Below are 144179 nucleotides of genomic sequence, written 5' to 3' on the forward strand. Positions count from 1 at the left end.
TCTTTTGGATGTTTTCTTATATTTAAAACAGAGTTTTATTATTGTTTCAAGGAAAAAAGTCATTTGCTCTCATAGGCAACTTATAGATTCCTTTTTTGCAAACATCACTGTTAAAGAGTTTGGCTATCTCAAATATCTGGTGCTATCAAGAAACAAATCTCAGAAGCAATTTTCACCCTAAGTAAGATCTTTGCCAGACAGTTTTTTAAATATGAAGATTTATTAATGCTTACGTGAGAAAAATACTTCGGAAAAAAGTATAGTGGGGGAGACTTCCACAGGAGATCTGATTTAGAGGAAATATTCTTTTTAAAAAAATCTGACTGGAGTAATAATTGCCAGAAAGCTGGAACACACTTAAGTGCACACAGCACTTCCCTGTGTATAGGCAGTGTCTAAGTGTTGATTTTTGAAATGATCAATTAGATCTGAACTAAACCAACTGATCATTGCACTTCAGTTATTGGAGAAAATAGAGCCCTAGAAAGGTGATTTAAAAAGGAAAAAGGAGTAGGAAATGAATTGGGTAATGAAATAAATATGCATTTTGTAATTTAATTATATATTAAAATTTAATTTCATATATAAGTATTATTCTTGTGTGAAACAGACTTGAACAGATTTATATACAAACAGGTAAAAAAATTAAACACCTCCCAAAAATCCCCACAAAACCAAACCCCAAACAACTCCAAAAATAAAAAAAACCTCACTAACCCACCAAAAAAAAAAAAAAACCTAAATAAATTTGCTTTTTTTTTTTATGACTTAGAAGGAATGATTGGGTCAATCCAATTAGATAGCATAAAGTAAATAGATGAGCTTTTTATCATTTATATGTAAATTAGAATTTTCGGTGATAGTAGTAGTTTTTTTGGTAGGTTTTAGTCACTTTTTTTCCCAGAAAGATGAGAAGTGAAAACTGGTAAAAAAAAAAAAAAAAAAAGCCCGTGTTGAAACATCACTTTTGGTGAAATAATGAAAGTCTTAAAATGATGTTACATTACTCTGTAGACTAAGGTACAAAAATGCTAATTTATTGCTAGACTGCAGAGCCCAATTTGCATTCCAAATCAGACTGCAGAGCTCCCCAAAAGAGTAGGTGCCCTCACAGTGTACTTAACCTATGCTTTCCCCGAGTAAATTCGTAACAGCATGCATGTTTGTACATGCTCCTTCACATACATCCTCACATGTGTGCTTCACCATTTTAAGAAGGTCCAGGTTTTTATTAGGGACGTGAAATCTGCAGCTAATTTTGGATATTGGCAGTCAGAAAAAGACCTGATGCAAGTACTTCATGTTTTAAATCTCTGAGCTGCCCCTAAATTTCTGTTTGCTTTGACACTGACAGATCGCGTGTAGCCTGCATGTAATTTGCAGCAATTAATGCTGTGTATTAAACCGTGCTTGTATGTGTGTGTAAACACACAGTTGCATTCAAAATGGTACTGTTACAAAGATGTCTTCTGGAATATTATAAGGGTAATAGTGTATATTTGTTATTAGGTCGAGATGATACATATATATGAGAAGGAGGGGAACGAAGAGTTATATTATTCTTAAATGTGCTGATACAGGAGGAGGGGGAGAGAGGCGGGGAAGAGAGAGAGAGAGAGAGAAAGACAAGTAATACAGCATAAAGAACCCACAGGCATCTGGGCTTTCCCACTTCAGTAGCAAATAGGGGGAATTATGGGTTGGTGGTCTGCTTCCCGTTAGGAGGACACCCCTCCATCTGTTTTCAGTACAGCCTGTTACCAATTTAAAACACAGATTTCAACACAAACATCAATTTCTTTTTTTCTGTTTTATATGCAAAGTGAGGCTTATGAATCGGTATCGTTGCCATAAGGGCTCAGACCAAATTTCCCCCCAAAATTCACAGGCTGTTCATTTGAATACCTGCTTACAGTGGTACACAATGGGCAGCTTTGAGAAGAAAAATTGATAATCTTCACGGAAGAGTAATTTGAATGAAATTACACTTGACAGCCTGTCTCCCAGCAAACAAGGAGAGTGAGGGAGCCTTAGCTAAGCTCTGAGGACTTGCCTAAGCCTCTGCTGTTGGAGCTTCCCAGGGAAAAAAAAATCCACACTTTTTCCTACATCTGACTGAAGCTTTTGATTAATTCTCTGTAGCCGTTTCTAGTGAAGAAAGGTAGCCATGGAAGAGAACATGGAAGAGGGACAAACACAGAAAGGTATTGTGACAAAATTGCTTTCTCTTCGTAAGGAGATAATTATTTTGCAGTTCCTTGTTTGCTTTAGCAGCATGCTGTAAGGCTAGTGAATATCCTTATGTGGCAGATGGGGGGAGATTTTTTCTTTCTTTCTCTATATCATTTAGTACTTTTGTCTCTCTGCAGTAGCACCTAGCATTAATATAGTGATTATCATCTGACATCTAGTACTAAAAGGGTTTAAATAACATATTTTGCATCTATGCTAATAATATTGCAAGCATTTAATGCAGCCTGCTTCCCAGACCAGTCTTTGTTAATCGTCATTTATTTCATGTTTTCACGCTTGTCTAGCTGGGTCAAGAGAGTCTGGTGTGAGCTATGAGAGAGCTACTCACACAATATTTGGAGCCAGTTGCAGTTGGGCATTTAACAATGTAACCAGTACTTGCACCTTGAATGGGAGTCCAGACTGAACAAAGACATGGGGTATATTCTGTGTGTGTGTGTATACACACACACATATATATAAGCAGTATTGAAATTTCCATCTTCCTTTTTTCCACTTCTGATTTGTTGTGTTAAAGCAGCCTTGCTATAGTTCTCATATTTTCCTTGTACAGATTTACATATTGCTGAAATTCATTTTGCAGGTCGTAGCTGAAATTGCTTTAGCAAGATGTACAGAGCATTTCTGTTCCACTGTTTCTGGTCAAGTTGAAAATAACTGAATGTGATGGGATGCCTTAGCACTTAAAGGTGCAATTTAAAAATATTGCAGACTGCTTATTAATTTGTGAATCTCTGAGAAATGTAGTGGGTTTAGTCTATTCACTTAAGCCTTATTCTGTATGAGCAACATTACAGTAATGAAAGGAACCAAGGCTTTTTTCATTGGGTAGTCCTAGTCAATATTTGCCACATAAAGTCATATATACATTTCAGTTTGCATCTATTTTTGAATTCACATCCATTTTTGAGGAGGATTTAGGAACTTGCCAAATCATTTAATGGCAATTGCCTGTAAAGGCATATTTTTGTCTGTGCTGATGCCATATTCTGTTTTTCCGCTCCCTGATCAATCTGGTTTTTACATGTAAATGCCATGCTTTCTCATTATAAGTGACCCATTTAGACAGAATGCAGCTTTCAATTGTTTATGGGCTTGACTTGATCAAGATGCACACTAGATAGCCACAAGACTAAAGGAGGGTATGTGCCTCCTCCATGTGTACACGTACTTATGTCTAAAGATAAATAGATTAGTATCTGGTTGTGATTTCAGCAGTTTCTTCAGTTGAATTTTGTTATTTGTAAATGTCAGAAATAACTAAAATGTTGTGTATTTCTCCCTTTTGGTTAGTTCTTTTTATTTTTCCTGAAGATAAAAATCAATACTTTTATTGTATGGTTCAAATTGAGTAGGCTTTACATTTAGAAATTAAGGATATGCTTTTTAAAAAAAAGTCTGAGATGCATTTTTCCTCCTTAAAACACATGAATGGAGCTGTTTGACCACTGAATCAAAATACTTTGTTGTTGCTTAATGATTGCATGAAGAAACACTGTGAAATTCAGAATTCCCATATTGGTATCAGAGAGGAAAAGGAGTGAATAATTTTAGATATTAAAAGAACATGTTACTGATAAACTGTGTCCTCATTGTTCATATGATAAGCAGATGAATGACCAATAGCCACTCAAAATAGTGTGATTAATAGTGTGATTACAACAGCTAACACTACTTACCCCCCACCCCCCATTTACAATGCCATGTGTTCTGTCTTTTTTCCCTTTTAGTGGTACCCAGCTGTCATCACAAATAGTGACAGGAGAATGTTAAGAGGTTATAAATTATACGTATTTTTCCTTATTGTTGTAGAAGGGATGCTGCTTAGTTGCTGTGACCATACTTGCTAACCTAAGATGTCAACCTGTCATATTCCCATTTTGAATTATGACAACTTTTAAACTATATTTAGGGTTTGAAGAAAATTTGCAATTCAGGAGGAAAATTAAAAAATATTTTCATTTTTCAATTTTTTGGTGTGCATGGATGCAGATATTGGTATTATAGTGAAGTACAGGGATAATTATGAAACCACGGCTTTTCTAAGGTTTGCAGTTCACACTTAGAAATACTGACTGGTACAAATATAACTTGTTACTTCTTTCATAGTTACTGGCTTTTTAGGTTCATGTTTGTTTTTTCCTCATTTAGCATGATCTATCTATTATGTCTTTATTTGATATCCTTAGTATAGTTTGAGGTCATTTGGACTAGTGTTTCTAACTGTATTGTCCCAGCAACTATAACTACAATTCGTATATTCGAATTTTAATCCTCCTGCCATCTTGAGTGGAATTGATTCTTTCTTTCTCCTCTGCTGCCTTAAAATCAATGGGAGTATAAATTGTCACTGCTTATCAACTCCTGTGCTCTTCACAGCAGATGCTTTGAACCTCCCACTGAACAGCATTACGTATTGCTAGCAGCCATGATGGAGAAGTTAATAACTTCATATTGATGCATCTCATAAATACAATAACGTTAGCTCGAATAACAGGCTTGCAGATTTGGAAGTCTTGTTATTTTAGACAATCTTATGCAATAAGATATTGATACGTGCAAGCATAATTCTTGCCATAGTGGCTCCAAATAATGATTTACACAATCTCTGTACGTTGCAGTGTTTAAGGCTTATGATATGTTTATGGCTGTAGCTTGAAAAATTGACAGCAAGGAAATACTACACCTCTTTCGTGAAAATAACTGTACAGTTCAAAGTAATGATTTGAAACCAGAAATGGACAGAAATTTCCCCTTTTTCTCCCCTCCCTACCCCCCCCCCCCCCCCCAGTATTTTCTTTCTATTGGCCTTGGAAAGTATGATTTTGTCTTGGCATCAGGAAATTGAGATAATACTGTTGTCTAGCAGCTCTCTTATGTAAAGCAGTAAAAACTGAACACCAGGAATGATTTGTATTAATTCACTTTCTGAACACCAGGAATGATTTGTATTAATTCACTTTCTGTTTTAAAGTATTAGAACACTTGTTCACCAATCCCCTTTTTTTCCTCCATACCTCATTTCCTTTGCTTGCAAGCCAGTACATGTTGGGGAGAAGATTTTAAAGGTCCTTGGTAAACAGCTGCCTGTAGCTGTCCAGGAACTGAAAGAGAGTAGAAAGTCTGGCTGACATGTAAACTACATGTGAACAGTAAAATACATTTTAAGAAAGTAAAAATTTGTAACTTCTCAGAAATATCAACTTGTCTGCAATTTCCATAATACCGACATTGTGATATGTGCCTAGAACTGCAACGTGCTGAGAGCTTTGATTGTAAATTTGCTGTCTGGAAAACGCAGGTTCACTAAGGCATGTAATTTGACCGGTTTTTCAAAAAAGATCAGCTCTACTTAGAAGTTTCACTGCTGTCTTTAGGGTTGCATGCTAATTTTGAAAACCTCATGCATAAATTTACATGTGTCGGTGGTAGGTATCAACTGCCAGTGTTTGAAAGACGATGATGTCAAACTGTGTTAGCTTTGCTATGTGGAAGAAGGTATTAGTCCAGTTCCTGCAGAAGAGGTTTTACCTTTTGAAAGCACTAAGATTGCAATGCTGTCCCCAACCCCAATCGTTCATCCCAGTTGAAAACTTTTTAGAGGGCAGGCACTGTAATTTGTATGAGACTTGGCACAGTGGAGTTCATGATTGTTCTCACCACATGCCCATTTCAGAAAATGAAGCATTGTATAGCACAGCCAGCCGCACTTGTACCACTTGCACTAAATTGAAGATAAATGTGCCTTTCTTTATGGTTTGTCCATAGCTTCATTTTGTAGTTGGTATTACTTTACAGAATAAATTCTTGGGAATGGATGAAGCATCTGTGTTTGTACAGCAGCAAACGTGAGGAAGAGCTAATTTTATTTAAGCTCTCTTGGCTGTAGTATACCTAACATAGATAAGGTTCCATTGATAGGATAGCAAGAAAAAAATTCTATGATATTATTGTGACAAGAAATGGTTGAATGCTAGAAAATAAATGATGGGTTAGTATTTGGTCTGAATTACTGATTTAAGTGGATCTACAGCCTATTTAAGCTTTTTCTTTGTTCCACAGCATGTCAGTAAATCACAGAATCATAGGGGTTGGAAGGGACCTCCAGAAATCAAGTACAACCCCCTTGCCAAAGCAGGTTCCCTAGGATATATCACACAGATAGACATCCAGACAGGTCTTGAATATCTCCAGAAATGGAGACTCCACAACCCCCCTGGGCAGCCTATTCCAGTGCTTTGTCACCCTCACTGTGAAAATGTTCTTCGGCTTGTTGGTGCGGAAATTCCTGTGCTCCAACTTGCAGCCATTGTCCCTTGTCCTGTCTCTACAGACCACTGAAAAGGGGCTGGCCATTTCCCCGTGTCCTACACTTGAGATATTTATAAACATTAATAAGATCCCCTCTTAGCCTTCTTTTCTTAAGTCTGAACAGCCCCAGATCATGCTAAATTAGAGTTTTAAGCAAAGTTTTAGAATAAAGTCATAAGGAATCGAGGGCATTTACAGTAATGTGTATACACAGACACACAGCTTCTGCTCTTTCAGCCAAAGAGGTTGAATTGCTTTCTCTGGCTTCAGTAATTTTTGGAACATGGCAGACTCTCAGCTAGTAGCATACTACAGACTAGATGAAAATATTGATTTTTATTTCATATTAAGAAATAAACCAAAAATCAAATACTCAAAACATTGCTGGCACCCTTTACAAGCTGGCTATCTTAATCTTTTTTATCTAAAAGAAAACAGTTGTGGAGTTTGTCACTTAACTGTTAGAAAGATGGTTAAGCTAAAAAAAAAAACCAACCAAACAAAAAACCCAAATTTCAATATCTTGCACTTTGATTTTGTTGGGAGACTGTACTTGTAAATAAAGCTAGGGACTTATTTTGTGTCCTTTAGTGTAAATGCCATAACTAAATGTAAGCCATACTTGTGTCTTTCATTAGATCCTTTTTGTCAGTACTTTGCCTAGTCTTACAGGACCCCTGAAGTACCATCCGTTTTGTGGACAATTTGGAAATAGCTTTTAAATTTGACCTTATAAGTAGGAAGTGGCAGACATTTACTGTCTGGTATTCATCACACAAAAGCTGGATTTGCAGTGCTTGATTTTTAAAGAAAACATTATGGGCAGAGGTCAATCTATTTCCTTGGGGAATATATTTTCAGTTCTAATCTTGGTTCCTAAACTTGTGTTCAAATTGGATTTTTACAAGTTCCTTCAGAGTAGAGTGGTCTTAACTTTGATGTTTATTCTTAAAAAAGTGTGTATCTAGTATGAATGTCAGATAAAGTACTCATTGAATTAAATCACAAAGTAACAGAGTAAATATTTTTCCTTTTCCATTAATGCTAAATATGGAAACAAACTTTAGCATCTGGCAAAGTATCTTGCTATATTTCCTACTTAATACTCCTACATAGTAGTTAATCAATGAGGCTCATTAAAGAAAAAGGCAATGACATTCAAAATGAATTTGCAGTAACAGTTTTAATATTGTGTTACTCTCCTTTATGTAGTAACTACAGACTACCTTACTCAATATTCTTACATTAGGAGCAATGAGTTCCAGAGCTGTAGTTTTAATGTATGTTGTTATTCAATACATTAGGCTTTTGTTCACAGATAATGATGTAAATAAATTTAGTCTTGCTTGTTTATTTAATCTTCAATACTAGAAATGTCTCTGTTAATAGTAGAAAACTTTGTATTTCTTACAAGCTTAACATCATACTAGTCACAGGCATGAAAATCCAGTATTAATAGGACCTAATTATACTTTTATATGTATTCTTACAGGGCAAAACGTATTCCAACTGCCCTAAGGCAGATGGAATCCTCTATGTAATGTATGAGAATTTAAGTCGTCATGGTAAATTTGACACTTGTATGTCAATTTTATAAATAAGCTATTTTAGAAATAAGGTATTACATAAGTAGGAGATGCAAATGCTTAGAGAAAAAACATTTAATACATTTTAGATTATTAATTTATATAGAAATTCCTGAAAATGTACCATATCAAAGCAGCAATATAAATCTATAAAAAACTTTTTTATGCAGATTTTCAAAATAAAGGCTCATTTTGAGGGGAAGAGGGGTATTTTGGGTTTTTAATTACTCTGAAAAAATAGGCAGTTAGTGATGAAAAAACAATGCACACAGAAAAACAATGCACACATTTGATTTAGCTTACTGCTTAGGCTCCCTATTGAGAAGGATTGTAGGATTGATATATTTAACAGTTATTCTTTTTATGTTGTGAGTATGCATTAATTTCTGGGAAGTATCTTAAACAATTTTGGCTATGCAATTTTTAACCTGTTTGAGTTGCCTGCAACTGCACTACAATTCAACATAGAAGATGGGAATCTATGGGACTCATATGATGACAATATTTGCTTTCTTGACACAATAATTTTAAACTGTTAATTCTGCCTACATAAACAATTGTGAATATGCTCCTTCTAGTAGATTTATGTAGAAGATTAAATAGGAAAAAAGAAAGAAAACCCCACAGTTTGGGGTGTTCTGCTTCCAATTATAGACACTGTGCATGATTTATATAAAATTCATACAGCATGTGAGCACCTGATGGCCATTAAAAATCAGAATGTAGAAAGGCAAGTGTGAATATTGATCTTACATCAGATACTCTTAGTTAATGTTCCATTAACAATTCTATTTTGGAAGAATTTTTAGTCAATTCATTCAACTAAAATGCGTAATTCCTGTTGATGCCTTACCATACGACTGATTTCTGAGACAGGCCAGCAAGTCCCACATTGATGTGTTGTCACAAATCTTTTGCTTGGAGTAGGTGGCGAATTACAGACACTTCAATTCCAGCATGTAAGGAATGAGAAAGAAGTCTTGTCATTTTCTCAGCTGCAGAGCAATCAGTCTCAGAGCATCAAAATTGTGAAGGCCAGAGTTAAACACCAAATATCAGAACTGTGAATTTTTGTACACATTCATTCTCAAGGCCTTATGAAGGAGGGCTGCTGACACAAAAATTGGCCTAAGTATTCTGTTAGCTTGTCCATGCCAGCTCTCATACTACAATGCACTAATCTCAAGAAGGTTAAATTTTCTCTTTTTCTCTTCCTTCCTTCTTACTAGTCGTCATATGGGACTTCAAAAATTTATGCAGCACCCATCTTGGGACAACATTGTTCCAACTAACTGTTGCAAAAAATACCACAGCTACTATCAAGTGCAAGGATTACTCTCCTCTTTACATTAGTAATACCCCTGATAGTTGCAATTGGACAGTTTCTGAAGAATTTTTCTTTGGTTCACATAGTGAAGTTGCATTTTTAAAATTCTTTTCTCCAGTAGTGGTATCAGTACAACTGTACAGTGAATTAACATCACAGTAAATTTTGAATCCATCTTTTTAATCGTGGTGTGAGGGAAGCAGTGCCTTTGCTGCAGTTCTGGCGTATAAGCTTTGAAGGAAGGTACTACTGCCACAGTGTAAATAAAACTCAAATAAAATATAGTTTGCTATTCAGGTAAGAATTCATCACTTCTCAGTATATTCCTGTTTGTGTCCCAAGAGTATGTTTTGTTTATCTTCCACAAAGACCCCACCAAAAAACCCCCCCGAAACGCAGCTCTTTATGATTGCTCTCCTGCTTTTCAGTTTTCTGTGGAAGCACTTTAGCATTTGGAAGGCATGGAAATGAAATTCTAAAACATTTCAAATTTCTTCTGGGAACATGTAATATAAGATGACAAGTGCTGCGTGTTTGTTAATTAAGTCATAGATGGTCACATCCTACTTCTCAGTCTGCAGCAGAGTAAAATTATATAGGTGAAATTGGACATGGAGGAATTTGAAGAAAGGGAATAGAGTAGCATAGTGAAGTGATTAAGCAGGGATTGCTTTGCATTAAGGCAAAATGGGAAAAAGGTAGAGATTGTTGTCCTGAAAGGTTGAAGAGAGGCAATGTGATGGAGAGGAATAAGCAATAAATTTTAAGACCTTTAGAATTGTGGAATCTTTAAGGCTGAAAATTACCTCTAAGCTATTCAAATCCAACCATCATACCACTATGTCAAATCATGTCCTGGGGAGCTAGGTGACTCCACCACCTCTCTGGGCAGCCTATTTCAATGTCTAACCACTCTTTCGGTGAAATCTTTCCTAATACCTGATCTAAATGGCCCCTGAAGCAACTTAAAGCCATTTCCTCTCATCTGATTTCTAGTTGCTTGTGAGAACAGACCAACATCCACCTCACTACACCCTCCTTGCGGGTAGTCACATAGAGAGTGATAAGGTCCCCCCTCACCCTCCTCCAGGCTAAACAACCCTAGTTCCTTAAACCATGACTCATAAGACTTGTGCTCCAAACTCTTTACCAGCCTCGTTGTCCTTCTCTGGATGTTCTCCAGCACTTCAATGTCCTCCTTCTAGTGAGGAGCCCAAAACTGAATAGAGCACTCAAGGTGCGGCCTCACCAGTGCTGAAATTTGAAATTAATATATAGAGGGAGACAATATTAGAATTAAAAGAATGCAAGATACTAAGATTTGGTTTTTCAGACAAAACCTATAGAAGGCCTTCATGGAAATTATAGGAGTTTCTTTAGAAACAAAATACATGTTTTAAGGTAGGGTGTTTTTAAATGGCTTCCAAATCCTACATTCTGGCCTCTTAAGAAAAAAAAAAAAACCCTCCTATAATGTTTATAGAATGATAAAAAGTTTAATAATTTTAAACTTAAACCCAGGAACCAAAACACAATCTGAACAGAGAAGTACTAGACTGGTATTTGAAGATTAATATTGGTAAATAAAACATTTGAGAAGTTTCATATAGAAATTAAAAGCATCAATTCAGATTATCTTTTTAAAATAGTGGTAATTGGTAATATTGTAATACTGCCATGGCAATACTACTATGATTATATTGTAACTGTTGGCAGTTTATAATTATTTTGAAGTTGTGCATAGGTGAGGGAAAAAGGGACAGCAAGTTTGGCTTTATCTTAAAGGAATGAGACATAAGAAAGTGTTTCTTAGTTGGAAAAAAATAGTAGCCCTTCCTGTTAATGGAAAAGAGTTATCCCAGTTGACCTGTTGGCATAATTTCTCAGGTGAACAAAGCTGGTACTGGTGTACCCTTGCTTAACAAGGTGACGTAGCCAGTGTGAGAGACTCCACAGTGTAGTGACACCCTCTACTACTGGTGTTTCAGCTTAGTTTTCTTTATGTAATTCATCAAAGCCTGCCACCCCCTGATTCTCCACCAATCATCTCTTATTCTATTAAGCTGTATGCAATAGCAAGCAGTTGGCATAAGTTTGAATAATTTAAAAGCCTTTAGAAAACAGCTGTGGGAAGAGCTTGGGGTGCCTCTTTGCAGCTCTCAAGTGAGGGCATGTTTGACCATAGCTAAGAACTTAGGCTTTTTTTATCTTTTTATAAAGGACTAGGTTTTGAGCCTTCGCCATGCTATAAAACCCAAAGAAATGTGCAGATAGTCTGATTACTAGCACATAGAAGTATGTTGCAGAGGTTAGTAAGCCTCCCGTATTTCATGTTTTACCTGGTAATCTCCAATATTCCCAAAGGACCAAGAAGCCATACATTTTGACTCACAAAGGCCAAAGGCCCTGAGAATCTGATGTGTGAATTTATGGAACACCTTGAATTTCAGGGCATGCTGCCAAAGATATATTTACATAGCTTACTGGTAGATTCCTTTCTGAATAATCTTTATATGTTGAGGTTTGTGATAAATCATTGGTAATACTACCAAGAACTGAAAATTGTGAGATGTTCCTGTTGGATAGAGACAATTAACAACACAGCTCAAGTAATAAAACAGAACATCTACAGAGTACAGGAGAACTAGTGTTGATTTATTAGGGAGATAGGACACTTCTTCCAGAGGGGGCATACATGTGAAAGATCAAGAGGGATCTGACAGGACTGTTTGTGGGTTACCTGACTATTTGTGAAGTCATTCAATGGAGGATTTGCCTTCTCTGTTAGTGAATGGCAATAGACAACCTAAAGTCACCTTAACCTTTCCAGTAAATTAATCTTTGCCTTTTATCAGTTAAATACCATATTGTGTCAGCATATCATATATGCACAAAATGATTTATATTCAGCAATGACTTTCTCTTTCCTGACCTGCTTGCTCTATGACCTCTGTGGTGAAGATAGTATTTTCAACTACATTTTCCTGCATAGTTTACTTACCATAATCATGGTGCCACTCAGAGGCTGCATCTAGTCTCTGGGATGCTTACGCTTGGTATGTGCCCTTTGCAATAGAGGAGATGGGGAACAACTAAGCAGGAGGTGCTGCTGTCACTCAGAGCAGGCAAATGTTTCCATGCCCTACATGAGTACAGTGTTAAACAGCTGCGATAGTAGAAAGGGGAAGCTTTAGCTGCTACTGGGCGCAATGAGTCCAAATTCAAGCTCTCTGGCTATTGGATTTGTCCGTTGTAAAAAACTTTAATTGAGCAGATGTCCATGAACAGATTTTTATTTTATGGATAATAATGGTAAAATCAATAACACTTTTAATTTGAATAAAAGATCTTTATAAGCTTTCAAAGCATAGTATTTTACATAAAGGTTATACACCAGTAAAGAACATGTTCTTGAACTTACTGGGGTAGTAAGTTGCTAAGTTATTGTAAATAGTTCTCAATATGCATAACTAAGTAAATGTTTGAAATCGCCTTGAGAAAGGGACCATTGACTACTAGCCACTGTGTTGTTCATGAAGGTATTCAATTATATTATTGAATGTTGTATTATTGATTTTTAAATGGAGTAGCTTTAGTGTGAAATGCTTCCCACTTAACATGGTTTGCCTTTGTTCATGACTTGATAAACCATTCCTATGTAGAAATGGAACACACATTTCTAGTTGAATGATGCAAATATGGTCATTTACTTTCTCATTAAATGTTAGGTATCTACTTCTGATCAACATAAGCTTTTAACATTACAAATAAATGTAACCATGCTTTCCCTCCCGCCTTTCCTCTTAGTAGAAGGTTGTGGTTCTTTGTAAACACCTGCAGATTTTCTTTGTGGTTCTCATGCTATTGTAAAGCATCTTATTGCCATGTTACTTAACTGGATAGATGAACTAGATAGATAGAAAAGAGTGTTTTATTTTCCAAGTGTTTATAATTAGCTTGAACTCTTTTGAACTATAGAACATATCTTTTATGTAGCAAATATAGTCAAGACTAAATAGTACTTCCCTTTTGGCGGAAAATTAATGGTCCTAGTGGTGTATTAAGGACCACATTTGTTCACACTACCCACCAATCTAGAGAAATGAGTAATATTTGCTTGTAAATGCATATATTACCCTTGGCTTTAGGGTAATGTAATGCTTCTAAAATTTCAGGCATAAGTAACTTCAAAATTTGGGAAATAATGACCAAGGCTCTGCGCAGACATATATGTATGTATTTGATGTCATGTAGTGGGAGTAATTCCATTGTTTTTATACCAATTATTCACATAAGCAGAAAGGAAATATATGCACAGTCTTTAAGATTAAGACTTAACAATGCCATGAAGTAATTTGCATGTAGCTGTCAGGGTTTTGGCAGGAAACCTGTGAGGATATGATGATGCAATTCAATAGGGTCTGAGAAGAGACTGGAAGGAAGGTTAAATAGTTTGTTGATCTGCTGGGGTTTTTTGTTTGTTTTGCATGGTATTACAATAGATTAATATGCTTTGAGGACTCCTGCAGCTATTTGCAGGTTTCAAGAAATTATTATTTTCTTCATGGCCATCTTAATTTTGAAGGATTTCTGTTTGTGTTTTTCCTTTGAATCACTAGAATTTGGATTTACTCATGTGCATAGTATGATGGACCTTCTAGTGGCAATGAAATATTTTGCTAGTGTGTCTTGTTCATATGCTTAAGCCAAACTAATCATCAAATTTGCTGTGCAGATGGAATTTTCCCCAAGGCACAATACTAGTGACCTTTTTACCTTTTCTCTGCAACATGGTCATGGTCTGCTTTCGAAGATTATCTTAGATGAATTTCATTAAATGCCTGTGCTAGTGCAAGGACTAACACTACTGTCCTCTTGTAGTGAACTGTCAGTGAGACTTTTTGGTCTTTTAAGTCAGGTCTGAAGGGGCGTATTGGTTAGGTGCCTGCCTTTTGTGGTGTAGAGTGGAGTAGATAAATATTGATAAATCCTTCTGAACTGAGAGTCTATTGCAAAGTTTTCTGTTATTATAGGGTTTCAGATGTAAATATTGGATGTTTGTTCCTGAGACTTTTGCCATGTAAACCACGCAATATAAAGATGTAAAGGAAAAAGATACTATTGTCAGCTATGTGTAGCTTGGAGGAATATCTGTGAGATTTATAATACTATTCCATTGTACAGATAAAATTGATTAAAAAAAGTGCTTATCATCATGACTACTCTGAGTTTAGAAACATATATACTACAACCATACCCACAGCATGTGGCACATAGGCCAGAAAATAAAATAAAAAAATCATTACTCAAAGATGTCATATTTCAAAATTATTCTAGATTTATGAACATTGTTCACTAGCGAAAACATCAGAGTAATTATAACCTTGTGGTGAGTAGGTCTTTTAGGTCAGCTGTGCTTATGCTAATGGTTCAAACATGATATTTTTCTTCATTCTCCCCATCTGGTACAGTCATTAAATATTTAAGACACCGGGGAACCTGTTGTGGACATTTGGGGTCTTTTATCGGCTTTATGGATGTGTTTGCACTAGGGGAAGTTTTGCTGTTAACATTTTCTTCATTTTGATCTGTTACACATGCCCATGCCATCTGTATTGTCTGTGCTTCCAGCAGATATCTTCCATTATTACCTATCATATCCCCAGCTAGAAGATGAAAACAAGTATTTTCTTACTTATTAACTTCTAAACTCAATTTTTATTTATTGCTTTAACTTCTAAAATTCAATTCAGGCACCCCTGCCTTCCTTGAATGTGATTGGAACATGCAGATTTGAAGACTTTAAGGTACATGTAGCTAGTTGAGGATGTATTTTGTGATCAGTATACACAACCAAAGAGCTGAAATATACTGTTCTTTCATGACAGAAGAGTACTGTTAGGTCCATGTCTGGGAAGTTACCTTCTAATAGTGAGTTATTTCTACTTGTCTGTCTGGATTTATTTCTCATATCAATTTATTTTTATGATTGTCTTTTAATGTAGACTCAACTACGCTTGATGCAGTTGCTAAATATTGTGACATCCTCCGGGATCTCCTTTTTCTCTTTTGGTTGTTCTTGCTTTCATAATTCTTGATATTTTTTTGAGTGCATACCAACTCTGTACCTCAAGCAGGAAAGATGGACTGTCTGCTACTAGATGTCTGAAAATACTACCACTCAGGAATCGCTGATCTGTAATCGTTCCTCTATTCTAATATCCTGACAAGATGATAGACTTCAATGATGCTACAGAATGTGGGGTTTTTATTTCTAAAGGGATAATTTTACTAGGCATTTTGTAGTCCTTCAGGGACGATGAATTACACAATGGCCCAGATGTAACAAGCAATATAAGTGTAGCAGTCATTAAACTAAATTATTCCAGTCATCCTTACTGTCCTTAATCTGCTATGTTTTTTTCCATAGCAACCCCAGTCTCTAATTCAAAGGCTTCCCTACAGAAATGTGACGAGGAATAATTTGACTGGGGGTAGTAGGGGTAACAATGCCGCAGAGGTTTTTTCCAGGTAGGCATGGTCATAAATTCTGTGATAAATTAAGCTAGGATGTACTAAAATATGTAATAGTTGCATTAAATCAATGTAAAGAAACCAATTTCCTCTTTCTACGTGGGATAACATGTTAGGAATGTCCAGTGATTGGTTCACTATTGTCAGAATATGGAAAAAACTTTTTACATAATGTTATTAAGGTGGAAAATATAGAAATAGGGCAATTATTTGCATTTGCTGTATGCAATTGCTTTGACTATTTTGTTTTTATTTTTTGTCCGTTATGACTCATTTTATCAAATTGGGTTTCCTTTGTTAAGAAAAATTAAGGAAATGCTAGCCTCTTTTTGAAGTGTCTTTATGGTTGTTGGGATAGAATAGCAGTTGCTCTGTCAGTGTCACAGTATTTATTTTAATCTCTGAATTAATTTTCTTGGTTGCTAGGCAATTCTACTTCATAGTTTTAATGGAAATGACTAATACAGGGTGCTCTCATTTCAGAATACACAATCGTTTACTTTAAAACCGAAACTAGATTTCTCTATGACATAATGCTTGACAGATACTCACGTCAGTGTACATTTTTATGACTATAGCTAATATAAATCTACATTTGTTATCCAGTCCTACATTTCTTGTACTTTCCAAGAAGGCCACTGTAAAGCTAAGGTATTCAGTAGAGGCAGACATGGGCTTTTATGTATACGTAGAAGATAAACATCTGCTTGAATGTCTGACATTTTAGAAATATTTAAAGGCAGCTTATGGAGCTGCTTATGTCATATGTATTTGGAGCTGGTATCAGTCAAGTCTTTTTACATGCTTAAGGGCAATGATGTAATGAATGCTATGTATCTTGGTTACTCAGCTTGCAGATGTTTTCAGCAGGTCCTGCTTATTAGCAGTGCAGGGAAGTTCAAAATTAGGTATAAATAGTTAAAGTAGTAATAAACATATTGTTAAAGAAAACCTCTTAGTCTGTAGTTCAGGAGCTGTTTTTCATACTGGAAAATAACACCATGCTTCAGGACAGTTTCTTTAAAATATTATTTTCTGCTATTTCAATACTATTCCTATTTAAGGGTAAATATAAATGAGAAAGAAATTCAAGTGAAACTTCCTAGGTTCCTCAGTATGAGTAATGCAGAAGTGCTGGCTTGTTTGCTTTTTTGCTCAGCTGTGCCTTCACTTCTGAACTATCAGCTAGTGTAATACTGTCTTTGGGCTTATCTCCATTCCGCTCTCTTGTTTCCATGCTGGTGAATGAGATCCACGCTGTTTCTCTGTAGAAGGAGAAAAGCATCCTGTAGCCTAGAATGCCAATGATGTACCCCTGGTAGGCTCTGTGCTCCTAACCTTGGTATCAGCTCAGTTTCTTCAGGCTTAATTGCTCTTTATTTTCCTTCTCCCCGGTTTACAGAAAACTTGTCTCCCTCACAGTGGCCAAACTTTTCGTACAATTAGCAAACTGAGGACCACAGTTGATTTGGTTTATCTCAATAATTTGCTGCTGTCAAGAAGCTAAATGATGAGCCTACTTTTGTCCAGTTCAAAGACTTAGTGTGTGATCAAGACAGAGAAGACTGGGAATGCTACATCTTTTAATGATTTAGTATTAAGACACAGTCTTTGCTGTACCTATTAATAGAACTAGCCTCCAGTAAAATCTTCCAATTGCTGCCTTAGAACTTTAATTACGGTTGATGTTGGTGTTAGGTAAGCAGCAATACTGTGCTATTTTTGAGCTTTCCAGTTGGATTTGAGAGAAAACATACAGAAAAAAAATCACATAATTATGTTTTCAAGACTTTTTCAAAAGGATATGGTGAAAAAAATATTCAGTTGTATTCCTCACATAATAATGTGCTTTTATTCAGTTTGCTATAGATGAGCCAATACGGTGGGTAGATAGCCAGAATGTTTGCAGCTGTAATGACAGTATACAATGAAAGTAAGAAGTTGAATCATTTCTATTCAATATATAGTTAGGAGACCTTAATTTCTGTAAACAATAAGTGGAATATGCAGCCAAAATTCAGAAGATTATGTTAGTGGGATCTCCCAGCTCACCTTAATCTTTTTTTTTTTTTTAAAGCACACAGTATTGAGGTGGTAGCTTTCAGTTTGTGAAATTGGGTTATGAAACTGTTTCAGTAGAAGCATAAAAAGGCATGATGTGGGTGAAAGTGAACCTGTAGAGGATATGAAATAAATTTCTTAATGGACATGCACTGTACCCCTGGTTATGTGATGCAATACACTTGTATGAACTTGTAAAAGCAACTGCTTTACTGTAATAATATAGGAATTCTCAGTCAAAGTATACAGTTAAAAAAAGGATTTTTTAATGAATAATAATTTCCATCATGCTCAGTAATTCTGAAAAATGAAATTCTTATGAAATATTGAAGGTAGCAGAAGTTATATTATTGGACTAAAAACTAGGGTTGTCTTTCACCCAGCAATTTATGTTACTTTTTTAGAGATTTAAACAAAAAATAGTTATGATATCATTTAAGATTCTGGACTGAGATATGAAAGATCTGAAATTTATTATCTGTGTAATTTACTACAAAACAGTTTGTGCTGTTGAAAAATCTTACTGTATCTCACTGTGCTGTAGTTTCCCATCTGTGAAAAGCCATATAGGACATACATAACCTATGACTTGTTTATTGCTTTAGTAGGTCATAGTCTTTACATTCTACAGTTGGAATTTCATTTTTGCTGAAACATCCTCTGGATAATAAAGAAATATGAAGTATGTCAGAGAATAGTTACTCATTTGCAATTAAACGAATAAATACAATAATTTGCAACCACTAAATCTTCCTTGGTATCAACGGTGGAATACAAGATAATTGAAGTATTTTGTCTGTCCCACTAGTTTCTAACCAAATATATTATTTAAATGAGTTAAAGGAGTTGCAGTCATTATGCATGTGGCATATGTGTTGTTAAAATGAAGAGTGACAGACCTTTGATTTTTAGCAGTAACATAATCTAAGGCAGAGTGCTGTGATATACATATGGTGGATGTCTGTGCAGTATGCTAAAGGAAGGAACAGTTCAGAAAGTTGTTAACTTCAGCCCCTTCAAAAGAACTGAATTTCTTAGTGATAATAGTTGTGTGATACAAGAAGTTCTACTAGGAATTAGTACCTGTCTTTTGCTTATTAAAAAACCCCATTTTCTTCATAGGAATGATTGTTTTCTGTAGAAATGTGATGCACAACTAATAAAATGAAAAGGTTTGTACTGTATCTGGCAACAGAAAGCATGCTTTGTATTAACAGCACATGATGGAATATATGGAATATAACCCCAAATGCAAAGAAAATTTCAGGCTTAAATATTGGAGAAAATTAGCAGACTTAAGTCTTAACAGAAATATACTCAAAAGACGGTTTCTTAAATGTACCTGCTTTTGAGTACATCGGGTGTACTGACAATGGGAAGAGAGTATCCTCCTCACTGGTGTGTGTCCCACCATGTCACAGTGCATCCAATCTCTACCCAGAACAATAAGCACCCCCACCACCATGTAAATCACCACAGTGGAGAGAGTACGCTGTGGCGAGCGCTGCACTGTTATAGTAAGATTTATTTTTGCTACTTAAACAACATGTACACTTAGATGAATTATTGAAATAAGCAACCTTCTGCAGGCTCTCTTCTTTGCCAGTTTGAAGTCCGCTTAAGTAGCACTTCCTGAAATCATGTGATATGAACAAAATCTCAGCAGTGGCATTACAAAAGGACATGGGTTATATGGAGGCTCTGACAGTATTGGTGACAGATTTAGCATGCATATCCCCTAGCCTCATTTGCATGTTTTCAAATGCTGGGGTTTGTGTCTTGGGATTTGTTGTGGTTTGGTTTTGTTGGTTTTTTCCCTCTGGTAAGAGTAGCCCTCAGGCTTCAGAATTTAGTTTTAGATTCAAATCCCACGATGGACCAAGCCTTTGCTGTAAACGTGTTGAATAGCAGTGAAGAGAACTTCTGCCCTCCTTGGTGTCTGGCTGCAGACAGCAAATGTTGAGATTAGAATGACTGAAAACAATGCCAAAATATTCTAAGATTCCCCAGATATAAAATGAAGGGTTTATTATAAATTAATTGGATGATGTGTAAAATATCAAGACCTCTGAAGTTAGGCTGTCTTGTATGTGGGTTGAGGAAAGGAGGATAGAACTTTATTTTCATCATCCAGTCAAGAATTGTAAGAGCAGGGTAAACTGGCTAGAGAAGATTAGTGATGTTGCTAAGAAGTCTGTCCACTGAAGCACCCACTGGTGAACCACATCCCTGAGGAAACATGATTTTCTCATTGTATGAGTCCTGTTCCAACTGCTATTATTTCCTTATGCTCTGGAGAACACATATTATTTTATGGTGCATATTGGGGTGAGGGAGGGAAGCTGTATGGCTTTGCATCTGAGGGTAATAGCTGTCTGTCTGAAAAAGTAACTGTGGGAATTGCCTTCATCAGCCCTCAGAGCTACTCTAGTACCTTGTGTGTTAAGAGGACTGCAAATTTTCTTTTTTTTTTTTTTTTTTTTTTATTTGGACCATAATCAATTGTTTCCTTGCATGATGGACAGGAAAAAATACCAAAATCAAACACCCCCCCCCTCCCCGAATGGCTCAGGTTTTATTATAATCTAGTGTGAATGTAATCATAATATATCACTGGATTTGTCCCTGCTCTGAAATTAGATCCAATCACTTTCGGATGAGCTATTTGAATTAGTATCTTGATGACTGTGGGAGGATCCAGCCTGGTTAAGTCCTGTATGTAGCTAGAAAAACTAGGAAGGTTTTTACCTATACTATTTTTGCTATGTATTCAAGATTTTAGAGTATAGAGATAATGTGTTTCCTGAAAGTGGCCAAAAGAGTTTTTATACCCATAGATCATAATGACTTTTCAAATTCAGTATCCTGAAATAACATACAACTGATTATTTGATTGTGTGAGAAATGGTGGTGGGGTTGGGGGTGGTGAAGGGAATGGGCAAGAAAGAAGGAAAGGGGAAATTACATATTTCCTACATTTTTTCAAGTGAGTAGAATGTGAAGGACAGCTTTGCATTCATTTTGTACAAATTTGATACAAACATATGGACTTGAATTTATTAATTAAAACAATTTGGGAAAAGATTCTTTTCAAAATTCATCTAATCTTATGACAGTTTCTCAGGAAGGCTCGAAGTTTTATCCTTTTCTGTTCCATTTTTCTTCATAGATAAGTGTAACGCTTTCTTTGTATTGTGACAAGCAGAAAACTCTTTGTTCATAAGTAAATACTGCTATTCCTGGGAGACAGATGTATTGCTAGAAGAAGCAGTAAATATATACAGCAGAGTGGTTTAGTCATGAAAAGCACTTTTATGAGTACTGAGTAGAGGCAGGAGAAGTAGTAGTAAACGGTACTCAGATGATGAACGTGAAGTGTGAACTTGCAGACCTGCCCTCCAGTGCATGGTACCTCTTACAGCTGTGCAATAACAATTATACTTTCTGAATATAACTAAGCTGCACTTGCCAGAAAAACAGTGTGTAAAAAGTTTTTCAAAATACTTTGGGCATTAGGCCATTGTATTTCAGAGAAATGATACAAACCAGGCAGGTTGCTTCATGTGTGAGCAACCTGTACAGAGCACAGTTGAATGCTGATATCCTTCACAGAGTGAAACTAGGAGAGGAAAATGGAGAGTGGTTGCAACTCTTGTGCTCCATTATTCAGCAAAGTCAGGTAGATAGAGAGGTGAACTAGTCAGGAGGAAATAAATTATTACTGTTATTTGTTACCACTGGAGAACAAAAGGACAACATAAAAGCAAGGAAGACCTCCATTATAAGGGAATTTTGAGTAGCTAGTGGTACATAAGGTGGCTGCGGTCTGCACTGATATGGCATATCTGCTGATATTTAAAAAATTTCCAAGGCCTAAGTAATAGGGATTAAATAAGAATATTAGTCTTAATATCATAAGTATATGAAACAACTTGAAAATGTGAACTGAGTGTATTCTGGAGACTCAGGAACCAGAAAATGAGTGAAAGAATACAAGCACCTTTTTAAAAAAAAAAGAAAACCCACCAAAAAAAACCCCCAACAAACTAAAAATCTGAAAAGAATGAAAAAACCCAACTTGTTTTAAGTGGCATATGGGGACCTGATTTTCCTGTCTTGACAGTTTATGGCAATTAATGTGCTCTTAAACAGTTAATTCTTACAGGATATCAAGGTTTGTGACCCCACTGCAATTGCTGCTTGGGTGAGCACTGTCCTTGAGCTGTACCTTTCATCTGAATCACAGACATTCTGGCTCCAAAGCAGGTGCTGACAGGGCTGTTCAGAATATATGTTTGGAACCTCTGCTTCCAGGGGTGTTGTAAAATGTGGTGGATGGATAGAAACTGCGTGTATGATGTTAGGTCATTCTATCAGTTCAATGAAGACCTGTGCTAGCAGCACCTGGATAGTGAAGTACGTCTGATGCATCAGTGTTGCAGTTTTGTGTGGTTGTACTGATGAGATGGCTTCTGCAAGCAGCAGCTAGAAGCTCTCTGCAGGCCCCAGAAAGTAAACAACAACCAAGGCTGAGCCAGTCGTCTATGGTCATAGCACCTCTGTGAATCACATATAGGAGAAAAAAACCTGCAGGCAGGTGCATTTTGCCACCAGAGAAGGGAGTGAGAAGATGCAATGAGCTGTGCAGACACCAAGGCCAGGGAAGAAGGTGGGAGCGGTGGGGAACAATGAGGCTCTCCAGGTGCCAGAGAGAGAGTTTCCCCTGCCACCCATGGAGAAGACTGTGGTGGAGTGGGTGTCCCCTCACAGCCCGTGGATAAGGATGGGGAGCAGAGACAGCTATGGCCTGTGAAGAGATTGATCCATGCCACAGCAGGTTTGCTGGGGGACTTGTGACTTCAGGGTGGACCAGGCTGGAGGAGTCTGGTCCCAGAGGTCAGCACCCCATGGAAGGGAGCTTTGCTGAGGCCTGTGGTGAGGAGATGACTCCCTAATAGAGAGGACTCACGCTGGAGAAGTTCATGGAGGACTTTCTCCCGTGGGTGGGACCCCACAGTGCCACAGGGGAAGGGTGTGTGTGTGTGGAATGCCTCCCCTCTCACCCCCAGCTAAGACATAAGACAACTTGGGAGGTACGGCCTGAAAACCCCCATTCCCTATTCCCTGCTCCCTCCCCATGCTGTGATGCAGGGGAAGAAGGGAGGGGTAGGGGGGAAGTAGAAGTGTTAAGATCTAGAGAAGGAAAGCAGCTTATGAGGAATTGGCTGGAACCCCACTCCTCATTCCCTGCCCCTCCCTGCGCCATGTTGCGCAGGGAAAGAAGGGAGTAAAATCGTGATGAAGTTGAAGTCTGCTAAGAAGGGAGGGGTGGGGGGAAGGTGCTTTAAGACCTGTCCACACTTCTCATTACCTGACTCTGGTTCACTGGGTGTGTACTTGTAGTAGTAATAAATTAGTTGTCTTTGATTCTGTGTTGAGTGTTTTCCCCATTGCACTAATTGGAGAGCGATCCCTCTGTCCTTATCTTGAATCCTAAACCTCCCGATACATATATTTTCTCCCTTTTTTGGCTGAAAAGGGGAATGAGCGAGAGGCTTGGTGGGCATTTGGCCTCTAGCCAGGGCCAAACCACCACAGTCAGAGACTCAGGGCTGTATGATGTTATGCGGAGTGGGTAGCTGCTGGAGTGCTGGTGGCTGTCAAATGAGATAACTGGATACATTGGGAGAGTTTAGTGTAGAAAATGAGCTGTTAGCACAGGAGGGCCTCCATCTTTTCTTCTAGGGTATGTGATATGATATCTACATGATATTTTATTCTTGCTATTTGCCTCTGAAGCAAGAGGCTGAAAGAAAACCAGAATGCTTTTTCAGAGAGAAGGCGTTTCTGTAGCAATTACACTGGATCCACACAAAGCTGTGTCGGGGGCGGCCTTGGCACTGAGGTTTTAGCCAGAGAGGAAGCCTGGAGGACTTCAGCATTTCCCCCAGGCAACAAGAGAGACACAAAATGCTATGTCTGCTTCTAGCTGGAGAGTTCCCATGCACTCTTAGCCCTGTATTACTAATTATCTTTCAGTGCTGTGTAGGGTGTGCACATTAATTTTTATAAAAACATTGCTCTGCTTTGGGCAGTAACTCCTAAGTATAGTCCAGTGCTAAAGCTGTTCATTGATACTTGCCAAAAGCTGAGTACAGCATGTGCAATTCATTATAAAATGCTCCCACAGTACAAAAGCATGAATTTTCTCATTTTTACTGCCCTTAGTCTTTGGGAAACACAACACAGTGTCAAGAAGCACTTGTTACTGCTGGAAGTATTTTGAAGCTGTTTCTCATGGACATAGGAGTCATTGGTAGTTTTCCCGAAGCTGTTAACTGGGCCGCACTTGTGTAGGGAAAGGCTATCTACCAGTCAAAGCAGACAATACAGTCTGATTTTTTCCCATCCAGATGTTATTTGGGAAGTGGAGAGAAAACTGAAGTTCTACTTTCTTCCCTTCTCAAGTGTTCTATGGTTGTCGATGCCAAATGACATTTGGAAAGCTCCAACTCCATATAGGCAAAAAATCTGAAATCATTCTTTCGCCATGATTCTCATTTACGGATGTGGTGAGAAGGGACCTAGGCATCTTTTAGGCATTGACAGGTGCGAGGTAGGTGATCTTGAGATGTGGGAAAACTGGAAGTTTGGTATGTCCTGTGATGAAGAACAGACTGGACTGTTCAAGTTCTTACAGAATTTCCAAGAATTGGAAATCATGGTGAGCATTTTGTAAACTAGCAGATGCCTCCTTTCTACCAGGGCAACACAGGCTTCACACAGGATGCAGTTGTTTCAGGATAATTCTTCCAATGTCCTATTTCACAGAGATGCAGGAGAAGCTGTGTTGTGCCCCAGTTGATGTGGACTGGACTCCTGATGACATTTCTTCTGCAGATCTCTGCTTTGTGTGCGTGTATGGCAAATTTCACATCCCAAGTGTAAGGGGAGTTTTTAGGGATGCATCAAGGAGAGCATCTCTGAGATTATGCCTATCCTTTTGTTTTTTTCAAGTCTCTCCTGTGAAACCTAATACAGATCCTAAAGTTGTTCAAAGCAAAGCTTGCTAGATTTCCCACCCCTGAAGGCAAATTAATGTATTTTCCTTTAACTTCACTCTTTGGAATAGCAGGAGGTTTTTTGGCTGCAACTATAAAGATTGCAGCCTAGAGGGACACTCTGCATAGCCAATTTTATTCTTAATAATTAATTTTGAAAAATTAGTAAATGAAAACAGTGTTTTACATTGGGAAATACTGGCATAATGATGGAAGTCCTTGCATCTGAGAGAAGCTGAGTGAAAGGGACAGGGTAAAAGAGTGGAAATAGCAAATCAACACAGATTTCTATCTAAATTGCTGGTGTGCAATATCTGTGAAGAATGAGAGATTATGGGTTTGATTAAAATGCATATTGCGTGAAGTATTAATAATGTATTCAATGTTATATTATTCTGATATTTTCAGCAGCAAATAGATGAATTTTCTGTGTAGGGAACAAGGAAAGATAATAAACTAAAGATAACTGTCCTGGGAGACAGAAAGGAGTGCCCCTATGGGTTTTTTTGCCTGGCATAGAAGTCTGAGCCCATTGAAGATATGACAAATCTGGGATTTAATTTTGGGGGGGAAGAGGGGAAACTAACAAAACCAAAAAAAAGCCCCCAAAGCTAGAATTGCCCAGAGAAAGGACCAAGTGGTCACTAGTGGTCACCATGGCAATGGTGGCTGGAAGTGAAAGGATTGCCTGTGGTTCCTCATCTCCATTAGCTAGCTGAACTTTAGACAGTACTGCAGGGATATTTGGTTATAGTCTAGAATTTCACTTCTTACTACTTATTGATGCTGAGTTTTCTAGAAATTTTAATCTTTAAGTTCATGTGATATCAGTGATCTCAGGCAACCATAAGGGATATTTGTATTCCACCCTGGCCAATCTTTCCTGACAGTAGGTTTTAAAAAGTAGTGTATATTATATGGGCACTGGATATCTGTAAGACAGATCAGGTTTGAAAACATCAGTTTCAGGACATGAGGGGATATATCTGGTCTTAGGTGTTAATCAGAAAGGTATTTCTGCTGCAGGTAGCCAGTGGAGAAAGAGTCCTGGACTTTGGGTAATCACAGCAGCATGGATTCTTTTAGCCAGGCAACTAATACATACATACAAAATATTAAGAGTAAATATATAAATAAACTCTGTGGTTAAAAAAATAGCCAGTTATACAGATACTGCAGAAGGCTGCAGCTATTTTCTGCTCTCTGCATGGTTCCTCAGCTAATTCCATTTGCTAACTGGTGACACATGCCTTTGTTGACTTTCATTTAAAGTGACAGGGTAATATTGCTAAGAAACTAAAGGATGTAGGTAAATATATATTAAATATATATTTTTGCAATTGCTAGTATGCCATTATGTATATTTAGTGCTTTTGATAGTCTTCAAGCAAATTATTTAAAATAAAATAATCTTGATACTAGATTAGCAGAGAATGAAAAGAACAGAAGGAAACTGGGAAATGAGGAGGGGGTGGGGGGAGCTTTGTGAGCATGTCTGTGATAATGTGTTTGTGAAGGAGGAGAACAGTGTGGAAAACATGTCAACTAGCCTGCAAATAATTTTAAATAGATAAATCCATGACATAACTGTTTTGCGGAAATTGCTGTTTTGTAATGATTTGCCCTGGCAATGGCTGGCTAAATATCTTAAATTAACCACTACATTCTTATAGCTTAGAAGAAGGTTTTTATGTTTTAATTCTGCCCAGTTCTAGCCCAGAATGTAACACACGAAAGAAATTTAATTCCTGTTGCTGTTACAGCAATATTGACTTGGGTTTGCAAATGTGGTTAAAATAATAAATACACAAATAATGAATGCAGATAATTATGGTAGAAATTTCTCCTTTAAAGAAACAAATACATTAGAGGATTAAAAGGTATTACAGCTACCTCTGTTTATAGTGTTCTGGCCTTTCAAACTGACTAAGATTTTGTTCCAGACATCTTTGTAGTTCAGTCTCTGGGATTTAATCTCTATAATGTGTTACACTCGCTATTGTCCCAGTGAATTTGTTGACAGACAGTAATTGGGTCACTGCATTGAAATGCCCGATGTAAGCCCAGAGTTCTCCCTGCTCGTTGGCAAGGCAACCACAGTGGTCCAGGAAACATGCGCAGAGCAGGCTCCCGCCTGGGCTGCATCTCACTGGAGGGCAGAGTAGGAAAAATCCCTGGGATGCTGAAAAAGGCAGCAGAGCCACCCCTATTTTTTCGTGTCTGAATTGTCTTTCAGTGGCGACGGGGAATATATGCAAACGTACAAATAAAATGAAGCCATGCACAGCAGTTGATGCTCTGTATCATGGTTTTGTTCTTAAGTCTTTGGATATCGTTTTAGGTTGTGGCAATTGAATACATTATACATCACTTGGATCTGGTTGTTCTAATGTATGACAGAAGAAAGATAAATATTTCATAATTGCATTAGATCTTGCTCTGATTTGCAGTTCTCTTCCCCTCTCCTCCGCATCTCCCTATAGAAAAGCCACTGAAAAAGTGCTGTATTACATGAACTTATAAGCAGAATTCCACCTGTGTTGAGATTCTTACGTACGGTACTATTTGACACTCTTCATTGACCGTTTTTTTTTTTTTGAGGGTTTTTTCAGGCATACTGTTAGGGAGATGCTAGTGAAGGAGAGAGAACTGCTCTCGCTTGAAGGCATAAAATAGGAGATAAAATCAATAGACCATCAGTTTCATTGTCCATCATATATTATTTATTTTTCTGTTTCCTTTGGTTTAAAATAAGGAGTTTGGAGATAGTTTTGTCTAGAAGCACATCAAATGCTGATGAAGAAAAAAAGAACTTAATTTCCCCCAAGCTAACTAAACTCTACAACTATTTCTGCTTTTTATTCAGTCTGATCTAGATAGGGACAAATCACACAATGATGGAAGAAGAAAATATAATCTCTCATGCAATCACTGGATTTCTCATGATTCTTTCATTTCACATGGTCTTATTTTAATGGACTTTTTGATAGATAACTTCACCTCCTCATTAGCTTTTAAATCTTTTCCAAACCTAGAGTTTCTAAGTGATGAGAAAAGAAGTAGCTGAAACTAAATGAGTCCTGTTTCAACCCTTTTAGTGTAGATGAAGGTGTTAAAATAGCATAGGACACTATTCTGTACTACAGTATGGTAAATAATTATTAGTACTACTAATAATATAGTAGTAGCAATATTTGGTAGCATTATTAACAGTAATAAGTAGCAATTATAGAATGACTTGGTAATACTATAGTATGTTCCATGGAAGACATGGTGTAGATGCATCCTCTGCAGATATCTTGAAAATTTAATTTACTTCAATATATGCAGATGTTGGAATGCTTTTTTAAAACAAAGCTGAAGTGAGTCACACAGCTGGGATTAAAGTCTCATCTTCTGTGTTTATAGTGACATATTCTTGTTATCCTCACAGACAGCAGCTAAAAGTCTAGTTAAGTAAAAACCTCAAAAGCCAGCTTTATTTGTGGTCCCCAGAAAATGGACTCTGCATGTCTCTATAATTAATAAGAATGAAACTCAAAAGCAAGTGGAGCTATATGTGACTTTCACTCAAGTGAAATAGAAAGTAGAACAGACACAAAAATTCCAGTTAAGGGAAGAGAAAATTCTTCGTCTTATTGAAAAGCAATTCTGCTCTGACTGATCAACATATTTAAGAGTGTGGGGAGAAAAAAAGTCGTGTGAAATTAGTTGGAGGCTTCAGACATATAATTGATAAATATTTTTGTTTCCATTGCTTAAAACAACAGATTTTTCATTGTCAAAATCTCTTGAACCAATTTCATTCTTACTTAAACAGGTAGAAATTTAAGGGAAATGCTTTTATAGTACATAGTCCAGATGCTTAATCTCTCCATAAATTAGGAAACTTCACTGAAGATGATGGGAATTAGAAGAGGTGCTCATGGAGTTTTTAGCAGCTTTTCTCAAATCCAGAAGTTCATAGTAATAACTGCTGATCTAATTATCTGATTTATTTGGTTGATGTTGAAGCCTGAATGCCAGTAGTAAAATAAAGTGGAAGAGAAGAACTGTGAAGGGTAAGGGAAGGAAGTCAAGGCATCAATGAAAGTTATCCTGGTAGGCATTTGTAAGAACATCTATTTTTGTAGAATAAAAGCATTGTACAGATCTGAGGGGCATGTCATATTCTGTAGCTATGAACTTTGCCTACAAAGCAGTGTGTTCAGGTAGGAATTCCCATGAGTTCTCTCACGGCAGCAGCCGTGTTGCTGGTTAGCTCTACTGTGCCATTTGTGTTAACCTAGAGTACCAGGCTTCCCCGTGTCTTTCATGTAAGTCTCAGCTGTTCCAAAAAATAGGAAGACCAATGTCATAATGCTGCAAATAAGGATCTGATATAGCATGAACTTGTCACCTGCCCAATGCGTATGCTTCGCATCCCCGTGAGCTGATCAATAGCAATTACTGCCGCTGCAGAGTAAAGTCAAATTGCACGGTAAAGGCCTCACATTTTGTGTCTGTGGATGTTTTAGAAGTAATAGAGAAAATTGCAATTTGCAGTTTCTGTTATATATAAACAAAAATTCAAACTCTTTGGGGATCTTGGAAGAGTTTTTAAAATGTTCTTATGTAAATGGACTTATAAACAAAGGCATGCTGGAGCAATATGTAAGCGCCAATTCAAAATATCTGGAAATGGAAGGTGTGCAAGTTAATATAAAAGTGATGAAATTTTAAAATGGAGGCTAGATGAACACAGAGTCATAATCTGGTGCAATGCCACATTATGCTGTCTATATTTTAGGCAAAAGGGGGGAAAATATGGAAATAATGAGTCTTGGTCCACTCAGTATTCTTCACAGGTGGTTATTCTCTCTTTCTGACAAACCATCCTTCTCTGACTTACTTCTTGCCTTGCATAGTTTCACCAAGCCAGCCTTTAAATAGAAGCATTAGAAGAAATTAGTTGATTATTATGTTAATAATAAAAAAGATTTAGGGAGAAGGACAGGAGTTTAAAATTTTTTTAAAGCCATTATTATTTCTAAAGGAGTTAAACTGACTGTTTTAATCTTTCACCTTTATTGCTTAATTATTATCTAGGTAATTAAAGGTATCTCTTTAATAAGAAAGTAAAGCCAACTATACATAAGCATTTTTAAAGTCCATCATACATATATTAGCTAGTCAGTCTGTTCTTCATCAAAAAAGCAGAGGAAACTTTGCTTTCCATTCATTCTGTGTTTGAGCTTTGAGAAACTCCATACCCTTTGAAAGCATTTCTTTTTCCCTGAATCAATAGGAAGTAATCTTGTGTAAATACTTTTTCAGCTTTCCACTATTATTTTTATAAAAACATTGTGTCTCTCTATAAGGAAGTTTTCAGTTTTTCCTAGGTTTTTTTTTTTCTTTAATACTTTCTTGCTCTTCTGAGAATAGCTGGACCTACTGCTGTCCAGTTTGACCCAAGCAGTACTGTGATTCAAACACTTTTGCTCATGTGGCTAAGGGCTCAGTGCTGGGTTTTTTTGGAAATTGATGATAAAACTGTACAGATTTCACTGTTGTATAGTCAGATGTTAAATTATTGGCCTCTGCGGTGCTTAAATTTCTTCAGGTCTGGGAATAAATAAATCTTATTTCACTGGAACACATTAAAGAATGTGAGGGACTGTGCCGCAAAAAAGCCAGGGATGGTAAATAAATTTTGCTGCAACTCTGGTCATTTGCATGAGGGACTCAGGTTTTTGGGGGCAGTGCTTAAAGAGTTTGTTTTCAAGTGGATACAAAAGACCCTGGAGGACATATGTCACAATCTTGAATCCTAGGGCTCTCTTGCTTTTTTATTTCCTGCTGGTAGCACTGTAATGTTCAATATGTGTTGCATTTTGCAAAATTAATTTTTCATTGTCAGAAGACTCGGGAATTCAATTTTATGCACCTCTGGTGATCTCCTTTCCTCCTTTAGATGACATATTTGGAGATAGCTAGTACCTGTAGCAAGGCATATCTTAAATACTCACTGGATATCTGTTTTAACAGATGGACAGTGGTGAGCACATATGAAGCTGGTGCCAACTCATAATCAGCAATGTGTGTCAGGGCTAAGGTTATATTTGATGTTAAAAAAACAACTTTCTGCTGCACAAAAAATGCCCAGGTCTCCCAAACCAAATAAGCATAAAAATCCTACCACTTCAGTTTTTGGTGAGGGGTTTACTTCATAGCTAAATAAAATGACTTGTTTTTTTCAGAAATAGCAGAAGTGGGTTCTTGTATTGAAGTTAAATGTTTTACCTATAAGTCAAGATGAAATGTGCACTTTTTCTTTGCCTGGCTCTTATGCCTTTTGAATAGCCTGCTAGCAGTGAAAGAGATATTTAAAGTACTGCAAAGAGAACTGGGGAAGATCTTTCTTTTGCCTGAGATCTGGCAAGGCGCGACTTCTTACAGAGCCTTTTCCAATTATACTTTGATTGGTGGTTTTGAAAGTGCCAGATAGGACTTCTACCACATTGTTGGAGAAACAGCACATAGCCTAATATCACAGGGACTATTTACATTTTTCTGTATTATAAAATCTTGCAGAGTTAATATAATGCAGCTGAAACACCTCTCGCCACATTTCCTATTTGCATAGGAGTATTTTAGCCTGCTACATAGCTTGCTGTTGTCTTTTATCTTAAAAATGTCTTTGAAATCTCAGTTCTCTGTGAGGTTTGTTTTTTTCATTTTGCTTGTTTTTGATTTTCTTTACATTTCTTTCGTGGAGGGACAGAATAAATGCTGAAAAATAAGGGGAATGTGAGGAAAAGTAGTTGTTCTTATTGTGATATCTTTCTGCAGTAGTAACATTGGAAGCTGGCCATAATTTTTTGAGTTCAGATGCAGAAGAAAGTATGAATGCATTTACTTTAGTCAACATGTCTGCAGCCTTAAATCCTCATCAGGGGTTTGCATCAAGTGTTTACATAATTAATTTCCGAAGAGGAGTATTTGAAACTATAACAATGTTTTAAAACATAAGAAAGCTAGCTCTGCTTCTTACAAAAACAGGTGTGGGAATACAAATTATTTAATACCAACAAGATCTAAAAGGTTCTTGTCACGCTGTTTGGTTTCATGGGGATTTTTTGTGCTTTGGTGGGTTTGGGGGGGGGGGGGGGGGGAGGGGATTTGTCTTTCTGTTTTTTTTGCCTTCCCACCTTCCCCAAGAATTCCTAGGTGCTTGTCCCCAGAGAACCTCCCACAACTCTGCTTGGGATCTCTGTGAGGGAGGATTCCTGAATTCTGTGGCAGTAGTTTCATGTAGGCTGCAATTGACAGTAGCACTGTATTTTCAGGTTCCCAGCCTGAATCTTTTGCAGCTGTCCATATAAAAGGAGTAGAAGACTTAGAACCCATCCAAAAGGCAGTTAAGATTTAGGTGTATGCATTTTAATCTGATCCTTAGTAAACCTCTTGTGAGGTTTTGCCTAATGCTGGTGGCTTCTGAAATTTTTATGTACAAAAATATATAAATTGCATTAGAGACATTCTGGAAATGGAGCTGGGAGTAGATGGTTTAGCAGGCTTCACATCTATGTGCAGTTCATCTGTGTACAGAGTGTATTTACTTACAGGTTTAATCTTGGAAAGTCTGATCTGAAAATGCATTGGAGATGGAGATTGGTAAGTTAGTTACAGCATGCACTTGGGATCAATTCACTTCTCACTCATATTCCTGCGTCCCTGAGTATATTCTAACAATCAAGCTATAGGTCAGGCTGAAAAAGAGGCCTCTCCACCTCTGCTGAAGCCATTGGCTTTTACAGGAAAAAAATTACAGATTCAGTAGAGCAGAGAGGGAGGACAAAAAAAGGAACAGTAAAGAGAGCATGATGATGAAGCCTAGTTTTTGCATGCATTTTTTAAATAAGCTGTCACTAAATAAATTATCGAAATAAATTATTGAAATAAGTTAGTGACTTTTCTCTCCATTCTCTCACAAGGAGTAGGGAGAACCTCTTAAGTCTCCAGTGAGAGACTCCTACATGCACTTCTGTCATCTGAGACTCCTGCATGCTCTTCTAGGTATCCCTCCTACCTTCACGGTTACATTCTGCCATAGCTTTAAAAGTGGAAGCTAAGGTAATTGATCTAGGCGGGTGTGAGCTGAAAAATCTCTCAGCCTTATTTTCATTTACTAATTTGCATGCACTGAAGAAGAATGTAGATGTGCGAACCCTGAGGTGTCAGCAAGCTATCGGCTCAGAAATAGAGTTGTACGTCAGACCACAGTAGCCTTGGCTGTACCACGCTCTGCTGTGTGTAGCTGCTTATCTGTTTCCTGAGACAGGCGGGCATTCTTTTGCTTAGCAGGAGTATCATGCTTTACTATTATAGAAAAAGATAAATGCTTGCTCTACAAATCACTTGGAGGAAATAATTTGATGATGAAGGCAAAGAATATGCCTATGCTGGACGGAAGGCAGAAGAGATTCATAGGTGCAAAATAATGTTTACGAAAAGGTTAATATTATGGGTAGTTTTCTTCCACAATTAACTTCTCTTTGTCTGCTTCCTTCCTCCTAGAAATCTTCTAGGTAACAGTTTTATGAAACATTGGGTGATAAGCCTATCAGCATGTCCAGTACCCTGAGTACTGGTGTTTTGTGAACACTTGTTGATCTCATAATCAAATCTTAATTATATGTGAGTTGTGGTTTAATATACACATAGTAGTTATTTATGGTAGGCAGTGATGTGCTTATCACATTCAAAATGCTTCATATTGAATGTATGGGTAAGTGGCTTTGTCCTTATTAAAAACTTCAGAAGATACACAAATCCACTTAAATCCTGTCTATTTAATATGAACTGTAAAGCCAAGCAGTGGTCTGGTCTTCTACTGTATTAGCATGTCTTGTATTTTATCTGTATAAGCATATAAAAGAACTACTATTTTGCATATATTTCAGCTTTGTATGGGCAGCAGCTCATTCAAGACAAAACCAATTTGCATTTATAGCTTATTCTTTGAGCTACCTCTTCTCATTCTCTTCATGTCAATAATCCTTACAGTGATGCTTCTGAGATCCGTAAAGATTATTTGTCTCTGCAAATGCTGCCATTTGGTACTATATAACTTTAGTCTTGGCTATTGAATTATCTGATTAGACAGACCTCTTTTAGACATGTGAAGAAAAAAGTTTTAAGTAATAATTCTGGTCAACTGGGAGCTATTTCTTAGTAATACAATACTCGCTGGCAGCTATTTGCTACTATCAGCTCTCTCATGATCCTACAATTCTACAAACACTCTGTTAGCAAACACAATTACATGCTGATTGGATGGTGTAGCAATGGTAACTGAGGGATCCAAATAAAGTATATGGTAAAGTCCCCTCCCCTGGCATGGATTTATCTGTGTGGAAAACATAGGTCTAAATATATTGACGGATAGAAGTCTACATTTAACTTCCCAGATGAGTTGTACATTTCAGTAGCTATCTCAGCTGTGATTTCCATGTCATGCTAGGACTTCAGATGTTACAGCATATATAGCTCTTATCTAAATGTGAAAACAGAGTTGCTACTCTTCTAGCAGTACTGTTACAGTAGTACTACTGACATCCATTTCAGAGGCAGGTCTTTCTGTAATACAATAAAGTGGTAGAGTGGTTTATTTATTCAGCTATATTTTTTTTTTTTTAGCTTATCCTTGTAATGTTTCCAGCATCAGTATCTGAGTAATTATATACAAACTAAATTAAGGCATCAAAGAAATATTTTTCACATCTGACTTTTTTGGAACCAGGCCCAATGTTAGCTTGCTGTTTGTATGCCAAGTATCATGATAAACACCTAGTTTGTATGACTGACATGAAAAAGACATTTCATTTTCTTGCATATTAACTTATATAGTATGGTGTAATTAACCTGAAAAAATAAAGACAACTAATTACAGAAAGTATTATGCACCCTCCAAGATACACATAAAGATTTACATTTCTCTTCCAACACTGATGTACAACCTTATGTTTTTTAATCTTTAGTCTTTTAAATTGAAGGCCTAAACACACTTTTCATTTCTTTTGAGGTTAACTTTATATAATTTTTAAGTTTGAATTTTGTAAGTGAATCTATTCAGTGTTTTGTTGAAACTTAAGTATCCCCTCTTGAATTTTTGTCTTAAAGTAAGTTGTTTCTAAAATGCACAAGAATAGGTGATATGGAATTTTACTACTTAGACGGGTACCAGAAGGCCATATTGTCCATGCCTATCTCTGGTTTCTGTTTAGGTAGTACAAATTGCACAGCTCATATTTCGCCTATCTTTGCAGAGGTCAGAGACAACAAGCTTCATCATACCAAAAGTCAATATTGTTTTTGACTGAAAACTTCTACAAGAGTTTCTGCTTAATTGAACTTGAAAGTAAATTAACTTCTGAATTATTAACTAACCTGGACATACAAATCTAAGTTATGTGTATCTGAGCATGCAAGGTCTGTGCTTGTCTGACTACTTCATGTGGGCAACCCCAGTTTATTATGATAAATGCAAATTTCTGATGAAAATTTCAAACTTGGCAAATAAATGCCAATGTAAAAGATGTTCCAGAACCATCTGATAATTATTAATGTGTAGTTTGTTTGAATTTTATTTTTTTTAATAACTGTAGTATGTTTTAGTGCATCTTTGGTCATGGTTGGTGTGGTGTGGTGTTTTTGTTTTGATTTATAGCTGAATAGTCTTTGAATTTTGAATGTGTTACAGTGCTGTCTAATTATTTTTTGCCTTTGGTCAGAAGTTTTCTACTGTGTGTTTATTGTGCAAAAATGATTAACAAGTTTGCCAATGCCAGTTACTGACTGTGTGTGTGTATATATATATATATTATCTTTAACTTTGAAGTTTACTTTTAAATTTGTTTAAAGCTTATTTTCACTGGGCCATTTTCTTTGGTTTTCTCTCCCTCCCACAAATAATTACTGGCCAATGAATGTAAGTTTTTAAGAAGCTTTCTAAGTTTTTAAAGGTTAAAGTGACTTTAAAAATGTCAGGCAAGTGTTTTTGATAAGCTAACTTCCTGTGCACAATGTTCCTGCAGTAACAGGTAATTTGACAATGCTGCTAATGGACACCATGTGATATACATATTCTCTGCTACTTTTTGGTGTAGATAAATCTCTACTTCTTTCTTCATCATCTTATCTTTTCAGTCCAAGATTTGTAATTCTCTGGGTTTTTTTCCCCTTGCCTTGCAACTTGCTTGACAATAGATTCACCTTGTCTGTTTTGTGATTTTTTTACTGTTGCAATTTCTTATTTTAGTTGGATATCTATAACTTTTGGAAGACCATTATCTAAATTAAAAAAAAAAAACCCACAACATCATTGCTAGATAAGGCTTTGAGAACTGTCTAATGAACGATGCATTTTCAACTCATGTATAACAGTTTCTGAACTTAAATGTGATCATTATCAGAAGAGGAACTTTTGCCAGCATTTAGTAGATGGACAGTATGTAAGATGTGATAGTTTTATACCTTACTTTGAGGGTGGGTTTAAGAATAATTTCGGATTTTTTTCTGAGTGTGAGTGTCCTCTTTCCACTAAGGGTTTCAATAGTCCATGTAGTAAACTGAAATCTTCTGAAGATACTGATTAAAATCCAACAAATCCAAGTATAACAAGGAATAAAAGTACTATGTGTGTTTGTAAGTATTGTCCAATGCTTCTAGCAGTGCAATCTCAAAAAATTTTGAACCCTTCAAAAAGTCATAAATTAGGTACAAAGAGGTTTTCGCTTTACCTCGGTTGAAAACTGTCTTCAAAATATTGAAGCAGATACAAATGTTCCTAGATATGAATTTGATAAAATTTAATACTACAAGTGTCTATAAATTGCTATGCAATTCAATATTTTAGTGTTTTAAATTTTTTTTGCCATGAAATTGTAAATAATCTATAGTTAGTAACCTGGAATTCTAAAACTTCCCCGAGGCACATTATTTTTACTGCTTTTTCACTGATATTAGTGTTTCTTGTAAAACAATGCACTACATTATACATCATTTGGGATATGGTTGATTCTGCCTGGATGACTGCAGAAAAAAACTATAGCTGATCTGCATTTGAAGAATGACACAGAAGGCTATACTTATTTAAATGCATTTGCTGGTAGCAAGCCTATTTTGGTGTCCCTTGAAGATATTTAATAGCGGTGATGCTAACTGCAACCCTTTCCTCCCTATTCCCCATGTTCTATAACAGAAGTAAAGGGTCTGCCCTTTCAGAGATAAATACTCTTAACGGAGCACAGGCTTGGAAATAAAAAGCAATATATAATAATGGAATGGGAAAATAAATGTATGACCAACGTGTCTGTAAATGCCTATTTCAATTGTAATCCCTGTCCTAAAGTAATAAGCTGTTTTAAATTGAGAATTTTTACATGGGTGCTCTTAGAGTTTGATTTATTTTGTACTTAGCTTTCTCTAGCTACTTCTAAAGAAAAGGTATGTCCTTACCAAGTTATTTTCTGGTGGCGGAAAAAATAATAAAAAAATCATTCTATGCTTGTAGTTCTGGTTTCCAGGATAATGTTATTTTTTCCTAATTGAGGTACTTTCCTGAATAGACCAGGAGACCTTTAAAGGTTTTGAAGAAAACAAATTCATATAGGCATTTTAAAAATCCATCAGCGAAGTCTTAGGAAGCATCTCAGTACATATTTAAAAACTATTGCTTTAGCAAGATGAACCTCTTTGCTACAAACTGGTAAAGCTGAATTTATCTTGGCTTAAGACAAAAGACAGCCTAAGTGACCTCGTGAAATCTTATCCCGTCTGTGATTTTCTGGCTAGAGCCAAAATACATAAAATGATCCATTTTTAAAATGTCTTTTCAGAAATGCAAAGCTTCGCAGTTCTATATATTTATTAGAATATTTGATTCCTTTAAGTAATCAATATTAATATTGTTTCTTGTACATATGTATTCACTAGTAACAGCTCTTAAAGCTCGATACCTTGATTGTTTAACTAGCCTCTTTGTTGAAGACTTGAGAAAGTAGCTACATGGAACTAAAATTGTTAAAAATCTGCCAAAAAAGATAGATCTCAGATAGCATTGCTTAGGTAAGAATTTTTGCTGTATTAGCTAACCTAAAAAAGTATTATTGAATGATTAAGTGTCAAATATTGAAATGAAATAGTTCAGTGATATTTGGGAGATGTGTTTTGGTTGGTTTTTTTTTTTTCCTTTTAATTTTGGATATTGTTTAAAGAATGAATAGCATTGTATTGCTGCTAAATCTAGTACCAAAAAATTGAAATTAATATCCCTCCTTAAAAGCATTTTTGAAAGTCCATTGCCATTAATTTGGTCATAATCTGAAGTTCAGAAGAACAGCTTCTGGAAATTTTTTGGTCAATGCCAAAATGCAGTCAACTCTGGGAATAATAGTTTTTAAATAATTTGATTTCATGTGTGGTAAGTTAAATGTATTGGCTCGAAAGAAAAGACTTCAAATCCACTATGTATAATATAAATAGCTTAGAAACAAGATAATTTCAAAACCTTTTGGTACTGTTCTTGTGTACTTAAGCCCACAACACCACTCTGCCGTGCAACAGTAAGATATACTTCATCCATAGATGTGTTGCTATAGTAACTGTTGCCTTTTTCTTCTATATCTAACAGTATCCTAAATTATGTAGGCAAGATTACCCAAATATATTTAATGCTTTTTTATGAATGCTATTATTTTTCTACTCATTCTTAAATGTTTTATAGTTCATTACAGACAAATTATTCTGAACTGCTTTTGCAAAGACAGTTTGACTGAGGAGAGTAGATGGAGAGGACAGAGGAGGTAAAGGGTAGGGTGGGTCTAGAGACTTTTTTTTTTTTAGTACCTTTGTATAAAGCATGCAAAACAAGGGAAAGTTTTCTTAAGAAACAAGGTTTTGGATGTCTGTGTGTTTTGGGGTGCCAATAGTAAGTTGTGCCATAGTGTCTTTGGCCTGAGTTAAACACGGACATCCATACAAATGATCTTGAACAAATAGAATATATGCTTGTTTTGATTTTTGTGCAAATACTCCAGAATTTTGTGTTTAAAATTATGCAAATGTGCCAATCAGATAGCTTCTCCTTGTGAATATTTATTTTTTATTTTCATAGTCTGCAGTTGGTATCTAATTCATGTTTATTTAAAAATATGTCTAAAAGGCCCCAAATGCTTTAAAATTTAACTGCTAGCAATAAAATGTTATTGCCAAATGATTTAGCAAAGGCTTTTGCCCTTTGAAAAATAATCTTGGCATTTGTTGTTTAAGGAAATTGTTTATTGCTTTGGAATCTTTAAAAAAATACGTGATTCCCACTCAGAAAATAGCATTTGGCCTGTAATTAAATTTGGCTATACCTTAGTATTCGTGTAGGTGAGAAAGTAAGATTCAATGAAAAATGCCTATTCTGATGTATTTACTAAAGGAATTCTATACCTAGTTGTTGAATGATTTCAGCTTTACGTAATTTTTTACATTATTTGTTGATATTTATTTGTCCTTGTAAATGTTAAAATGGGGTTATGGAAAGAGATAATTTGTTGAACTTTGTCGGTTTATTTCACCCCTCCCATATAAACAAAGCTCCTCATACTAGTCAACTATACCATGCTGGGCAACTGGAGACTAGAATGTTGAGATTTGTTGTAAGACTCTTTATGCAGCACAGCTCCTTGTTGATGGTTCTGTACTGCCTTGTAGCCATTAGAGAAATGTTTCCCAAACTTTGTCTTTTGGGATGTGATTTTTTTTCCTCAGTCACAAGTTCTGGCCCATGACGGATCCCCTTGAGCTGTGCTGCACTCTTGGGAACCAAGGCTCTATCTGACCTGTTTTTAAATTATTTTTTAAAGATGCCTGGAACTTTTTTAAATGTGTGGCTTTTAGATCTGCTCTGGAGTAAATGGCTCATACCTTTAATTAGATCTTCCTCATAATATCACATTTCTAATACTATTGACAGCTATAGGCACTTTCTCTTTTCAAAACCTGATTTGTTTGGTGTTTCCTCATTGTGACAGGCTCACCAGGCTTATTTTGTAATGAGTCTTAATAATGAATGAAAGGTACCAAAGCTGCTAAGCTTCAACCATTTTCATCAAGGTGCTATGTGTTGTATCTCAACATAAAATTAATTTCTGAAAAATGCTGATTCTGAATTTTGGGAATATTTGGTTGAATAACTCCCTTTGTTGCTGCAACAATAATGTTTCTGATCTGTGAAAAATAATCTAAGACATCACCTGAAACTTGAATACTCAGTTTTCAATACATACAGTAAGGGTCCTCCCTCATGAGGCTTCTTTTCTTACGTTGTCACAGAAACTGTGGGGTAGTTTCTCTGACAGGTACCTATTTTTCATTTTTCTGTGCTCTTATCATTCATAGGTGATACAGTATACGCACAAATCATGTTTATTTATCAAAACCAATTTATCTTATTTGTATTCTAGAAGTTTTGAATACATTCTTGTTGATGAATGATTGATGAAAGCTGCTTTTGCTGCCTGCTTTCTGTACCATGAGATAGTGATATGCAAAGAAATCATTGAGGCTGTTTGTCTTGATGACTTCCTGTATTTTTCTGGAAATTAGTTCATGTGATCTTGGCTTCTGTATAAGAACTCTCCAATTTTTTTTTATGCTTTGGTTCTGTGTTGTCAGTATAATTCATCTTTCTAAGAAAGAATAGTATGGTATAAGCCTACCTGAATGGCCAGAGGGAGGTGTCAGTGTTTCTCTGTGGATTATAGGCATTTCTTCAAGACCATTTCTATGGTGGGGTTGTCTCTGTTAAATGGTAATGGTTTTAGCCATTTGCCAGTCTTGTGCGGAGCTCTGCAGAATGGGGAAGGACTTGCACTGAAAGCGTTTATAGAACAGTAGTGAGAAGTAAGTGACCATCTGGGGAATAGTAATATTTCCCTGAGTACTGAAAGCCCTGTTTGCCATAGGGATCTTGCTTCTCCCCATCCTGTAAGAGCATTGATTGGCTTCTGAGGAAAACCATGTTTATTAATAGTCTTGAAAACAGCCTTATGTGCGATGCCACTGCATTTTGGAGTAGAGGTTTGACCTATTGGGTAGAGAGGGAACCTTCTGTGTATCATCAACAACTGAATGAGCTCAAAACCTGTTTTTGTCCCAGTGGGAGCTCTGTGTTTCTTTACGGTAGAAAAGTTCCACAGAATTTTTACAGAGTTGAACCACAGATCTGCAAATCTTTTTAAAGTATTGCAGATACCTAAATTAGTAAACCTTTTAAGCAGAGAGGTTAGAGGACTGCCACTGTTTAAACTGAATTAATGTTTTGTCCTAGTTAATTATGCAGTCTGGTTATTTTATGATTTAGAATTGTGTCTTCACTTAGGCTGAAAATACCGACTGCATTGCTGCATGTAATGCTGGCATGCTTAAGGGTCCTGTCCCAGTGTCATCAGCATTTCTTCCACACCACCTGATAAAACACGCTGTTGGAAGTGTATTTTTTAAAGAGAGCTATATGAATACGGGTTAAAAAGGACCACATTTTTTCCTAATAGTGTATACTCTTAACAGCATATATAATTCATCCCCTGAAGAACATGACAGTTCACTTTTAGGATTTTTTTTTCAGCTTTTCCACTGAAAAACATGGGTTTGAAATTTTTATAAGTATCTTTTGCACGATACATGTGTATTCTTTTCAGCCTTATGACAGTTGGTGAATGTGCATTAAGAGATCATCTTCCTGTCCCCCACAGGAGATCACCTCCACACAACATATGCAGCACTTTTCTGCCAAAATTCAGAAGACTTTTGAATCAAGCTTTAAAAAAATTCTTCCATCTGGAGCTCTTACTGTTTTCCAGAGATTCCAGAAATTCTACTAAACGAAATTTCAGAACGTTTCAGAAGCTATAGTTAAGCTTAAATATTTTTTAAAGGAAAAGTTCCTTTGAGCATTTTGAAATAAGCAGCACATAATTTTAAAGATCTGGATGTGTATTTCTCTGTTTTAATATACCACATGCTCACTACGTGCATGTAAAAGTCATACTAGACATATAAAAACAAATTAAAATAATCTAGTATTTTTTGCTCTTCTTCAATTGTGAAGAGGTCAGTTTTCCAGACTAGCATCATAAAAATGGTATACGCTCCATGGGAGATTTTGTGACATTCTCACCACATCATTCATTTGATAGCAATACTGATTGGAAGTTCATAGTATTGGCAAGTGAAAAGTTTATGCAGATTTTAGATGTGAGAACTTGAAAAAGAGAAGCAGAGATGGAGTGGCAAAACCAAGTGGCAATTGCAAACCCTTTATTCTTTGCATGCTATTTTCTTTGGGTTTTTTACACAAGATTTAAGTCCCTAGTTGCCTAGACAGGGCAAAGAAGGAGAAGAAGTGATATTATGAATACTAAACAATCCCTTCAGTTCAGCTTTCTGGCTGGGAAAATTTAACCTCTTTACTGCTAGCTCTGCAAAAGTATTCTTTCAGTTGTGGTGGTCACGACAACTGAATGAGTATTGAAGATCAGGGAAGGAAAACGGGGTATTGCTGTGGTCTTAGAAGCTCCTTAGGCTTTGGAATATTGCTTTTCAGTGCTAATAATTTGGAGAATTACAATTGTGGACTGTGATAACAGTCAACATTCATAGACCAAATAGGTGAAACTCGCTTTAATTGAAATTGAGGTAATTTTAGAATTACATCATATCAGCTGACTTCGTTTAACCAAGGGCTCATTTTATGGAGTACTTGTTTCCTAACAGGTTTTGACAATATGATTTTATGAAATGGTTGTCTTGGTAACCCATTCATTTTGCTTACATCTGTGAAAAAGCAAATGAGAAAACAGTAATCTGGTAGAGTTTCTTAACTCTTTCACCATTTACTTGCTTTTATTTTCATGTCATATAACATACAAACTGGAACCTAAAGGGATATAAATATGCAATATGTAACACTGAAGAATGCTGGCTTTATAGCTCACAGGCAGATAGTTGTACTATCCTCACTTGCTTGGTATATAATTCACAGGGGTTTTAATTATAAGCTCTTCAAGGCAGTGACCTCATTTTCAAAGACATCTGTAAAGTGCCAAGCATAATAATGGTACTATCTGAATAATAACAGAAAAACTCTGCAAAAAATAGTTTGTGAAATAGAAACTTAATTCCTTCTTTGCTTATTAAATGAAGTATGTATATATGTTGCTTTCCTTTATTTTCACACTTTCTTAATTGTTATTTTTATCAGAATGCATTTGCATCAGATTATTAGTTTCTATCATGTTTTCATCATATGTAGTGTGACTGAGCATTTATTTTTTCTAAGGTATGATACTTTGGGAAGTTTAAATGCCATAGAAAAACTTGATTAAAAAAATATAAGTAACAGGAAGGTTATTGAAAATTATAAAAACATAAACCTTTATGAGTGATCCGAAGGTCTATGAAATTAGGATATCTAATAGCTGTGTTACCAGCCTTGGATTCAGCGTACAAGCAGTAGCTCTAATGGTATATGGCCACAGAGGAATCTTAGAATCTGGGAAAGCAAATACGAAAGGCATTGAGAAATGTAGTTAGTAAAGTGAAAAATGAGAAAGAAAATTCTGCCAAAATGGAACATAGTTGAGCAGTCTTAAAAAGCACACTGGTTAAGGCATGACTGATCACATCTCCAAGTGAACAGAATGAAAGAAACAGGAAAAAAGCCAAGTGCCTTCATGATACAGTTAGAGATGTAAGGCTGAGAAAAAAATAGCTCCCAAAAGAAGAGGGAAGCAACCAAGTAACAATAAAAATAATGTCAGTGAGAGTTAAACTGGAAAGCACAAAAGGAAAATTAATTCATTTTAGTAAAAAGGTAAGGCAATATGAAAATCTTTTGGAGAAGTATGAAGGGATAAAGTAGAACTAATATCAAGAAATGTAGGAAAAATTAATCAATTCTTTAAGAAAAAAAGACTGAGTGCCAAATCCTAAGGTCTTAATTGCTTGATTTTTTTGTTGTCTTTCTTGAAAATTGAAACAAAAGCGAGTCTTGATTTTTTCATTTTCCCCTTTCTTTTCTACACTAACTCCCACAGGGATAATAGTTTATACAAGTTTAAAAAAAGAAAGAAAAAAAGCTTTTACATGTGAGGGAAAATACTTGCTTTCTTTTATTGTGGAAGAGATGGCATTTCATTTTCCACAGCTTGTTTCTTGAGATGTTGTTTGGACTCAAGGTTTGTTACCAGGCATGCATTCAGGATCAGCTTTTCTTGTTATGTGTGATGCCTTACCACAACTTTATATAGTGAGTTGGGTTTTTTTTTTTAAGGGATGAATGTGAGAAATTGCCATGATTTTGCCTTTTTACTCCTAGTAGTCACCTTCCAGTTCCAAACCACTGGAAACCAGTAGAAACAGAAAACAGGAAGGTGCTCCAGAAACACAGCTTGCACAAAGTTAGTATTTTTGTTGTTGTTGGGTTTACAATTAATTTATAATATGCTTTCTCATATTCTGGATCTGGCATGTGGACTTCCAGAAGATGAAGCGTACATTCCCTAATTCATTTCTGAACAACCTGTCATAGTCACCTTGTTTCAGCTTGTTGCAGGATTTGTGAAATCCTTACCGTTACATTGCCCACATTCTGTCCCTTTGGAACATGAAGTGAATAATATATGCAGCATTTTACTTAATGCCAGAGTGTCTCAAGCCTTACTCAAGTTGGTTTTGCTTCTCCTGACCCCTGCTGTATCTGCTGGCCTGTGCTGTTCCAGCAACAACCCGCCTTGCAACCTGCTTGATATGGTGGAGGATGTGCTGGGGATGTTGCTAAGATTCCCCAAGGCCTTAGAAGTGATACATTCTCCATGCCCTCCTGTGAGGAATTCCTTTTTATTATTTGTTCCCTGAAATCATTTAACTTGAACCAAATTAATGGAAAATGTGAGTATAAGCATTTATGTGTAGCGTTTACATCAAGCAGTAAGGTTACAAATTATTCTAAGATGCTTAGGTAAATAATCATAGCAAAACTTACTCTGTATATTAATGTAGCTGGAGTATGATACACTCATCCTCTTCCTTCATCATCAGTGTTTTCTTCTTGACCAAATGGTAGCAATCATTTCAGCATTTTTTCAAGCCTTTTTATTTTGTGCTTAGTTTTCATTGTCAGTTTGCTCTTTCAAGTCTTCTCAGGGATCTTGAAAGATTACATCTTTTTCCCTGAAATTCCTTCATTTGCTTCCTTCTGTAGGAGACAGCTGTCATAAGGCATGACAACAAGTTTGAGTGGCTTTCCCCAAATCTTTCCTTTGGAGAAAACCACCCACCTTTAGTGAAAACCTTACTGCTGGCAGCATTACCATAGCAGGGTATTTTCAAAGCCCCTTCTACTTGTTTCTCTCCGCTGTATATCCTCCCTGTTTTGGTATGTCTCCATGAAACACCAGCAGCCTTTAGATTGCTGTGGGCATGCAAGTTGTGTGAATGCTGTGCATAGCTGGCTGTGTGCCCAAAGTCACTGGTTTTTGGATTTGCTTAATACGAGCATGCCTAGGTACATGGCTGTATGTTCCATTGTGTGGTAGGTAGGATCTTGACCTTATACACAGATGTATAGGATTAACACATAAATATTATATTTTAATATTAATAAAATAATTTGTAAATGTGATACATAAAATGCAACATGACATGCAGTGAGTTAAACACATAAATATTCATTTAGAAAGATCATTTGTGCTCAGTAAGACATCCTGCTGTGACAGTCTTTACACCACTACCTCATGTATATATTATCTCTTTCATCCTCTTAATGGCCCAGAATTTCCAGTGGCACAGAATAACCTTGTCCTTCTGGTTGACTGGGACACTTGTAGTTTTGGTGACTTCCTCCCTGATACGTGTTTTAGGTTCTGGAAGTATTTTTGGTGTGGGTCTTTGTAAGCATACATCCCTGTAGGTAGTGCTGCTCAGATAAATAATGGTAATAATAATATAACTTTCTCAGAACTAATTATTGCTCCTCCTTCCCCTCCCCCCCATATTGTGTGCATGATCAACTGCTAAGTGTACCAATTAAAAGGAGAATTCTAGGTAGCAGAGACAAAAGTGTCACAAACCCCTGCTGTTACTTTCTGGGTTGCTCAGAAGGCAGAGAAATTTGGTCTAAAAATATATTTGGAATTAATGCTCAGCAATGGATTTATTTTTTGTGTGTAACAGAAGTATTAAAGGACATTTCAAGAGTGGGCCTCTATCTTTCTTGCTTCCCTCGAAACTCTACAAAGATCATGAGCTACTGTATGAATATTTGCCTTTTTCTTCCCTCCCCCCATGTTGTAAATCTACTTGGCAGTTGATAGAAAACAATTGATCTCTGAGAGGGAATAGTCATTGAAGGCAGGAGTCGAAAATACCTATATATTCCTGACCGTCCACTTATGTTTTGCATGTTACATGCCACAGGCCTTAAAGATGAGCTGAATTCCTGTCTGATTCCAATGACTCGTCATGAAGTAACTTGATAGGCACAAACCCAGGTTTAAGATAGCTGTATACACATCATGCAGGAAACTTTAGGTGGATTTTGTCATGTGTATACCTAATAGCTTGAAATTCTTACATACTGAGATGCTACTGCAGACTGCTAACAGTTTCAGGTGGTCTTCTAGAAAAAAAACAAATCTTGTAACTTACATTTATATAAGATTCATGTAAGGCAGAATGAATTTCCAGTATATTCCAACCACATCATGCATCACTGTTGGCTCTCCTAATTGCATGGCTGTCATCTGTCAAGAACGTGGTGGTGTAGCACAATCTTTTTTTCTTTCTTTTCCTGGATAAATCAACACTCTTCCTTAGCTGGCATACACCTCTCATGCAGGAAAGCCTCAAGGACAACAAAGTCACTTTTCTGTAATATCTGTATGTGTGTAGAATTGTCTCTGATAACTCAATTGAAATTTCTCTCTCAAAGACCTATTTTTACTGGATTTGGTACCTTCTGCACCATTCAGATACTTCTGGGAAATCTGTGCCACCAGCCTCCCAGGGCTGGTGAAAGAATGTCCAGCAGATTTGAAGGCAGTCTGTTCTTACTCAGGAGATGGAAACCAAGTTCCAGTCCCAGGGGTACACACAGAACACAACTGGTTTCTTAAAAAGGTCTGGCAGATACAATCAGAATCACAGAATGCATTAGGTTGGAAGGGACCTTTAAAGGCCATCTAGTCCAACCCCCTGTAGTGAGCAGGGACACCTTTAACTAGATCAGGTTGCTCAGAGCTTCATCAAAACTGACCTTGAATGTCTTCAGGGATGGGACCTTCACCAACTCTCTGGGAAACCTGTTCCAGTGTCTCACCGTCCTCATAGTGAAGAGTTTCTTCCTAATGTCTAATCTAAACCTACCCTACTCTAGTTTAAAATCATTGCCCCTCATCCTATTGCTACATGCCCTTGCAAACAGTCCTTCCCCAGCTTTCCTGTAGGTACCTTCAGGGACTGGAGTTCCTTGTGTCACCTTATTGATTGGACTGAACCTCAGCATGAGTCCCAAAATGAAACCTTTGCCTCTGAAAATTTGCCCCTCTATTCCCTGAGACAAATTCATTCCCAACAAGCAAATGAACTAGTTTGTGCATTTTGGTAGAGGTTCACAGCAGGGGAAGCTTTACTTAAATGCTTTGTGTTTTGTGTATGCAGGTAAACCTAAGCAAAGTTAACATTGGTGCAGGATTTTAGATGAGTTTATATACTGGATTTTTATCAACCCCTATCTGTGTGTTTGTGATGTTTTCAGTCTTTCATTATCTTAAATAGCTTGTTTGCCCCATCTAAATTTAAGAGGTAATCAATTTAATGTCCAAAGCCTACGAGAAAGTTCTTTTAATTGCCATGGGAGTACCACTTAAATTATATTGCAAATCCTGCATGTCCTGGATTTCACAAATTGTGGTATGTTTTGTAAGTGAAAGCCTTTTTAAAGACTGACGTGAGATTCGTGTTGACTGCCAGTCTATATAGTATTGCCAATGATGCAACTTTGTAACTTTAAACATTTTGTCTTTGATCTTTAAGGTCTGTATTTGAGCAACACCTGGTGATCTTGTTGGGTTTGGATTTTATATTTGCTGTGTTTTTCAATAAACACTTTAGAGGGTCAGTTATGGAAGCATCTGCAAATGTGCAGATTGTCTTTTGCACATGGGTCTGAGTGAAACCCATCACATCAGGTACCTGCAATCTGTGGTCATATCTCCCTTTTAAATTTGTGGTTATTTCAACTGACTGAGGGGGTGGTGACTGATTAGAAAAAAAGGTGAAATGAACAGACTGGTATCTACTGGGTCTTTTAGCTGGTGTACATTTTGTCCCCTGGTTCATCTAGTAAAAATATTCCCAAAAGCATATAAATTAATATGAATTTCTGTTACTTCTGTTTGGAGAGTTTTTGGAGTGCCTGCACGGATGCAGCACAGAAAGTGGCCTTCTGACTGAGATGTCAGATTGGAGATTGGAGAAGAAGTCATTTAGGCAGAGGTTTTTTAAATGCCTATAGTCACCAGCCTTGGAAGAGATAACTATTGATTGTAGTAGCAGAAAGTGGACAGTCCTCCTCTCCCAGTTACCAGAGTAACTGAGAATAAAAATGTCTTTCCTAACCATGATCTCATGAAGCCTGTGCCAGTTCTTTCCAGAAGACACAATGTATTTTGGACATATGTTGCAGATTCCTATGCTCTTCTAAACTCCTGCAGCTGTGAAAATCTGGAAAGCAGGAGGGCAGAGCAGCAATTCCACTTGAGTGGAACCCTGATAAGACTCAGACTTAAATTTTCTCTTTCAAAGTTTTGGTTTTATTATCTTGTTTCATTTTGAAATGTGTACATAAAGGGAAAACTGGTAAGCAGAAGATGATTACTGCTATATGGGATTAAAATATATAGCTCATCATTTGCAAACCAGAGAATTCTTCTAAAGGCAGAAAAACCTTAGGGCTTTTTTCCCATCATTTAGAAATTTTGGTTATGTCCATTTGTAGTTCACATCAGAGTACATGCTTTGTGTGATTGTGTCCATCTCTCCAACACAATGTTCAGTAAACTGAAATTTTCCTGCACAGAGATTGCTGCTGGCCCAGGACCCTGGGTGACCCTAACATTTGTCTCCACCCAGCTGGCTGATTTCCCAGATCTTCTCCCACTTTCAGGAGCCTTTCTCCAGCCAGCATCTTCACCACCTTCTCTCCAGGCTCCCTTTGTTTTTCTCTCACTTTCTTTCCACAACCACGAGGCCCCAGACATCCCTATCTAAGCAGTCATTGTACAGTAGCACAATGTGAGATCAGCGTCCTAATTTGTGGTTCTGTTTTATGTCTCTCAAAATCAGAAGATTTAGGAAATGCTATTCCTATTCCAGCGGTTATTAAAATTTGCAATCTCACTGGACTTGTTGCAGTGGGAAAATAGCTTGGATCTGTCTGCTTGACAGTTACAAAATTCAATTTCTGACATCCAGCCCTCCTACACACATACACACAATTATCTGCCACCTGTTAGTGGTCTCAGTTTAAGTGGGAAGGGGTTTTTTTTTAGGCCTATGACAGGTGCTGATGCTCCTAATATATCTGCAGTTGTACCTCCTGCAAACTGACCCAGCCTCATCTCAGGCCTGCATCTCAGCCCTTCCCCAGAGCTGGATGATGTGTGGGGTTGGTAGAAAGGAAGAGACCTCCTGAAGTTCCTCTGAGCTTTGGCCTAAAGGTGAATATGTGCCTAAAAAGTAGGTTAAAATATCCAACTTTTAATAACTGCACATGAAGATTAAGAACATTTTTGCCCTCATTAATGGACTGTGCATGAAGTAATTCCCATCAGTAATCTCATTGATAACGTATCGTGTCTTATCTTGGAGCTCTGAAGCGTTTTAGTGAAGAAATGGGAACATTCACACACCCATGGCCTGGAAAGTACAGCTAAGATGGTTTGCTGTATTATCAAAGTATAATTTTAGATTTATTTTTCTTCTGTCACCATGTTAAACAATAGTTGGTCATGCAAGGAAAACATTACATATTTTGTAGTAATCAAAACAACCAAACCTCTTTTTCTTATAAAATGAAAATGTGCTTATAAGTAAAATGTTGGGGCTTCTTTTTTCATATTATGAGAGAAATATGAATATTTAATAAAACACTGGTTGTATGTTAATGTTTTTCGTTGACTTCGAGTAAGCAATCTTCATTTGTCTCATGCAGTCTTTATATGGTACAGACATCCTTTGTGGCTTTTATAACTACACATGCTCGTGTGTTTGACAGTGTGCATTTATAATGAGCATTTATAGATGCTTTGGGGTGTTAGAAAGATAGCTGATGTCCGAAGAATTGCATGAAAGAGTCCACTGACATCAAGTGAGTGTATTAGATCTTTGCTAGTATTTTTGGCAGTTGGTACTTCATTAGAAATCTCCTATTTATTCATAAGCACTTTTTTTTTTAAACCACTGTACTATCATCGCACACTCCTGAATTCTAAATTTCAAGAAAAGATACTCTTACAGGAAGAGCTCATACAAATAGGCTGTGTTAAAGAGAATTAGTATTCTGGTCATATCTGCACTGACAGCTGAAGTGAACCCAGTCAAATAATTTCAGGCATAAAACTGTGCTACTTGCAGCTTGTCTATGAATTTAGTCTTTAAGAAATGGTATTTAAAGGGTAGTAACTACTCTTTCTGAATTCTTTTATATATAAAAAACTGGAGGATGATGTATTTGAGTAAATCATGATGAAAATGAGTAAAAAAGTATTTTAACAATGATCCAGAATTACACTCAGGTTGGTATTCACTAACTGTAAGCCGGATGCATAACATGCATTGTCTTCCACCTTTATTGACAGGAGTAAAAGCACTGAAATATTTTTCCATGGAATTGTATTTCATAAATTAATTACTGAATCAGTACAGTACAGAAACATGTTCCTGATGTTTCTTTTTCTTCTTTAATGTTACATATAAAACATCCTGCCTTTTCAGGCTTTCCACCATAGCTTGCCATTTGCAAAGGCAGTTGAAGTTAAATGAATATGATCATGAGGAATTTCTGTAAGCATCATGAATCTCCATATCTGTTTATATGTGACATCAAAGCAACTGCCACTACAAGGCAAATTCCTGAACAGAAAATAAACCCCAAAATAATATCCAAGTTTGCTGATTACAATTTTGTTCTTCCTCAACACCATTTTTTGTGGTGGTTTTTAGTAAAATCAAGCATTTATAAGCTCTTTGGAGGGTTTATTTGGTGCGAGGAGTTATCACTGCATGATATGCCACATGTCAGATGGGGAACAAGTATATTCAGGGAAACTGGTAGTGTCGGCAGTGTCTGGGGTTATCACCTAATATTCTCTGAAGCTCCTTTAAAGCTCTATTTAAAAAAAACCAAAATAACAACCAACTTGTTGCAGAAGCATGATGATGCCAAATATATGAAGAGTTGATGCTGTAAATGAAGCTGAAAACTGGCATGAAGTAGTAAAATAGTCTGATTGTATTGGACTCTATTCTCTGTTTATCAATATTTAGAGAGCTTTAATCCCATTGTTGCCCTGAGGTTTCTTTTCAACCTGAAAAATTACTAGAAGCAATTGGCTTCAGTTCTTGCATGTGCAATATGGAGTTCTTTCCCACAGCTATGGTTTTCAATTAATGGAAGAGGCATTTCAGCACTTACTAATAATTCTACCAGTATAAAAATATTCAAACAAAATTGGCTGTTGTAGCTGAACTGTATCATGTGAGTCAAGGTAGAGATGAAGGGACCAATAAATGAAGGAGTTTGATGTTAACTGGATGGCTTTGGGAGCAAAAAATATTTCAAAATCCTCAGACTAAAATAGTCCAGGACATTAGTATTCCTACAGTTGAGGAGATGTGTTGAGGATTTTTCTGACTGTTAAGGAACTGTCTCCATTAAATCCTGCTCTGCAGTTGCTATAGAGAAGATGGTATTGTGGTTCAGGATATTTTCCAGAGTGAAGCCTGAAATCTTCAGTCTCAAGAAATGTACATGCAATAACTTTCTTCTGGCAGGTATTCCTTCTGCTAAAGAACTCTTTTTAATACCCCGACGAATAAATCAACCTGTACAAATCTGGGCTGTTTGACTACTGTTGTGGTTTTGACAGAGTTCTAAACCTCCTGGAAAGATCAGTAGAATCCTGAGTTCCGTGTATTACCAACTTGCAAAAACCCAGCCCACGTGCTTCCTTCCTCTTGAGGGATTCTGTTTCTTCCTCTTCCTTTAAAACAATAAATGTTTAGGTTTTCTTCTCATTCAGCATTTTTCAACACATTTTTACATTATTCTGCCAGAAAATTTCCCAGTAAAAATGAGAGCACAGCTGGAAAAGAATTCTCCTTTGTATTGAAGTCTTTTTTCTATGCTGCAGCTGTAGACAGAGCTTAATAAAGCGGATCTTCCATTGGACCATTTCCTTGGACTCTGCAAGTGAAATTTTCTGCACTCTGACCTCCTGCAAATTCCCCTGGAAGTGATTGTAGGTTCCACATCTCGCCTTGCATTTAATGTCTTTTATGCAAGCCAAGCTATTGCTAAAGTTTCAGTTGTTGCATACTGTGTCTTTCAGGAGATATTAGAGGTTATGCCACCTTTGATATCCTCAATTAGAATATGTCTATCTTGGGACAATAAAGTAATGACTCTGCATGCTTAGAAAGCCATTATGAGAACTCCTCTTAGTTCTGATAGGCATGATATTGATAAGATTTGGAGAGTAGAATAAGCAAAGTTTACCAATAAGATTGTAGACCAGCCTGGCTTTTATCCATGTTTACCTCACTGAGCATAACAGATTAACACTATTATTAACTGCAGAAATTAGCAGCATACCATTTAGAATTGAAGATGAATGCTTTCTTGTCTCTTTTAGCTTGTACCTCAAATCTTCTTTTATGGGGTAACTGATGCAGAAAGACAGCTTTGCCATGTCAAGAATCGGGTGTCAGGAAGTTGTATGTTTAGGACACTTCAGCTATGGAAAACACAAGAGTTTTCCACTCTCTGCTATTCGTCAAAACACTTTCAAGGCTTTCAGATATTTTGCACCAAGCATGCAGAGGAACATTTTTGGCATATCATATACACTTCTGCAATAATTGTGGAGGAAACTTTGAGGAAAAGCACTTTGTTGTTTTCTTCTATAAATGACCTACAGGTGAGGAATAACAGGAGAGCAATGACCTTTCAAGCATTAGCTTAATTCTTGCTTAACTGAGAAGAAATTATATTCCTACAGAACATTCTTTAGCGTTTTAAAATCAGGGAAGGTATATTGCTGTTATGTTTGACTGTGCTGTTGAATCAGTTATTTAACTGCTCTGGCTGAATTCTTCCTGAATTTCAAGAATTTCTTTTTATTACTGGAGTTACCCCAAATAATGTATTTTATTATTGATTTGTAAGATCTTGGGAACCTAATTTTCCACACCAGTAATATCCTCAATTAGTGCATATAGGAATGCTGAGGACTGAAGATATTTGTATGCTTACAGCAATATTTTAAACCTGAACACTTGTTTAATAACTTGCTCTTAGTAAATGGCTAGTTGAAATGATGTTTTATGGAATGGGAGAACAATGTGTTATCTTCCTAGCTTTGCTTTTATCATTCTCATGTGGGTTTTTCAATCTATACGTTTCATATTTCAATTTGTTACTACATAGCATTTCAGATGTCTTAAATTCCCTATACCTTATGAAATTATATTATTTCTGATTTTTGCCAGCAGTAAGAGTTAGGGCAGAGACTGTAACCAGAGCTTTTAAAAGTATTTTTCATATTTAACAAGGAATGAGAAATTATAATAAATAATGTAACACATTATACTATAAATAATATAACACATTATTTATAGTATGATGATCAACCTATATCCAGATCCACACTTTCAACCAAATATATACTTTATTGTACTTGAGGATGAATGCAGTTCCTAGGTCTTGGTTTCTCCTGTGTCTGCGTTTTTTTTGTTTGGTTGAATGTTTTTTTTTTTTTTTCTTCAAGATTTGTCCTCCACAAGTATTCCTGGTTTATTCCTAGAGGCTTCTTCACCTTTGGAGACTTTCCCTCTTGTCTTTTGTCTTCCTGAATTGGAAAGGAGAAGAGAAGGTGTACCTTTGACTGTTAGATGAGTGCGTGAGAGTGATGGCTATTAGACAACAATGTATGGAGATCAACCTAGCAGAAAGTTGATATAAGTGCATTGAGTATGACTGGTTTCTTAGTGATGGTAGGAAGTGGCCTAAGTGGCTCTTGGAGGCCTTTTCTCATTTTGTATTGTATGATAAAAATTAAATCTCTGCATCTCAAATATGCTATACTCAGTATGGATGTTGCAGAGAACTCTGCTGTTTAACCCTTCTGGGTTAAAACAAAGAAAAATGAATAAAGGAGGAGGGAGGGAATTCAGCATGCATTACTCCTATATTTGCCTCATGGCATCTAATAGAACATTACAACTCAGTGTCATCAGTAAAACTGCACTGGAAATAACCCATATACTTTGATAGCTTGGTAGGTTACTATGTTTCTTTTAATTGCATGAAATGAAGGAAAAATATAGCACAAAATCTGCTCTTCACAGTTTAAGTGCCAGGAGCTGCTTTGCTTTTATAGCTGATACGGTTGGGAAAGCGGGGGGATGGGGGGAGGAAAAAAGAAGAGACATCTACAGCTTTGTAGGCCATGTTATGACCAATAAAACTGTTTTGAGTAGTAAGCTGTTAAATAATTTTGAAACACAGAAAGTTGAAAAAAAATAGTCACATCTACCCTTTAATAAAATGGTGCTGTAAAGACTACAATGAAATTGGCTTTACAGGGCAGGAGCAAGGTCGCTACAACTAGAAATTCATACAAGTTCAAATTGGAGCTAATTGCTCAATTGTAAACCCCAGAGTATCTTTAGGACATTATTTTTAAGATGGACATGTACCCTTCTGATCCCTCTTGGTTACTGAGAAATTTAGTATTCTCCTGGAGTGGAGGATGTACAAGTAACTCGCTGCCATTTCCTTGCCAACTTTATCAATAATATCATTAAATATCATTCAATATCATTCAATCCCTGTGATGTTATTTAAGATATATTTCTAAAGATAAATTATAAATATATTTGTATGTCTTGTGGGGTCAGAGCAGGATATTCTTTCTGCAAATAATCCCTGTTGTCCCTGAGGACTTTCTCCTTGGCTGGCAAGTCAGTCTCACTTTTAGCTTCTCCTCAGAGCTTTGACATTTGGTATTGTCCTGGTTTTGACTAGGATAGAGTTAATTTTCTTTCTAGGAGCTGGTGGAATGCCATGTTTGGGGTTCAGGATGAGGGCAGCGCTGATAACACATGGTTTTTTTTAGCTTTTGCCAATCAGTCAAGGACTTTTCAGTTGTTTATACTGCCCTCCAAACTGGAAGGTGGGGGTCACCCAGGAAGCTGTGAGGGGACACAGCCAGGACAAGTGACTGAGACTGGCCATAGAGGGCATTCCATGACAATTACTTCATGCTCAGCATAAAGGGGGGCTGGTGGGGGAGAAGCGCTCGGTTCCAAGATGCACAGTTTTGGGGACGGTCCAGTTTCAGGATGGCTCTGAGCTGTATGGCCTGAGTTGTGCGGTTCGGTGGGAAATGTTTTTTGCTATAGAATTCTGTTATTATCTCTCTCTCTGCTATCCCAGTAAACTACCCTTATCTCAAGTCAGTAATCAATAAGGCAAATTTATCAAGAATAATATTTCTAATAAACTCCTTTATTTGCAGGAGGGGAAAAAAAACACTCTAAAATTATGGAGACAGACTCTTATTCAAATTCTTTTCTTGCTAAATTGTATAAGGTTTGTGTTCTCTTTTAAAATCTTGCACAGGCTATTCCAGGTTTACATGGCAATGATGTGTCTCAGCTAAGCTCCACAATGATCTGCCTTTGCAGTTGTCAAGCATGCAGACATAAGATTTCTATCGATTTCTTCCACGAAATAGAGCTGTCTCAAATTAAAACCAATATACAGATATTATGCTAAGAGAAAAGAATTTTGAAATGTTTAGTATTGCATCATCAGCTGAAGATGAAAAATAAGGCTCGGCTAAGCAAGCTCATCATTCTGTCTTTATGATGCCAAATGTTGTCATCAAGAAAAACTGAATCTTAACAGTCTTCCATGTTCAGCTAAGAAAGAACAGGAATTGTTTACTATATTTAGAAGAAAGCTGCTATATTATTTAATACTGTCCTTTATAAACAGAAAGGAATAATGCCTATCCTTTTGATGTCTTCAAAATAAAATATAAGACTCTTTCACATTTATGGATGCCAAATAGGTCCCAGAAGATTACATTCTCTGTAAGCTTCCAAGACAGCTGCATTTCTGAAAGATGCTGACAGGGAAGACTCTTTAAACAAGAGCCAAGCCAAAAGATTTTTCATAAATGATCTAAGGACATAATTTCTGCAGAAATAGAGGTTCCTGTTAGCATGGCTCTGTGAAACTTGCCTTATGAATTTGCCTCTTCACTAAAAATTTGCCCAGGAAATCGTTCATTAGAGATACCTATTTTTCCTATAGGCATTCTTATATTTTTTTAGGAATGTTACTTTTTTTTTTTTAACTCTTTTTGGTAAAGTACAGAAAAAACATTTTTGCTTAATGCTTTGTGCTCAGATACAGACTTATTTTTTGAATAAGGGGAATGATGTTTTTACATACATGTTCTAGTGTTTTAATAGAATCCGAGTAAAGTATCCAAACCTTTAAAAGTAAGACTCCCAAACTGATGCTGCACAGGGCTTGAAAGCCGCTGTATGCTCACCAACGTAGCCTTTAAGAACTATGAATTAGTTACCTTGTTGACTCAAAATATAGTTCCCTGTTAAAAGCCTAAATTGTGGCTGACAGACAATGCTGTAATTTAGAAATAGCACTTTTTTTCAGTTCAGGTTTTTTTTTGTCTCCTTCTCTAGGCTTTTTTGTTCTGTTGGGCCAGCTCTTTATTAAAAGTGGGAGCAACAAATTTATCTAGGAACATAAGTAAATGAGAGTATATATGAGAGTGATTCATAAACTCTCCTAAATTCTCTGGACAGTTTTATTAGTTTTTTTCCAAATAATTCTCAATTATGGGTCATCTAGAACTTTTGAAAAGATAATGTACAGCAAAACAAGTATTGTCACTTTTCTCCTGATGATTCTCCCGATACTTTCATGCCTATACACAGATTATGGCATTTTTGAGAATTTCACTAATTAAAATGCATGATTATTTTGTGATCTTTTCTGAATTAAGGTTTTCAAAACTTCATTACAAATTATCTCATACTAATCCCCAGTAATGTGCTACTTGCATGAGGTAGATATAGGGAAATAGACAAGGAAGCCTGTGTGTCGCATTACCAGAACACAAATAATAATTAAAATAGTTAAAACCTCTTTGCATTGTTTAGCATCACCACAATATCCAGGTTTTAAAGGAGGTTTTGTGTCAGATTTTTGCCATCAAACTCTGTTTCTTCCAAAATAGTTTGACCAAATTTTCCTTCCCAAGGAGAATAATGAACTGATGAGTCAATTCTGACTGAATCATTACTTGGTGTATCAATGGCAATTATCTATTTCTAGCTGTTAAGAAGTAGTAGGAAAGTAAAGGACCCCAAATCTTTTTCTTTGCAAAATTCCTTCCAACATATGGTTTATGACTATCGGGTTGTTCACCTGGGTTCTACTTGATTCTTTGTCTTCTAAAGACAAGTTACTGACAGCAGTTTTTAACCTGTGCTTCACTGGGAACAAATGCCTTGGCAGCTGGCCATTGTAACAGATTTCCTGTGTGACATGCATATTCTGCGGTGACCTTGCAAAAGTCTGGCGTTTCAGATAGTTTCCTGTTCAAGAGCAGGTGTTCATTTATTCCACATCATTCTGCAACTTTGGCAGATGAGATAAAATTCAGACCTAGTGAAAAAAAGATTGGTGATTCATCTCCATAGGGAAAAAAAAATCCTGATGCTTGGAGCTTGAAGTAGAAAATCCAGAAAGAGGGTGTGCAGTGGTCATGCAGCTGGGTCAGAATTGGGATGGATGGTGAGTTATACATGAACGTACTACCTCGTTAGCTTGTCTGGATCCTGCACTTTTCAAAGGAATAAGATAATGTTTTGTTACATAATTCTTTATTGTTTAAATAATTTATGAACTGATTGGGTTTGTCTGGACAGGAAGAAGTCACTTTGCAGCCATTCCTCCATCCTTAGTATCATTGAATAAATAGTTGCTATTTGATTAAAATAGTCTTATTCTTTATTAAGTCTTACTCTTTCTCTTATTTTCTTGTAATATCTTGACTTTAACAACATTGTTTTAGTTGTATGAGATGTAAGTCATCCAAAGTTGCCATTGGTGCAAAACGTAACTTACATGTGTGAGATTTGGTGCTTGGGATCTGAATGTGTACTAAAAAAAAACCCCATATGAACAGGGAAGACACTTTCAGCCTATGCAGTTCCATGGATACTATACATTTGAGGTCAGCAAATATTTGGTTTTCCATTTACTTTGCCACATCTCTGTTCCCTTGCATACAGAATACTAGATATCTTTATTCTTTCACCTTTGTGTAGGCCATCTCAAATTCAACCAACTGCAGCAAGCGTTTTTGCCTTATGCATTTCTTTCTTTATCCCATGGCCAGTGTAAATTTTAAAATCTGCTTAGCAGGCTTACATCAGAAAAATAAACAACTGCAGTTTATTAAGCCTGTTGAGAGGGAAAATAAGCTGACCATAAAAGCTACAGTGTAGGTGTATAATATCAAATTTAATGAGAACCACATAGCTGACCCTCTTGCTCTGTGGACTGAAGAATTTCTGTGATGATTCAGAATCTTCTTGTCACAATAACACAAATACGTGCTAGATGTGTTCAGAGGGCCTACTGTAAATTTGATGGTGCTTCTAAAGGGAGGAAGAAATAAGTTAAAATATGACTGCAGGTCTTGGAGACCTCTCTGATCTTGCTTCACACCTAAGCATCCATCAGTATTTTCATCACTGGAAATAGCATAGGCCAACAACTAAGTGGGTTCTTCAGGTGGATTATGGAACTTGTGTTGGTGTGTGATGACACAACTGCTTTGCTTACTATAACTGAACCTGCTGCAGTGAATGTCTGTATGATTTAAAATTCCAGGAATTATGGTGATACAGTATTTTCCAACTAGGAGTTCCAGCTTCAAGTGCTTTATTAGTCTTGCTTTTGAGACATGTTGAATGGTCACTCATTTAGAAAATCTGAGCAGGAAACAGGCTTTCTATTGGGTATCCAGAAAATTATTATCAAAGTAAAATTAAAATCCACAAAAATATGAAAAGTTATCTATAGTTTATGAGAAATAAATCTCTAACTTCTGAAATAGGTTCACATATCTATTTTAAATGAAACAACAAGGTAGTTCTCTCCATTTCTCTTGTACTTTTAGTTAGATGCTCCAGTCCACGGATGATGGAAAAAAAATATAATAAAAACTAATCTCATCCTGCAACATATTTTGTTGCCATTGAACTAGCTTCTCTGGAGGGATTTTTTTTTTTTTTTTTTAAAGCAAAAAGCCTCCAACCTATTAGGCTGCAGTTGAAGAAAAAAATCAAGTATCCTGAGATTATCAACAAGCCTGTAGGGTTTTCTTTAAAGGGCCAAGACAAAAATGTGTAGTTTCAACTATCAGCGTTACACTAACACTGACATAGCAGTGATATACTTTGTTCTCCTACATTCTGAATATTTTTTTCTTGATCTGCAAAGCAGGGCAATACATGTTTTGGGCTGACTTAATTTGTTTTAGCCGGCCTTAGGTTAATGTTACATAATTGAAAAAAGAATGCTAAAGTGCTTTAGTATCATAGCTTAAATGTGTACACATGCACAATGCAGGGGATGAAATATTGTGGGTGCAAAAAATCATATTTTGGGTACTTAATATGAATAAATTGTATTTTGAAATGAAGGAGCACTAAAGGATCCCTGTTGAGTCTTTAACCTGACTAAACTTAGTTAGTGGCCTTGGCACAATAAATTTTCAGGAAAGAACACAAAATTATATTTGAAATATTTTAACAAAGTTTTGTACAATGCATATTGAAAGCATCTCTATTCCTTAGTTTTAGGAATGTCTTTTCAGAGTCTTCTTTTCCATGAGTTTTCCTGTCTTCTTGTTAAGACTTTTTTCCATCCTAAGTCTAAAGTAAGATATATAAACTCCTGAGGACTTAAGCACAGGATTTAATTAAAAGGAATTTTTAAATGTTTTGGTTGTGTCCCGATTCTCCCACTACATAGATCTCCCTTGTGTTGCCTCCATCTTCACAGGATTTTAAGGTAATCCTGTCTGCAAATGAGTTCCTACAATTGTATAAAGTACTAGAGTTTCAGAATAAAACTGAGTATTAATGGACACTTAAAAACTAATCTAGATTATGCAGCTCCTAGAGGCTTTCAAGTAATGTACATCTTTCTTACCTACAGTTGTCACACAAATGCCTATGGCGAAAACACAGCACAGTGAAAGACAAGAGTATAGATCTAGAAATGCAAACTGCAGAATAGAAATAGGTTGTAACATTTTAACTGAGTTTGACAAGCGTTAAGTTCATGTTTTGTGGCCAATGTCTCTGTAAGTTTGTTTTTCATTTACTGAGGCAATGATGTTTCATGGTTTTTGCTAGAAGATTGTTAAAACTCTTTTTTTCCGCATAAGAGACCTTATGGCACATTAGGTTTTCCTAGTTGCTTTGCTTAATATTTGGAATTTATTAAAATATAACTTATTTTAAACCTTTATTTTACATATCCATATTAATAATGATTCTGCAATCTCAATGCTATTTTATTCCAAAGTGTGACTTAACATAAGTCAGCTTTTTGCTTCTTCCAGTCAGTGCCATTGTACTGATCTTGTTTTTACCTAACCTTTGTATTAGGATTGCTCTTGTCTTTGTTACACTGCCTTGTTGTTGACTGCAGAAATAGAGGTCTTCTCACGAGGACCTGTAATGAGTTTTGGATGAGCTTTAAGATATCAATTCTGTGCTAGATAGGAATCAGCTGAAGACTTTCTTTATCCCTTTTATAAGACATTCCTGGAGGTCTCCAGAACACAAACCAGAAATATCTATTTGCCTTGCTTCATGTGACCAGGAGAATAAAATTTATGTATATGTTTCTAATGAGGAATTATAATCCTTCTCTTCTTTTTAAAAATGTCTTTGAGTAAAATTTTGCCTCAGAAAAAGTAAACTGGAACATATCAGTGGTTTTGGAGGCCCATCTGGCATTGGACACTAGTGTAATAGCCATGAGAAGCCTTTTAGGCTAGGAATTTGTATGTGTGACAGCACACCTTCATGCTGCACCACAACTAAACATTATGCAGGATATTACACAGGCTGTTTTACTCTGGCAAAAATTACATGTGGAGCAGAACGTGAGCAAACGTTTTGGTGATGTTTACCTAGGCTAACTTTAGGTCTGTGGGAGTGGGCATCATCTAGAAAATAAACTGTCTTTTTTTAAGTATAATTTGGAAACCCATTGAGCCAGTACAGTTCTTCATAAGCCTGCTGGTAGGAGTCTTTGAATCTGTTGTAAGGTTTAAAAAAAGACCCAAACCAAACCAAAAAATCCCATGAAAACCCTTCTATCAGCAGAGTTGCAAATCATTTCATGCTGAAATACCATCTGCCCTCCAGAAGAAAGGATTTTTACTAGAATGCAGTATGTTTGGCTGAAGATGCACCCTGCTGTGTATTTTGCAGTTTCCCTTTATTGTACTTGCCCTGCCACACTGGGTACTTTCTGAAGTTTTAACTTATTTATTAAATATTAATCAAGTGGATCTGAAACGTATGCTTGCTGTCTGAAGGTATGAGTAAGTTTTAAAAGGATTCCTAGGTTCCTTATCGTCATCATATAAAGTACTATATTGACCTTTTCATGTTTTTTTAGAGTGATTTTCACAGCAGATACTATTCGAGAAAACAGGAGAAAGTCCTTTAAGGTCATTCAGACAAGCTCATTTAAACAATATTGCCGTTTGTGCTTTGTGTGAGTAAGCAGTTTTCTGGCATTAGAGGAGAGAGACTTGCAGATTCACTGGGAATTTTTACCTGTCTTACTGGGACTTGTTGGCAAAATGTGTTGCCAACCTCCATGTTTTTGTGCTTTCCTAACCTGCAGATAACTTACTTGGTTTGTGGGTCTGACGAAAATCACGTTGTTTTAGGGCTACAAAGATGATTAAAGGACTGGAGCATCACCCCTATAAGGATAGGCTGAAAGAACTGGGGTTATTCAGCCTTGAGAAAAGAAGGTTAAGAGGGGATCTTATTAATGTTTATAAATATCTCAAGTGTGGGACACAGCGGGAAATGGCCAGCTTCTTTTCTGTGGTCTGTGGAGACAGGACAAGGGGCAACAGCCTCAAGTTGGAGCATAGGAATTTCTGCACCAACATGTGGAAGAACTTTTACACAGTGAGGGTGACAGAGCACTGGAATAGGCTGCCCAGGGGGGTTGTGTGAATATCTCCTTCTCTGGAGATATTCAAGACCTGTCTGGACCCCTATCTGTGCAATATGAGCTAGGGAGCTGCTTTCGCAGCGGGGTTGTACCAGATGATCTCTTGAGGTCCCTTCCAACCCTTACGGTTCTGTGATTCTGTTTTCACCCCATTTTGTTGGCGCTCTGCTGACAGCACTTTAGGCATATGAAATATTATTTTTTGCAAATATAAGCAGAGTAACATATCCTTTAATTTTGAACTAAAAGTTTTGGAAAAAAAAGTGGAAGTCTTTTATACTGACAGCAAATTGAAGTTTCTGTATGTTATGTTTGGCATTTTATGGAACTGGACTTTTTATTTCTTTGCTTACATCTTCAACAACTTTGCTTTAATGGGAAATTCATTATAATAAAGCTACAGTATTACTCATATCATGTAAATTGCTTTTTGCTATATATGTATCATTCTTCTGTGGCTCAGTGCCCAAACAAAGGCTAACTTTCAAAAATCCCATTTGAGTCTACTGATTCTAATAACAGGTTTCTGGAGCCCACTTTGTATGATTGTACATAATGTTCAGTTTATTTATCAGGCCATTGGGTTGCTTTCCTTCAATACTTCATTGAACTGCAGGAATGTAATTTTCTGATTTCAGGAGAGGGATTCTTTCTCCTTTTACATGCATCATCCTTCCTCTGAGTCTTTTTAGAACAGTAATCAACAGCAGTATTTTTATATTCTCAATTTACAGCCTTTTTAGTGTTTATAAAGTTAGTCCATTGTGTTGCAGGAGAAGCATTTCTACTCTCAAAAATTACTAGCAGCTGATGCTTTAAAAAAAGGCAAAAATAGCATTCATTTCATCTGTAGTGACTTGAATATTGTGTTACTTTTGCTTAAGGTTTACTTAAGGACTCCTTCAGTTTCTGCTTAGGATACTGAAATCCTATTCAAAGGTGTGAGATTTTGACTTCACTCAGGCTCTGCAAGAGTCTCTAAAGCTGAGTGCACCAGTAATGGCCTGAATTTTCAGATTTCCAGGTCTGATGAATAAATTTTGTCAGTGTTTCTAATGCAGAAAAGCACATAATTTTTCTTTTTAATATATCTCTTTGCTTATGTAAACTTTCTGTTGGGGTGTAAAGTTGAAATAAGGATAAGTAAAAATGTATGAGAAATTATTAAAGTATAAAAGAAAGAAGTTGTCTCTAGCTTCTGTATGTGTCTGCCTGCTCAATAAGGAAAAAGTCTGCTTGGGGTCCTTCTTTTGGGTGTTATATTTAAGGTAATGTATCATTGCTGGTACTCTAAATATTTATTCTTTAATATACTCAGTAAGTGCAGAGTTGCCTCCCTGACCATGTGTCCAGCAGACATGCTGAAATTGCTCTCCAGGAACTGTCTCAATATTCAAAGCTACTTGCAATGTTCAGCATTTTTTGTAAGTGGCACAAGGGAAGCATTTGCTGCAAATTGATTCCCTCCCCCCCCCCCCACCCCCCCCATCTCTTTGGATGAATTCTGCTAGGCCAGGAAGCAAATGAAAACCCTGGAGGCAGCCGAATTCTTGTTCCCCATACTAGTGTCTGTAACCTAGCCTGATTACAATTAATCTATGATTGAAAAGCAATTGACAAAAACCTTTCTGAGATTGCATGTGGAGTACTGATATGGTCCCTGAATTAAACTGGAATTGAAAATCAGATTCCATTTTTTATAAGAATGCAGCAGAGTGACTAACAGTGATCTGAGAATAATTCTGGAAATTTCCCATGATATTTATCTGCAGCATGTGGAATTAGAGTCAATTATAGTTGTTACAATAGCAGTTAGAAATGCTTTTTGTAGTGCTCCCAGATGATGTTTGCCTGCCTTCAGCAGCATACCCAGCTCTGAAATCTCCACACAGGGAAGAGATCATTGGCTTTGGAGAGAACTCTCATGCATTCTTCTACACCCAGGTGCTGTTAGATTTGACTGTGTAATGAAAAAGACTAAAGGATTAGTCTTTAGAAAACACCATCATAAATCCATACCAATAGCGCTGCAATGTTATCAGCAAAGAATGTATAATTAAAATATTATCATAGCATTTTATGCATGAGCTGTTTGCAGTCTACTCGTGTTTCGTATATCTTAGCAGACACAGAAATGTGTAACTTTTCATGTCGAAAAAGGTTTTTATGACCTTAGCCATAACAAGGAAATTCTCAAATCCACATTCTTTCAAAAAATTAAATAGAAAATTTGTGTCCTGATTTCTGTTGTCTTCTATGATAACTGGTTACAAAGTCTGACCAAAAGGTGAATGCCATTAACTTGCATTTTTCTGTTATGCATAGTTAATCAGTTAATCTTCAGCTTGTTGCTACATTTTCGGTGGTGTTGACAGCTAGTCAGAATAGCTAGAGTCTGCTTAAAATTCAGTATTTTAGTCTATTTCTTTTCTCATAAATTAAGTGTTTGGTCTGCAAAACAGCTCTCTTCCAAATCCTTGAATACTTCCTTATATGAAGTTTCAGACATTCAGGTTTTTTTCTGTTGCACATTCAGAGGAGAGATAGTCCATATACCTGACCAAGCTTCTTTGGGATCCAGCTAGTGTGTGTAACTACAAATGAAAAGTTCAGTACTCTTCACGTACCTCCAGGCAGAACAGGGGATGCAAGAAGGAAGGTAGCAAAGTTATTTGAATCTTCATACATTGATTAGAAGAAGTCATCAGAGAAAATCATTAATGGATAATTATACAATAAACCAGTCTGTCCTTGTCTTGTTTTCTCAGTGTCCTCAAGTACAAGGAATGTGATTTGGGCAATCCACATACAACCTTTCAATCATAAAAAAGTGGAAGTTCTGAAACCTTAGTCTCTTTTATAAATTATTAATTCACAAAAATAACTTGATTTTATAAAAAAATTCTGTGGTTTTTAATTTTCATTTTATTTACATCTTCTTTAATATTAAAACATTTTTAAAAGAAAAGTAGCTTGAATTCAGGCAGACACTTGAAAATGTTAAAACATTTAACCGCCACCCCCCAAATCTTTGAAAAATCTGTGAAAATCATAATTTCCCTTCCAACAGATTTGTTTTAGTAAGTAACACTTTCTGAAACGATTTTGGGGAACATGGTAGGTGAAAGCATTGCTCAAAATATCTCCTAAAAAAATCAAAATTCCTTCTTGCTGAACTGTACAGGTCTGTGCAGCTCCTACACTACCTCAGAAAGAGGTTTAGTGACAGTCAAAATAAATGGATTCTCTACTTTGTGGTTTGTATGGATGATACAAGATCACAAGAGTGGATGATTCTCGGGTTTTCAAAATTTTATCTATATTGCAGATATCCTGACTCTGGTCTCTTATCACACTACAGCAGCTGTTGAACCACTTTGTTCTTCTCTGTAAGTGAGGAGTTTTCCATGTACATGTGGCTGAAGGTGTGTGCCTGGAGTAATGATATTGTGAAGGCGTACCTGAGATCTCAGTTGGAAGGACTCATCTTTTCATTCCCAAACCTAATCACAATTGTCATAGACATAGAAGTTGGTACAATATAAAAGACAAATTTTCTACCTGCATTTATTAAAAAAAAAAGAAGTTTAAGTTCTGTAAATACTCATCCATAAATATGTAATGGATACTTACAGTAGATACAAAGCTTTTATGTTAACAGACTTGTTTTTCCTTTAAGTGAGCTTTATTTTCCTTTTTTTTGTCTCAAACCTTTCTGTCTCTTGACCTTTTCCTTTTATCTTTTTTTCTATTTCCCAGGAGTAAAATATATCACTCTTAGGACAGTGTTAAAATGAAGAGACTGTGCAGGAACTCAATAAGACTTCCTGAGGCTGTGACCTTTTTTAAACACTGAGACTTACTTCATGAGATAACTGTGCTAACCTAATTAAATTAGTCCACACAGGCTGCAATGGATAATTTTGACAGCTTCAAATTTTAAAACAATAGAGGTTTATAACAATTGTCGCTTTAATTTTAGTGTAAAATATCTGTGTTTTCTTTATTTAAAAATGTAGACATAATGGTAGTATTTATCAAAGAGGAGTTAATGCTATTTGGTTCATGCTTACTGAATGTGTAAGGACACTTATAAATTGAAGATAATAAAATGAAAACAAATTTAGTATTCACCAAGTAGTACTTGACCACAGTCACCATGGGACTTGTAACAGCGATGTTAGATAAAAATCTCTGCTGTAAAAAAGACAAATGTCTGTTATTTGTATGGTAATAACAACTATGTGTTCCTAAAGCAGTTGTTGTTCACTTTCTGTAGTATCACCAGTATATTTGATAAGATAATATATTACATTAGAAAGCTTTTAAGCTCAAACCTTTGGAGAGTATGAGAAAAATCATCTGTATCTCAAAAGCAGAGTGGCACACTAACTGGACATTTTCTTTGGTTAACCATAATAAAATAACCAAAAATCTTATAAATAAGGTAAATGCAATATAAATCTTACATGGGTTTTTTTAGTTTCTTTCCAGATATGATATATCAGCATCTTGATTTTTGCTTTATTTTCTTTGATTTCTTTTTCTGGAAATGCCTCAATGCAATAATTCACAGGAAGGTGGTTATTTCTGCCTGTCAAATATGAGATTAGAGAGTATCCCATCACAGTGGCATAACTGTGAAGAGCTACAGAACTCTCCTGCTGTAGAGCAAACCAGCAGAACAGGAGATGTGATAAATGAGAGCTAGTCATCATGGATGGTGGCTTCTGTGCAATGCTTGCTTATTTCAGGATTGACCTGTTTTTTTCTGTTTCATTAATAATGTTTCCTTTCCCTAGTATTTGGAGTTTGGAGGAAAGAATGAAACTTGTAATAGTAAGACATTATAAAGCCAACATAAGCTGTACCCAAGTGCTGCAGGCTTTTCCCACATTAAAGTTAGACCAAGGACATTGGAAGATTCAAATGGTGAGGATGAAACTAGATCTGTTCAGACTGTCAGTGTACTGCTGAATTCCATTCAGTCTTATAATTCATATTTTGAACAAATCATCTGTAGACATGTTTCAGTAGGAATAATTTGAAATCCATAGATCATATTTTTTGTCTTTCTAAGCTATTCAACTGTAACATACAGGCTTATTGCAATTTACATAAGGGTTAGGCTGTATAGGAAGCATGTTGGCTTCTTGCAGTTGGTCTTGCTTGGCCTCATAGCTAATAATTAAAAAAAAATATTTGTAGGATAAAAATGTTAAATGGAAGCTTTGCTTTTATTTTTTACCATGCTTTCCACTTTTTGTTCCCATTGCTCTTCCACAGATCTTTTCTTGCTTTTTCATGTGCCTATCTTAAAAGTTGTTCCCTAAACTTAGATTTCTTGGAGGAAAAAACAAGTCTGTGATGCATAATAATTGTATTTCCTGTTTTGCATTCTTCAAGAACTCTTCTCAGTTTTACCTATCACCTTCCCATCCTTCAGTTTCTCTTAGCTAAGAAAATAAGCCTTGCTACTAGTTGAAAGAGATCAACAAAACAGAGAATTACTAAACATACTTATTTTGTTCAGCACTTATCCTTCAAAAAAAAATTGATGTAAGACTTAGTGGCAAAAAAAGACTTAGTGTTCAAAAGAAGTACATAACTTGTGATCAGTGCAATGACTCAGTTCTAGTATTTAAAAACAAACAAAAAATAATCAGTTTAATGTCTTTAAGATTATTAATTGTAGGCTGAAGAAAGTACGTAGCATGCTGGTCCACAGAGATTTTGCTTGTGACCTGTATCTTTAATGTTGTTATCAATGAAAAAAGTGAATGTATAAAATTTCAGAAGAGAGTGCCACCCTGCTGGAAGACCTGAATAGGATGTGTAACAACAACCTTAAGGACCTTAAGAAGTTCAGCAAAGACAAATGTATGGTCTTGCATCTGGGAAAACATAATCAAGGAGTACAGTACAGACTGGGATCTACCCAGCTGGGTAGCAGCTCCGTGGAAAGAGACCTGAGGGTCTTGGTGGACAAGCAGCTCAGTATGAGTGAACAGTGTGCTGCTGTGGCAAAGAAAGCCAACAGGATCTATCAACAAGGGCATCACCAGCAGAGATAAAGACGTCATTATCCCACTCTACTCAGCTAAGTCACCTGGAATACTGTGTTCAGCTTTGGTCCCTGCTATACAAAGATGTGGATGGTCTGGAGAGGATTCAGAGAAGGATGATCAAAGCACTGGAAAGCTTGCTATGTGAGGAAAGGCTAAGAGAACTTGGATCATTCAGTCTAGAGAAAGGAAGGCCTAGGGGACACCTCATCACCATGTCCTGGGACTTATAGTGTGGCTACAAAGAAGATGGAGACTCCCTTTCAACAAGGAATCACATGGAAAAGATGAAGGGCAATGGGTACAAGTTACTCCTAGGAGATTTGAATGGTACACAAGAGGGCATTTTTTCCCAGTGAAACAGCCATTGGAATAATCTCCCCAGGAAAGTGGTGGATTCCCCAACAAGCAAACAATTTTAAGATTCAGTTCAGACTCTTCTTTCAAGAAAGTTTGGACCAGATGATCCTTGAGATCCCTTCCAACTTGGTATTTTACGGTTCTATAAATTTGCACTGACTGAGTAAATGATATTAAGTTGTTTATTCTCAGTTTATTAACAAACACTTCTGTTTTATTTATGTCTGTAAAAATTATTATTCAAAAGCTTGTGGCTTTTAATCTGATTAGGGTGTTAATTACTATACCGAGAAGTCTAAATAGTGTATTTTAAAGTGTTATATTCATATACATATTTTGAAAAATACACAAGATAGCATTCATTTGTTTCATGAAACAGTCTTCCTCATAACTGGTTATGTCATGACTGGATTATTCATGTCTCCTCCAACATCATCTACTACTTCATCTATTTTTCTTTCTGAGGTGTTGAAGTGACAGTCATCTATAAAGTTATCCAACACTTCCATAAAAAAGGGGCTCATTTCCAGATGGAAATAATCAGAATATTCGAAATAGCAGACTGAAGATTTTTGTAATTCTTCTTTATTCTGTTACTTTAGTTGAAATTGTTATACCCACTTAGGTAATAAATACATGCAACAGCCTGTTCAGGTCTGTTTTCATTGAAGAGTATCTCAGTGCCTCGGAAAAGGTTGGTGGAACTAGGCAGCTAGCACAAGGATGAGGGGAAAAGAGAGAGGCGATGCTGTGTTCCCACCACTTATCCCCCAGAGCACGTGAGCCTGCTTGCTGCCAGTTTTGAAGAGGATGAGAAAGATTATCTGCTTTGGTTGTTTCTCAGGCAAATAGGTGTTCAAGGGAATAAGAGTAGCCAGAATGAAGACAGCCTGAGGGTAAAGGGAACATATGAAGTCAAAGAGATAAAAGGTAAAATAGGAGAACATAAGATCAGAAGTTGTGTATCATGTCGAAAAAAGAGCAAGGGCTATATAATGTCAAATAAAATAAACTTTTAATTTCTACAGTATTCAGGAGGCCAGGATTTTTAGATCTAGAGTTCCACTGCTACCCACTGTACAACCTACACACTCTATCCACTTTAGAAGTGGAAAAATTTGTAAGCCAAAAGATATGAATTTAAACAGCTGGATATTTGGTATTTTATACCTATACCTCTTGCTGCTATATTCTGCACAGCTGCTGGTGTATGTCCTGAGACCAAAATATTCACAACTTGCCTCTAATTGTATTTTTGTTGTTTCTGAGTGTTACCTATGCGCAACTGGAAATGACAACAGTAAAGTGTGTTTTTTATTATATAAAGAGCTATGTAAACATAACTATTCTCAGAAATCATTTTAATGTTATTTTGAGTAACAAACTGAAAAGCCACTTGGCAAATAACCTTTGTTCCTCTGTTCCAACACTTAAAAAAGGAGGATACTGCTTCTCTAAAATGAGGATGTTTAAAACAGTCAATAGCTTTTAAATATGTAAGAGGTTTGTAGAACATTCCAATTAAACAGATGAGTGTACAGAAGATTCATGGAGGAATGTTCTCTGCGTTTGCAAGACTTGGATAATGCACTAAAAAAAGGAAAAAAAGATGTGGCTTAAAGCCCAGTGTAACTCAGCCTATTTGTGAATGAGAAAAAATTACTGCAGAGTTACGTTTCAGTACATGCTTCATAGTAGTTTTCCGTTTTGGAGAAATAGCTCAGCTCAAGGCTGAGAAGGATTGAGAGATTGATGCTACAAACTCTAGGTGGGAGGGATGAAAATACACATATTTTCTATTTTTAAGGTCAATGGCATTGTAATTCACTTTATGATGAGTTCTAAATGTTGCATAGACTTAGTGTTCTTACAAGCTCTTATTGTTTGCAGAAGATCAAACCCATAAACACCTATAATAGTTTCAATCATCATCTGTACATTATTGATACATATAAATGTTTATAACATATTTATTAACAATAATGAATTGTGAATTTATTTAGCGTACTAATCTTAGATGAATTATATATAAAGTACATGTAATAGGCCAAACTTTTGAATCAATTGACCACATTCTTCTTTATTTGTATCATATTTGTGCAACTACTTTGTTTCATTACTGTCCCTTTAGCTTTAGAGTGATTTTGAAACTGATAAATGTTGTCTGTGTTAAATCAGCCAGCAGGGTTTTTTTAAGACTTACAAAGATTGACTGTCTTGTGCCTGACTGATTTGTATTTCAGGCAGTGACTGCTCTGTGTCAGTAACTTTAATACTTATTAACTACTAGATTAAGTTTTGTCTCATTAAACAGCACTAAACCTAATGTACTGAAGAGTATGAAACAGCTAATCACAACACAGTTTTCTGTATGTTTTCATAATCATCAGTGTCCTACAAATACCAGTATTCATTTGGGATTATAGTTCCTTTCAAAGGTGTGAACGTGTAAGTTCTTACAGGTATATATGTAACATATTTTAATTAATGCTTTGGAAAATTTGCAGTATTTTACATTGCAAACTGTAGCAGTACCTGCAAAAAGATGGAATCATCTCAAGCATGTACAGATTGCCCCTCCAATGTTTTCACTTAATAAGCAGTTCATCAGAAGCATTACCCACTTGGAGACAAATGGACAAAACCAGCGTGGGCATTTATAAATATTACATATATAAAGGTTTTTATACAAATGTAAAACAATGAAGGTGTCATGTGCCTAAAATTTGGTTAGTAAAGTCCAAGACAGATTGTGTCTGCTTTTACAGTTGTTCCTTTCATAGCACAGCCAGCTATTACCTGATTCTTGTTAGATTTTGCAGCTACTCCTGCAATACAACTGTCAAACAGTATGAGCAGGCTCAGGGAACAACAGCAAAGCTGGTGGCTGCCAGAGACAAAAGGGCAAGGAGATGGCAAGTGTTTTATAAGGGGCTTGACACAGTGAGTAGTATAGTAGTGACATTTGTTAAATGTTTTCATAAATGCTCACACAAGAAAAAAAAATAGATGTAGAGTGAGTTTGTACTAGTTGGAAATAATTGTGGTGTGGTGTCACCTAGTCCTGGCTATCTGCCTCATATTCTGCATATTTTATTCAAGTTAACAGTGTAAATTTGATTTTAAGCTGATGAGACAAGCCACATGTTTGCAGTCAAGCACACACTCCATACCTTACTAAATGGAGCCTTGTGTAGGCACCTAAATAGTAACTGAGCCAATTTCTTTGACAAGCTGTGAGATGTGCAGCCAGGAACTGTTGCTTAAATTAGTTCTTTGTTAGAATTACAATTGACAGGGTTGGGAAAGGTGACATTGATACCTTAAAGGAAGCTTACAGCATGTAGGATAATCATTTACATGTCTATCAAGATGAAAAAGAAATAAAGTGATGAAAAGAAAGGCTAGTTTCTGTCTGATTGACAAAGAGAATGAGGCATTTTGCTTTAAAAAAAGTAGTTCCAGTCAATCCAAGATAGCTCCTCTGTGGTGTTGAGAGCTATGGAGTAGGAAAAAGATGCAGAGCAGCTCTTTGAGATGTTGTACAGCCTCTGCCAAAGCTTGGAATGTAACTTCACTAGATGAAATTTTGACCTTTGATCATGACTCACAATGAAACTTCACTGTCAAGCCTCTGATTCTCATCTGTCACAATAGTTTAGATCTGCATTCTGCCGAAAGGTACTAATCAGGTGGATTGCTTCACAGTGCTATTCTGCAATTGTGTGATATTTAGCAATTGTCATAATTCATTAGAAAAATATCCAAGTTCAACAAATACTTTGGCAGAATACTTAGATGCAGCAGGGGAAGTAAACAAGCTATTTGATCATTGATAAAAGAGTACAGTTCAGTATGATAGGATATGATTTGCTTCTACTCCAACCATTGAGTATTGTTGAACTATGACCAGTGAAAGAGATGGGATGAAATTACTGTATGTATTGGTTAATTAATATTTACTTTTTAGGTATATTCAACAGAGAAATTTGTCATCTCATTTTGTTCCATGCTGCACATGATAATAAAAGTGTCTATGTGTGTGTACTTATCCATATCCAGCTGGGTTTCAGGGAGAGGCTGTATATAGCTCTCTTTTTTTTTTTCCCCCCAGCTTTCAGTGCAGTTAAGAAGGATGGAACAAAATAAAACCATATTTGTTATCTGTGGGATAAGTAAGTACATATATATGACTCAATCTAGGAGAGAGGACCTTCTCACAGTTGCTGAAAAAGTTGCTGTGCTACGTGCTTAGACGAGAATTAAGACCATGCTTACTTATGTTAGACATGTCTTTACTTTTAGATGAAAACTGATTTTTACTGTATTTTGTATCTGAGACAAATTATAGCTAAAACTTGCCCTTGAAATTTTATTATGTGAGGTGATGGTTACACAGAAATTACAGATCTCTGCCAGGTGGATTTGCTAAGTATAGTTGTTTGAATAGCCTAGTGTCATTCTACTGCAGGATGCTTGAAGCAGGATTTCTTCTCTTTGACTAGGTAACATGTTTCCTATTACTACTACTGTGCATTAAAACTGAATTATGTTGAACTCATTTAAGCAATCCATTTGAGACTTAATTGCCTTCAGTTATATTCAAGAAATGTGTTTAAGGGATGTGACAAAAATGCAAATCTAAATTATATTTCTGATACAGAAGGTACCATGATGGATTTTTAGTGATCTTGCTGTTTTGGTATTTTTTTTCACTAGTGAATGCAGTTTTCTGAACATTACAATTTGAACTGGAGTTTTGAGTGCTTAATAAAAACTAGGAACAGTTCTGGATGAAATCATGACAAATCTTAAGCAACAGACAAAAGCTATAAATTTTGTTGGCCTTGTTCAGGTTTAATTGTTATTGTGATACATTAATATGAAATAAAACAGGATCAGTCTGAACGGGGGAGGGGTTTTCTGTCATTTACTATACTTCATTACAATGCAGTGTAATCTACAGACCCCTATAATTTCAATGAAATCAATAATGAACAGAAAGAACTTTACAGTTTGTGTATGCACTAAGGATAAAAAGTTATTCGTAAATGATTTTGCAAAGCAGGTCTTTGAAGGGCATAGTAGTATTCTCATTGAAATAAAATGCTTTACTGTGCAATTTTCCATTTTAACAAATATTGGTACTGCTACAAGGAGTTTTGGAAAATTTAAAAGAAAAAAACCAAACACCTGCATTCCATGAGATATTTGAATTTACACTGGACTGCTGACCTAAGCTGGTTTTACAATTTGAAACTTTCTAACTAAAATTTCTCAAATAACTGACTTAAATTAGTTTAGAAAAAGGCTTTTTACAGAAATGTATTTCTAAATCTGTACTTTCCTAGTGCAAGTGCAGAACAATTTTAGATTGATGTAGGGGTAGGGTAAATAAGCAGTTGAATATTTCAAATTTATTTCTGTGAGCCTACTAAGAAAAAAGTGGTATAGAACTGAGTTGAAATAAGTTAGATCGATTTTCAACCATTCTATTCCCTTTTCTTTAATGACTGCAGACAACTTACCAAATATTTTCTGGAAGCCAAACTATGTTGAAGGACCGTATATTTCACATTTACTACTTCAAACTATTTTAGCATTTAACCACATAAGAAAACATCAGGTCTTAAAGATGGCAATAAAATTGCATATCTTTGGTCACCAAAGTAACAGGTCAAAGTAGATGAAGTAACGATACAAAATATTCCTGTATTTTCCAATTTGTTGGACTTTTTCCTTAAAATTCTTTTGATATTTTCTGTGGGCATCATTTGTGCTCTTCTACATATCATGTCGCTTCTACCACTTTAATCAAAATAATGTTATTTGTATTTTTTTCCCCACTTTAGTCTTAGCAGCCAGGAGAATTAATTTTGTGGTAAAAGTACTTTTTGTAGGTAATTCTGTAATAAGAGTGATCTCCTGAACAATACTAAGAAATGCACTTTAGTCATTAGTGTTTGCTACACTGAGGTGATAGTTTTCTTCTCATTCCAGTAGATCTTGTAGAAGAGTAGAGGGTGGGAGCAGAGTGGGGCTGTTTTCCATGAAACACCCTGGGACACACAGTTAAGAGGACAATTAGGTGGCATGTGCATGCAGTACATCTTGAACAGGTTTTCCAGATCCCTGTACAAGGATGATTTTGCTTATTAATTCCCAAATGTTGCTTCCTCTTATTTGCAGCTTTGTTAGATTACATCTCAAATGTCTTGTTTTTCTGCTGTACTTCGGACAGCATCAAGAGCGCAGGATTGTTTCTGCACAATGCTCTATTGTGATACTTTGGAGAACAGTTTCCAGCCAGGGGGTCATGCCACATGTTGAGTAACTTGGGGTTTTCCTGGTATTAGGTCTTAGTAAAACCCTGTTGCTTTTTCTTAGGTATTATGTATTTGATGGATTAATTAAAATATTACCGAAGTGTAACTTGACTTCATGAGGTTACTGCTAGCTTAATAAAATTCAGAACTGAATCTGCATGTTTCATGATGGTCTGCGAAACTGTATTTGAACTGATTGGCCATGAAAGCTGTGTGACAAGCGGGATAAATTTAGGTATGAAAAAACGCATGCCTAGCCAGGCATGGAAGGCATAGAAGATTTTCTTATATTGTTTTCCATTTCAAGTTTATGTAGTTCTCTTGCATTCTACTTGGACTCTGCTCTCCTGTCTCCTAATATTAAAAAAACCTTTAAGAAAAATAAGTTCAGAAGAAATGTCATTAAAATGTTATATGATCTTTAAAGGTGCACGTTCACATTGGAGATGTAGTTATCTGTGACTAATTATCATAGATGTTTTAGCTGAAAATGCATTGTAAAGGAGGAAAAAACAAGCATAGACAATACTTCTGTATTCACTATAGGAATTTAAAATGTAGTTTTAATATTTTTCTTTAATATTTATTTTCTCCATATTGAATTTTCTTAGAAATCTGGGATGGATGGGTTTTCTCAAAAGTTTACATAAACAACAGTGATATAATTGCACTCTGAAACTGGTTCTGATATCGTTGATTTATATATTCTGATTCTGATATCTGCCACACACAGACTTGTGTGGCAAGAAATGTAGATCCTGAATCTCTTTTGTTCGTTAGTTTTTTGTTTTTTTTTTTTTTCTTTTTTTTTTTTTTCTTTTTAAATGCACTGGCCAGAAATGGATTGTGTGTTTCATTTATAATTATATGTTTTGACCTGCACTGAGCAGAAAAATTTAACATACCACTAAGACATAAAGAAAGAAATTATTGTGGTGGTGCAATGTGTGTGCATGATTAACATGTAAATCACGAGGACAATTTCTGATTGTGGTTGAGATCTTTTGCCTTAATGTAGAGAAGAGATCCTATAAAGAAACAAAGTCAACTTAATTTGGCTAATGCACCTGGAGATACATCAGAAAACTTGCACCCAAAATGTGGCGTAAACTAGAAGACGTGTGCACAGATTTGCCTGCATAAGGGACACTTGTCGTGGTTTTACCCCGGCTGAGAGCCGAGATCCACGCAGCTGCCGGCTCCTTAAAGGAAAAGAGGAGGGGGAGAAGGGGGGGGGAGGGAAGGGAAGGGAAGAGAAGGGAAGGGAAGGGAAGGGAAGGGAAGGGAAGGGAAGGGAAGGGAAGGGAAGGGAAGGGAAGGGAAGGGAAGGGAAGGGAAGGGAAGGGAAGGGAAGGGAAGGGAAGGGAAGGGAAGGGAAGGGAAGGGAAGGGAAGGGAAGGGAAGGGAAGGGAAGGGAAGGGAAGGGAAGGGAAGGGAAGGGAAGGGAAGGGAAGGGAAGGGAAGGGAAGGGAAGGGAAGGGAAGGGAAGGGAAGGGAAGGGAAGGGAAGGGAAAAGGAAGGGGCAAATAACAACCCAAAACCAAGAAACCAAAAGCCCGTGGGTTGGGATAAGGACAGTTTACTAAAATAGCAGAAAGATAAAATATACCAATGCTAACAGGACTTTAGAGCAAAAAATATATGAAACTGTTGATATACAATGCAGTTTCTCTCCGAACCCACACAACTCAGGCCGTGCCACCCAGAGCCGTCCCAGAACCCGACTGTCCCCCAAAAACCGTGTGTCCTGGAGCCGCCCACTCCTCCTCCCATCAGCCCCACTTTATACTGAGCATGACGTAATTGGCATGGAATACCCCCTTTGGCCAGTTTGGGTCATCTGTCCTGGCTTCGTCCCCTCCTTTCTCATTAACAGGGAAATATGAAGAACTGAAAAAGTCCTTGACTGCTTGACAGCTAAAAACATCAGGGTGTTATCAGCACTGCTTCCATTTTAACTCTCAAACACAGCGTTCCATCCGCTGCTACAAAAGAAGTTAACTCCAGCCTGACCAAAACCAGGACAACGCTTTACAAGTCTCTTAAAGAAGATGTTTATATAACTATACCAAGTTTAATTCTTATAGAGATAGTAACAATTGTACTAAGAGGAGCAGAGGTAATTGTCTACGAGATGTTTCGCTGGCAGGCAGATGTATGTAATGCAGTGTTAATGGGTGCTATTTTGATAGCTGAATATAGCAAGTGTTTGGATTTTTTTTTATCCATGTCAAACAGAATTCCTTGTCTTGTCATCTTCTGTGTATTTCTTTACTAAATTTCTCTGTGGAACAATTCATAGTAAAATAATTCTTAAAGAGCACAGTACGTCATATTGAAACCTACAGCCAATGGTGTTTTGGATTACATCCTGTGTTTTATGTAAAAATGCAGGGATCCAGCAGATCTAGATCTTTCCCTGAGGGAAAGTGTTGCTAAACATAAGCAAAACAACAACAGCAAATGCTGAATTATATTGCACAAGGTTACTGTGCAGAGTGAACTTTTTGGAAAGTTCTGAAACCTGTATTGGCAGATGAAAACAAACATCAAAGAAGCATGCAGTCTTTTTTGTCTTTCCTAGTAATTATTTCTGTGGCTGTACGCTTTAACTGCCTTGTGAAGATGGTGTTCGGAGTCATGAATGACTGACTGACTGCCTCTCACTGGCGTATACACACATTGCACAGCTGAGTCACCTTCTGTACCAGTGGTTCAATATGATTGTACAATTTAATATTTCTACTGCTCTGCTGTTAAACAGCTTTCTTCACATTCTGAACAGTAGAAAGAAAAGAAAAGGAGGAAATGTTACCTACAGCACATTATCTTTTGTAGAGCATGATTGATGTGTGATTAAGTCTATAATTATCTTAAGCAGGGGATGCAGGGGGAATCAGCCAGCCCCTTTTCAGTGGTCTGTGGGGACAGGACAAGGGGCAATGGCTGCAAGTTGGAGCACAGGAAGTTCTGCACCAACATGCGGAAGAACTTTTTCACAGTGAGGGTGACAGAGCACTGGGACAGGCTGCCCAGGGAGGTGGTGGAGTCTCCTTCACTGGAGATATTCAAGACCTGCCTGGACGCCTATCTGTGCAGGGGGGTTGGACCCGATGATCTCTCGAGGTCCCTTCCAACCCCTACAATTCTATGATTCTATAATACCTATTTTAATACCTTACTTCTGGTACACTGGTTTTCTTTACTTTTAAGTTGATTTAACAACTCTGAAAACCTTAAAGATATAAATCTGGTTTAGTTATTTTTCAAATTTTGAAACAATTTGAAAAAAAGGCATCTCTGATTAATTTTTTCATTGATTTGCACCTTATCTCTTACTGCTTTGTTGTATTACGCTATTTTTACACTGTTAATGCTATTTTACTGTGTTACACTATTACTACTATCATATAGCTAAAGTAATATTACGGATCCTGGATTTTGATGTAGTTTGTGATGTCTGAGTATGTACTTAATTCTTACTGGACCAAAACGTTGAAGTGCAGCGACTTTAGCAGGTAGAGCACAGCCAGCTGTTTCAAACTGGCTATTAAACACAGTAGTTTTGTATGAGTGTGACTTAGTGGCATTTATTCTAGTACAGACTATCAGCTATTTTTGTTCCTGTGTTGTCATTTCTTTAACTTTCTCACTTCCACTTGCCTGTCTCTGAAGGTGGAAAAGAAATCTTTACAAAATCTATCTTCTACCTTTCTGCAGCAAGCTATTGCAATAAAAATGAACACTCTCCCTACAGTCCATGTGTACAATATTTTGGTTTACCTTATTTCTTCCATCTTTGACTTTACAGGCTCTCATACATCACTGCCATTATCACTCCACTGTTGTCTCTCCCCCTCTTTTACCTTTTTCATGTAATGCTGATGTGTGCAGTGTTTCCTTGTTTCCTAAGGCTTTTTATGCTGTTACTGTGATGAAAATGGCAATGGACATTTTGTGACAACCTCTGATGTCACTCAACTATATATTTCCCGGCAGTCCTTGTTCAATGTATATATTTTTAATACATATCCCTTATTTTCTTTATGCCTTTTAAACAATAGATTTTCCAGTGAAGAATCCTTTTCTAGTATTTGTGTAGGTTTTAAAACACTAAGGAATTACCTAATTAACTACAGTTATTGTTACGGGAAATCTTAGAAAAGGGTTTATAAGACATTTCCTATCTTTATTTGCATGTTGAATTAATTACACCAAAAGCATTTATGTCTTTCCCTCGTCTGACTGATGGAAAGCCCACAGACATCTTTGGTGGGAACCCCCCTTAGTCTCTCAGTCACTGAAGAAAGACCCTGAGTGATCACTGGTCGTACAAAGTCCTGAGCTGCTGAATAGTATTGAAAGGCTGGAAGGCATTACAGCTGTGCCGGTGCGTGATGGCTGCTCGAGCTGGGTCAGTCGTACCGAGGTTACGTAGTAAGACGTTGGCATCAGTTTGAGTATATCACTTTGTACATTTTACATTCAGTATTTTGCTATCAGCTGGGATATGGTATTTTGTCCTTCAATTGAAAGTAGTCTCAAGCTATTTCATTCTTTCTGGTTTTATACAGCTAACATACATAGTTGGAAAATGCCACAGTTAAGTCCATCTTATACGTATTTCATATATTTATTTCTTACAGGAATTGTCCAGCAGTTTAAATACTGCATTTCATAGTGCCTATATTTACAAAATATCACTAGAGGTTTCTGCTTAAGTAAACTGTGTATGTATTTAAAATTGGCTTAAGCTGTCCTCTTCAGAGAATCTTGTGTATAAATCACTGCTAAACACATATATGTATGACAGATTGATATTTGTTCATTAAAATCAGAAAATTAGGTTTTGAACAGACAAATGAAATTACTACTTTTTTATCAAGGCTAAAGGAAACAAGAGTTTACTAACATTAAAGACAAAATGTGAGGTTTTAAGTAGAGGCTACAGGCACTTTGAGAAAAGTACACATACTTTCTTTAAAAAATGGGTTTTTTGGGCCATTTTTTTCTTTTAATATTTATTTAGTGTTCTTATGATTTATCATAGCCTAAAGCTTTTGGATCACATTAAAATATATTGGCTCACACCTGTTAAACATCTTTAAGTAATTTTTAATTGCCTGTTGTCTATTTAAGCAATTAAAATTCATAAACCTCACCTTGCTATCCAAATCCTTTGTGACAAAAACTGGTAATGCTTAGGAAAGAGTACAGCTTCTGGCTACAGAGTCAAAGCATGTTTGCCATCCCTCAGACAGTGGTTCTTGCCTTATGTCTCCTTCCAGAAGGCAATAAGACGGGCTCTACAGTGGTGGGGAGATTTGGGTGAGTCAGAGGTGCTGCATTCAGGATGCTACTTGACAAACTTGGCGAGGTAGTGCCAGAAACTTGAGCACCCTTGCTGGGAAAAGGCTTTTTTGTGGGACTGAACATAGGTTTACACATCCTGACGGCTGGAGAAATAATTGTCCATGTATAGCTCTAGAGTAATTGCCCTCACTTGAGAAACATTGCACAGGGTAAAATATATTGAGAGAAAATTCAACCTCTACATTTATTCCTGACTCTGCCTTTTTAGTGGATATCTTCATTTATCTTTGTGAGCTATTTAAACGATGCACAAAGAAATGGTGCTGTGAGCAGGAGTAATTCTGTTGTCAGCACTGTACAAATGAAAAATGAAATAAACCTACAGTGATGGAAGGAATTGAACTTGACATTCTCTTTCTGTGGTTTTCCTTTTATTGAGCATGCTCCTCAGATATCCAATAGGTGAGCAACAGGAGTTGTGAATATAGGTATAACCTAGGAATGACATCTGAAACTGCTCTGAATATAAAACATGAAACTGTACAAGGAATTAACTGTTTAACATTTGATGTTAATCAGATGGCATGTCTACATTTAATAGGTCAAGTACCAACTGAGAAGAAGTTAACTGTGTCCTTTCACAGATTTTCTGACATGGGTTTTTATACTTGACCTCTTTGGCCGTCAGTCTTCAATTTTCAGAAGTGTTTCTCAAGAGTAAAAGCTTCCTGTTTAATATAATATTATTAACACAAAACTTATTTTTCTTGTAGGGTGCTTTGAGTGTTGCATCAAATGCCTGGGAGGTATTCCCTATGCATCTTTGATTGCTACCATCCTGCTATACGCTGGAGTTGCACTGTTCTGTGGTTGTGGACATGAGGCACTTTCAGGAACTGTCAACATTCTGCAAACCTACTTTGAGATGACAAGAGCTGCAGGAGATGTTATTGATGTCTTTACCATGTAAGTTACTAGTTTCTTTTAATTGTTTCCTTTTAAAACTGCTGAAAAAATCCAGAGTAATAAATATGACTTAATAAAATGTGTTGTAATGAAAATCATAGATACAAGGATTTGAATAAGATCAGCAGATGAAGTTTTGACTATTTATACACATTTTAATACTTTTTAATATCCCAAAGTTATAATTTATTACTCAATATTGCTTCATATAATATTGATGAAACTGTTCCATACATACTTTCTTTTGTACTTTTTATCCTGTGATAATGTGTTAAAAAAAAAGAGAAATGTGTAGAAACAAAGCAAAACAAAAAACTCCCACAATAACCCAATAAAAGCCAACAGCAAGCTGCCTCCCCAATCCCCAAAAAACCCCAAACAAACAAAAAGAAAGCAAACCAACAAAAAGGCTGAAACCCTATCTATAAATAGATGAAACAGCAGTATGTAACAAGCAATAGATTAGTTCTGGGAATAAATGCAGTAAAGAAGCAACTGAAGAGTTATGCAGAACCTTGAGACTGAAATGTCAAAATCTATTGTCTGTTTTTTTCTAGAATTTGTATGTTTTGAAGGTTTCATGCTTTACTACTCCTGAAAACCTATTTCCATTATGCCTTTGTTTTGTTGAGCATCTCCCTCCCTTTGGTAATTTAATTAAATTTACAAAATAGTTTGCTGTAACCCAAAATTAAATGATGTTATTTTCTAATCTTATTGCCTCTTTAAAACATTATAAGGTACACAAAGATTGTCTCTCTTCCAGTACAAGCAGTTTGAGGTATCAGAAGTAACTAGTAGACACCTGGTTGAGAATAAACAAATCATGGTTCTTCAGTTGTTGTACAGCAGACCTGTGAAGCTAGTTGCATATTGTGGATGTCAAAATTTTATATGGGTTCAAGGAAAGACTAGATAATCTTGGAAAACATATCCATTGATGGTTTCTAATGGCATACAGACTTACCCTGCTCAGGAAGTCCCAGAGGCTAGAATAGCAATGGGGCAATCCTATTGACTTGCCTGCTCTTACTTTTTAATATTCATTTTGAAATACAAAAATGGACAAGATATGTATTTGATCTGATACGGTACTGGATTTCATGGTAGCTAGAAACAGAATCTTAAATCTCATAGCTTGTGCAGTGTTATATTATCAACACCCTTTCCAAAGCTTCTCTGTGGACCTTAGCTCTATTATTTGTGGAATTAGTAGCCAGAAGGGAGAATGTACCAAATAAGTACATCACTGTTATGCTGTATCCAAATTTCTTCTTAGGTCTGTGAACATGAATCTGTTCGTTTGATGGGAAGCATGTGACTTCTGCTTAGCCTTTTTTGGCTTGTCTTTTAGAATAATGGGTCTGACTTGACTTGGCGGCTAAGGTTCATTGTTATCCTGAATGAGAGATCAGTCATTTTATTAGGCTCTAACTTATTTTATTAGTCCCTAGGAAGCCATTAGTGCAGAACAGCCACAAATCGATGCTTTGTCTCCACAGCAAGTTTTCCAGCTTCCCTCAGTCAAATGCTTAAGTGAATATATCAGTTAGGAGCCATATTTCAAATGCATATCACAGAATCATGGAACGTTAGGAGTTGGAAAGGACCTTGAAAGATCATCTAGTCCAACCCCCCTGCCAGAGAAAGATCACCCAGGCTAGATCACACAGGAACGCATCTGGGCGGGTTTGAATGTCTCCAGAGAAGGAGACTCCACAACCTCTCTGGGCAGCCTGTTGCAGTGCTCCGTCACCCTCACAGTGAAAAAGTTCCGCCTTATATTCACATGGTACTTCCTATGCTCCACCTTGCACCCGTTGCCCCTTGTCCTATCGCTGGCCATCAGTAAGAAGAACCTGGCTCCGTCCTCTTGGCTCTCGCCCTTTTACATTTTTATAAACATTAAGGTCACCCCTCAGTCTCCTCTTCTCCAAGATAAAGAGACCCAGCTCCCTCAGCCTTTCCTCATAAGGAAGTTGTTCCACTCCTTAATCATCTTGGTGTCCCTGTGCTGGACTCTTTCAAGGAGTTCTACATCCTCCTTGAACTGAGGGTCCCAGAACTGGACACAATTTTCCAGGTGCAGTCTCACCAGGGCAGAGTTGAGGAGGAGAAGGACTTGTCTTAACCTACTAACCACATCCCTTCTAATACACCCCAGGATGTCATTGGCCTTTTTAGCCACGAGGGCACATTGCTTGCTCATGGTCATCCTGCTGTCCACCACCAGGACCCACCAGATCCCTCTCACGTGTGCTGCTCTCCAACACGCCAGTCTCCAACCTATACTGGTACCTGGCGTTGTTCTTCCCCAGATGCAAGGTCTTACACTTGCCCTTGTTAAATGTCATTAAACTGCTCCCTGCCCAACTCTTCAGCCTGTCTAAGCCTGTCTAAGCACAGCCCTCTGGTGTGTCAAACACTCTTCCCAGTTTTGTGTCATCATCAAACTTGCTGGAAATTTCACTGGAAATTATTAAGAAACTGTAATGGTAATACTTTTTTTTTTTTTTGGCATTTAATTGTTTGGCTTAACTGGCAGCTTTTTGATTTTTTATTTTTATTTACTTAAAGATATACTAAACTCAACTCCTTCCTTGGCAGATCTACTGGAATAAAATACCAGTTTATTCAGCTGTGAAAGATGTCTCTAAAGTAATGTCTTAAAGAGAGCAGAAGCAAAAATTTTGACTCAAAGCAAATGAGCCATTGCTTTTGACTAGATATACTGTGTCATCCTCAAACACCTTTGCACATGTTAATTTTCTACCTGCTTAAGTAGATATTATTTTGCCTTTTAAATAGTTCTGTAGGGAGAAGAAATACTTGATATTTTGTCACAACTATTGTTTAACAGTGGTACAAAAGCCCTATGGTAATTATATTTATCTAAAAGGCCAAAAAATGCCAAAAGAAAAAAATAAGTGGAAACAAACAGTACAACGAATGCATTATTTAAGCTTCATATATTGAAATGGAAATAAAACCAAGGGTTTATTATCTTTCTGATTAGAAATAATTATTTTTAAAAAAATAATTCTAGCCATATGCCCTATAACCTACTGAATTATACTTTTAAAAAAGTATTTAAGATATTTGGCTCTTAATGCTTCCAGTGCTGCAAATTGTCTGTCTGACCTGGAGTCCATCCTTCCTTGAGACATGTGCTATGCAGAGTGAAGTGAAATTTGTTTTCTATCATGCTTATAGCTTCTGTCTATATTTTTATTAGCATGGTGGATTTCAAATGTAATTCAAAGCAAAAATCAATCCCTATCTGAGAGCTACTTACCCAGGTGGTAAGAGATAAGGGTTTTTTCAACTGTGGCCGCAAACATTTGTGTTCTGAACTCAAATAATACAACTCAGAAGCCACACTGTATTTTTTATCCTGATCAAAGGTACTCATTGCAATTTAAAAGAATCGGCAGACCCCTGCAGAGAAAGTAGGTCATAAGGAGGCCATAAACAAGATCTGAAACACTCTTTATGTGCCTAAAATAAAAACCTAAGTGCATAAATGAGAACAGGCTGTCCCAGTCTGTCGGAAGAGGAGTCGGCGAGGAAGGAAGCCAGCTTGGCTAAGTAGGGAGATCCAGGAAGATCTTTGGGGAAAAGAGGGGAAAATATGAGCTTTGGAAGAAGGGGCAGGTGTCTTGGGCTGACTGTAGGAATTTAGTGAGATCATGTAGGGAGAAAATCAGAAGTGATAAAGCTGAACTGGAACTCAGACTGGCCAGTTCTGTAAAAGATAATAGAAAGTCCTTCTATAGGCATATTAACAGTAAGAGGAGGGTCAAGGAGAATCTCCAGCCCTTGTTGGATACTGAGGGAACATTAGTGACAAGCGATAAGGACAAGGCTGAGGTCCTTAATTCCTTCTTTACCTCAGTCTATAATAGTAAAGATGGGTATTCCCTGAGTACTCATCGTCAGGAACTAGCTGACAGAGAGGTGAGAAAAAGTAAAATTCCCATGGTTAAGGAGGAAATGATTAGCGACCTACTTGGCCAATTAGATACTAACAAGTCAATGGGGCCAGATGGGATTCACCCGAGGGTGCTGAGAGAGCTGGCAGATGTGCTAGCCAAACCCCTTTCCATCATCTGTCAGAAATCCTGGCAGACTGGGGAAGTTCCACTGGACTGGAGGCTGGCAGATGTGACACCCATATATAAGAACGGCCGGAAGGAGGATCCAGGGAACTACAGGCCTGTCAGTCTGACCTCAGTCCCGGGGAAGATCATGGAGAGGGTCATCTAGGGAGCTATCATGCAGCACATGCGTGATGGCCAGGGGATCAGGCCTAGTCAACACAGGTTTACGAAAGGTAGATCCTGTCAAACTAACCTGATTGCCTTCTATGACAAGGTGACCTGCTTAATGGACAAGGGAAAGGCTGTGGATGTGCTCTACCTGGACTTCAGTAAAGCTTTTGACACGGTTTCTCACAGCATTCTGACTGAGAAACTGGCTGCCACTGGCCTTGACAGGTGGACCCTCAGCTGGGTTAAAAACTGGCTGGATGGACGGGCCCAAACGGTGGTGGTGGTGAATGGATCTAAATCCAGCTGGAGTCCGATCATGAATGGTGTCCCCCAGGGCTCAGTCCTGGGTCCAGTCTTATTCAACATCTTTATCAATGACCTCGATGAAGGGATTGAATGTTCCCTCAGTTAGTTTGCAGATGACACTAAACTGGGAGGAAGTGTTGATCTGCCTGAGGGTAGGGAGGCTCTTCACAGGGATCTGAACAGACTGGACTGATGGGCTGAGACCAACGGGATGAAGTTTAACATGGCCAAGTGTAAAGTGCTGCACATGGGACATAACAACCCCATGCAGCGCTACAGGCTTGGGGGAGACTGGCTGGAGAGCTGTCAGGAAGAGAGGGACCTGGGGGTGTTGGTCGACTGCAGGCTGAATAGGAGCCAGCAGTGTGCCCAGGTGACCAGGAAAGCCAATGGCATTCTGGCTTGTATCAGAAATAGTGTGGCCAGTAGGTCTAGGGAGGTAATTGTGTCCCTGTATTTAGCATTGGTGAGGCCACACCTTGAGTATTGTGTGCAGTTCTGTGCTCCCCACCATAAGAAGGACATTGAGGTCCTTGAACAAGTCCAGAGAAGGGCAACCAGACTGGTGAAGGGGCTGGAGGGCAAATACTATGAGGAGCGGCTGAGGGAGGTGGTGATGTTTAGCCTGGAGAAGAGGAGGCTGAGGGGAGACCTTATCACCACCTACAACTACCTGAAAGGAGGTTGTAGAGTGGTGGGCGATAGTCTCTTCAGCCAGGTGACAGAAGATAGGACAAGGGGAAATGGCATGAAGCTGTGCCAGGGCAGCTTTAGATTGGATATTAGAAAAAAAAAAAATTACTGAAAGTTGTCAGGGCCTGGAACAGGCTGCCCAGGGAGGTGGTTGAGTCACCTTCCCTGGATGTGTTAAAAAAAAGGGTTGATGAGGTACTTAGGGATATGGTTTAGTATAGGATGGGAATGGTTGGACTTGATGATCTTCAAAGGTCTCTTCCAACCTTGTGATTCTGTGATTCTGTAAATCCAACAAGGCCATTCAGAAATGTCCATGTCAATGTCCCTGAGGAGATCAGTAGCCTTTACTGTCCTTACCTGGCCTCTCTTCAACATGCCCATGGCCCAGGACCCCTGTTGAGCCTGGCCTGGAACTCTCAGTCCCTCACCACAGATTCATCTGGCCGTGGGGCTGGGGCTGCCTCAGCTGCACTATGACTGCCCTACTTCCTGTCTAGCTGGGGTGCTGGATGGGCCCTGGCTGCTCCATTGGAAGCCCTTATTCTGCATGGTGCCCTGATGCTTGAGGAGAAATGAATTAAGAACCTGCAATAGGCCTCATGGTCCCCTTGGAGGGCTCTGCCCTTGGGTTTTCAACCAAGAGCAGCAGCCACATGGGACTGAAGTTGGAAGTCCTGAATGCTGGCCCTGATTCCAGATCCCCAGACTCTTTATGAGTTCAAATAATATATACCAATTCAGATCTGCTTTAGAAATAATAGTAAGTAGTAAATATTTATAATTTTAAAAATTAAGAGGAAGTTTTGCAACTTGTTTAAAATTCCTTAAATGCCAGGCAGTTAACTAAATTTTCTCAAATTTATTATTTTCCCCCCCCCAGGTTAAAATACAGAATGATCATGATCTGAGGTATTGGAGACATCTTAGAGAGATACTGAGTAGAGTACAGATAGTACTTTTATAACAGGTTTGCAGTAAAGGGTGTGCCTTTGCTTGCTTGTTTTGAGGGTGAAAAAGATAAAACCAAATTTGGCCTATAATACAGTCATAAAAGTGATAATTTCTAAACAGTAACATTTTTTTTTAAAAGAGGATTTTGTCTGAAAGTACTGGCTTACACCTGACGAATTTCTTCAGGGTGATTCAAGTAAAACAAATACTCTAAATTCTAGAAAATTCAAATAAATCAAATATATTCAAATTAACAAGAACATGTACTGTACAGACAGGTGTTCCCTATGGAGAAAGCATATCTCCAAAAATCACAAGGGCGAAGGAGGTGGACTCTTCTCTCTTTACACAGTCATTGTTAAATCCATCAACCTTTGCTAAATCGGGTGGTTATAAAAAAATTTGGAACTATCAGTGAGTGACCTTTTCCTTTGGACTAACTATTAATTATATCGCTTTCTGGATCACTTTTGTGAAACATCATTCCTCCTAGTCCCAAACTTCTTAGCTCTCAGTCTTATCACTGCTCTAATGATAGCTGGGCTTTGTTTGGTTTTTGCTCCCCAAGTCAAGAAATGCCTGTTTGGACAGTTAAAGTAGAGTTCATAAGCTTTTTTGGGGGGTATGGATTCCTTCAGTGGATGTAGAGTGGTTGTCTTAGTTCCTTGTGATTGGAAGGGATCCTGAAAAAATAAAAATGGTAGTTTAAATTATCCTGAAAAAACCCTTTATGATACTTTAACATTTGAATGGGTGAATGTTTTTGTTGCCTGCTTTTTGTCAGCCTACACCTCTGTAGGCTTCACTGAAGCCAAGTTACCTGCTTGAGGCAACTGTGGTATTCAGTCATAGTAATTGCAATAAACTGCAGTGAACACTCTATCTGCAAAATACTGGGTATAACTAGATTCACATACTGAATCACTGATTTTGAGGAGATTCTGAAGTCAGCAGAAATAGATGGATGATTATCAAATGTGTATTGTATGAGCTGGACTTTTATATTTTTCTGGTGTTTGGAACAAATTCCAGAAGATGGGTTTTTTTTGGGAAATCAGCAGCACGGGCTATGTATTTCCTAACAGCATTTTTTCACAGCTCTTTCTTCTTAGTATGCAAGGCCAGTTAGTGCCATCTGTCACATGTTTGTGATATATAGGCCATGAAACAAGGGAATCACACTCTTAGAGTGGAAAATGAAGAAATCTTCCTGATAGAAACATTAACATTTTCCTACTACAGTCAGAGCTAATTCAGGTTGTTGTAAATTCACTTCCTTTTAAAGGTGTGAAACCAAATAGTAAACTAAATGAAGTTTCAGTCTGTAAATATGTTGTCACTATCTTCTCTGTTGGAAGTGCCCCAGGCACTCTATTGGAGCCACCTTCTTACAGCTAGAAATTTCCTTCCTTTCAAAAGGTAAAAGCCTGTGTTTCAGATGCTGTCTTGTCCAGGTTTGATGCTTGCTGATAATCTGTTAGTCAGTGTATAGTTGCTGTTTATTAAAACTATATTGTTTTGTATTATCCATATGTATGTGCAATTGATTTCTTTTGAGGAAAACCAAGAGCCTATGTAGAAGCTTTTACATCTCCCCTTTTGGTGTTCGACAACAGCGTTTTGAGAGAGAGATAAACTGATGTTGTTTTGATCTTCCAGTGTTCAATGGACTTATTGGCTTTGCAGCTATCAAAAGTCAAATATTGGGACCACTAGAAATATTACTGTTGTCATTAACATTATTAAACTAAGATTAATGGAATACTGTGAAAAATATAACAATGGTACCTGTAGTAAATCCTAGCTGATATGAAATATCAGCTAAGTATATATAAGAAAGCCAATGGCGTCCTGGGGTGTATGTATCAAGAAAAGTGTGGCCAGCAGGTTGAGGGATGTTCTCTTCCCTTTCTACTCTGCACTGGTAAGGCCTCATCTGGAATGTTGTATGCAGTGCTGGGTTCTCCAGTGCAAGAAGGACAGGGAGCTACTGGAGAGGGAAAAAAAAAAAAAAAAAAAAAAAAAAAGGACTACAGAGATGATGAGGGGACTAGAAAATCTCTTTTATGAAGAGAGGTTGTTTGACTTGGGAATTTCTAGCCTAGAGAAAAGAAGGCTGACGGGGGATCTTAGCAATACTTATAAGTACTTGAGGGGTGGATGTCAGAAAGATTGGGTCAGTCTTTGTTCGATGGTGGTGCCCAGCAACAGGACAAGAGGCAATAGGAATAGACTGCAATATAGCAAGTTCTAACTAAACATGGGAAAGAACTTCTTTACTGCGAGGGTAGCAGAGCACTGGGACAGGTGGCTCAGAGGTAGAGTCTCCATCTCTGGAGACATTCAAAATCCACCTGGACGCTGTCCTGTGCAACCTGCTCAAGGTGATCCTGCTCTGGTAGGGGGGTTGGAGCTAGATGATCTCCAGAGGTCCCTTCCAACCCCTAATTCAAAGATCCCGTGAGTCTGTGATTTATAAGTATTTGCATTAGACCACGTGATGGTTCTGTTTGTCATCTCCTTAGTATGCAAGAGTACCATCCTGGGTTTCCCTGCACGTGTGCTCTGTTACAAAAGTTTGGCATTCTTTAAATCTTAACTTGTGTTACACACTTCTTGTATTATGAAGAAAAACATGCAAAGCTTTGTATCAGGACAAACAATTGTCAAATTACGCAAGGATGTGTCATAGTATGTTTGGAAACAACCATCCTAAAGACCCCTGGCAGATGACTCCACTGGTTCTGTAAGGAGAAGATTCATCTGGGCACCGATTAAGCTGTCTGAGTCTGTGAATAGGGAGAAGAGACAGGAAAGAAGTGGAGACATACATGCTCTGTGGTTAACAAACTAGTGGGATAACTGCCTGTGGTTGAACTCCAGACTTGTACAGTACTTTCTTTGAGTCCTGCCCTTTCAGAGGTGTATCCTGCCTTTTAGTAAGGGTTGTTTTCACATCATGTAATAGTATCCAAGTGGCTACTTAACAAATAGTTTACCTTTTCTTTCTAGAGTGAACATATATATTACCTAGTGTGTGTGATCAAAGGTTTTAGCTTCATATCTGTAAAATTAATATTAAAAGGTATAAAATTATAGTTTTATAAAAATAATTATTTTCAAACTATACAATGCTAGAAGTATGTTTGGGTTTAGATTTTGTATTTGGTTGGTTTGATACCTCTAAAAGTATCTGGGGAAAAAATTACAAGAAAATACCAAAAACCTCTTTAAAATATTAAAAAATTTACAAAATATTTTGCAAATGCAAGACTTAGAAACTATCCTTAGATGATACTACATTAATATAAGTGTGGCTTCTTCCATGGTGGCACATAATTTTCAATAAATCTTCTTTCATCTAAGTATTGTAGAAATCCCAGCTTGATATGTAGTAGTGTGTGTCTACTGTGTACGCTGCATTGGCTGATAATCATCTTGCACTATCAAAAATGGACAGTGTTGAGCTGAGAACCCTCTTTTTAAATCTACTAAGTAACTGCTTTCTTGGTGGTTTTGAGATGTAAACTCTGAAGATGTAGTCCAGAACTAAGTTAAGGCTACATATACATTAGAAAGCATTTTTAGTGTAAGAGAAATTGATTGGTAGGCCTAAATACATGGTGCTAGTAACAGTGTTTGTTTCAGAGATTTATTTCGGACTCAGTCTTGCCTGATATAATGGATTAAAGATCAATTAGTGGCTGGAGTGCAATACTGGAGAGTACTTCCCATTTGGCTTAATTGGAAAAAAATTCATGTTGTACATTCTGAAAAACAGGGAAACCTTATCTCAATAGGTAGGGAGAGCCACGGGCCTTGCTTATCTATTCCTGAGCTAAAACAGTAAAGGTGATATACCCGCAATCCTTACTTCTGGAACAGGCTGCCCAGGGAGGTGGTTGAGTCACCATCCCTGGATGCATTTAAGAAAATGGTAGACGAGGTACTTAGGGATATGGTTTAGCATAGGACAGGAACAGTTGGACTCAATGATCTTAAAGGTCTTTTCCAACCTTGTGATTCTGTGTTGTAAAGTTAAAGGTTTGTTCACCAATCTCAGTGGTGAGATGACTTCTATCTAGGCTGATGAAAGTTCCTGCTAGTAGCACCTGGAAAGACTGGAGTTATCTACATTAGAAGGGCCTGACTTTGGCCTATGTGTCTTGTTTGTGTATTGCAATTCGACAGGAACCACAAGGGCAAGCACAGCGTCATCAAAGGATGTAGTTTCAGTTAAAAAAAAGAAAAGAGTTTACTTATGTATACTTTTCAGTGCTTTTGTTTCATTTTTGTCTTAGTTTACTTTAGAAATATGTAAAGTGGAAAGCATATATGACTGTGATATACAGATTGTTAAATCTTGCTTCAAACTAAGAAAATTGACCTTTCAACGGGTGATCTGAAAGGGTAAAATTAACTATTGCCATCCCAATCCGGAGTTTCAGGTCATTGGTCTTATGCTAACAGTAGCTACTGTATGTGAATCCAGGTTTACATTTCTAATGATGAAATACATATCCAGTGATATGCATTTCTGGGGCCCTGAGTGACCTTTCCAACCTAACACATTCTATAATTCTATGATACGTTTCTGCCACAGCTGTTTATCCTTTCAGTTGTCTGGGAATTCCATATCCATTGTGCACAACACCATCATGTAATTCTGCCAGCAACCTGCACATTACTGTGCACTAATTCCAATGTTTTGCTGGCCACCTTTGGGCAAAAAGGGATCCAAATTTCTTCTATAATTAGTATCCATAAAAATGTTTCTAAGAAAGTAGTCTTGCTAGAGGTGAGAAGGCAGAACAAACCTTGATTATCAGAAATAGTTTCAAGAAGCAGTCATCATCAGATTTTTATGTTTTGGACTCAAATGTTTCATGATTATTAAAACTGTTAGGCTGTATCCTTTCCTGCTCCAAGAAAATTGTAAAATTCATACGACAGAAACATGGTTTGCACTGCAACTGCTCCTTTTCCACTAGCTTGTGAATCCTGTACTGTTTTTAGAGGTGCTCTGTGAAATCTAAGTTGAACTGTCCATTCCTAGAAAGGGAGCAACCATCAAACTTCTAGAGGATGATGATTTAGGATTGCATTCTGCATACCTGTAGGGACTTGTATGCCAAAAATTAATCTGTTAAAATTATTGTTAAATGTTAAAAACATTATCTGCTCTTCAGAGTATAATAAGAAGATCTGGGCCTTGCAGGAGGCAACTTGCATATTATAGTATCAGGATGACTTCTTTATATAATCCTAACAGTCTGGCTTTAGTTTTGAGCAAATGGCTTATATAATTTCATACAAAAATTCTTCCAGAAATAGAGAATAATAAGATTATGCTCTCATTTTATTATATTTTATTTATATTTTAAAAAAGAATACTTGGAGGGCTTTGTTGCTCTTACCCTTTTCAAACTTTGAACATTCTGTACTCTAATCTTGTTTTCTTTCCACCAGAAAATTAGAAGTTTAGACTCTGTATTACCATAATCTCAAAAATATCCCTCATGGATCTATGCTGACATTTTCTTACTAGCTTCATTCTTCTCTTCTCCACAGGGAGGATATTTCACTTTCTTTTACCTCATTTCTGTTGTTACCTGGAATTTTTTGGTCTGACTTTGCAGTTTCTCCCTGCTAGCTGTCTGTTTTCTTTCTGAAATTTACCTTTGCTTGGCTCTTCCCTTTGTTAATGATTCCCCTATGTTTTATGGTACCATCATCTTTGCTCAAATTACTTATATAAATAATATGAACTTACATAAAGAAATATTTCCCACCTGTTTTGAGGGAGATCCAGAGCACCCCTTTAAAAAATTCCCATGGGGAATGGCTTCTGCATAGCATAAACAAACATTTTCCTTGCAAACATTCTCTTATATCTTGTCTCTCTTCAAACGTTTTCAAAATTGTTTCTGCAAGCTTAAGGTAGCTTGAGAGGGCAGTCTCTTCGTATTGGTCCCTTGGAGGTCAAAAGCCTCAACATGAAAGCCTTACTGCATTACAGCATTACTGTTTGACAGAGTAACAGGGTCTGTTGTGCATTCTAGATGTGAACTTCAACTATTCAGAGTTTCTTGTGATTAAAAAGAATACCAAGAAGAAAAAAAAACCAAAACAATCACAAAGCCCACAAATGGTGGTGATTACATGCATATCTCATCTTTCTAAATTGTCAGTGCCAGCAATAAAAAAAAGGCATTTATTATTAGGGGCTGTAGTATGATAATCTAACTAACTTTTTAGTGCTTTGAGGGCTTTGGTATTTTATTTTCTTCATTGTGGGTTTTTGGTATGGGGTTTTTTTTGTCTGCCTGGAAATGGGTATAATTTCCTAAATCTACTTGCATTCAGAGAGTATAGGTACAGTTTGCTGGCAATTACGTGCTATTCAGCACCTGTAGTATCCAAATGTCATTACCTGTATTTGTAAAAGATATGTTATAAATTCAGGAAGAGAAATGTGAGGCAGAATTATATATGCTGGAAGACTAGTTCCGTGGTCATAGTAGCTAGGGGTAGTTTTCTTTAATTTGGTTAATGAAGGAACACATTGGTGACATTTATTTGCAATTATCAGAAAAAAAATAAAGCCCAACACATTAGCTTAATATTACAGAGGTTTTTATTGCCCAGGCCCACAGAGTACTAGGTATTGTAAATTATTCGAAACCAATGCTAAGTAATTTCATTAGAAAAATACCTTTTAATGTGCATTAGCTGAGTATCAACCTTCAACATTGAGAGTAGTGTACTGTGATTAGACTGAATAGTGTAAATGATTCAGGGTTCTTAGAAATTGCAACTCTCTTAGGACACAGTAAAATATAAAAGTCAATGTTAACAGCTCTTGGCTTATCTTTTGGGGTAGTAAATCCTTTTATTATGGTGGAGCAGTACTGTTTTACTCCAGTGAAGCAACTAGTTTCTCAAGGCCAAAACATTACTTCTAGACAAAGTTAACAACAGCTATATATGAATATTGAAAACAAGACATTAAGATTATGAGCTCAGTTGATTGATGGAATCTCTAAAAGAAAATAATAACTAATTTGTTATAACACACTTTTGCAAAAGCTTACTATGCATAGACATGATCATTCAACAATTAATCTCCTTGCTTGCTGACTTCATGCCAGAGCACCATGAAAATACACAGTAGGAGATCTGTAATTCACTGAGAATGTTTTTACTCAACTCTGACTTGTCTCTGCTGGGATAGTCTAATCTGTACTCTGCTACAACCTGTTTGTTGAGATGTTAGCATTGATGGCTTCCATCAATAGCTTCTGCCAGAGAAGAAAGTCTTTTCTCTAGAGCTATTTTAATATTGATCTTTCTGGGAATCAGGAAGTCTGCTTAGTATGGAATAATTAATGTCCCAGTAGCAGCAAAAGAACTTAGAATTGAATAGCTTGTTTGTAAATCACAAATTGAAAAGTGATGTTTGTTTTTTTAACATATATGAACATATCATTGTGGGGAAATTCAGACCTGGAACCCATGAAGCGTCTACAAGATTAAGACAATATGCAAAATATTACTTAGATTATTCTATTAAGAATAGGGTTTACTAATCATGATGTTTTGATAGTTAATATTATTTAGATGACCAGCAATTTTGCCCAGCAAACTCAGTTATATGTAGATTGCATGATCAATGTGAGTTTTTTAAAATCAGGTTTATCTCTGTAATCTTCATTGTCGGCCTTTTAATAGAAATGTTTCATGACTTTAATTATATCATTATATAATATTCATAGGACTCCTGCATTTAGAGAGTAGGCATGTAAGATTTCTTTTTGTTCTTCTCATTTAGTGGAGCTTTAATCTTCACCTAATGTATATTTTTGCAATCCTGCCAGGAATACAAAATTTATTATTATAATTTTGTCTCATCTCAAATGTGAGCCCTTCCTGTCCCTTTTCTTTGTCCTTATCCACTTCGCACATTGGCTCAGGTTCATCAGTCCTTCTGTCATTCCCTTCCACCTCCCTGGTTGCTCTCATGCACTGTCTGCAGAATTTGAGACTCTGCTGAAACACAGATGGCCATTAATCTCCCTGAGTTCATCCACAAAGAATCAAATTTTATTTTAAAGACAGGCAATCTTCATTTTACAAGGCCTATATTCTAGTATTTATTAAAATTCCAATGGAAAAATCAGAGTTTATGTAGATTTTATTAGATGCTGCAGAATAATACCAACACTATCTTCAAAATTGTATATATATAAATTTTTACTGTTTTAACATTTTTAATATAGCATGTATTTATAAATATAGAAATATATTTAAATATAAATGTCATTGTATTGCAAAACAGCTCTAACTTTTGAAGAAGCCGTTCAAGGATTGTTTCACAATTTTTTGCTTTATTATTTGCATTAGACAAGATCCTTTCCCCTTGGAGTAAGTCTGAATGTTTAGTCTCATCCAGTCTGATCACAGGAGAATTTACTATTTCTCTTTGTAGAGACTGTATGAGGAAGAAATTGATTGCTATATTTGGGTAGTGTGTAGATGTATGTGTAGATTTTCCTTACGGAAGGCTTAAGGGAAAGTTATTCCTTTAGTTACACATAAGGCTGAGGAAAAAGCAGACATCTTTTAGTCTGTTTTTTGATACAAGCAGCTCAGTGGGAGGCTCAGCACAGATGGTTTAGAGGGCTGTTGCAAGGGCTGAAATAGTCTCTTGACTTCCCCAAAGCCTTAATCTCTTTAGGGCCAGTGATAGCTTATAATTTCCAAAGCACCGAGCGCATTGAGGTCTGTGAGGAGCTGATGCTGGCAGAACTCCCCCACTTCAGCCACTGGTGGAAGTTGCAGTTTTATAAGCTGTATAATAAAGGAATTTGAAGTGATCTTTTGGAATAATCACAAACTTGATTTTTTTTTTTTAGTTTATTTTCATAAATAATGACAAGATAGGCTCAATACATCATTTTCCTATTAAAACAGCGTTACACTGTCTGAATTACTATAAAATTGGGGAAATGGGATTTTTATAGTGCAATCATTTTCATCTTTGCATCATCTATCTAGAGCATTAAATTGAATTCAAAATTTTTTAATAGTTCATGTATCTATTCCATACAGACTTCAACTTACCCTAATTTTCATGTGACTGTGAAAGAAAGTGATGTAGAAAAGAACCGAGAGAGTTTTGTTATTGGAATGCTAAGGAAAAATGTATCCTGTCCCATTCCTAGAACACTTCCATTATCACCTTCTGAAAAATGCTACAATAGGTGCCAAAAGCATTCATCTAAGATACTTCTCCCACCCTCAATGAAGTAATTTTGCTTGCACTAATGCAAACTTAAGATGTTTTCGGTGAAGTTGTAAACAGTCATAAGTCTGAAATATCAACTGTAAACTTCAACTTAACTTTATATCTCTTGAAAATCATCCAAACTCAGAAGAGATTTTACTGGGTTTTTGAGTTTTGTACATGTAAAGCATGTATTGAAAGTTGTCTTTTTGGAGATGAAAGGTGTGTTCCTAAATAAAGGTTATCATTAAATATTTTTTTCCATAGCAATAAGGGTATTCATCTTTTTTTGTCTTGAGAAATGTCCAGTTTGGATAGTTGTTTGGTGCATGTCAAAATTCCTCTTGCAGATCCTAATGGGTTTCTGGCTTATTTTTGTCCTACTTTGTTGTAAGCTGTTGGTATCTTGATCTGGACAGTATGACTGGGAATTGTTAACATTTCAAACCTGCATATTAACATTTTCTAAAGAGTTGTACAACTTCTGCTGTGTCACACTGATAAACTAGAAGCTTACTGTACCTAGTTCTTCAGAGAAGCCATGAGTAGCAAAATTTGAAACCTACTGATCCAAGGTAGTGATCACTAGGAATGTTTCCAAATTTAGACAAAACACAGAACATAGAGAGCCTTTTAACCATCTTTTCACAAACTGTGGTTGTGAGAGAACATTTAGGAGGCAGAGTCTCCTTGAGCCACAGTTGAACTACTAGACAGTGCTGGATAGGAAAATCACATGACAAACCAGATAATTGTCTTTGTAATAAACTGAGACTTCTAGGGCTCTGCATGTTACACTGGAAAACCATCCTTCCAAATCTTGAGCTTTGGGCCCGTGAAATGATGTTGTTAAAGCAACATCAGAAGAATGCCAGATGATCTGATCTTACTAGTTTTGTAATGACATGCTTTTGGTTTGAAGTTAAGGATCTCTCTTGGTGACTATTATTCTGTGTCAGACACTATCCATCGAAGAATAAGTGGGACAAATAATGAGAAGATGACATCACAGAGTGGCACAGAAGTTTATTGAAGATCATGACAAAATCTCTTTTCTATAACCTAAGTGCTGGACACATGTTACTCAGAGATGAGTCAGATCCTTGTTTCACTTTATTTTTTCTTTGCCACTATATGTACAGGAAAAAAAAAACCTGACAAATAGTGCTGTCTTACATACACAAATACATTACATGTTATTAAATTAAATGGCCCAGTGTTACTTATATCATTGCTACGTTATTCCAAAGTCTGCTCCTGTCCTTTGCCTCGGCTGTCATAATAGCAAATCAACGTTTAAGTTGACTCTAGTGTAGAAATTTTGAGGCTTGGTGGTTCTGACTATCTCACCCTGAAATTTCGGAGTCAGCTTTAAGTATTTATGCAGATAATTTTTGTTGTTCCTATGCAGGATTGACATCTTCAAGTATGTGATATATGGTGTAGCAGCTGCATTCTTTGTGTATGGCATTTTGCTGATGGTGGAGGGATTCTTTACAACTGGTGCCATCAAGGATCTTTATGGGGATTTCAAAATCACCACTTGCGGCAGATGTGTCAGTGCCTGGGTAAGTGGTTAAGAAAGCTTTTGTACCTATGACAATTTCAGCATTTTGTATAATTGTAATGTGTTGCAATGTTTGGGTTTTGATGTGTTTCTTTAATATTTTCTGATACTTAGTTTAGAGGTGAAAAATCTTAGCAAAGGAGAATACCGTGTTAGAGATGTTCTCTATGTTGCTTAGTCACTAAGTTACTCTTTGCCCATTCCACCAGTTGAATGGGAAATCTCTCAGCAACTTAAGATGTTTGAGAAAGCACAAAAATGTGCCTTCAGTTGTATTGGGGAAGAAAGATTTTTCTTACTAAAATTTTCACTGTTATTTTAGGAATCCTAAAATGACAGCTGAGATCTGTGATTAGGTTTTGTTTATAAATGGCAAATAGCCCATTGTTTAGTCCTGTTTGTCTCTGGTTTAGAGAGGCCATTCCCTATGTAATGTAACCTAGTTACATTTGTTTTATTTGTACTGGGACTTAAATGGAGGGTTTTTATACTAAAATTTCTGAGTATTTGAACAGGGATTATTTTAAGATCTCTGTTCAATATCAGGTAACTTCTATAGGTATTTGACTCTTCAGCATCTAAAGAGGCCCGGACATTTGGTAGCTGTTGGAGTTGGTGGATTTCTGCAAGCACCGTTTATAAACAAATCATATTTTTTAATTAAAAATGAATTATTAAATACAGCCAGGTAGATCTGAGTGTTAAGGCACACTTAATACTACATTTACTGTAACATACATAAAATAAGAGCCAGAGTAGTGTTTCCCATTGTATATGACTACAAATATCAGCATTTATTAGACTGGAATACAGACTAGGAACAAATATTGGCAAGAGACAATATCTTCCAGTCATGCTAAAGACTATCAAAACTAGTATTTTGGATATCCTGTCATTTAAGGTTAAATTGAACCCAGGTAATCTACACATTGGAAACCAAGGGACGGAGCATGTATGCCATCCCTATATAGAAGTAGCATGTTCCACAACAATGCTGATTTCTCATCATTTTTCTTTTGTTCTTGTCAAATGTCATTGTATGATTTTGGCATTTCAACTAAGAATTGTTTTAGAGTCTTTAAATAAAAATATAAATAAAGACGAGGAACCTTTTAAAATCAAAACCAATCATAGCTTATACCAGCACTGCTTTCATCTCCTGGAAAGGAATCTCTGTTCTGTATTCGCTGAGAATGTACTAAGCTAGTTCAAATTCCATACAGAGTAGCAATTTTTCCAGAACATTATTTTTTCTTCACAGCTCCCATGAATGCCTGTCCTCAGTATTGCAGCAGAATGATGCTGCATCCTCTCCCAGTTTTAATGCCTTTGCAGTATGAACTATAATTCTCTAGTACATGTCCAGAAGAAATTTTAAGCATCTATTCTATGATTAATATCACTGTTGTTATTGATGATTCATTAAATTAATTTACTTAGTATTTAACTGTCCTCATCAGTAATTTATAATATCTATGTTTTACTTTAAGAAACCTTGGGTTGATATATATTGTGCAGCTGAGGTTAAGGCTGCATACTGGTTTTGGTCACAATTAAAATAAGCCAACAATTATTTTGAGTTAACAACACTGTTGCTGTTGTTTTTTAAATTACTGGGAGGGTTGGTTTTTTTGATTTTTCCCTGGAAAAGGAAAAAACAAACCTGCAGTTTGATTGCTTCTCTTACTCTGATGATTATCCGTGAGATTGCTATTCAAATGTCTGGAGCTATTTTCAGTTGTTATTCTGGCTTTCACTTCTGTTCTTTACAGGTTTGAGAGGAAGACAGCATACATAGCACTTTTGGCAATTAAAGCTTGACACCTTTTTTGACTAGGTTTATTTTTATTCTTCTATTTAAACTTCTTAAGGAACAAATAACAGTTTACTTAAAAAAAAAATAGAAAATATTTTAGTCCATCAGTGATATGTTTATAATTTATTCAGAGGGTTAAATCATGCTATGATATGAACAAGTGAGTTCTAATAACAAAAACATGACTAGAGAGGTAAATGGACCCTAATCAGCACCCTTGTGTGTCAAGCCTGGATTGTTCTATTGCTATGCAAATTTGCTGTAATAAATTTTGTTGTGTACAGTTGCCAAAATGAGACAATGTTATTGAAGAGGATTGGCAGATACTACATGTTGCAGTAAAACTCCTTGTATAAAATTTTGAGGTAGTAATTTTGTAAATATTAAAATCTAAGCTGTCGAAGACTAAGCAGTTTGTTTTCTTTATCAATACCTTAATGCTAACAGAAATGTACACACAGGGTATTTATTGTTTTAAAGAATTAAAATGACAAAAAAGTCTTCACATGAAAAATACTTTTGCAAAAATCCAATTGTGAATGATTTCACGTCAAATTTGCTAATGTCTTTCTAAGTTACAATTTAGCATCTTAAAGTCTGAAAATTAAATCCTTCTGCTTTACCATTGTTTCCAGTTACTTCTTGATAATATTTTGCGTGAGCATACTTATTATGTCTGTGACTAAACCTATTAGGAAAATGGAGGGAAAAAAATCAAGAAAAATTTTAAGGGGGAAAAGCTCATTTTATCTTTGTATGGACAAGCTATATTTCTCTGGAAATCTGAAAAGTAACACCTTCATTCCTTCCTTATCAAAATATTTTAAAAGCGGGTTCATAAGAACACCAAAAGCCAACATCCACCAGAAGTTTTCGTGTGCCCTTCCTGACCTCCTCCTTCACCATGACGAGCTCTCTTTCAAGCTCTACATAGGCTAAAGGAAATATTTTTTTTTGCCTGAAATAGTGGAAGAAGAAATAGCTTAGCCCTAACCTTCACAATGTTTGTATAGTTGGTTAATCAGCCCATACAAGCATTCAGAGGCTTAGAGTCATGCCAGTGCTGCTGTGGAGCGTACTCCCTCAGATCTGAGAGGGGGCCTGTGGAAGTGACAGTGCAGAGATTTGCTGGCAGTGTTTTCAGAATTCATTTACTGTGAAAAGTAAAACAAAAGCAGTATAACAATGCCAGTCACATTTGAGGAGGGATGGCTGTGTTTTAGGTCTTAATTTTTCAATGCCTGAACGTGCTTCTAGAGAATTAAGTAAACAGTTATATATAATTGTGCTGCAGCATGATTAGCGAAGAATGGGGAGCGAGCCTGAAGCCAACTGTGACACCATTTGTATTTTGCTATTTAATACCCTTCCTATTTATATTCAGCTATCTTGATCATGGAAAGCCTCATTAAAACCCCACTTTAGAATGTCTGCTCTTGGAGTCAGTGAAAAAAATAAGAAAGACAGACAAATGAGGTTTATTTGCTTGAAATTTTTTATTCTTAACAAAATTTTATGGTATGGTTCTTTTTATTTCATCAGAAAATTTTGCATAAGCATTTCATCCTGATAGCTGTATGTCTATTTCTTTATTTTTGTCTTCTAAAAGAAACATGTTAAGGAGCAAGGGAAAGATGTTATATATCCTGATCTTATATATATATTTTTATAGATATATATATGTAAAAGGATATATATAAAAACCAGAATGTATTTATATATATATATATTCTTCTCCAACTCTAGTATTTAAGAACCTTTTACTTCAATGACCGAAAGGGATTTTTCTGTCTTTGATAATTATTTGGGCTACCTTAATTCTTATATGCTATTTGTCCCATGCTTCTTGAGTGCTTAAACTAAAACTTGAACTTTCAAATATATTTCCAGATTTTAATTTGCAAGAAAAACAGGGGAACTTTGTGAATGTTTTGAAAAAAAACCTCTGCACAGGATGTGAACTTGTTGCCTTTGCCAGACTGGTTATTCCAGAGGCAGTGAGGCTGCATCATATTGACATTTAATTATTTGTATACGAAGGGGAAGAGAGTTCAGTGCAAGCTCAGCTTTCCCACTGAGAATAGACACATCATTTCTGAATGCTAGAAATGAAGCTCTCATTTTTGAATGTCAGATGCCATATCTGGGTATTCTGGCGACAAAATGTTGATCTGACAGAGGCGCCTTCCTTCTGATAGAATACTGCTGTGTCTGAGCAATGCAGAATGCTGCTGCAGCGTTTATGAGGATGAAAGAGCCTTCTCTTCAAGACAGCAGATGTACTTACGGGTATAGAATCCCTCAATCCAATCTTAAGTAAAGAAAGCATCTAATGAAACTTGCCACTACACATGTTAAGGAGCAAATGCAGTCAGTAGTTTCAGACACTGCTAAGGTGTGATTCATACAGTGGTCTGACCTTCCAGGCTGCATAGTTAAAACCACAATTGTGAATTATTGCCACAAATGACCCAGAAACTGGTGGAGAAGTTAATTTCAGAGGAAATACATTTCAACACAGATGTATCCTACCTAACTAGGCATGTTGCTAAGGCTGCCATGAGAAAGGCCTCTGCTTCTCCAGTATTTAAAGGAGTAGTTCTACTTTAGAAATCTTTTGCAGCAAGCACAGAAATTATTTTGATATATATTTACAGATGCTGCCTGTACTTTTGATCTGTCTTTTTCCCCTAATCTGGCCATGTTGTTTCTCTTTTCTTCATTTGATACTTCCAGATTTTCTCACTCAGTGATATCATATTATAAAGTCATTCTTTTGTCTGGTCATTGCTCTTCTCACACAACTTACCGTGTGAAGGGTATGCAGCCCTTTTGTTGACTGCAGTGTTCACTGCTTCCTTTAATAGAGGAGCGTGCCAGACACTGTCACATGCCTTGCCAGCCGCTTCTCAGCTTCTCTTGGTCTTGCTGCTCACTGACAGAATTTTTATTGTTGGTGATAAACCGGACAAAATGTTTTTGCTTCAGACTGTGCTGTAAGTGTGTCTTTCACATCGAGGACAGAATTTTTCCTTGGCATGTAAGCTCAGTTACTGAGTTGATTTGGTGGGTTTTTTTTTAATGGAACTGCTTTCTGAATACGCGCTGTCATACATTTCCAAAGTCTGTGGGAGCCATTAGGCTTTCTCCACGGTCTCTACCTATCTGTTCTGAAAGAACATAAATTGTTCAGGATGATAGCTTTATTTCCTCCAGGTTCAGACAATCCTTCACAGTTTTAACTCGAATGCTTCATCAGATGATCAGTTTTTCATGAACCTTGTTCTCACCTGGTTGCCTTAATCTTTTTCACTGCAACTAGACATCTTACACTTTTTATAGTTATTTAAACCTGTGAATGCTAGTGGCATCATCATAAATCCACGGTTTTATGGTCACAGTTTAGTCCTTTATCCACTTCCAATGGTTTCTAGCCTGCTTGTTTTTCAGTTCTTCCACTTAAAGTTGCCATCCCCCAAATTCACAGAAACCATATACAGCTTTTTGTTCTTTATATCAACTGTATCTTTCTATTGATGTTTTATAAATTCATTGTACATATTTACTTCTTTCAACTGAAGAACTTTAATATTTAAGGTTACATTTTTAGAAACCCCTGGTTGATTGCAAGCTGTGTTATTGGCTTTCACTTCTTGACAAAATAGCAAAACAGAAAGGAAGGTCCTTATGCCTTAATTCTCTTACAGGCTTTTCAAGGATCATTAAGAACAAATCAGAAAAGATCATATGTTGTTATTTGTGACAGCCAAGCATTCGCTTTGAGTGAAACGTGTTTAGAGAAGATATGAAAATATTATTTCTGATTTTAGTTTAAACTTGACCATCTTTTTCCCAAGTATAGAGCATGCAAACTTCCTGAACAAAACATGCAATCTTAATGTGAAAAATGTAAATAATCTGCATAGCACAGTATTATCCCAGCTGGGTGTTATGCTTTTCTGTGTACAGATCAATTCTAATCACTGAGAGTTATCACTGGATAAGGGCTTTTTTTTGTAAATAGTTTATTGGCAATTTGGAATCAAAATACACAGGAAATTAGTACTAGAAGCTGCCTATGATGTCAGGGAGTGGGTCATGATGGGAACTGATTGGTTTTCATGTTTTATGTCTTTGCATTGACTAGTTACGTGGCATGAGCTCACTCTGAAGAACGCATGAAGCAGCAGTATTTAATAAAGAAATCTGCTCCATTTTTAAAAAAACAGTACTAAAAAAAGATTTTCTTTCTAATCACATTTATATACAAAACCAAGAGCTTAGCCATATTCCTAGAGTGTATCTGTTAGAAACACCACCAAAAAATAAAACAGAAGGAGGAGGAAAACTTTGGGAAAATATAAGCATACACATTTTGAGAAAAAGTATTTCCTATCTGTAAGACTGTAAAATTAAATAGGAAATTTGTCTGCTGATAAATAGCAGAAAAGGTCCGGTGCTCTCTGTAGGGCTTCAAAAACCTGTTGGACTACAAAAATTATAGTCTTGCCAGAGGGAAATATAAAATAACTAATGCTAACTAACTTTAAACAGAACTATGCTACAGAACCATCAACATTCTAAAGAAGAAGCAGAAATATAAACCAAAGGAAATTATAAAATCTTCAGGGAAAATCTATGTTTGCATGAATTCAAAGCCATCTTCTTCAAACTGACTATGTCCTGAAATTAGTGAATTTGTTTAAAAAGCAAAGTTTCAAACATTGAATCAATTTGAGGATTATCTTTTCGTGTTTCTGATACAACTGTGGAATTGTCCAACTGCACTGCTACCAGTAAATCAATTCAGAGTAGTTCAGGAAGTTAACCCAGCATTTTATAAGCATTTCAATAGTTGCAAAGCAATAGAATTGACAGGTAGAACATTTCAACCTTGAAATATACAGTTAAAGGAAATGTTAGAAAAAAGTATGTGCAAATGAAAAGTAGAAAGTAAAAGTGAGAATTGCTTTCAATTTTGTCAAAATCGGTTTTTAATCTATTTAATATGCTTGTAGAAGAAAATATATTAAAAAGCCCTAAACAAAACAGTTCCATAAAATGGGTGCTTCAAAATTTACAATGTCAGGGTTTTAATAATTTTCTGGGAATAGATTTTACCAGTCTAAAGAATGCCAGATTAACTAATATTTAGTATATGGATGATTTGCAATTAGGCAAACCTGAGAAGTCTGTCCCACTATGAAGATAAATTTGAACCAATATTACTGCTGCTTTTTTGCCTTCTTGTAAAGCAGTTACTTGAATGCAAGCCAAGAAGAATCAACCACATGACAGTAATAGCTAGCATGAAATGGATCCATGTTTCAACAAGACTCTTGGAGCTCTGCCTAGGAATAGAATATGTCAGTGAGAGAGATAGGATGGAAGTATTTTGTGGAGACAATATTAATAGTCCAACAAGTGATTGTTAGCAATGAGAGTGATATTTTATATGAAGCAGAAAAGAATTTGTAGATGCGCATTTTCTGTGATTCATTGTGCATATAGTGGTAATATCAGAACATCAGTCCCTTTCTTCCAGCAGCATTGTGTGTAAATTGACATGAGTTGAAATACTTTTGCTTCATCTTTTGCTTCTGTTCAGGAATGTAGCATGAATGCAAGAAATGCTAGTTAGCACAGGAATGAGAATGTTAGAGGAGGCCATTTGGTTGTGAGCTACATAACAGTCCTTAAACACATTTAGATTTCATACTGTACAAGAACAGGGTGTGTGAATACCAGGAGAGGTTGGCTAGGGTGGCAAAGGATGATCTGTAACATATTAAGCATGAGTTTAAAGGCATCTTTATGATTTTTTGGGGTTTTATTTTAATCTATTTCTCATTTGACCACTTAAGAAAACATAATGATTTATTTAGATTTAAATAAGCATAGTATTGCTGGTTCTACGCAACCTAACATTTTTGATTAAGCAGTGAAGGCTGTTTTAGCTTCTGAAATGTTAAAATCCTTTCCAAAGGAACACTTGCTCTCTCTAGTCTTTGTATATGGGGAACCAGGCATTTATGATGCTGTTAAAAAAAAAAGCAAAAAGACAAAGTATTTATGTAGAGATGATGCTTTAAAAGTGCAAAAATTGCAAAGTTCTTTTAAATTAATTCTGAATCTTCCAAAAGTAAGAACTAAACAGTTCTTACTTTTGGAAGATTCAGAATTAATCTTACTTTAGGGTCAGAATACAGATAGTGAACAGGAATGAAATATCAAATATTTACATTAATCTATGTAAACTGCAGAAAGAGCTATGTGCTCAATCGAGACAACTTCATCAAGACAAAATTCAACATTTGAGAAAATAGGTGACGCCTGCAAAAAAAAAAAAAAATTAAAACCAGTATGTAAATGTGTTTATGCAGAATGTGCACAGGGTAAGGAGGCAGTAGCATTAACTCAGAGGAATTTCTCCTAGGAAAAATGGACAAGACTGGGACAGAAGTCTTGAAAGCCGAAGGACATTTATGAATTTAAAGCTAGGCAGACTTTGAATTAGTATTGAAATCAAATCTATGGATGATTGAAAGTAAACGTGACGTTAAAGAGACAGAGCAATTCAGGAAGAAATTGAAATGATCTTCCTATCTTCCTGTTCATGCTTCTGAGTTACCATCAAGTGACACCCAGAGCATTGTTCTGACATTCGACTAGGAAACTGCAACCAGAATCAGAACTAGACGATGCACTGCGGAGGTGGGGTGCCTCATAGTATTCCAGTTAGAGACAGCCAGGCTAACCCTGGGCTCATCTTCAGGTGATGTTCTGCACTGGCAGGGTTCACGGAGAAGCATAATAGGCTTTTGATAGGATGGAGGTATGTGATCTCTGTACATGCAGTTTTGATCTCTGGCAAAAACTGTCAAATAGAATTACGGAGTCTGTGAAAAGGTTTGGAAGGAACCTTTTAGATCATCAAGCTGAAAGTAAACAATGAAATTCTGTGTGTGTGTGATAGGATAATGAATCTAAAAGAGATATAAGCACAGCAAAGTGTGTGCTTTCTTACAGCACTCTGGTTTGAGAGCTCATGGCAGGGAGCTCATATGAAATATGTATTAAGAAATGGAAATGTCAGTACGGAGTGGTTTGGAACAAAGATAAAATTACATGAAAACAAGCGGTTTCTGAACTTAGGTTTTATTCAGGCAAGGAATTTATTGCTATGTTTCTGCAGTGTTTTGGTAGTAAGCAGCAGTAAAAGGAGTGTGGTTTGCTTTCTTTCCATTTCAATCCATGTCTCCAGTAGCAGTGCCTTTCAGATGTGATTTCACTGTCTTTGTCCCTAGGGTCACTAAAGCAGTCATACAATGTTTCTTCAGGGCTATTAAAATATCTGTAACAAAACTAAAACAGGAACAGTGTTCGAAATTTAAAGAATGTGCTTTTCATGTGACCAGTACCCATAAATTCTAAAAAGAAAGCAGCAACTGAAATCTTGATCTTATGAAAACAGATTGGATTTGGTTAACATTTTCTGTGGAAACAGGCTTTCAAGCAACCATGGCCACCATAGAAGCTATTGTGCTGCATATGTACCATTTCAGAACAGGCCCTGACATCTCTACTTCCTGTCACTGATCTGTGCAACAGATTTTACAAAAAAAAAATCCCAAACGTCTCCAGAAGGGCTGACAATTTGCTTACTTTGATAATTTATCATTCAGGAGTCATTACTAGCAATGAGAAGCTTATAAAATCTGGCAAGAGGGTTTTAGCAGCCATGGTGTTGGTACAAGAAATGAACCTCTCTGAAGCTTAAAAATTTGGTTTGTTCAAAAAATTATCTACTTTAGCTATTCTTTCCTAGTGTGAACTGAGTATTGATTAGTGAGCTTTATCTTCATTATTGTAGGTGAATGTAACTGTCACTTCCAGTTTCTTTGGGAGTTATGTGCTTGGCTTCTTACAGTAAAAACTGAACTGATCAGGGGAAGTAAATTTCACTACTGACACAATACATAACACACTAAAGAACAAACTGCGGTACCTCTTTAAGATACTGTGCTGCATTCAAAGATTTCATAAATCTTTGGCTTGTCACGTAGCAGAATGCTACTTCAAAGGAGAGAGAGCCCTTTGAATCTCAGGAGATTGAGTTCTGAATTTAATTTCTGAAGTGAATAGGCTCCTTGAGCATTTCTTGTTAGGTCTCTAGAGCAAAACGGGAAGATTGTAATAGCAGAGAAAATTATCTTAAAAAAAATACTTTAGTCTTTCACCTGTGGTTTAAAAAAATCAATCACAATTTCATTCCATTACAAGAAGAATTTGTAAGCTAACACATCCTATTGCTAGAAAGTAATAACTTGTTGTGCAAGGTTAACCTTTCGCTTTTTACTGCCCCTCAGCAGAAAGCATATTGTTGCCCAGATCACATTTTTGAGGTTTGCTTCACTGATATCACTGATAGCAGCTACTGGGTGATTTAACAGCAAGTTATTCTTACATGAAACACAGGAGGTTTCTTTATTTTTCCTCATCTTCTTGGTGTTGTGGCATGAATTCGGGCATACTCTTGGTCAGTGGCCCTTCAGTTAAAAGTGACTGAAAGCAGAAAAATAAAGTTATTTTCTAAAATACATTTTTAAAAATGAAATCAACATATGATTCACTTTTTCTGAGGTACTCAACCAAGCAGGTTCATGTTTTTAAAAAGGAATCCCTTCCATAAACAAGCAGGCAATTCTCTTTAAGAAGGCAGCTCTTGTGACTCCCAGCAGCCGTCATCTGACATATTTCTTCTGCTCTTATACTGTGCCCAAGGCAGATTTTTAAAGGCTAATAAGGTCTGGATTTTTTTCCCTCTTCTCTGTAACAATGTTTTGTATTATCTCCATACTGATTTTTAAGCAAGCAAAGCTGAAAAGAGTTTCATCCCTACTACAGATCAGAAAATAAAAAGATATGTAATAGAAATTGTAATGCTCATATTAAGGCTGATCTTTTTCCTCCACTTGGTAATCACAGAATAGGAAGATTCCTGAATATGTGTGGTCCCCAGTCTTAAAAACAGTTACTACAGTTCAGCAATATAACTATTATCACAGACTTAGTTCTCCATTACATTATTATGCATGTACTACTCTGAGAGTTGTACTAAATTTATTAAATATAATGTACTTCAGGAATTCTATAAGGAGGCTTAAAAATAAGGCCTCAAAATTACCTGGTTTTGGCATACTCATAGAAAATAATCTAGGAGGCTGGTTTTTATCTTTAAAATACTTACAGCCTTTAAATTCCCAGTTTATTATATTCTAGTATTTCTTGCTGCTGCTTTAGAAAAAAAGATTAAAACCCTTTCGCTTTGATAATAAATTAAGATCAGACATAGCATTTTAGTTTGAAATTCACAGCCCTGAAGTGAATCTACATTTCCAAGTAATTTTCCAAGTAATTATGTGGAGATGAGTGCCTTGGGTTGAACCAGATGTTGTCTCATTAACTTTAACACTTTAATATGGAGAGGAAAAAAAATAATGAAAGAGTGATAATGAAAAATAAATAGGGGTGTGTACAGAACAGTGTTTACTTGTATTGACTACTTCATCTGCAATAGGTGGAATAGAATTGCCATTGTATAAAAGCAACCGACACCCAGAAAACTCTAACAGTGCATATTTATTATAGGCTTTGCTATAGCTTTCTCTATTTTACCAATTGGCTTTCTAGTAACTGTTTTGGAAAAGCTGTGAAGGAAGATGGCCATTATCTGCATGAAAACACTTTCAAAAATCTTTAAACATAAATTAGATACATCAGTTTTCCTTTTATAAACTGTAGTATGGTGTTAAGGGAATAGTCAAAATGGTTCATAACTTACAAGCTGGCAGGTAAAGCGGAAGTGTTGGGTACTAAAAAAAGAAAATAATAGAGAGCAGATGCCCAAAGTATTAAACAGAACACTCCTATTTGTACCACTTTATCTCTTACTTTCCTACATCCTTCTGAGAATTATTTTCAGCTCTATAAATTTTCCAGCATTTCTAACAACTGCTGAAAGGCTCATCTACCTTGGGACCATTAGGAAAATTAATCTGAATTGAATTTTAAACTGGATTAATTAAACTACATTAAATCCCAATGTAAATACACTTCCTCAGAAATAAAATGGCTTTTATTTAATATTCTCTGGAAGTGAGTTAAAGTAAATCAGATTACGGTCTCTTTAATACTGCTTGAGAATGTCCATTCCGTAACTTGAAAGTTAATAGAACTACTTCACCTAAAATTCAAACCTTTTTTTTCCTGATAAAGTCCACATGGACAAGCCAACCTTCCATCAATTTTTACTACCATTTGCAACTCTTGTGTGTGTCACTTTATTTGATTTCCATAACTGGAATCTGTATTTATATTAGGGTTTTTCCTTTATCAACTGATGTGAGAGATTTTACATTAAGTAAATAAATAAACAAACCCTAGAAAAATTCTTCCATTTTTCCCCTTATTTATCCTTTAAGGTTTAATTTGAAGGAGAGAGTAGACCAGATTATTCAGCTTTCAAAAGTATTCCTCATTTCTTACTCTCAGAGTCAATGTTTTTCTGTGGTAAGCAGCTACAAAAATGTTAGTGTGCTGAATTTTTTTTGTTTCAGCCATGTGTTTAGATTTATCAGCATTTCTGAAGCCATCAAATCATGGGGTTATTTGGATTCAACATTTAGAAGCTGACTTATGTTCCGCGTTTAACCACGTAGCATTTTCATCTCTTTCCCGCAGCATACAATGAGAAGGGAATCTGTTATTGAGGAACGTGTCTGCTAGTCCTCTCAAGTTAGCAGCCAAGTAATAATGTAGCGTCTTTTCATATTTACAGAAGCTGGGTGTGCCAGCATAACTCCTGGCTCTGGAGCAAGTCAAGTTCAGTGCCTCCTACAAGCAGATTGCTCTGCTCTTGAGGCCCATGAATAAAGAAAGAAAATGGGTAGCCTTTGGAGAACACATGTTGCAAGGCTTGTAATTTAATGCGGTTTTTACTAACAGAGCCAAGCACACTGGTTTGTTCTGAATGACAAATTCCCTTGTATGTAGACCCCAAATATGTCTAAATACAGTGACAAAGTGACAAATAGATTGTCTTGTTGGTTCAGTGCAAAGTAGATTTGCCAGTGAGATTCTGTGGTAGCCAGGAATAATGACTCTTTTGTGTTAAGACCCAGATTTTAAAAGCAAAAGCATGCAATGCCTGTAGTATTTCATTCAAATTTTTTGCATCCTGATTGATAGTGGAAAAAACAACCATGTGGCCTCTTGTCTTAACTATGGTAGTGCCAATGGGAGGGAGGGAGAGACATGCCTCATGAAGCATGCAGCTGTCTGTACCTCAATGGTGGTGCTTTGTATCAATCATAGGCCCAAGAGTGACAGGAATGTGGAGTAAGGTCACGCTTTTCGATACATAGCTGCTTGTTCTTCAGAAACATGTTAGTGCTCCATCACTCCCTTTGACCAGATCATGAATCAATTATCAGTCTAAAACTGTAATTTTGATAGCAGAGACAAAACTGGTTCAGAAATGTGTTTTGTTTTCTTCCTTTTTTTTGCAACAGAGTATCAGTTAAATTCTGACTTACCACTGGTTTTGCTTTTCCCTCTTTTACTGCAGTTTATTATGCTGACATACATCTTTATGTTGGCCTGGCTTGGCGTTACAGCTTTCACTTCTCTGCCTGTTTACATGTACTTCAATCTGTGGACCATTTGCCGAAATGCCACCGTAGTGGATGGAGCTAATCTCTGCTTGGATCTTCGCCAGTATGGTATGTGGATGGGGAACACTAAGTATAAAGCAAGACTTCACAAAGGAAAGCATCACATCGCTTTGCCTCCATGTGTCTGAAATGAACAGTTCCTGTGTTTCGGAAAAAATCATTAAGCATCTCTTTCCATCCTTTCACCACTAGTACAGGCAGTGTATTAGAGGTGGACTGCATTTCCAGTCCTGGGAAAATTTAATCAGTGTTGTCCCAGGGTATTGCCAATCTGGCTTGGGGCTTCTGCTTAGTCTCTTCCTTTGGAATTGCTGGAACTTGTCTAACATGGTTAATTAGTTGCTTATCTGGTGAATGACTCTTTAATCCTGTGGTAGGACACTGATTTGTAGGCATGAGATCCTAGGTGGTCATCTGTCTCTGCAGAGTTTAGAGGAGAGTTGGGGCAGGATGAGATTTCATTGCTAGCAAAAATTTTGATGAAGAGCTACAGTACAAATAATAACACTTTGAGAGGCTGGTGGGAAGAGAGAGTGGAGCTACAGTCTCAGTTGCGAGGGTGTACATAGATGGGTCTTTTGGGGGAGGGGGCAGGAAATTTGGACAAAAAGGGGTTTTGAATCTTAGTCTGAGAAGTTTTTGTTGGGGATGCTCATTCAATTCCTTTCTGCCACAAGACTGATTTGAGTCTAGATGTACTGGCCTCGATGGTTCCTCAGCCCACAGAGCTTTGGGTTATCATACTCTTGTCATGCCATTCCTGGAGTCTTTCTTTTATTGCACTGGCCTAATATAAAATCATCATATAATTTAAATTGTTATTTTGAGATACAAAAAGTGTTGGATTTTTTTGAAACAAAACTAACTGGTTCATATTAAATATTACACTGAATCTGAAACAAAATATTTCACTTTTTTTCTGGGAGGGTTGTGGATTACTTTATTGATTTTTCCCCTGCCCCCAGCATGACGGGTGAATTAAAAAATAATTAGTTTATGCAGATTTCATCAAAATTTTTATTTTTTTCCTGTTATTATGCTAATATTCATACCTACTTTTTAATTGTTAATTCTATTTAAAGTGTGTGTGGAACACTAACATATCTATATGCTTGTTTTCTGTAAAATCTGTGAATTATTAAAAGGAAAGAACAGTACTATTTTGCTAAATAACCAAGTTCTTGCAGTTTTCTTCAAGCTAGTTGTTGATTTAGTATCTGGATGTTAGCTAAAGGAAACAGTATAGCAGGTTTTGAATTATTCCTGTTGATAGAGAAACTAGAATTGCAACGAAGTACACATTTAGGTAATAATTTTTTATAACTTCTGTACCAGATCACCATGTCTGAAAAAAATATACAGCACATTCTCCACATGTCAGTAGAGAATGTGAACAACATGGTAAGTGTGTGTACTGGTTGCAAATTATTCTTTTTGATTATTGTGCTGATCAAAATCTGGAATAAAGATATTTTGTAAAATGGCTGAAAAATTATTACCTGCATGTTTCCTACTAAGGCTTTTAGTATTTAGATGTGTTAGATTTGTCTTAGCTGTAATAATAGATTTAAAGACTCATTTGGGTTGGAAGGGACCCCAAAAAGATCACCTAGTTCCACACCCCTTCCATGGGCAGGAACACCCTTCACTAGCCCAGGTTGCCCGAAGCCCCATCCAACCTGGCCTTGAACACTGCTGGGGAGGGAGTGGCCCCAGCTGCTCTGAGCACTGCCCTCACCATGCAGAATTTCTTCCTGATATCTAATATAAATCTACCCCCTTTCAGCTTTAAACCACTACCCCTTGGTCCTGTCACTTCATGCCCTTTCAAACAGCCACTCTACTGCTTTCCTGTAGGCCACCTTCAGATATTGAAAGGCTGCTACAAGGTCTGCCCAGGCTGAATAACCACTGTCTCAGCCTGTCTTCATATAGGAGATGCACCAGCCCCCTGGTCATCAACAACAAATGGTTTTTATTCTTAAAAATTTCTGGAAGGCAGCTAAGGATTTTTATTCCTTAGCTTTTCTAGCTCATGTGAAGCAAGCTGTTATGTATTAGGAATACTAAATACTGTGAATCTTTATTCTACTCCAGGTATTGTAACTATTGGAGAGGAAAAGAAGGTTTGCACCACATCAGAAAGTTTCATCAAGATGTGTGACTCTAATGAGGTGAATAAATGTGATAACATTTTTGACAAATCAATAATACTTGTTACTATAGGAAGTAACTGATATGTTCTTCTCTTAATGTTCTGATTCTAGCTATGGTGATGAAATAAAATCACAGTGGAAAATACAGTCAGTCTTCCTCATGTATCAAATTTCATCAATGCAATTTCTCCAGCCATTTGTTTTCTAAATATGCTTGTATTTGTTTTGGGGTTTTTTTAAGAATTCCACTGCCGTGTATATTTTACTGAGATGTTTTTGAAAGCTAATGCACCTGCTGCACATTGAACCGCTCTATGTAATGAGTCACTGTTTGAAGATCTTATGATTACTGTTGTGACAGGAGAATAAAGATTTCAACTGGATTTGACCAAATCTTGCAGCTTGTTAGGATAATAACTGCTAGTTCATTTTTCTTTGTAGTTTTTTCCTTAGGCAAAGCCACCTATTTCAGTGCAGCTGAGGTTTCTGGTTTTTGTTTTGTTAGCTGATCTGGGATGAAGACAGGACAAACAAAATTCCTTACATCCAAAAAAAAAAAGAAAAAAGATACTAAAATCTTGATCCCTCTGAAGTCAGACAGTGCTTTGCTAAATGTTTCACTGGTCTTTCTTACTGTTTGAATAAATCCTCTCAGAGTGAAGGTGCACAGCCTGCCTCTATACCAAAGCCATCCAAGAAAATGCAGCTGGTGCTGTGCAGTCAGCAGTCAGTGGCTGCTGTATAAACCAGATGATTGCAATTAAAAGCAAATGTAATAATTTGTTTGGGATGGAGTAAGGACGGTGGTTAACTTGGATTATTTAAGCAACCTGCTTTATATTGTTTAACTTTGAATGAATTTGCTCGCCAATTTTGAGGGGGAGGTAAATCAATATAAGAGGATAGAAAGCTCCAGTTAAGGAAGGGAAATAGGGTTTCTTAGACTGTCTCTGCCCTAGAGAAACCATCACAAACATTTGTATACCTATGAAGGTAGTGTTGTAACTACAAAGAGAAAGTTTAGAAGTGATGGACTATTAACTTTTTAAATAAAGGAGGGGGGAGCATTATTTTATAATTTAAATACAATATTTTTAAAAGAATTGTGCTTTATCCTTGATATGAATATTTTAACAAAACAAGCACAAGCATCATGTCATGTAGTGATCATTCTTTCAGAAAAAGTATTAGGAATCCCTACTCTTGTCGAAGGGTGGCACCAGGAAGGTCATTATTTGCCCTATGTTGTTCAGACTTATTGTGAGCTTCTGTTTAGTACATCACCATGAAAGTCTTCTTCTGTGCCCCCCTTTGCAGCTAAACATGACATTCCACTTGTTTATTGTGGCACTTGCTGGAGCTGGAGCAGCAGTCATTGCTATGGTAAGCTACCCAACACTTTGTTCTTCTGTCCTCTTCTGAATTGTTGGTACATTCTGGTCATCACTTAGTATCAGTTATTGAATTTCCATACTATCACTCAATGGTATTACTAAAATACAGTTCTGTAATTCAGTACTCTTTCTTATCTTTTTGGAAAAAATAGATTGATGGATTCCCTTTGAAGTAGAATATAATTAATACTTTTTGGAACAAAACCCTACCCTTAAGTACATGCTAAGAATTTTTACTGTTCTTGCTGTGTTCAGACAAGTGTCTGACTCATATTTGTGTCTCATGACCCTAGTAATATTCTTTTTTTGATCTACACCTTTCTGGGTACCCACAGGATTACCATGCTGCCATTGTGGGAGCAGACTCTTTTGGTCAGGTCTGTGCATATATATGAACACCTCAGGTTTTTTTCTGTACAGCCTAATTTTCTCCTTTTGTTTATGATGACTACTTTGAATTTGATGACATTTTGCAGGCAATAATCTTCCACTAAAAAAAAAAAAAGTATAAGCTAGTGCCCTGCTCTTCTGCCTTTTGTCTGCTGTGTCTGCTTAAGCATAAAAACATTTTAGAATGGGGACTTTGTACCAGTGTAGGTTTGTATGATGCACACTGGAATGGGAAATGAAAAATGACTTACTTGCTACCAATGCATTTCATAAGTGTTAGTGATGGTGACTGCTGTTATTACTGCTGCTACTAACTCTTCATTGAATCCTATGGCCATCTGCTTTTTTTTTCTCCTTAGAATTACATCTGTAAAAAAGAACAATCATAGAAAATTCAATGAAACTAGTATTCAACTTGCTTTAGGGATTTTGTTTCTTTTGTTTGCTGCCATTTTTTTCAGTGTTACATGGCACCTCAACAACACAGGTTGTTGTAAAAACATACCTAAATGAAAAATATATTTCTTGGATGTAATTTTTGATTCAAGACCACAAATAAGTACAGTAGTAGAATATAATTTATATTAATAATTAAATTGATTTTTTTTAAAAAAAAAAAGATCTTTTTTTGCTTCCAGCAGAAAAAATTGGTGATAAAAGAGCAATTATTATAATACACATGCATTAATGTTAGGGAATTATATCCAAGTGACCAGTAGCTCTCCAGTGCATTTTTATTTTGAAGGATATTCAGTAGTAGCAATTATTAAATGCTAATTTGTTCAGATTTGCAGTGAAAATAAACACAGCTTTAATGGAAGCAAATTAAGCAAGTACATTGAGCCATGTGGTTAAAATACATGATAGTTCATGAATGGATACAGAAATGATAACTGAAGTAACATATATTAGTCTCACTGTTTTCAACGTTGTGTCACATAGAAATAGAAGACATGAAGTTCTTTAAACCTAAACTCTATCATCCCAAAGGGTTGATTGTCAGGTTAATAAACATCCTGCCTGTGCTGTTTTCCCAGAGCCACTACAGCAAAACTGAATTATGAAATGCACAGCTTCCCTTCTCAAAAGTTTCCTTGTAAACAGCACTCTTTGGCCTGAACTTCCACAGAAGTTATGTCCTGTTAGGTGGAGATGCAATCAGTCAATTCTCCTGAAACAAGAACAGGGGAAATGTGTAAGTGGTCTGGTTCCTTCTCCCAGTAGGTTCATGGTCTTCTGCAGGAGGAGGTGCATGTGAGGGCAGGAAAAATGTTATTTCGCCTTCTGCCCTGCTAAATAACGACATGTCCCAAATCCAAAACAAACCCAAATCCCTTCCTAGCCTAGATGCTTTTTTCTAGTTTTGAAAGATTGAAACATACTTTCACCTTATGAAGAAATCTAAGCAATAATGTTTTGTAGAGTATGGAAAGACCCTGCACTGTCTTGCATATGTCTGTAATTGAAACATCCTGAGGCAGACTGAGGAAGCTGCCCTGCTTCAATTTGAATAAGCCTTGACAGGGACCCACTGGCTTCAGGCTATTCAGGTCATGGAAGTGTGAAATGCAATTAGACAGCCACTTAGAGATGACCTCCTTAGCCTGACAGTGTTATCTAGGAACTTGGTGTTAAACAAAAAGCAAAGGTTGCAGGACTGTTAAGCATATACGTCATTATATAACAAAGATATGTATTTGAGATTATATTCATTACAGAAACTAAAGTTTCCAGGAATATACAGTGAATATCTACTCCAAGAGTTTTCAACAGTTATCCCAGAAGTTCGTTTCTGTAAATTTTTAAGGAAGGGATGAGCGAAGAATGAAGTTTAACAAAGGTCGGACCGTGAATAACATACCAGCAGAATAGTTTGTCTGGTAAAAATGCCAAGTGAAACTGCAAGACGATAGGCTTAAAGCTGTCTCTTACTGGACAAATAATTTGTGAAGATAAGAAATGTGCTTTTTAAAAGGTCAGGAAGGTGTGAGTACACTGCTCAGATACCGGCCACTTCTAGGATTCCCATGTCTACAATCTGTTTGAGGTTCAGATTGTATTTTTTAATTGAAATCTTACCCTCAAAGGACCAGCTCTGGCATTTTAGTTGGATGCAAATTGCAACTGCCTGAAATGACAGAATTATTAGGATTACCAGCCTGTTTCTTTTGATTTTCGTCAAGGATTTTACTGTGGAGGAAATTTAAGGCATTTAATTAAATGGAATGGGGCTTCATCATTAGCGTGTCTCATTTGATCTTGAAATGCCTGATCCAGTGACTACCCATGGTGAAAGCTTGTGGAACAGCTGAGTTCAATATAAGGAGTTTCTTTTCCCTGTATGCTAAATTATGACCAGAAAGGGTCCCGGAGTAAGATGCTACGTGCTGCCAACTCCAGCGCTTGCACTATCATCATAGCTTGTGCTGCTGGTGTTTGTGCTATAGATATTAATGAACTCCTAAAGGTATACAGAAATGTTACTAGCTTTTTCCCAGAGGACAGATTCTCTGAAGACTTCTTCCTATTTTATGGCTCCTCAGCTTAGTCTGTATTCCTCAAATAGCAATTAACTGGGTGAAAGCTTGCCATAAAAACCAGGACAAAAAAGGCACCAAAAATATTTGATCCTTTGAAGGGTTTCAGGATGAGTACCTTTATCTTAATTATCCAGATTAAAAAATATATGTTGGTCTGCACTAATCAGTAACAGTTGCCAGAAAATAATTGTAGAAACAGCCAAGGCTGACATTTCAAAAAATGAAAGATCATACGGGTTCTGTTCATTTAACATGGATCTAGGTTTCTCATATATCTACAGCGGTCCATTATGAACAGGAGATTTTGCATAATCTCAAAGTGGTTTTATGATTACTCTATTAATTTTCCACTAATTAAATCCTAGTTTACTTTCTCAGTATTTTAGGGAAGAGTAGAATCTTTGTGATTTTAGAAAATTATCTGTGGCCTCTGACGCAGTTAGTTAACATAAATTTAAGAGATCTTCCCATCTGAAAGCCTGTTGGGGGGACTAATGAATGTCCAGAGTCCTAGAATAAACTAGTTGAATACCATTGCCAAACATTTTTATTTTCTGGCTGGATACAGAGCCAACAGAGCATGTCTTAAACGTGAGAGGGAGACATGCTTTGAGAAGGTCAGAGTCTCCTTGCAAGCAGATCCATCAGACTGAAGGTAGGACATCTGAGGTCCACCTTTGAAAGGAAAGCCTTCAAGGTTTGCAAATGTCCTGAAAGGCCCAGCCTTGGGAAGCTGAACAGGAGAGCAGCTTTTTCTCTAAAAGGCAGTCAACGTAGATTTTTATTCTGTAGATAGCCACAAGCTTAAGGGCTAAGCAAAGCGGCTCCACAAGGCACTGAAGGCAGAGAGCATGTATCTGCCCCTGAAGGAGGAATTTTGAATAAAATATTATTGGCAGCAGTTCTTTGGACGCCCGAGCTTAATTCTTCATATTGGTAATGTGTTAAAATTTATCACTTGTTTGACTATTCATGATCTCCATTCAGAAGAGTGGACATCTAGCAGCTGTTAAGGTCAGTCACTAGCTTCCATACCATGTGATTATTATAAACTACTTATCTCCATCTCAAAGGAAACCAGGGTGTTTTACAACCTCTTTTGAGAAAGGAAAACATTTGCAGAATGTAATTTTCCTACTGGTAAGGTATCTTTCACTCACTTTAAGATTAGGTTTATTCAGAGCCATGTGAAAAACATTTATTCATGTAATGATATTGCCAATATCCTTTAACTGGTGCTTAATCATCAGATGTATTCATAGACATTCTGTTCTCCCCATTTGCTAACCTAAGTAAATCAAGCTCTTCGGGAGTATATCATGAGAGCTCATCCAGTGATTTGTATTGGCACAAGTGAGTCAGGTCCAATTTTCAATATTCACCAATATGTTGCATAATAATCACAGGCCATGGGAATTTTTTTGCCCTGCTTTTCAGATAATTTATTATTTTGCTTTTGGATGGAACACTCGGAAAGCTCTTAATTTTGTTTCTATTAAAAATAATAGTATTTTTTACATATTCAAAAATTTACGTGGAACATGAACATTGTTTTGGCTTCATTCAGGATGTGTACAGAAGTCCTCTTATAAAAATCCCACAGGACGCCTTTTTTCTGTGCACTTAAAGAATGACATAAATTGTGGTATAACCAAGGTATCAGTGAAATAAAATTACTAACTTAAATGGTGACAGGTGAGAGCCCTATTAAGACCTCAAGTTCATTTGTAACTATATTTTGTCACATTTTGCATAGCTGAATATGTTTTCCAATTTTTGACAAGCTTTTCCCAAATCAGCTGGTTTTGATGAAATAGCTAGGTTTGTAGGTGAAATAAAGAAATCATTGCTAGATGGAAAGCTAATTCTAACTTTAACAAGAAAGAAAAAACAAATCTTTCAGCAATTGTATTGGATATGTAACTGTAAAACTACGAATGTATTTCTATCTTAAGCAGCTACTTTAACAAAAAGTGATTCAACAGGGAAAAGTCTGTGAGAAATAACCAGAAGGCATTTTTCCTTGTGGATTTGCAGTCTAGCTGAAACAGTAAAGCAAGGAAGATTTGTTGATTTTTCAGTTTTTAACTTTTTTTATAACCATTGCTACCAATTGCTACTCGTGGTAACAGTGACAGCTGTGAGCTGAGTAATCTGAGGATTAATGAAGCTCAAGTTGGAACTTTGCATGGTGTTGCTGTACTACTTGACTTCTCGAGGCTTAGTTCCTTCTGATGAAAACCCAGTCTCTATCCTATAGCTTTCAAGTCTGAACTTGCTCTGTTCTTACCAGCTCTGTTGGTTCCTAACTGTGTTACCTCTCTTACAGGTCCATTATCTCATGGTTTTGTCTGCCAACTGGGCCTATGTGAAAGATGCTTGCAGAATGCAAAAATATGAGGATATTAAATCAAAGGAGGAACAAGAGCTTCATGATATTCATTCTACTCGCTCTAAAGAGCGGCTCAACGCTTACACATAAAAGAAACCTTGTCTTACTTTCTAACATGTGAATGCTTTGTTGTTTAACTAGAGGCCATCCAACCATTTTAAAAACAATTGAAAGTGCTTCTCACAAAAGATAGTTTGGGTGACTCACATATCACCCATGTACAATTCTTGGCTGTTTAGCACTTGGTTTCTTAATTAGTTCTTATTTTGTGCGACCATTCTCTACCACAAAGCTCCTAAATAGCCTTTTCTGAATCCTTTTAAGCTAATTAGTTCTGCTAGATCAAGGATACTAAACTGTTGTCAAACTATTGTTTGATTTTTTTAATCACTTTGTATGTGTTATGCATAACACCTTTTGCATTGTTTCTTATATGTTTTTGGAAAAAAAAAGTAGCTTTTTATACTTTTTAGTTTTGAGTTCAATAACTACTTTAACTACAGGTATACTTCAAAGGGACCATTGTACATGATGTACAATATATAAAGAAAACACTGATGACTTTATATTTGGAAAACTTGCCAGATGGACCCTGGTCAACTTGAATGAAGGTCCTAAGAAGGTTTTAAACAATCAAAGGTGCAATTTCTAAATTTGTAATAGTGGGTAAAAAAAAAAAGAAAAAAAGGAAAAAAAAGAGAAAAAGAAAAAAAAAAGAAAAAAGAAAAAAGTGCTTCTTATCTTTGTTAACATTGTATTATTATTGATGTTTTTAAAGAATATTCTCTGTTCCAAGTTCCATGGGTGATAATTCCTGTTTGTATTGTGAGCATGCAGACCGTGGTGCTAACAATGCATGGCCACTTGCCTTTTTAAGGAATTCAATACCACGGCTACCTGTTAAAGAGTTATGGTATATAGACAATTGTTAATTAAGTGATATAGTTATCCATAGTTTTTTACAGAATGATCTCTCTTTAATTCAATGATGGTTATGCTAAATTGGAGCTGTTCATGTGATGATGTAAGAAATTACTGCTTAGCTACATTTATGAAAGTAATATATCAAAAATGCAGTGACCGTAGGAGTCAGATGTCTTTTTACCTGCTTTAAAAATTTAAATGGATTGCACCTGTCTGAACTGTAAAAGATATATTCAAGGAGACTTCCATAAATGTTATAGCTTGGCTTCTAGCTTTCCTACACATATTGGTTTACCTGTATTACGTTAAAGTAAGGTGAAATACCACTACAGAGCTTATTATTTGAAAACGTAGTAATATATTTGAACCTTTATTTTGATAGGAAAATGTTATCAGAACGATAGGTCATCTTAATTTGAAAGAATTACCTGTATCAAAAACAAAACAAAAAACCCTATTTAAGAAAAGTCAGTATTATTGGACCAAATTTGATGGATATTTTTTTTTCTTTGCCTATTTCTAATGCTACAAGAATGCTGTAAAGTGTCTTTTAAAGTGATGTAGCCTGACAAGACATTTTTGTCAGTGTTAAAAATCTTAGCTAGTTTTGTGCACTTATTGGACCATTGTGAATTCTCTCTCAGTGTAAGTGCATTTCTAATAAAACTTCTTGAGTAAAACTCTTCTTTGTACTATTACTAGTCATGCATCATCAGTAATTTTTAACAATTCTTGTAGTAAGTAGAGGGTAATACTATAGTTACTTGTGGCATGATAATGCATTAAGTAGTATTGGTTGATTGATTTTTATTTTTTTCTTTTGCTTGTTTTGGGGGTTTTTTGGTTGTGTTTTTGATTTGGGGATTTTTTTTCCTTTTGTTTTCTTTTTTTGTTTCTTTTTTTTTTTTTTTTAACACTTAGGCTGTCTTATGGGGTCAACAGTTTTCTGATAATGTGCAGTACCGGTATCACAGTTCTGCAACAAGTATTAGGAACCTCTTTTGGATTCTATATTGTAGTGTTTCAGTTTTGTGTCTTAAAACGTTTGTGCTGATTTTTAAAACTATGTCTTTTAAACTCATGTAATGATGTTAATGCTTTTGGCTCTTCTCTGGTATTAGAGTTTGTATTTTCACAACGAATGCTTTGTAGCAGGCATTACAATTAATCTGTTTTGTACATAAATGTGCCAACAGCTTGATGGTGGCGTTTTTGAAATGTAGAACAAAGTGCTTGCAAAAATGTAATAAACACACTTGTGTACTTTGTGTACTTATTAATTGTTCGTGTTGCGTAGGTTTGTTTTGGGTTGTTGGGTTGGGGTTTTTTCCCTATACTGGGCAAACCATTGTAACCAGAAATGGAATAAGCTTGTTGCTTCTATTGTTCTTGGTATTTTTTGTACAGCCTGCTTTTGATGTTCAAGGAGATAGTTCCTTTAGCAGAAATTATGAGAACAAGGATTAAAAATTAAAAGAAAAAAAAATCTAGAGATGTTACATTAGTTAGAGAATACGTCTTTGTCAAATCTGTGACAAGAAATGCTTATGTCTTATGAACTAAAACAAGATCCAAACACTAAAGAGCAATATTCTTATCCTCTTCCATGACACAATGCCCTCTGGCCTTTACCTTAGCAGATCACACATAGGTAAAAGTGCAGCACGCAGCCTTCCCAGAAACTGTGCCTCAGCTATGAGTAGTTCATTCCACTGAATCAAAACCCCTGGTCATTGTTCATGCACAGATTATTTCAAGTACACCTCTTAATCAGATTTAGTATCAGAAATTATCTATCCTAAGAATAAGAGAATAAAATAATATCCAAGACCAAAATGTCATAGTCCAGGAAGATCAAGGTATATCAACGCTTGTTACATTTTTAACATACCAGTAAAGATTCACATCACTACAGCGCCATTTCGAACAACTCCACAGAAGCTGGTCTGACATCAGTTTGAATGTTGCTGAGGACACTAATACCTGGATGCTACCATAGCTGACACTTTGAAGCCTTGATAAAAATACTACATTGCTTATGTGCATACACAGTAATTTAAATGTTTACAAGAAATCTATAGATGTGCCAATTAACATGATGTCACTAAGGAAAATGAATTAAAACACAGTTCCACTATGAGTTTGATCCTCAGCTACCCAGCTGTTATGTAGCTCTCTGTGTGCTCTTGCGCAGAACACATGCCGTAATCACAAAAAATTTTTCACCAGCAGCAAAACCAAGGGAGTAGAGGAACATCCCACAGCACAGCACATCAGTCATAAGTGATTCACTTCAAAGTCTGTGCATGTTTGATTTGTTCCAGCCTCTTCTCTGTTTGTTGACTGCTTAAGCTGATTTATCCTGAGGTAGGTTTGCATGGATTTTGATATCTATAGACTCTTTTGTTGTTAGTCTAAACCTATGACTATTATGCTTTTCAGGAACAAGAAAACCAGCTGTAGTTCAAACAATTTGGTATGTTGTTTTTGCTGCACAAAAGGATGTAGTTAAATGAAAAATCCAGTTTATGAAATTTCAAGCCCTGGATCCTCAGTTTTGCATTTTCTTCGTAGTTCACTATGTCCCATCAATAATGCTAATAGCATGTTACAGAATAGATTCAAAAACTCCTTGTTAGAAACCCTTCCCATGCATTTTTCCCTACCCACACCAACTCCTATTTTTGCACAAGGTTATTTTATCTCTCAGCAGGATCTTATCAACGTTCCCATGTTTCAGTGCCACCATACAAACCATTCATTCAATCAGCATGATTTAGGCAATAGTGAAGTGCACTTGAGATGTGGGGATGATTGTCCACAGTAGGGGTGAAGAGAAAGGGAATTTTTAAGGCAGCTTCATTCTGAGGCCAGTGTATCATATAGCTGGGTGATATAGCTAAAAGCAGAAGGCACTGAAATGATTTTCTGATTTCGTGTTTCTAAATAGTGGATGATACTGGGGTTTTTAGCTACAGGAGCTAAAATAGAAGAAGAGGATTTCACTTACAATTGGAAATAAATGTGTAAATTAGTCTTTAAATAATATATGCAATCATTAGCCTTGACTTAATTTAGTGCAGTTATTTAAATTGTGTTATATATGCATTGATCATCAGTATTTGTTGAACGTGACCATGCTTGCAATTCGGCTTCAGTTGGTATGGCAGATTTTCAGAGAGAGCATTTCTGTACTGTACATCCTATCACAATCAATAGCAAAAGTGTCCATTGTTAAGATCCAATGCATTTTGCAATTATTCAGTTCTGGATTTCCATAAGAAGTGATATGGCTGGTTCTCCGAAGAACACAGCTCAATTCAGGTAATCTATAAAAGAGCAGACTGTAATGCTTTGTATCCCAGGAGGGGAAAAGTGGTGTTTATACAAGCTCTCGCCTAAAAAAAAGGCAACATTGTATTTTCATTGGGGTTTCATTGATGGGAAACCAGCAAATAGATATTGTTAGGCAGCAAAATAATTTATGTCTCCAGGTGACAGCACATTTCATCACTGCCTCCAAACTGCGTAGATAGCAACTAAAGAGAACAAACTTTAAGCACTTAATCTCTTTATCAGCTCTTTCTGTCCCTTGTGAATGCTTCTGACTTGCATCTTTGTACAAGGGAGGAATTTCAGCAGTTTGAGTTCTGAGATTTTCAGCTGTAGTTTTTCTGTTCTTTCAGATATTTACAGAGGATCCCAGCACTTCAGCTGGTTACTCCTGAATATAATGGTCGCTAGTGGTGATGGCAACGGGTAAGTGATTCTGTCGGCACGGTGAGGGAGCTGGTTACTAGTAAAGAAGTGGGTTATCTTCAGTTTACAGTAGTCTAAGCATCAGCCAAGGAGAAATTTGTCCTGAGAAAATGGTTGTACCCACATTGTACAAGCTGCTGTGGACTCTTTCTCCTTGTCAAATGGAAAACGGCCAGATACATGAGAGCCCCAGGGAAGACCACTTCAGTTGCTCTTTGAATTGGCAGATCTGATCTGACTCTTTTTCTCTTGCATTGTGTAACTTCCTGTGGCTGAAAGGGATGCTTTGAGGGCAGGTATATCTCCTCTAGCAGTGGTGATGTAATGTCAGACAGAAGGTCTTCAAAGCAGCTGCCGCAGGTATAGCAATAACGTGGCAGCAACTGAGATATTTCCATTAGAACCCAATCATACTAGAAAAGACTTGGAAAAATCGATAAGTGCTTGCACGAACATCCCATAGTTCTGTAAGCTGAGGTGTTCAAGCCAGAAATGCTGTGTAAACCAGGAAAGTGACGACAGGAGCCAGGTTTTCCAAAGTGTCTAAATGTCCTTTTCTTCTCAGCTGTCCAGGAAAAATTATACTTCTGCATGAGTCGCTTTCCTACTGTTAGTAGGGAATATTTTGGTCTCTTAGACTATAATTCCAGCACTTTTAAAAAGAGGTTAAAGAATTACTCACCTATAATTCTTCTTAAGGATAAATATTAAATGAAGAATTAATGTCATCAGGAAACAAATTTGAAACTTTAGACAGGAATACATCATTAAGGTATTTAGTTCATTTCTGTGTTCTCCTTTCATGATTTGCTTTGTCTCTTTGACATGTTCTTTCTTGTGCTGTAATTTTAAGTGAACTGAAGCAACATAAAACTTGCTGATACTTAGAAGCAGAAATCTCACCAATGCAGCTGAGTACTGTAGCTCATGGCTAGAAACAGGGATGATGACAGCTAAGAAGAGTAGGATAGGGACAAGGAAATGTAAGTTTGTCCCTTCCTAGTAAGCCCCAGCTGCAAGCGAATAAAGTGGGCTCAGGACCTGTACCTCCATTAGAGAATTATATGCAGGTATGCCTCATAGGATTCATTGGCCTGAAGGAGTAGTGAGAGTTTCTGATGAGGTAAAAGGGCAAATACTGCCGGGAACATACTGATTTTGGGCAGTCTGGAGTCACATTATCCCTGAAGGAGCAGATGGCCGAGAGACACCTGTAGCTGCAAGTCATCTTTAATTGTCACAGTAGGACCAAGTCACTGGTGGTCCGGCCATGTGTTCTCAGTTTCTCTTCCCAGCATGAATAACATGATGGCAGAGCAGACGTGTCATGCATGCAGCAGCATGGAACAATCAGGTAGGGTTTGTGTCATTTAAAGCAGCTCAGGGGATGATGCAGAAGAGGACCATCATTGCTCATGTAATCCCGTCCCTGCTGAAGCAAGGTTGCATTTCACTAACAGAAGAGAGCAAAGTCAGGACCAAAGGTTGAGCAGCCTGGAAAACCTGCTGCTTGTGTCCTTTCCTTAAAACAAGGTGAGATGTATAAGGATTTTTTTTGCACTGTAATAGTTGAGAGACTGCATTGTTTATATCTTTGAAACACATACACACACATACACAATATATATAGATTATATATATATATACACATAAATTATGCAATCAGTGCTCTATTGTCTGAAATTGTACTTTTCCAGTTATAGAAGAAAAGTCAGCTGACATGCTGCAGACTTTTATGGTATTCTGATATTCTGTCGACCTCTAAGCCCATTTTCTTTACTCAGGAGGTTCTTTTAGAATCTACAGTAAAAAATAAAATTAATGGGTACCTGGATAAATCAAATACAGTTGTGAAGACACAGCATGACTCTTACAAATGGAAGTATATTAACAAACCTACTGGAGTCTTTTGAGGGTGTCAGCAGTCTGCTTCTTTTCCAATTCATATAGAAATCCAAAAGGCTTTTGACATAGTTTCTTGTCAAAGTATTTTAAGACTAATCAGTCATAGGGAAGTTCTTGTATGCATAAATAATTAGTTAACAGATAATAAATAAGATATTTCTTACACTGGAGGAAGGTAATTTTTTGCATCTGGGATCTAGATGAGATATCGTCATCTTTGAGGATAGTTGGTACTGATTCTGTACAGGTACCTCCATCACTCCCAGACGGACTATCTGGTCATTTTTGTGTTTTAAAAGGATGGCTGTTTTAGACTTCACTGTCTTTTGGGGCACAGAGGTCTTTTCCTCATTCTAGCTTGAATTTGCCTTACCTCAGTCATTTTTGACCCAGGGGAAAATGTTTCTGTTGTAGGTGGTGAGCAGCAACTGATTTCCTCATGTGAGAGCCTCCACTTCTATTGCCCCAGTACTTCTCTAGTGCTAGTTGGCATCCTCTGTACTGAATACACCCACACTTCCTCCTCAGGAGTCTGTATCAGCTCTATAGTCAGAGAATAAATCTCCATGCTACGCTAATATTCATGCCACCCTTAAAGGGAAATAGGAAATTCAATTATTAGGCAATTTTTTCTTACAGGAAATAGCATTTATGTTACTCTACCTTATGCATCATGTAATTGTGTAAATGATAAGATAATTCTATGAAAATAACAACAGTTTCTACTCTTTTTATGAGCCTATATTCAGCTTGTTTGGATTTCTGCTGATGGCAAGCTTCTGGGCCTTCATGGTGTTATTTTCTCCATTTACCCCCTGCTTGCCTGCACAGCCTCTGGAGTGCAACCTCAGGTGCCGCATGAAACTCCACACTTGCTTTTTCTAACTCTTTTTTGGGTACCCTCTTCACCAGCACATCTCTGCCCCAGGGGAAACCATGACTGGGCCTGACTTCTACCTTCTCTGTAAGCCAGGTCTGCTCCAGCAGCAAGCAGCTGAGAATGGCTTTGGGATTAATCCCACCTGGCTCTGAGTAAACATGAAGCTTTACCCAGTTTGATTACTCATCGTACTTTTTCTAGCATGTTCTCAGCCTGATAATCCAACTATGAGGAATAATCAGTAGCATGGGTACCCTGTAAAGACTACAGAGGAGATGTTACCTAGGGAGAAAATCTGAGCTCCTTGAAGAAATTTCTATCATCCTTCATTCTTAGTGGAAAAATAAGAGAAATCCGGAAAGAAGGCAGGGAATGTTTATAGGTACAACATAATGTTACAATAAATCCTATGCAAATTTATGCTATGCAGTACTTTTCAACTGATACTCCAGATTTTTCTGCTGTTGTTCTTTAAAATTGAACAAAATTATAAATAATAATACAAGGCAAAAGAATATTTTCCTGTATCTGGGGAGGGGTATTCTTTTGAGGGAAACCTGCTGATAATAAAAAAACCCAAATCCACTAAGTTCATAAAAAATATGAGTTCAGACCCTAAATTATAGGATATATTTAAGTGAACTTTAGCATATGTTAATAATTTTTCTAAGGAAAAAGTTTTATTAAAAAAAGAGAATAAAAAAATCTCATTATTTAAAATTAGAGGCTGGCTAATGGTAGTCAGGAATAATGTGCATTTTGATATTTTGATAATTTGCATACAGTGTAATATTTCCGCATTTTGAGAATAAATACACATATTCACATATCCATTTGTATTTCATTGTGTTATAAGAGGCAGCCATGTGCCTTGAAGGAGCCATCAAACTATGAGAGTCAGCTCCTCTTACAAAAGGTTTCCCTGTGTGCCATGGGGACCAGTAAGAGTTTATCTGCATTAATCTCTTTTACTGGATTAAATTCTTGAGAACAAAATCCACTCAGTTCCTGGAGCAGTATATGGGCCAGATCTCTGGAATAGGTATTTATGAAGAGACATGCACACACTAGACTATGTTCCAGAAGATCACAGTTTAACTCCATGTCATAGGTTTTTTCAGGAGGCTATCTGAGAAGACTGGATAATATGTGACATTTTTTACAGTTGTAGTCCTTCTAATAATTCTGTTGTTTTGGTTTCTTTCATCCACAGGAGGGGGGGGAAAAAAAAAAGAAGTAAAAAAATATTGCAGAGACCATTTTGAGTTTAAACAAATCTGTGTTTGATCCAACAATGTTTCAGCTACTCCATGTGAGTTTTTGGTTTGATGATAGACAGGGACAACAAGTACATTATCTAGTGTTACACTTCAATTTGATCAATGTTGTGGAGGTTATTTTTTCTTCTCCATGATGAAGCTTAACCAGTTAACCAGTATAACAGACTGTTTTGCCTTGAAATTCTGGTGTCAAACTTCTCACTTGCCTGCAGAAAGGTGCCTTTGCTTATTCTATAGTTTTATTTTGGCAGCTGTAGTCCTGACTGCACATACTTACAGCTGACCTAATTTAATTTTTTCTGAAACACTTTGTTGATAGTGTTGCTTGATGTTGAACTTTTGGGTCATTTTGCAAACATTTTTATTGTTTTGGTAGTACATTTATTTCTGTCTGAATTTTTGTAAATTCAAAAATCTCAGCTCTGTTTCTTTCTAGGAGTATGTTCAGACCGAGAAATCTAACTAAATTAACTGAATGTCCTTTCTTTCTAAAGCATTATAATTTTAAAAAGTCTCTGAAGTCCAAAGTGAATCTTTCTTCAACCTAAATTATTTGATTCACCAAAAAAACCCCGATGTAATCAAGCAAAAGGGCTGTGGTGACACTGAAAGAGAAATTAGAAATATTTTCCTGTCCCAAATGGCATGCTGGCAATGTGCTGCAAATGACATAGATTCAGACATTTTGTTTCTTGATGACCAGAACCATCAGAACCATCAGATCAGTGAAATCCCTAACAGAAATGAAGCTAGAACAGAATCTATTTTGTTATTTATTTTCCTGCCCGTATGACAGAGCTCAGTGTTCTAATCATAGCAACCTAACACACGATTGCGGGTAAATTGAAAGCATGTTGATCTTCATACTTCTTCCTTATCCCATTGAAGTATATTTACATACAGATTTAAAAAAAAAAATAAATAAACACAACCCAGGGAGATTATCCATGTAAGATATTCTTCTGTAGTTTTAACGGCAACGAGGAAAATGGTTGAAGGGGAAGGCTGTGGTCAGTCTCATACTGATATTTGTAGCAAGCTGACATCTGGTGGTAAAAATACTTAAGACAGAAAGATGTGGCAAATCGGGCACTTAGAACCAGTGTGGTTTTGGATAATCACTTTCAGTAGATTATTCCAATCTGTTTCTTTTCTTCTTCTGCATATTTAGATATTATTCTCTGATATAGCTTAAAAACACCCAAACAATATTTATATAGTTATACTGGTAGATTCCCTTAAATCTAGACATGGTAGTTGCATGTTAAGCTACCTTGATATCTAGCTAGCCAAGCAGCTGTTCAAAACCAAGTTGTTTAACAACTGCAGTCTAAAACATCAAGGGGGACAGAGTGTATGACACTCATGGTCATTTTGGGTACCTTAGGACATCTCTCCTAGTGTGCAGCTACCACTGCAGAGGGGATCTCAAACATGAGATATACATGAGATATACTTCCTCAAACATGACATGTCTCATGTCTGTTAGCCCTCTGAAGGGCATCTTACACCCTGAAATGTGCACCCTAAACGTAGGTAACTGAGTCTTACATCTCTTGATCTCCAGTGCTTTGGCTGAGGCTTCTCAGCACAGCAAAGCCTGTAGAGCCAGGCCCTTCTGCTGTCGTCTCTGGCTCAGCCATTCAGTCTGGACTCCTTGGCAGGAAGGCAACACAGGCAAATCCATCTGTGGCTCTTCCGGCTCTCACAGGATCCCAGCTGCAGGAACAACGTGTGCATACATAGCACAAGTAGCCCTGCTCCAGACGTAGCATTTCCCCTTAACAGATAATTAAAATATAGATTTGATTTATCAGGGAAAATAGGAAGGATTACTTAGAGCAGGTGAGAACCTTAACCCTGGTTAAGGTCTGGTGCCTTTGTAAACCAGACTTGATGTACTATAAACAACACTAATTGCAAATAAGACTAAAGAAAGGCATATTTGTCAAATGTTTTTTAAACACACTATTTTATTTAGAATATTTACTATTACTGTTTAAAATATTAGCTATTTGAACCATTTTTGGAATGTTGTTTTATTTCAGGCAAATGGCTTTGGGAAGTTCCTATGGATGAACCAAAACCAGTGGAATAATTTTTCCGTAGCAATGATTGAAAACAAGTTGCAATTTTCTTTCATAGATATATTTGTATATATTAGCAGGCTGAATGTATGATCTGACTCCTGTGCACCTGGAAAAGATGTAGGATCCCACTCTGATCTACGTGGAGTCACAGGTGAGCATTGCCATTGAGTGGGACAACACAGGGGATAGGTAAGAGGATTAGAAACACTCCTATGTGTGAGATGTGCAAGTGGTCTGGTCTAGAGTCTAAGCTCTGCTACTAGCACATGAAGTCTAGGAAGTACTTCAGACCAGCAAAAGATGACACTTGTGAGCTTACCAGATGCATCACTGCAAGCTCCATCAACTACAGATATTGATTGATTCAATTGCCTAACCATAGATATTTACTAAGCCATACTGAAGCCAAGTACAACCTTATGTACTCAAGCTAGTTTAATTTCAAATGCAAATCATAATCAAGAAAACTGGGGGCACACTTCTCCTCTCTCCTTGCAGCTGGGGTTCGATATACAGCAAGATATACATTGATATACAGTTTGATATACATTATGCCATGGCTGAGTGGTATCTGCTCAGGTATCCGAGTCGGATCTGCTATACTGTTTGTGTCCTTCTCTACAGAAATCCTGAATATCAGAGGTAGTGTTTTACTGAAATGCCTGGAGCTGTTTTCCTTCTCAGAAGTCATGTTTTGCCTTTCTGCCGACTCAGGAAGAGATCCATCCAGCAGATATATTGGGGTTGTATTTGAAAGATTTTCAAATGAAACCTAAATGCTAGAGGTGCACTGTGAGACACAGAGAATTCAAGATAAACACCACCACAAGCTTTTCAAGCTCAGAGCACGGGAAAGAGTAGTAAATGACAAAGAAACAAGGTCGAAAAGTGAAAAGGGAAATGCAAAAATGGTGAAGCTCTGTAATCTGTTAGAGGAAGGAGGCTGCTGACGTGAACATATGAAGTAGAGCAGAAGGACAGCAAGACAGGACTTGGGTCTGTACAATTCAAGCAGAAAAAAATGTCTAGACAGAGGTAACCAGTGAATCTGGGATGAGAAGGGATCTTCACTGTGTTCCTGAACTCCAGACTTCCTTTCTGGAGTTACCAAGGCACAGGGTACTTCACAAACCTTTTTATCTTAAAAGCAATTCAAAACTGGGTGCAGAATAAGGCACCGAAATAAATGACTAGACAAATTCAAAGACAAAATATCTCTAGTCAGATATCTCATTCAAGTGGAAAAGCTGGCAGAATTTAAAAGTGTGCTAGCTGCCAAAACCCAATTTCACTGTTATTCCCCCTTCCTATCCCCTGAATGTGTGAAATGTCGTCTGCACTCCTCTTGTCATTACTTCTGCAGCCTCTGCATCCTGGAAAGAGTTCTAGGACTTGGCTTCTGGTGCTAAACATAGGTAAAAGGACTGTCAGCACATAATGCTAAAATAAATATACTCCTCTGACTGGTTTATTTGGTCTGTGTGTTTGTACCTAAGCTTGCAATAATAGCTTCTCTTCTTGACTGCCACATAATGACCTGAGCTACACACAGGCTGTGAAACAAGCAGTGGTGGACAATTGACAAACACAATGGGGCCTTGAAATAAAAAATTAAGAGTTATCAGGAAACACTAAATATGATTTTTATATTAGGTGTCCCTTGACAGTAAGAACATCTGGGAACACTTGTGATAGACCTGAAATACAAAGCTAAAAGAAAGATCATCATTTAAGGCTTCAACTTGCTGCGAAGTGGCTCAGTCGTTGAGACCAAGGAAGATCGGATAAGAACAGGGAACAGAATGAAAGTTTATTTCCTTTTGAATTTGTTTGTAACATCAGAATTACAGCAAGTGTCAAAATGATTTTAAACATCTGTGTGGATTCCTCTGCCATGTTTTAGGAAAGTTGTGTACAGTATTAAGACTACGCATCATATAATAACAGGAAATAAAATAAGCATTCTCAAAGGTAATTTCTTTCCATAGAAATGTAGATTTGCTTTATACCACAGTTTACCTAGTTTTTTCTAGGTTTGGGGATTTTTTTGTTTGGTTTTGGTTTTGTTTTGGTTTTTTATTCCATGACTTTGGAGCTGGAAAATGCCTTACTATACTGAGACTGAGTCTTCACATTTCCAACAGCTATCAGTGTATCACTGAGCACCACAAAGTGATATATAACCAGTGTGAATAAGCTGATACCACCTGAAAGTGACTTTGGTTTTGGGTTTTGGTTGTTTTTTTTCAAATTATGAAGATAGCAACAGTAATGAAAAAGATACCCTTAACAAAACCAAGGAAATTAAGTACAGTGCAAGTGTCTGCTCTAAGGTTCAGAAGGTGTTGTGCTTTCATATTTGTGGCAGGACATCTCCTTTGTGGAAAATGAATTTGTTTGCACTGCTGTTCAGCCAGGAGGAAACTAAAGGACTGGCCCCCAGGAAGCACACAGCTTCTCCAGCTTTCAGACAGAGCTCACGCAGTGCTCGTGCTGAACCCTCCTGGTCTAAGGAGTGTCTCTGATATGAAGTGAAGGACCAGACAACACCAATATTTCTCTTCTAATATCTGCTCATTTTGTTATGTAATCATACCAGTTGTCCTTATCAGAATCTCTATTATATTGTCCTTCTGGTTTGGGTGATAAGAATTGCCTGCCATGTTACTTGTCTGTGGAGTGTTTCAGTCAAAGAAGAGGCTGTTCTCTGGTTCCTTCCTGATAGATGAAGTGCATACAGGCTTTCACGCTGGCTAGTGTTAGCTTCTAATTTCCTTTTGTCTGCTTCATCTTTTCTCTGCAGTTTTCCAGCCTTTTTTTATCCTACGTTGGTCTAGCAGTAAGCAAACTGATGTGCTAGCCTGATGATGCTTTGTGATACAAATATTAGATAGATAACAAATGAAAGTTATCAAAGATTGCATAGTGCCTTACAAGTGATTCTGGTCTCTCTGGCAAGGGTCTGTCCAAATTGCCTGGGGCATACTAAAATAGGCAGAAAAATTCAGAAATGTTACTATTTCAGTGTGTGTAAATGGAATGAATAGTTTAAATTAAAAAAAAAAAAAACCCACAACACATACAGAGGTTTTGCATTGTGTGAACATATCCTCCTGCATTTTTATTGCATTCTATTTCAGAAACTCTGGAATATTTTATTTATTCATTAAATCATTTTGCTTTTTCTTGCATGAATGATAATTCAAGCTACCACTATCTCCTTGCAGGACTGGTGCAGTCAAATGCAGACTTGGCCATCAGAAGCTGGTTGGGCCTATAAGGTGGATGGCCATGAGGCTTTCAGAGCATTGGGGAGCTTAGCTGAGGAGACTGTGAAGGCTCACATTGCTTCTTAGAGTGCCACACTAAGGGAACAGTTTAATCTCTCAGGATTTTTGAAATTTGAAATTAAACACGTCAGGCAGCTTTGCTTTAGGTGGAACTAAACCAAACCATTTTATATTAATTTCAACCAAAAAAAAAAAAAAAGTGGGGAAAGTTTCACCAAATAACAGTTGGATTTAGGGAAAACTATTTTCAAGAGAGGTGTCACTCCAGTGGGAAGTAACTGGTTGCTTACTGTATCAGTAACTCCTGGCTTTTCTGAGGGCCAAAGACAGATCTCTTGCTGCCATCTGGCGTTGTCACATAGAGCCATTCGAACAGTTACGGTGCTGAATTACTTTTGTAATATTGTACTTTCAAGAAGGTCTTTACACAAGGAAAAATATTTAGCATTCGATACAGTTTTTAAGCACGTATGGGAAATTTGGTGTGAGACTGAAATAGGATTCCAAACCCTAACCTTCTGATTCATTTAATAATGATAAGTGATGGGTTGACCCTGGAAGGAGCCCAGGTGCCCCCAAAGCCACACTGTCGCTGCCCACCTCAGCTGGAAAATTTTATTTCATTTATTACCAATCAAATCAGAGTAGGGTAATGAGAAACAAAACCTATCATTAAAACACCTCCACACCTCCCACCCACCCCTCCCTTCTTCCCAGGCTCAATTTTACTCCCAATTTCTCTTCCTTTTCCCCCAAGCAGCACGGGGGTGACAGGGAACGGGGGTTTTGGTCAATTCATTATAACTTTTCTCTTCCTTCTCAGGGGGAGGACTCCTCATTCTTTTTCCCTGCTCCAGCATTGGGTCCCAGCCACAGGAGACAGTCCTCCATGAACTTCTCCAACATGAGTCCTTTCCTACAGGGCTTCAGCTGCTCACCAACTGCCCCAGCATGGATAAGTTCCATGGGATGTAGTCACTCAGGCCCAGGCTGCTCCAGCCTGGTTCCACACAGAGTCGCAAGACCTCCCAGCAAATCTACTCTGGCATGGGCTTCTCTCTCCACAGGGCCACAGGGCCTGCCAGTTTTCTCCAGCTCAGGCTTCCCACAGGGTCACAGCCTCTTTCAGGTGCCTCCAGCTGTTTCAGTGTGCAGTCCTCCACAGGCTGCAGGCAGGCTCTCTGCTCCCCATCATCTTCCATGGGCTGCAGCGGAACAACTTGCTCCACCATGGTCTTCTCCACAGGCTGTGGGGGAATCTCTCTCTCTGGCACCTGGAGTGCCTCATCCCCCCCTCCTTCTTCACTGACCTTGGTGTCTGCCGAGTTTCTTACATCATCTCCATCTCACTCCTTTCTCTAGCAGCAGAAAATGATGCTCTTTCCCCACACCCCCACCTTTCTTAACAGTGTTATCTATCCTTGAGGCATTACCACCATCACTGATGGGCTCAGCCTTGGCCAGTGGTGGGGTTGGACCTAAGGGAAAATACTTCTCACAGAAACCACCCCTGTAACTCTCCCCATCCACCCCACTCCCAAAACCTTTCCATGCAGACCCAGGACATGATATTAAAATGTTAATGATATACTAATTGTATTGTGCAAATATTTCTATGATAAAGAAATTTAAAGGGCAAGATGCTGCAATATCAGAATGTCGGCTGGAGGTCCATTTTAGTTTCTGTTCTACATATGCTTATTCATCTGCCACTCCCAAAATCTCTTGCTCACATACCCAGATGAAAGCATGCACACAGCTGCTCTGATTAAAATTAAAAAAAAAAGGAGAAAAAAAAAGACAGCTGTCAAAATATTGCCTTAACCAGACTGAAGATGGCATACTTCCTCAGCCAAGAGAAGATGGAAGCAGGGTTTCTTCCCTCCCCCAGCAGGATATCAAAGGCTGCAAACCTCTCACAGGGTGAATGAATAATTTGTAACTCAGAAATACAATCAAGAGCCTTCTGTATAACTCTGTAGGACAGAGAGGAGTGGCAACAGAATTTCCCTGTCTGCCAAGCAATGATCACTGTTGGCTGGGATGTGGCTCCCTCCAGATCACTGTTACTGGTGGTTTGAGAAAGGCTTCTCAGAGCTCCTTTCAGATTTTCTGCAGATTTAGGTCCAGTTCATGTTTTAGGAAGTTTATCACAGAAAAAAACCCCACAAAACAAAACAAAAATCCCCAAAACTAATGTGTTCACTGCTATATTACTTAGTTGTTCTACGTTTTATTGGCATTTTTCCACACTTACACATAGTCTCTATTATCCGTCCCCAGATTCCCATGTAAAAACATTCTGGTGGATTACATTGTCCTTCATTGTGTATCTTTTTTCCTGAACTTTAAATAATTAAAGAATATTTAATCTTTAATTAAAGATTAACATGATTATTTAATAATCATGTTACAGATCTGTTAAAGATACCATATAGGGCTAGAGGAGCTTCCCAAACAAGAGCTATGCAGTATGGATGTGGCCATTCTGCACTACTCGGGCTTACACTGAGGTCCTTTGCCTTGTTCTCTTTGTTTATTTGTTCACTGAATTTTCCTTTTGTTAACATTTGTCACATCAGTAATTTGTGTTCTCAGTAGTGTTTCTAAAAGGTTTGAGATTCTTACATTAATCCATTCATCTTGGAGCAGATTTAAAATCTTCTAGAAGACTGTGGACAAGAAGCAAAACACCATCTTTCACTAAAGTCAGAAAAAAATCCACATTTCCACCTTTTTTTTTCTTATTTGTTTAGTTGTAATGAAAAATAGTATGTAAAGAATAGCAGAAAGAGATATATTGGTTACAAAAATATTAAGACTACTATTTTAGTCTAGTTTTTGGGTTGTTTTTACTTGACTAGCAAAATTGCTTGAAAATAAGCAATACCATATTTGCTACATATATTGGATTTGAAACTCATTAATAAAGATTAGGAACAAAATGTTTTACATATGATATCATCTTAGCTGAAAATTAATGTGAAACCACCTTCTCTCATTTTTCTGCTGGTTGTTTCTCCCCTGTCCCACATGAACAAATAAGTTTTGCCCAATAGAGTAAGGGAAAACAAGAATTCAAGAAAAAAATTGATCTCTTCTGAACATGTCAAAGGCAGTCAGAACGGACGGAGTTCCTGCAGAACTGTCATGCTGTTGTCATGTTAACTGAGAATAAATGCTATTGAAAATGCAAATGACAACAGGATATCAGAAGTACCTTGTGTGTTCCTTACTAAAACACCATCCATAGTGCAAAGGAGTTGGCTCTACCAAAAATGCATGGAAATGTTTTAAAGGTGATCCAGTAACTAGAAAAGAGGCCGTGAAGACTGACATATTCAGCCAAGCAAAGCCAAATCTGAGGGAGTATGGTGGTTGTAACAGAAGACTTGTATGACAGAGAACACTAGGAAAAGTAGTTATTTAATCTATTATTTAACACTGTGAATAGGATAAATACACAGAAGTTAACTGTCATGGTTTTAGGCTGGAAAAAAACAATAATCCAAAACTTTAACATAAAGATTTTTTTCTGATGGGAAAATGGAAGGGAAAAATAATATATTTTTAAACATAACAGTAATTTTGAAAACAAAATATGTTTGGGTTTTTTTTTAATAATAACAAAGAACCAAGTGCACTCACCACAAGGATTACTCTAGGTCTGCATTTCTGCCTTCATTTCCAAGCCTTTAAATGCCACAGGAACATATATTTTCAGTGCTAGAAGAGAGTTGGGAGAAGAGGGTGTCACAGGAGAGCTGTCAATTAAACAAATTTCATATTGTGAAACTCTTACTTCAGATCAAGGTAAGAAAGAAATGTTTTTTTGAACAACTTCTCCCTGCTTGTTTTTTTTTGGTTTGTTTTTTTGTTGTTGTTGTTGTTGGTTGGTTGGTTGGTTGGGTTTTTGTTTGTTACTTTTTTTTAATAAATGAAACTTTCAGTATTTGAGCCAATTGTTCTGAGGATGGATAGGATTAATGCTCAGAAATGTAGTAGTACATCATCTTACAGTACCAGTTCAGTTCATCTCTCAGTAGCTATGTTTCAAATTCAGTTTTGTATTCAATAACCTTTGAAACAAAAACTAAACATGAATTTTCACCTGCTCTATTTTCTCTTCTCCTTTCATCCCCTCTCTTCATGATTATATAAAGCAGATTCTTCTCAGACTTATCTAACTGAGAGCATACTTAGAGGCTATAAACTCTATGGCAAGAAGAATTTAAGGAGATGTCTACAGATACATTACATACTGCAGCTACCTTTATGGAACGGTTTAAATCATACAAAGTTTATTCTTAACCTAAGTAACAGTGTATGCAGAAGATTTCCACAAGGTGGGGATGAAGTGATGTTTCTTATCAAGAAGTTTGCTTTGTATAGGACTTAGTTTATAGTTTATATTCCTTTACAAAGTTTATGGAATAGAAATTTCATCTTACAAGTCATGGATTCAAATAAAATATTAATGAAAACACAATAGCTTTTCACAGGGTGATGCATGATACAATATAGGCTTGCTTTAATAACTTGAACTGTATAATCCTAAGGGTTATTAAGCATTAGTTCTGGGAGAGTTCAATTCAATATTTCTCACTTTGTTTGATTTAAAATTGATCTTATGCTTCATTTGCTTGATGTTTTATTACCCTGGATTGAAACTTCACAATTCCAGTTTTGTAATTATGGAAAAATAAGCTGATGTATAAAACAAAAGTTCATCTTGTAGTGCTGAAGCCAAACAAGAATGGTTGCAACATAATGTAAGAGAGAATTAAAATGCAAAAAACCCACTCCAATAAAAAACATATATAAGATCTGGGGAAATTTCGAAGTATATTAGGAATAAAACAGTTTTCATCTTCATGGTATTAATGAGTTCTTTTACTAGAATGTTTTCCTAGCTTGGCTAGTTCTCATTTCAGAAGAGATATTCTTATTTCAGAAGGGACACAAATGACTTCAGAGCTTGCCTGCTTACTTGTTTGAGAGATTTTAAAAGCTTTTCTTTATTGAAACTCTTTTGTGTGAAAAGCTTTATTTCTTTATTCAAGAAGTTAAAACAGTGGCTTTATCGTGTGCTACATGTAACAATAAAGGAAGCAGAAAACCCATGGTATTGGAACAAGAATGCTAATCAAGCTTTTTAATTTACCTGTGGATTTACACACTATCTAGAACTGGAAGAAATACTGCATAAAATGACTTAAATCAAGAACATTCATGTGCTGCAATCAAATCAAGCAGAGGCTTCCATACATTTGCCTGTTTGCAAACTGAGCACATAAATTTTCAGTTTAGATTAATTGTACACAAGCATGACAGGTTATGTCAGTGTCCAGTGTTCTCTGACCTGGTTATTTTATATATTCTACACAAGGAAGTTTTAATAATCTAATACTATATTCACTTAGTCAAAGCTGTTTGGCTCTGCACAGAATTTTGAGTTAGCAGCATGGTAGAGCAATGTATTGAAATCATAACACAAATACAATATAGCAATTAAGATGCACATTTGGATAGCAATACAAACGTGATTCCCACTACCAATGCTTGTATGCTGATGGTCACAATGCTGAACCTCTCCAGTTGTCGGGAGGAATAACTAGGTTGAAGCTAGCTCAGGTTCTTTGCTTTGTTTTAAGGTAATTTTGTTGGTTTCTCAGATTTTATACTCTGTTTTGTGCTGAGCCCCTATCCACTTCCATCAATGGGTCTGGCTAGCTCAGGAAGACATTCACACCTGTCTTGGTGTGATCAGACCAGTTCATCAACAAAATTTTCATCTATTCAACCTGCATCTATTAGTTATATATTATGTCTTTATCATGCCATTTCTATTGGATTAATTGTTTTATCTGGTTGCTAGGGTTACACGTAAATTCCATTCAAAAGCCGTACCATATGTTGAATTCAAGCCATTTAGAGTTACGTACTACATTTGGATTTATAATGTTTCCCTCTAGCACTGCAGGTGTCCACTACAGATTTTTGATTGGGATTTAGGCCCACAAACATCCTTTTCAGGAGTTTATTCAAAAGCTGCTTATAAAACACATGTTCAAGATTGCATCTATAACATAGCTCTAGTAACTAGTATATGCATTTATCAGGCCATGTGTCATTGCTTCAGGTTACATGCTTGATTTTAAAAGTCTTGCTCTTGATCATCTATAAAAGATGACTCTATTACTAAAAATATGCATTAATATACAATTTCTGCAATTCTTACTCATCATAGCAGCTCTTTGTAGATGGCAGAATACTTTTATTATCAGTAAGATATAAATAAATTGATTGAAGATATTTAATTGCATAAATTATTTAATAACACTTTTATTAGCAGTTAGCATTTCCATTAACACTATTGGATCATTAACTTTGATACAACAGACAAGTGCAATTTTGTTGTAATCAAGAAAGCAATAAAAGGACAGTTTGTGCACCACAGGGCAAATTACGATAGCAATAAAATCTAATGAATTCTATTACTCACTCTTTCCTTTTAAAGGTTGAGTTTTGATGATGATATCTGGGGAGTGAAACAAATAAGAGAGGGGGCATTCTGTCCTAACATGGCATTTACAGTTTGCACTCGAGAGATTGGAATGAAGGTATAGAGAATAAGTCGTTTCCCAGGGGTGATGCAGATGTGATCATGCAACAACGTTTTGAATCTCAGAGGAAACTTATTCTTCAGCATGGCTGTAAATCAGCAAGATTAACCTCAGCTAGATTTTACTTTGACTATTGTTACAGCACCAAATCCAACCGCTAGCTTTTCAAGTGTATATGGAGTCCAAGAAGAGGAATTGCAGATTTGGGAGAAGGGCAGATAGCTTTGTTTTCCCTCTGTCTGCATTGTCATTAGACTTGACACAGGTTTCCTTGCTACAAGACAAGTTGGTGAGGCTATGACATCCTACTGTTCCAATTGGTTTTGCATCCATCCATGTCTTATCACAGTCCTTTTGGAACTTCGGGGTGGCTGAATAAGGTTTCAGAAAAAGGTTAGAATGACACAAAGTGGTGGTAACTGATTAGGACCCGTATTACAGTGAAAAGACCCAGGACTGATTTCCAAGGACTTTCCAGTTTTAAGGTTGGAGAGGTGTTTTGAATTCTAGAATACAGGTAAGTCTCCTGTGGAGCGTGCAATAATTTTGGAAATGTTAGAAATTTGTGTGTTGCTAAAACCTCTTCCAGGCTCGAAGAAGAAACCGAGGTGTCTTCAAGTTGTGCTCTGTTCATAATCTTGAGATTATATTTTTTCCTTATTTAACTAAAATTAAAAAAAAAAAAAGAATCCATCCTCAATGGACAAATACCAGAATTAGGCTCTGTCTTCTCAGGTAAGTGCTGTATCAGCATGTAGCACCATGCCTAGGCCTACAATGCTCATTTTTTTCACTATACTCTTGACTAGATTCAACAGGAAGCACAGGAAGAATGCTTTCCATGGCAGAAAGCTATATAAATGATCTGGTGGTTAGGACAATCTCTTGTAATTCCTTGTTACCAGTAACAGTAATACAGTTCTTTACTCTTTCCTGCCTCCCCAATCCAGTTATTCATGACTGCAGTGGGAGCCCAAACCATGACTTCATCTAGATCTTCCATCTCACCAGCATATTACTCCCTTGGTCCTGTTCTAGTATCCTCAGAGGGAATGCAAGTCCAGGACTACTTGCATTCTTTGAACAGACCTTGTGAGTAGCTTAGATGGGAAAGCCAAGAGCTTCTAATGAGTTGATTGATGTTTATTGCCAGTCAGCTGACAGCAACAATATATTGCCCGCAAACTAAACCATCATAGGTACAATTATTGTCAAACAAGGCCTCCCTGTGCTTGTGCCTGTTCATGTATGTCAAGAGGCTGGCTGCATGTGGGTGGTTTGAAATCTCTCCATAAGGCTGTTCTCCAAAAGGTCACCTTTTTCAGCCTAATGGGGCAATTCCAACTTCATTTGTGTATTGGATCAGTGTCCTTAGGGAACCAAGATGCAGCACTGTTCATTTTCTGAATTTCAAAGTGCCTGAGGTACATAGTTTCCTACCTCTGCCAGGACAGTGGCACCTTCTGGCATGTGCCTTAGTGAAGATTGCCAGCAAATGTCTAAGGTATCTCCAAAGGTAGAGTTAAACAAATTCTGCTCTATCTTCATTCTGGTTGAGAAGCCAATGTAAGTAAATGAACAGACAATATTGTAGCTGTAACTTGGTGAAAAACATGTATGACTTTTCATTTATTAATTTATTAGCTATGGAATTCTAGTAGAAATAGTATAAATGGAGAAATTTACCAGGAGGATTTTACTCTGAGGAAACACTGTTAAGCGCTTTTCACGGAGAGGCTGTAGAATCAACATCCTTAGAGATATTCTGATTTCTAGCTGATGAGGGCCTGAGCAACCTGCTTCAAGTTGACCTTCTTTGAGCAGGAGTTTGAACTAGAAGAGCTCCAGAGGTCCATTCCAATGCATTTCATTCTGGTTTGATGATTTGCTGCTGTTTGCTAATATTATTTCATGTGCCACTGATCTACTCAAGTGTACTATTAGCTGTTTAGCTAATAGAAATAATACATTCATAACAAATATTGGCACATACTTTTTGCCAAAGGTATGCTTAGGCTGCCTTCTTAGGCAGTCATTTAAGGAACTGTATACAAACTCATTGTCTC

General features: G+C 36.8%; 1 protein-coding gene across 1 annotated transcript; it reads left to right on the top strand.

Moving 5' to 3' along the window:
- Window positions 1–2167: 2167 nt before the first annotated feature.
- GPM6A (glycoprotein M6A) lies at window positions 2168–121449 on the top strand (the record flags this gene model as incomplete). Its single annotated transcript, XM_084264212.1, has 7 exons — window positions 2168–2204; window positions 81667–81859; window positions 98781–98937; window positions 112382–112535; window positions 114585–114661; window positions 115961–116026; window positions 121297–121449. 7 exons carry the CDS (start codon window positions 2168–2170, stop codon window positions 121447–121449), a joined length of 837 nt encoding a protein of 278 aa, XP_084120338.1.
- Between the last annotated feature and the right edge of the window lie 22730 nt (window positions 121450–144179).

Source organism: Gallinula chloropus, assembly GCF_964237585.1.
Source record: "Gallinula chloropus genome assembly, chromosome: 4".
In the NCBI taxonomy this organism is placed as follows: Eukaryota; Metazoa; Chordata; class Aves; order Gruiformes; family Rallidae; genus Gallinula; species Gallinula chloropus.